Below are 121,896 nucleotides of genomic sequence, written 5' to 3'. Positions count from 1 at the left end.
TTACTGTAGCAACGCAGATAAATCATTGCTACACTTCAGCCAGGCAGTAACTTTGCAACCCCTACAGTTATATAAGAGATTGATTAAACAGCATGGACAGTGCTACATCTGGACTGTCAGACTGAGCTTTGACAATAACTGTTCACTATTCAATATAATGCAATTTTCCATTTAAATTAATGACAGCCATTAAACACTGAACATCCTGCAAGCTGGGGCAGGGGTACTTATGGGCAACCTTTAATTGCCATTTTTGTAATTACAGCATGTGATGTAGCTGGATCCCACACCTCCCACACTCTGCCAAAGGCTTTTGTAATAAACCCAGACATCACAAGCCGCTCCTGAGGGGAAGCATCGACAGCCTTTACACAACTATAAGCTGAACTACTTTTTGAGAAGTTAAACTGAGCACATCATCTGACCAGTGCTCATCTGATCCATAATTAATTACTGTGAATATTAATGCCTTCACTCACATTAATAAAACTACTTAGTCCCCTTTTGTTTCATAATTTCTCTCTCTTTACACTCGAACATCTCATGTGGTTTACATTAAAACATTTCATCGTGAGTGACGGCAGTAAAGACGATGTGTGAGACATTCTTTGATGCCAATTTTCTTAAAATGAATCCATGTGTCTGTCCAAGTGTCATGTCTTGTCATTCCACACCACTGTGTCATGTGTAGCACCTCCATTTATTAACAAGCTCTAACAAAAATGTGTCAAATTCTAACCGAGGGTTAGTAAGCTGTAACTAATGGCTTTCTTAATGGTTATTCTCATGGTTCTAAGCTAATCTTATAGATCAGTTAGAGGCCATTGATAAGAACACATTTTGGCTTGCCAGGTTGTTAAAAATACTATTAGCTGGTATTTAACCTTTCTATGCAGCTGGTAATACATTGATAAACCATCATGGGTTCTTCACTTTCTATTAATCATAATTTCTGAAGGTATAAATGTTATTAAATCATTTATAAGGGCTTTTCTTCTATGGGAGACTTTCAGTTATTAGATATTAAAATTTAATGTTCAATCATTTGCATTTTATTTCAGTTATTGATATACAATTTAAATATAGGAATAATCAGATCGTTCAAGCATACTACAAAATAGAAACAATATATGATCCATAGGTGTTTATTAAGCTAAAGCCAAGAAATGATGATAGACTGAATGAGAACCCAAGGCTGCAGGTATACTCTGACATTACAGTATTAACAAATAAGCATGTTTAGATATAATTAATGCAAAAGCTTAGTGAGCACATGGCCTGTGATCCCTACTGTATGCTTATCCTCATTGACCAGAAAGCCATTAGTGACTGATAATTTGGCTAAATAAAATAAACATATTACAAAGATCAAAGCATGCAGATGTTGACAATGAACTCTATATCTCTCTTTGTGTGCGTGTGAGCATGTGTGGGTGTTACACATACAGCAAGACAGATATCATGCACTTTAACATATGATGATAACAGGCTACAGGGTCTTGAGTTGACAGTGTTGTCATAACAGACCGGAGAGCTGTATGACAAACATGACAATGTCTAAATAGATCATACAGTGTGTGATGAATCACTTGCAACAGGCCTTTACATTTTAATGTTAATCCAAAAAATTAAAAAAAAAAAAATAATAATAATAAATACAATATAAATTACAGGTGGATATGGATTTAGCCAATTTATGCACCCCAAATTTAGCCAGTACAACACATCTGCTGACAGCAGCAGTGCTTAATATGCATTCAAATTCAAGATGCTTGCTTAGTGAAAAGGGGAAAGTCCTAGATTCAGCAAATGAGAGAATTAACTACAAGTAAGTGTTGACTGAGACTCAAGCTCAAAGTGAAACACTCTCAAATGGATATTGATGAAATAATGAGCTAACCATGTCCTCTGCTACAAAACCGACTTCATGAAATTACATAAAAATCCCTGCAATCAATTTATGCTTCAAGAATCTGGATTAGCTGACAGTATAATTACTCTTGGGATCAGTTCTGACAAAGCAGATGAAACCAGGATGACAACCGGGACCGAAGCGTCTGCTTAAACCGGATTCCAGTGCTGCAGAAGCAGAAAATGCTCACCTGAGTGGGAAATTCAGAGGTGATGCTGCAGGGAAGCTGGCTGTGGCTCAGCTCTGACTTTAAAAGAAAAACAGCCTTTGTGGCCAAGGTAAGGGGTCAACCTCAAATGCACTTCAGTGTAAACGAAGAAGGACTTCTAACATCAGAGGCACAAGCAGCTTGAAAAAAAAGAAAGTGCTGCCGGCAATAAAGAACTCTCATTATGATAACAGTGAGGAGCAGCCGACTGAATACTTTCCGTAATGAGAAAACACAGTAGTGCAGGTGTGTTGATAAATGCAAAATCATTTACCTACTAGTATAAGCTTTCCTTTGTCTGCATATCGATATATCTGGTGTCTTGTATTCTCAGTTATTATGGCTGGATCAAAGGTAACATTAGCAGATACCTGATATCCGTCCACATGTTTGCACCTGTTTCCCCTCTCCTAATGCTGCTTGTGTCATTTTACATGTTCCCTGATTTTAACATTTGAATAATGGGAAAGGAGTAGCAGATTGTGGGATTAACAGAATTAAATACTTTTCATAAGAACAGTAGAAAGAGTAGTTGTTGCCTAAGCAGGTGTCTTTCGTTTTCATTAAAGGCCTTTAAGAACTGCGTCCTTCAGAAAACTCTACGACTCTGGTGATGCTCAAAGCCTTACCCCTGACATCTGTGATAATTCCTGACATCCATGATCAAGTCTATAAGATAAGACTTTAAGCCCATTCTCTGTAATCCATTCACATGCAAAGTAAGTGTTGATATTGCTGTTGCATGCACCTGTTTATTCTGTGTCACATTTAACTACAGAAAAGGGAGAACCGACCTCTTTTGCAGGGGCACTTTGTGTATACTTGGAAGACTAAATGGAGTTTGACGGAAATTAAAACTTTCAGTATAAAGCTCCTTTGAAGTATCAGGATAACCGAACTGCATAATCCCCGTGAGTGAGTTAAAGACAGAGAGGGAGAGAGAGTGAAAGAGGAGGAAGAATTGAGGCAGGTAGGTAATTAAAGCTTGGGATGTTGGGATGGACTTACTGGCATAGTGGCTTGGATGTTATTTATCACGCATTATTTTCATGTCAGTGCTGCTACAATGCTCAAAGCTGTGCTTAGCATTTAAGCACGAATACTAGCATGCTTGCTGATGACGACCTTACATTCTGCAACTTAAAGGAGCTATTTGTAAGTTTGCTATTGCTACATAGCCACTGTTAGCATGAACAGCTGTTTACTTACCAGTCTTGCCAAGAGCTTCAGCCATTGTTGCATTTAAAAGACAAGAGGTTATAACACGCTCTCTGAGCAGCACTACTTCTTCAGAGCAGACTGGACGCTATAGCGACTTGGTATCGACTGACGGTCGGGCCGGAAGGGGGCTAGCTGGCCAGCGTGCTAATGTCAGAACGAGAGGTCACAGAAATTAAAGCAAAACAAGAGTTAACATTGACGGTGTTTGGTAAGTAAACAGCTGTTAATGCTAACATTGGCTTTGTAGCAAAAGCACAACTAAGAGATTGTTCCTTCAATGGTAGCAGTACTCACAGCACTGTGTCAAAGCAGTTAAAGAAAAAATATGGCTGTACGATAAAATGTGACATTGCTAATATGGACAGAATTCCGTGCGGGCACTGCCCTGCATTGTCCAACATGAAACTCTGACAACTATTTTATACGAAAAAAAATGAAGTAATATTTAATATGAGGACGCAAGATTATGGCTAAATTATCACTTGCTGGCTTGCTTGGTTTCTGAAAGCAACCTCTTTCACAAGTGACTTTAATCAGATGAAAATATTTTATATGCCAAAGCAAAACTTGGTAATGGATATATCTAATTAAATGAATTATTGTGTGGACTAAGGAGTCCAGTATTAGTATGCAGATTTATGGAATTAAATTACTGGCATCAAAAATTCTAACTTCAACTTCAATTTACTGAAAACCTCTGAAATATGTCTCCTTTTGACTTCACTTAATGTTTATTATTCTTCTTTTGTAAGAATTTAAAGAAATATTGTTCAGTCTTTCAACCTATTCACAACAGCGTGGTCCACTGGCTATCCATAGGTGTCGTTCTAGAGGGAGGCCGTGATCCGCAGTGCACCACCAAGTCAGCACAGTGTCCAGAGAGAAGAGAAACAGGGAGCGAGGTCTCCCTCGTCTGTTAGTGGATTATTGGATTTGGATTATCTGTGCAGACAAAATTACCCATTAGGCAAAATTGTAACATGCTCTTTCAGAGCAGCTGGTGTCCACAAATGGTCTGGATAACACTCACCTCACACAATGTAGGAGCAGCACACTGTTTATAAAAATGCCATAAGACCCAAAAGATGCACACACTGGGGAGCCCAGTGCCACATGTGGAGATGATGAACATGTCAGAAAAGCACGAGTAAGATGCGCTCAAGAGTTGCTAATCATCACTCACTGCGGGGGGTGGGGGACAGAGAATGGGGTTGGGGGAGGGGTGGTCTGGACTAAGCTATTTTTATCTGGATACCATGAAGACAGCTGCCATCCAAGTTTGAGACTTTCCTGCACTTTCCATCATCAAGAAGTGACATGAGAAAGATGTGCTGTCACTTCCAATAAGCTATAATATATATATATATATATATATATATATATATATATGTATTTTGATGCTTTGGCAACATTGTTTTTCAAACTGTCATGCCAATAAAGCACCGTTGAATTTGACCGTCACTATCAAGTATTTCTGTTATATTTGTGGTATAATAAAAGTAAAAAAAAAAAACCTGCCTTTAATGCTTTTATAGAGGCCAGTTGTGGAGTGGGTGCTGAAAATCTCATAAGCTCATCCGCTTTAACTGAAAGCATTACAGACTCTGGGATCTGTAACTGCCCGTGTGCCTCTGTAATCTCTGTCCAACTGTAATTCTTTACCTGAGACATCACATATATCCGATGCTGATCACACATCATTGTGATCATGTATATAATGCTGTTGCTCATCCATTAAAGATACAAAACTAGCAGAATATAGAATATTCTGGTTGCTCTCCTGGTTGACCAATCTAAATAAAAAAAATTAAAAAATACAACTGCATTATTGATTTATACTCAACTATTTTCCACGTTGACTAGAAAGCCAGTGGCTCAAGTCCACTGATTATATCAATTAAAAACTGTTGGGGAATGTGGACTCGATCATTTCAGCAGGTGTCTACGACAGGTCACGTTATGACCCTGACATTCCCGTGCCACTTCAGAGTGACCAGGACCTCTGCCATGCATTCGGCGAGAAACGCAAGATAAGGGTCGACAGAGTGACAGTGACATGCTCCACAGCCATAAGCCGGGAATGTAATTCTGTTGATGGTGGCCACATGCCACAGCATCAAGGCTCTGATCCAAACCATAGATCCCTGTCAGCATTCTCCCGCAGCCCAATTTAGCTCTGCATGTGAGTCAATGAATTCCTTACTGAAGATGGAGGAATGAGCTGCATATTAAGAGGGATTTTGCATTAATTAGTGAACCATCTAAACATAGCCCAGGGCTAGCAGCCATGCTATTCTTCATTCCTCCTCGCATTAAACTATTTAGTTTTATACGGCTAATACTTGATTTTATTTCCCTTTGTAATAAGCAAATACGAAGCACTGTGATAGTGTAAAGTGCTGTTCCATTGTATGTCGAGATGCTTAGCTCTACAGTTAATTTAATGAAATGGTATAAAATAAAAGTAACAAAAATAATTTCCTCCTACTTTGCAAGATAATTTGTCAGTTATATAAGGATGATAATGAACGGCTTTCAAAAAGATTTGTGACCAAATCCTTTAGATACTACTGCGTAAATTTACTCCCAATAATGTAAAGAAGCACTCCCATTGGTGAATAAGTCACATTGCGATCAGTCGATGTTTACCTTTGTTCTCAGTTTTCTGCAAGAAAACCAAATCATAACACGACATATTAACTGGAAAGACAATACATAATCAGTGAGCCATTAACATGACTGTATTGAATAAATTATGATATTAAGAGAATCCACATTTAGAGTAGACAAATAACTTGTTTGAGAAATTTTATTTCCACCTTTTTGTGTAAAAATATACATCAAGAGGGGATTTACTGCAAAAATTATTTGAAATGGAAAATATAATGTTTTTTTTTTTTGAAATTCAAAGCACAACTTCTTTAATCTTAGTTCAAGATGTTGGGTTTGTTAAATTTTGGTACATTCTACATGGGTGTACATTTTTAGCAAATTTGTGTATGAACAGTTAGATAGAACTGCATTGAACAGTGTTTTATATAGCAATGCTGAGAACACCATTCTACATAGCGCCACTATAGTGTAATGTTCATAACTTTTTGTACACTGATGTTTCAAAGTGCAGAAAGTAAATTTTTAAAATGCTGGACAGAAATCAACATCATTCTGGAGTATGAATGTTATGACGATAAAGAATATGATACTGAAGTCTGTAAACTACATCAACATGTAGCAATGTATGTGACTAGTTTCTGAAAAAGATCATAAAATGATGTTTTTGTATATTTTATGATTTTTAAAAGCATTACAGAAAATCTGTTTTTCCAGGTACCTCACATTGACCTGTCTTCTGTTTTCTGTCAATACTTGATTCTCCTGTGTCGTAAAAAAAAATATTAAGACCATGTAATACGGCATGAACTTCCTCAATGAATAATGTACGTAGAGCATGAACTGCACTCTGCAAGCTGCTTGAAAACTTGTATTTTTTTCTAAAACATACAAAAGTTTTCTAGTTTACTTTATTTACCCCTTCAACCCAAAAGCAACACAGTCTTCCCCTTTCCCTCCTCCCATTGTGTGGCACAAAGGACTTGATTGCAGAAAGTACTGTAGCTCATGGAGGATTAATAAAACTAGCTTCTCCAACTGGCAAATGTTTGTGAACTTGATCTGGAAGAAGAAATGACAGACAAAGCAGAAAGGGAGAGATTATTGAAAAAAAGTTTCAATGTTTGAAAAGGTACTAATAGTAGTAGTATTAGAATGACCTCTTTAATGTGTAAATCAAATACACAAACCTCTTTTTGAAAACCCATTTTAGGTATCAAGATACCAAACATTTAATACTGAATTACAAGAACATGTTTATAAAATGACGTAATAGACCTGTGCAATTTTCCATCTGATGCAATGGTGCCGTTATTAATGTATTGCATGCTGCATTTGAATATTTCTGTCAATATAAAGCTTCATAAACGTGTTGGAACAACCAAACAGATGTCAGTGCTACTAAGGAGTATTTGTGCTTCTTTTTTTTCTTTTTTTTTTTATAAATAGGACAATAAGAAGGAATAAGAAGAAATTGGAAATTTTAAGGTGTTCATGAGGATAAACATGCAGATAAAATTATATAGTATAGATAAATAGCTTCAGGATTCAGTTTGCCGACCACAGTGGGTTTACTCTGGGCAGCGACTTCCGTTAATCCGATTTTCATGTTTTCTGTTTTTGTTTGTCTGTTTTTTCTTTTTCTTTTTTCATGGGCAGTGAAGTCAAGCATGTTTATGTGATGCACTGTCCTGTGATCACACTGCAGATACAGAAGAAGAGAAACCATATGTACACCATGAGGCAAAGGCACAGCAGTGCATAGAAGAGGGTACTTTTCCTGGTTGGTTATGAGCAATATTGTGATTTTCTTTTGATTATTCTGTCTTTTATGAGTTCCATCATCTCATCAGGGTTTTGCTGAGTTTTGGTTTGTCAGCACAACTTTTTTTGTCACAACTTTTATTTATGCAGAAATTGGTAAAAACAATTCTTCTAATTGGAATATTTTTTGCAGATATATTGCAAAGTTTTGCATATAATTGCAAGTTCTTGCTACTGGGACGGTTTAAATCTGTTAATTCAGTTCAGCATTTCCACTAGAATTTCTTTCCAGTGTGGTTGCAGTGGGGAGTTAAATTGTGGTACAACAGTATATATGTATATATATTTTGGTCAGTTAAAATTATAAAGGCTTTTTTGTATATTTGAAATATAATGAGCGACAATGATTAACGATGCGACAGCAACCCAAAGAGTATGTACAGGTTAGCAGGTTTGGTACAGGAAGTGGAGAAAGAAAAAAAGAGCAAAAAACGAACGAAAGAAGGATTATTAACAGCATGTGAATGTGTCCAATACGCTAAGCCTTGTCTCCACACACTCCTGCACACTTCAGAGTGCATTCCACTGGAACACACCCCAGGGAACACTGGCTGCCATGTGACACACAGCAGCAAACGGAGAGAGAAGCAGCATAAGAGAGCGAGAGGTAGAATGTGGGATTGAGGGATGAAAAGGAGAGACAGTAGGATGGGAATGAAAAACTAATCACAGAGGGGCAATTATGAGGAATACGGAATAAGGAAGTGCTACTAGAGCATTAAACCGTGCACCATCCATTTCAGGAACAGGGGGTCAAGAACGATGAACCACACTGGTAAACACTTGACTGTGTATTTAGTATGTGTGGAATTTAATTTATTCTATTATTTACTGGATCATCTTTTCAAACATGATGTAATGTATTATTCATTTCTCCTTGTGTTTTTATCCGAGGCTAAAAGTGCCAAAAAGAATTTTTTCACTGCATTTTAATACAGTGAAATAGCAGTAAAGCTGAACTGGACTCTAAGCAGAGAAAAGATGAAGAGGAGGAAATAAGAAATAAATGAGGGCAGATGAGGTGGTATTAAATCTGAAAGATTCTATGGGGAGCAGTGTTGTGGAAGAAAAGATGTGAGCTTCAGCAGAGTTCAAACACCACAGGCATAACACACTACTGCCAGGGAGGAACAGAGAGATGTGGGTCTGTCTACTCATTCATCAGCTCATACACACCAAAAAGACAAAAGACATGAATTAAAACTAAATGTATTGACTACACTTACTGGTTTGCAGACCCAAAGGTGTTTCCAGAAAATCCTATAAAATGAAAAGTGAATGAAATTAATTGTAGCAATAAAACATTAATAAAACATTACGACTGTCAGGGTAGAAAAAGATGAAAACCCACAATCCTAATGCAATTCTCATTTCACAGCATGCACATCATCTCTGACAGACAGAGCTGTGTATCCGTCTGTGTGCTGTGCACCTAACATGACCCGACACACGCTTTGCCACCCAGGGATGTAGAAAGATGAACAGATGAACAGGTTAATGAGAAAAAAAGAGGGAAAAGGACACAACAATCAAACAGGAAGAAGTGGGGAGGAAGACAGAAAGACAAATATGATCTGCTAACAAATTGGGTTCATGCAAAGTCAAAGTGTTGATGGACGCCTAATGTTGGGACATTAATGAATCTGATAGAAGTCGCATACCATGACCATCATTTTTGTGATTTATTGTAATGATTGCTGTATTTATACTTCTTTTTTTCCTTTTTTTTTGTTTATCCTCTGCCAAGGAGGTTTTTTTTCCACCCCTTTGTTTATTTGTCAGCAGGATTACACAAAAAATCATCGATTAATCTGCTGAGGTTTTGATTTATCAATTAGTCCATAAAATATCACAAAATAGTTAAAAACTGTCATTAATAACTTCTCAGAGTCTAAGGGGATGTCTCTATAATTGGGTAATAACAGCAGGTAACGGGTTATGTCCATAGAAAAATGTTTCTGTGGCAGAATAAAGTTTACTCCTCGGATATGTTTGTTCTAACTCACAACTTGTTACCAAAAAAGTCTTTTGCAAACCTTCATCTGGTGCAAAATTTGCATTGACAGTGTAATCACTGCATCGGGACAAGTACATGTTTATTTTATTGCAACACTATAATGTTAGAGTGTTTTGTGTGGTTGTAGGAATTGTCGCTACTTCTGTTATATGACAATCAGTTGTTGTTCTGACTGTCTTAAATGTGTTGTGTTATTTTAATACAGTAAATAAACAATGTGCTAGATTATCTTCTGAAGGACACTAGTAAAAAACAACAAGTGCACAGAAATAAGATAAACCAACACATAGTGGGTGGAAGACAACTGTATCAATGTTGGAAGAACTCTTTACAGACTCCCCTTGAACCACTGACCGTGCTCTCTGCAGTATTTCACTAGGTGCAGGTAAACAACAGTGCATTTGCAGATGACGAGGGAAGAAAAGAAAAGAAAAAAAAAAAAGGCAACTGAAGTAGTAGTCTCACCTCCTGCCTGTGGCTGTTGTCCAAAGCCAGAGAAGCCACTGGGCTGATTTCCAAACCCAGAGCCCTGCTGGGCCAGGCTCCCGAATGACGGAGCGTTCTGACTAGCAAGAGCGCCAAAGGACGGGGCGTTGGGAGGTGAGGCAAACCTGAAAACAGAGGGAGACACAGAGGATGTGATACGGTAAAACCAAAGGGTAACAGCTGAAATTAAAATAAACAGATACACTGAGTGGAGCAGATGAGACAAAATGAGTGGAAACATTATGCCATAGGGCAGGATGCAATTTAACAGCAATGCTTTGCACCAACAATTTATTTGGACAAAGAGGAAGAAGAAAAAGAAACTATGTCTGGGATCTAGTCATTGCTCAGCTGCATCCAAGTAAACATGCAAGCAAGCCAGAAGGTGTCAGATGGTGTGTGTGTGTGCGCATGTTTGTATGTGTGTGTCACGGTGCTAGAGGATTGAAAGACAGGGGTTTAAGCAGTAATCCCCACTACAGGACCCACACCCACTGAAAAGAGAGAACAAGCAAAACAGAGGAAGCGAGAGAGAGAGAGAGAGCGAGAGAGAGAGAGAGAGAGAGAGAGCAGGCCAGTTTAATCTGCAGGCAGCATGACCCCAGAGTGAGATTATCTGAGGGGAATAATCTAGTCCTGCACAGAACTCCAGAGTTCTGGGCTCACTCGTATCAAAACACATGGTGGACACACAAAGGTTGTTAAAGCTGCTGAATTCATTTGAGTGGAAGCAAGGAAAGGATGTACAACAAGAATTAATCCTTTCTTCTGTAGCTGAACAGAAATTTCACTTAGTTTAAAGCTGACTTGCTGGGGGCTGTAAAGAGGTGGTCTATTATACTTTGTAGTAAAATGTCAGTGCATTACACTTCAGAATAAGGCTACACAATTAATTTTTAACAAAATTGCAATTTCAATCCCTCTACCTCACTGCAATCTAATTTGTGAAATGACAGTGATTCTTCAGCATTTGCATTAGCAGGGAGACTGGTTACGTCAAATCAAGTCTTTCTAATTTCTCCTCAAATTGCAATGAACTGCGCAGAAGGCAAAGACGAGGAAAAATCTAATGTATCGTGGTATTTGTTACAATGTTGCATATCTGTTTCGTCAGATGGACAAATACTGAGCAAACCTCTTGCACTGGTAAAGGCAGCAAGGACCTGAAAAACTAGGACGTGGACCCTGAATAATGATTTTTCTGTCAAATTTAAAACTTCAATTCAAAAGAAAACCCTGCCACCTGAAATCTTGTTGGAGTAAGAAGGAAAAAATGTGTGTGTATCTAATAGCGGATTCAACACTGTGAAAGCTGCCTCTATTCATAATTGGACAAGGCTTTAGTGAGGGCTTCCATACCCTGCTCCATTTGGCTAACTAGCAAGCCCTGAAACAAGTTTATTTTATTTCAACACTATAATGTTAATAGAGTGTTTAACAAGGCGGTGAATGCTGCTCTTCTGTTACTTCATGTGTTATGCTTGTGTGATGGTGTGTTGACTGAGGGAACACAGATGTTCTGATTTCCAAAAAAGCTTCTGCTTGCTGCAGGCAAAATCCTGCTCCCCCAACTCCCCCCTCTGCATTGCACACAACGCCTGGTGACACTGACATATTTAGATGATTTCTGACTCAAAAGTAACAGCCAAAAAATAAACTGTTGGTACAATATTTGTTACTCAGAGGTTGTGCTAAAATTTTTGCTGCTTTATGGCCCCATTGTTTGAGTAGGCTATGATTTTACCCATTACAATAAATCATTTAAAGATAGATATATTTGTATGCTGCCAAGTGAGACCAGATGTATTCAGGCAATTGCCAAACCTGTTTCTGTTGGCTTCCACTGTCTCTCTAATGAATCAACTAGCAACCACCTTTTACCACTTTCAGTTTTGTGTTAAACAAGGATCTAAACTAGTAGTTAGACCTATAAGCTGGTCAAAAATTTGCATAATTACTCAATGAATGTCCAATATTGTCCAGCGTCTATCTATGTGCACAATCCTAAAAAAATATTTTCAGATCAAATCTTTTTCTTTTTTCTTTTTTTTAAACCTTGCACAGAACATTAAGTTTCTTACCCAAATCCTCCCATGTTGGCAGCCGCTGTTCCCTCTCCAAACACCTTACCAGCTGAGGAACCTATGTTGTTGTTGAATGAGGGGCTGGAGCCAAACGATGCTGCACCACCAAATGCTGGGGAACCACCGAAAGAAGGGGGACTCCCAAACACAGGAGCACTGCCAAATCCTCCTGTAGAGAAGAAAATTGATATGTTCTTAAAATGTTTTATAACAGAGAGAATTGGAACATATACAGTGGGGTGCATGGTCCTCATCATTGTTTCTACAAAAGGACAGATATATATATAAAAAAAAAAAAAGGTGAGTCATGATGTTGTTTTTGTGGCTTTAGCTCATTTACATAGGGTATTTCATCTATGTCAAGGGTATTTGTCTTCTCAGGGAAGCCTCTGGGCAACAGACAGAAAAACACATCAGTGAGAAGAGTTGTGCTCAGACTCCCGTGTTAATATTACTACAAATACATTCCACATGTGGTCTGGACCAGGGCTGACACTGCTTACAGGGTAGTATCAACTTAACATGTGTAAAAAAAAAAAAGAGCATTTGTGTTATAATTTTCTAATGAACACAAACTTTTTCCCCACTGTATCTCATCTAAGGATGATGAATACATTAACTACATTGTGACTTGTTGTTTACAGTACATTACTGTTTTGGAACAGCAGAGTGTGACAGCTTAATGACGGGATGAATACTTCACACCACCTCAAACCTTCAAAAAAGGAGCAGCGGCAGGAGGGAAAGGGTGTACTGAAATTACAGCCGGGCTACCAGCATGCTTCAGTAAATAATTGATTGAGCTAATGTAACAAGATTACATTCCCGGTACATGGGCCTGAGATGGGGCATTAGTGTGCTGAGTGGTACCAATATCCCAGTGGAGTGGAGGGATAGCTTGGATGGCTGCTACTATTTATCATTAAAAAAAAAAAAAAAAAAAAAAAACACGTGATCCACTAGTCTTGGAGCTTGGGTGTGTATAAGCACAGTAGACTGCGTAGACCATGTGGAAGATATAACTGTCCTTTTAATAATAACAGAATCTTGTGTTCTACTACACAGTGTCAGTTTTCTTCCAAGTACACGGCAAAGCATTGAGACCATAACCAAAATGAACTACATGACCTGACACACAAACACGTGGATGTTGTTTATCTGATGAACAGTGACTCTTGTTCACAAAGCATAACGAAACAAGTCGACAAGGACAAAGCCCAGTATCCGCTTATGTCCAGCTGTCTTCACATGTTCTCAACTGCTGCAAAAACCAGCGGAAGGTAAAGTGTGGTAACAAAGTTTTACATTTTCTAACCACACAAGACACCATAATGATCTAAAGAGGCACACACAGGAATTGCAGTAGGACTCCTGATTCCTGTGGCATTACAGGCTTTAAACACATCTTTCATGTTCAAGTTGATACTGCTAACAGGGCCAGAAAGTGGAAAAGTCATCTCAAATAAACCGTTTTGCATAAGAGAGGTGGCACTACTCAGAGAAACCAGTGGTTGATATTAAAACCAGCATACACAGCGCTTCCTTTATCACACATAAAAACATAATTAATCAGCTGTAATGACATTACTGTTTAAACTGTTAATCAACAGTGGCAGTGCTGTTAGTGTACATGCATTTAAATTTACACCCTCTACCCACAACTAAGCAGCTCTAATGAATTGTGATATTCAACATAAATATCACTTCTGTAAAATGATATTTTAGATAATTTAAAGATTTTTATCCAGTGCTTAAACAAATATATCACAACTTTGATTCACTGCACTGTGACTTAGCAGTTCTGATAGGTAACATTGCATCAGCAGTATTCTGGCAGGAAATGACAGAGCATCTGACTACCTCACTTTCTGCTCTACTGGGGTGAGGAGATAAGGACACTTGCTGTAGCGCAGATGATAAAGGAGAAAGCAATGTCAAGAGTTGGGTGCTGAATAAAATATGACTATGTATGGGTGCCCAGGGTTTCTATCACCGCCACCCCTCCATCATTGAACCAGAGCCCCTAAGCCAGACCCTGGAAAAAATGTAAAAGAAGAGGGAAAATCAAACATCACTAATACATGCCATATCTGAATGAATGAATGAATCCCTCCCCTAATAATGTATGAACAGCACATGGAGACAAGTCTGGTCGGAAAATGTCCCCCAGTATAAACTGATAAAATGTTAACTCCAAAGAAGTAAGCGCCGTTTTCATCTCTCAAGAGACTGAGACAAGGACTGAAAAACAGCAGTAATATTAGAACAAAAAAACAAAAACAACAACAAAAAAAAAACTATGGGGAAAGTAGTACCTGGTTTTGTTGGAGTAGAGAAGGAGCCAAAGCCCTGGGATGCGACACTCCCTCCTCCAGTGCTAAAGGTCCCACTAGGTTTCTGCTCACCAAAGGATGCCTGTCCAAAACCAAAGGTCTTGGCACCACTATTCCCAAACAGACTGTTGCTACCTACAGGAGAAATAGGGAAATAAATGTAACATTCAAGGCCGGTAAAATGAAGGTTTGTTTCCAGTATTTTTGCTTAATGATTTCCATTTGGTTTCCAGTATGCTAACACTGAGGATAGAGAAAAGAAAAATAAAACATATACCAGCAAACTGCATTTTTTTATAGATTGTGTTGGCCTACCTGTCTGAGCAGACTGCCCAAACCCTCCAGTAGAGGCTGCGGTGCCAAATGGGTTCTTGTTGGCAGCCTCCTCTGTTGGTTTGCCTCCGAGGCCACTGAAGAATCCTCCAGCAGCTGATGAGCCTGCTGTATTGGCTGAACTTGAACCAAACAGACTCCCACCAGTCGATGGCTGCTGCTGGGAGACAATTATTAGTCATACGATGTGTCCAGAATGGGCAACATTTTGAATTTGAAGAGAAAACTATAAACTAATCATGGATTATACCTGTCCAAACACGCTCCCACCGCTGGATTGTTGGCCGAACACAGGGGTGGCAGAAGAGCAACCAAAACCTGGAAAAAAAAAGGAAAAGAAAAACAGTCAAGATTGAGGTATTCTCTATGAATGGCTGATGATGCCATACACATTTTCTAGTCATCACCATGCACCCTTCTTTCCCCAGTGTCATGAACATAAAGAGCTGACGCCAACACCCCCCCTGCAGAGCCTGTAGACATCAGCTGTGTGTAACTGCAGAGCTGATACATTAATATCAGCTGTCCACAGACACACAGACATTCCTATGCTGAGAATTTAGAGAATCTTTGGGAAAGGGACAACTCCCCTCATGCCACCCCTCCTGACTCAGACCCCACCACCCCAAATCTAACAGCCATTGCCACACCACCAACCCACTCAGGCTGGCAGTAAACTACAGACAAAATAGGGTGTCAAGTGTCACATTTGGCTTCAATCACTACAACATGTGCAGGTCAGCCAAATGAGTTGACATTTTCACATAGCCTCCCTCACTGCCCACTGCCTTTACGGATGTAACAATATAATTCAGTGGTTGTCAGACATTGTTAGCTTCACCATTGTCAGACGCGACTTAACTGTTTGTAGCTGTGTAGCTCAGATTAGCAAATATAACATCACTTTGTCTCTGGCTGACAGTTTATTTTTATGGCTGACTGGTTTGAAATTGAGAAGCCTGTGTACCCCTTTATTTTGGAAGCCTGAAGGTGTCAGTTTTCTCACTTATAAATAGTCACAGAATTTAATTGTGTGAACTGAATATGCCATGTTGATATACATGTGCTATATCACATGTAAAAGTTAGATGACCTCGTGAGAATGATTTGAGAAAAACAAATAGTTTAGATCTAGAACCAATTACCAAAAGGTGAGAGCAACAGCATGTTCATCAAGGTTAGAAAAAAAGTCAATCCAACAGAAATGTTAGGTTTCACTGTTCGGTAGAGATAAATACAACATGGAGAACAAAAACAGTGAGCCACAAGCTCTTCACCACTGAGATTCAGTACGGACTCCCACTCACCTGAGGGCTGTCCAAAGCTGAATCCTGTAGATGATGATGTGGTGGTGTTACTACCAAACACAGACCCTTGCCCAAATCCAGAGCTCTGGCCAAATGCTGGGGCTGTGCTTTGTCCAAACAGCCCTGAGCCAGTGCTGCTGGCTGTGTTGGCGCTGCTTGTGCCAAAGGAGAAGGAACTGGCATTGCTAGCAGTAGCAGCACCAAAAAGACCTCCCCCTCCAGTAGTCGCACTACTAGAACTTGCTCCAAATGCTGACTGGCCAAAAGAAAAGCCACTGGACGTTCCAGTGTTGGCGGTGGGCTGGCCAAAGCCACTCACCTGGCCAAATACAGATTTGCCAAAACCAGTTCCAGTGGATGTACCAAACCCAGATGAGCCAAATCCTGTGATTGCTGGGGCTGCGGGGGCCGAGGGGGCTGAGGACGCTGGAGGTGCAGCAGGTTGCCCGAATACAGTGCTAGCAGTAGTAGCTGAACTGTTAACAATGGTAGGGGTGGGAGTGGTGGCTGCTTGGGCAACTGTGTTGATAACTGGTGTGACTCCAAGGGCACTGCTGTCTGTTGTTGCAGGAGCAGGCTGAGTAAAAATGGAACCTGGTTTGTCAGAACTGGGAACCTGAAATGCTGCTGGTGTTTCCTGGGAGACAGTTTCTACGGCAGGGGTGGCAGCAGCTGAAGTGGGCACAGGAGCCGTGGTGGTGGTGGTGGTGTCTGTGGTGGCTTCCATCGTGGGAGCAGCACTGACTGCTGCTGGAGGGGAGGCTTCAGTTGGTGCGTTGATGGAGGAGAGAGGGTCTGGCGTGGCGGCCACAGGAGGTGCGGGTGTTGGTGCTGCAGGTGTTGGTTTGGATGCTGTGATTTCTGTGGTGGATGCATCCCCTGCAGACTCAGCTACTACAGGGGGACTTGTGCTCTCTACAGCAGGTACAGAAGCAGTTTCTTTTTCAGGGGGTGGTGTGGGTTCTGAAGGTTTTGGGGGAGCTTTAGGTTCCTCTGAGGAGTCTGGCGATGCTGCAAGAAGACTACTGAAAGATGTAGGTAAAGCTGAGGCAGCTGAGCCAGTCTGGGGAACAGTGAAGGCCGGCTTGGAATTCGATTCAGGAGGCTTGAACAAACTGCCTGACGTTGCCCCCTTGGACAAGTCTGCCCCTGTTGAATCTTCTGCAGACCTTTGGAGACCTGCACCAAAGCTAAATTGTGCTGCTCCCTTGCCCATCCCAAGTCCAGTTTCCCCAAAGGAAAATGAGGCAGGAGAAGGTTTGGTGGAGGAATCTTTAGCTTCTTCTCCTTGACCCACACGTAGTCCAGAGAAACTGCCCAGAGTCTCTCCGCCAATTGTCTTAGGGGGCTGTGGCTCTATCCTGAGGGCAGTTGCGGCAGCGGTGGGTTTGGCTGCGTCTCCTGGTGGGTTTGGAGGCAGGGTGGGGGAACCAGTGCCTAGAGCAGGGGAGGTGGACTTTGGTATGATGGAGAATGCCTCCTCTCCAGTTTGGCCAAACGCCATCTTTCCATTTCCACTAAAGGAAAATTTATTCACATCCTTCACTGAGGAGACATAAAGAAAAAACAAAACAGAAAACAATAAGGGCATGTATGTTTTACATGTACAATTATCTGATACTAAGCTGCTCTCTTATTTGTTACCTTGAGACATTCCAGCTCCCTGAGTAACTGAAGCAAAACTGAAGCCTGTGGACCTGCAAAAGAAACCATTTAAGTCACAATGAAACAACAGTGAGAGAATCTATGGCCTCTTTAATGGGGCATATTTCAGACTGAAACAGAATATCTGGTATCTGGGAAATCGCTGCAGTCTCTGGGGAAATACAGCAATACAGAGCTGCATATAACTATTCACCTCCACTGACACCTTGCTCACCCAAGTGCTTAGATCAGGAGGCAGGGGCAAAGTGAGGAATGAATTAATTAGACCTGAGCCACTCTCTTAATATTTGACCAATGATATTGCTCCACTGGGTACACTGACCAGTCAAGTGAACGATCAAGTGCAGTTTAATATAATGGAAGGGAGTTAGCTGGTTGCCCCAAATCACATTTGAGTGGAAAAGTCTATGGTTTATGGATAAGGACAGAACATATTTCAAGCTTGTACAGTAAAATAGAATAGAGGGAATTTGATATATGAATACTCAAAAATGTGAAAAATGGTATTAGAATTATTTTTGTAATTTTATTGTGTCATTATGATAAATAAAATCATGAACATTCAGTATAATTTACAAAGGAATGTCAAGTGATCTGAATATTTCAGAACGCTTCATAATCTGACTCACCCTGAAGCGAAAGAGAAACCTTTGCTTTGCTCCACTGAGCTAGCAGGAACCACGGAAACATCAGTTTTGGACGGTTGACCTGAAGGACACAAAGTTGATGAAGTCAGTGAAAATCTGTCATGGAAGATGCCGCATCACCTTAATTCATTCCAAAGCAAAATAAAATGTCACAGTTTTGTAGACCAATGGTCAAGGATCATAAGCAATTTTCTGGACTGTAATTGTGTTTATGCGTGACCCATTATTCAGTACACAAATATCAAAACAGTGCTTACCAAACACAAAGTTTGATTGTGGGGTTGTTGTACTTTCAGTGGGCATCTTCTGAATACCCTGGGTAGGATTCTGCAGAGACAGTTTTAAAGAGGCACTGACTATTGCATCTTAATTCTGCAAGGCTGTAATACTTGATAACAATATTATAACGGTTATGAAATTTCAAAAATGGTTATGCAACTTTCTCCACACTACTACAGATTGTAGTAAAGATGTAGTAGAGATGTAGACAGACTACAGCACAGGTCCAATAGCTGTAATCTTGAGACAGAAATAGCGAAAAAGCACACGTGGCTGGAGATCAGTATGTTTGGGTCATTCGCATTAATTTGAACTTGGGCCCATACAAGTACGAAGATTTGTGCGAGGAGTTCCCCTGTCACCCAACTGCAATTTCTAACATCAGCATGGGAGGGCACTGGGATTTTTCTCACCCGTGCAGTTAAAGGTCTGTCTACACATGCAAAACTCTCAGCAGTCTGTGAATTTTTGCAAGTTGAAAGTTGAGGGGAGAGAGATCTCATAACACTGGATTTTCTTGATTTTGAGTATTTAAATAATAGAATGTAAAATGGGTAAAACTACAGTGAATACATTTATCTGCGTCTGCATCATGCCACTGTAGGAAGTTTATTTTAACCAAGAAAAAAAATACTTTAAGTATATGTGGCTCATATGGACAAAAACAAAAACTTCATATTGTTTAATCAATTCTGTAAAAATATTTGGTGTGTGTGCCATTCACTGTGTGTTTAAGAACAGTTTGTGAATAATGTGTTACCTAGGTGAGAGGAATAGAACGAGACATTACTCGTCTGTGAAAAGATGTATGTCAGCTGTCAGCGGAGTGATGGACAGATAATACTCACTCGTTTAGCCTGGTTAGAAGAAACTGTTGCAAAGACTTGAGCTGCTGGATCAGATACCGATGAGCTGGGAAAGAGAGAAGACGAAGGAGAAAAGAAAGTGTTCAGAAGCACCGTACAATTAAACATAATGAGCTATTCATGTTTAATAAAATTAGGTGTCCAAATCCTGTATATAGTCAACCCAAAACCTGGTCCCTGCTACCAAGGTGTGTAGTATGTATAGGGATGGAAAACTGAAATTATACTGTATGTGTGAGCACACACATTTATAACACATTTCAGATTTTGTTGTAGAAAAATATACATATTGGCTCTCTATATTGGGCTGGGATTCATTTGAAGGTATGTCTGAACCGTTACTGTTTGACAGAGGGGAAGCATGCTAGTGCAGAATCAGGGAAAAGCCCAGTTTCATAATCATCTTACTCTCACAATGCCTCACTTTGCTTACTTATTATTGTGAGCAGGCTTATTTGGGAAAAGCCCCAAGGTGGGACGGCCTGCCAAAACATCAAGCACAAAAGTGTAGCACAAGCCTAGTGAGGCAAAAAGAGTGAGGTGCAGGAGGCAGCAAAGGGCCAAAACATGAGTGTGTGAATCATGTAGTGAATAAAGAGCCAAATGAAAGACATGAAGAAAGGGAAGTGAAGAGGATAATAATATGAAAATAGACCATAAGGGTCATGGGGCATAGAATGCACTCTCACTGTTTTGTTTTGGCTCCATTCTCAAGCACACTGTTTTTTAATATTTAACCAGTGTTTCATTTAAAATCTGTTGTGCTGGTGCTGGAGTAGAGCCAAACCAATAAAATACACATTACAGTTTTAATGTTGTATGTGACATACAACTATATTACATACATGAGCTTTAGGGAGGTTAAGAAAGTGAAGGAAATTAAGACAGAATTTTTAACTCTGAATATTGAACGCATAAGAGTAAAATTTAAATAGCTGAGTAATATTAGCATATGGAACACATGTAATGATTCAAGAAACAAGGTGGGTGCAGATACATGAAGTCGTCGAAGACTGCTGGCCTCTGCCAGTCGTGTGCAGTAGCTAAGAATAGGTGGAGTCATTGACCTGATAAATCTATGCCGAGGAGACACACTCAAAACAAACACTGGACCCCTTGAGGTCTCATAGTGACAGACTGTCTACTCTGTATCCGAAAAAGATCCAAGTGGACACAGGCATGATTTAATGCCATAAATATTATATAGCATTCTTAATATTGAACAGGATATAGATAGGACAGGGCTAGATGGGCAAGACAGATACATGACATAGTTCTTTATTAATCTTAATAGCAAATTGCATAAAATGGGATATGTAAAATCTTAAGTTATTTCATGTCAAGCAGTCTTTATTGGTACCTATACCAAAAATGACTCCAATCCAATTCGAAGTAGGATGGATGAAAACTAGCTGGGAGGTACAATCTCTCTTATCTTATTGATGTATACATCTTCACTATGAAGCTTTGAAGTATAAACACATTATCTCTCTGCCTTCCTAAAACTAAGAACTACAGCATTTGGTTGACAATGATTCAGGGGCAAACAGCTAAAATGTGTCATCACTGAGTGCCTAAAAAATACAAACATTGTAGGACTGTTTACAGTTATTATTTCAACAGTAGTGCCAGCCTATAGGTTTGTCAAATTCAGTCCTTCTAGAGCCTAATAATATTGTAGATTCTCTGAACTGCTCATAAATCAAAACAGGTTTAGTGAAATCACTGTCACTATTTGAAAGGAGGTGCATCCAGTCCACAAAATACACAGCACTCCTAACGTTAACTGGTGAAACTAAAAAAAACAGTTGTCATATTTTTTGGTAACCAATTTTTCCAATTCTGCACTATGGAAACGGGATGCCTCATTTTATCAGAAAGCAGACAAAGCAAACAACTTATTCAACAGAAAATTTCAACAGAAAAGGATGAAGCATGGTGTAGTGTTGGATGCATACTCTGTCTGCCAAATGACACATTTTCTGAACCAAATTAGTAACTGTAATCCTGTTTCAATGTTAAACTGGCAGATTTAAGTAAATCCATAGCAGAGACTGTCCGTTAATCAAGGAAATTCCACAGCATGATTCAAAAAATCAGTATCATCAAGTTTTACCTTAGGATATTGGAAACTGGCACAGGAGGCCCCTTGTCCTTGAGCTCCTGAACATTGACCACCTGAGGAACAGTCTTCAAAGTGGACTCTGTCAAGGAAGTACTGACGACAGCTGGGACAACCAAAAATGCATATGTGAGCAAATCAGACAGAGATGTGCATACAATGTTTATATTAAAAAAAGAACAGAACAGACAGATGTAACTGAATGACCTGAATGTTTCCATGGTGATGTAAGCCTAGTTTGAATAATACTAAAACTAACAGTTTAGTAAGGGAGTGTAAGATGTGATGGGGCTATGAGCTGAGACATAAAGCTGTCAGTTTCAAATGATTTGTTCTGCAAGTCTGTGTCTCCCCCTAGTGAATGACAATGGGCATAACAACACAGTATTAAACAAACAGCTTCTTTTACACAAAGTGTTGCCCGTAACCGTTCATCACCATTTAAAAGTAAACAACAAAACAATTATTTTCAATTGCAGTCAAAGGATGGGGACTGTTGCATGTTTAGATTAGATTAGATTAACTTTATTAATCCCACAACGGGGAAATTCATTTACCACAGCAGTTTCTCCTACCTGTCTTCTGATTGGCCATATGCCTGCGTAGAGCAGCAGTGGCTGCAGCCTGCTGGGCAGGGATGGTGACAGGTATGGTTCTCTCAGTTGGTGGGGCTCCATGTTTTACTGTCTTAGTGGCAAGAGCAGTGCTATCAGCCCCGCTGAGGTTGATCTTATTAGTTGGAACTGAAACATAAATAGAGTGGGCAAAATTTATGAAATGAATCATGTCTATTGGTGTTCAATAGTTGCTCTCTGTGTTACATGTGACATTTAAAAGCAGTCATCTCTTGGCTTTGAATGCTAAACCGTGATGAACGCTATGGCAATAGTTTGTATGAATTACTTACTAGGGCTGGCAATAGGGCTGAGTCCGAAGCCCATACCCTGGACTGAGTGAATTTTGGTTAAAGGGGTGGACTGGATGGCTCCGAAGCCAGGCTGGATAGAGGGGGTTCTCACGACTGTGGGGTGGCGGGGGTTGGACAATGCTGGGGGTATGACAGTCATTGGAAGTGGCTCTGGTTGTAGTTCTTCCTCCTCCAGCTCCAAGTGAGCCGGGTGGGGGTCCAGGGACTGGGACAGGGAGGAGGTGGAGCTCACATCATCCAAGTCCTCATAGTATTTAGGTGAAAGGAAGGCTGAGCGAGACAGGTTGGCTGGAAGAGAACAGATGAAGAACGTCTAAATAACCAACATCTGTGGTACAGCTGCAGTATAGTTATATTTTTGTTTAGTGTCATCAATATTAGAATTTCAACATGAATCACTGAGATCACGGAGTTCCACAAATTCTTATAAGCTGAATTTTGAGATGTTTATCTCTTTACTTTCTTAATCCTCTCCATCCCTGGTGGGACATAAGGTTGAGATGTTTATGCAGTCTGGTAAAATTACTTTTGAGCTTCAAGCAAGCTGTCAGATTTCTGAGTCTTGATGAAACAACTGACGAAATAAAAGGTTACATCTCGTTACTTCAATACAGTCTACTCTTGCTCAACAAACCCAATTTATGTGAATATGTTCCCAGCCTTTACTTGTTTAAGCAGATCTTTCTTAGCTTGTATTTAAGACAAAGCTAAAAATATATTTGTAAACTTTCATACAACTATGTTTAGTCTGTAAATCAAATTTGCACAAGGAAAATCAAATAAGATTCCCACCTTATATTAGTGTTACCCTTAGTTAAATTAGTTTGAGTAAGAAATGTGTACCTGGTGCTGTTGAGCGGACAGGAGGCATCTGCCCCTTTGAGAGGAAGTTACGTAGCTGGGATTGTTTCACCGGTGATATCTTGACTGATGGAGAAAAACATCTGTAGTTAGTGTTTGTTAAAACTACGAAATGTGCTATGCTTTTCATATATCATAAACATAGACAGATTAGTACCTGGAGATTTGGATTTGGTCTTGGGAGGGGTAGTGTCCAGCCTGGCTTTCAGGAGTGCATCCCTTAAACTCTCAAGCTCGCTTTCCAAACTGTCAAAAAACACAGAAACAAAATGTTTTAAATTGCAATCATCCTCTTTTATAAGACCTTTTTGCAATGTACTAATAGTTATAATTAGAAATGAATATTAACATCATGTAAAGGCTGCCTCACTGAAGGAAATGAGTGCAATCTTTGTTATTCATCAACTCTGATGATTACATTGTTAGCTATTACACTGTCCTATTATGAAAAACAACCTGCTATGTTGAATTTACTCTGTTTTAATTATTCAAAAACTGCTCTAGATTCAAATTGTAGCCCATTTAAGTCACAATTAACTTGAGGTATGAAGACTGTGATTCCCAAAGCCGCTCTGCAGGTTCTCCCTTCTCACAATGAACAAAGTTTAATACTTATTTATCCCTAAGGTTTTCACATTCCTCCTCTCCTACTCCTTGTTCTTTGCCCCTCCCTACCCAGAAGTTGTTGCTGTAGCAGTATTGCGGTTTATAGTTGGCGTGGTAGTCTTGTTGTAGAGCCGCAGTGAAGTGAGCTCCTTAACCAACTGGTCCAATCTGTTCTTTTGTTGGTTGATGATGTACAGGTTATTGGCCAGTGTAGTGTACAGACCCTCACGACCTGGCACGACCATGTGTCTGTGAAGAGGAGAATTTTTTCATTACAAAGGATATTCAACCCAAAATCTTTTCAGTAGCAAATACTCAACTAGCTGCTGCTTTGTGCTTACTTCAGTTTTTTCTTCTTCTCCAGGTGTTTCTCCCATTCCACATCCAGCACATCATTGACATCTTCCACAGCAAACATAACATACTGGTACAGTCTGCGAATCTCCTGGATAAGGAAAAACATAAAATAAAATAGACAAAATGCTGTGAGTATTTAGGGGATACATTTAAAGGCTTTCTGATATTTTTGAAGTGTCAACTCATCAACATTATTTGAATCATCTGTCTTTCTGTGGCTCACCTTGAGCTGTTCCTCACTGCGCGGGTCCAGAGGTTTTTTGTACAGCAGCTGTCTGTAATGCCTGTCTTTGCTCAGCTCGCTCTGGGCTATGGCTTCTTCTGCCCCAGCAAAGCCTTCCAATAAGGTGGTCTTGAGAGTCCCAATGTCGCCATGGAGAGACTGAGAATCAGAAAAAGAAGAGAAAAAAAGGATGGAAGAGGACAGCGATGTCATTGTAAGCTCAATTCAATAAAGAGACTGAAGTACTTAATCAACAAAACAACTAAACATGTATGACTGTGCAGTTTTGGGCAAAGCTCACATTATAATTCTGCCAATACAATCAAGTCTAGATACAAACAATAGATTAAAAAGTCTAAAAAGATTAGTCAGCCTTTTTTATATGAATAAATTTACCCAAAAGACTGAAAAGGCTTGACTGTGTATGGTATATACCTTTGACAAGTCATAACACCACTGCACTTTTCAACATCAAAAGTTAAAGGGGAGAAGAGCAGAAGGAGGCTATAAACATCGGCAGCAGTGGTGGGCACATGTCCACAAGTGTGTGACGCCAGACCCATGTTTAAGCATGTCAGAGGAGAGGTAGCTTAGCTCAACCCTAAAATCATTATAGATAGGGTTATTCATGTTCACCTTGTTTTGTGTCTGTCAGTTTACCAAGAGTTTTTGACACCTGAAGCACTCAGGAGGCCCAGATAGCTGTAGTAATGAATGTCGAAGAATGAAATGCTTCAACACAGAAAATGACTCACTATTTTATTTACTTACGATTTTTTATTAAACATAAATAGAAATAGATAACATAAAATTAATGAGCCACTCTTTCATACTCATCTGAAAATTGAATTCAAATATAATTTGACTAACAAGATAAGTGTACAGGACAATATTGAACCAGTTTATTTTAAGTTGGCCCCCCATATGATCAGGACATTAATAAAATTATTTTGATTAGTTTGTGCAGGCAAAATAAAAAATTTGTGCTTGCACCGTTTTTGAGAAATTAAATATTATACTTTAGAACGTAGGCCTGAGCAACCCATTAGACTCCAAAGTGGTGACTCATTCATTTGTGCAAGCAAAACAAACAGTTTTGCTCCATTAATTCTCAAGTTACAAGCATTACACATCAGATAAATAAAGTGTGATAACTTGAGAAATAATGAAGCACAGATGTTTGTTTTGCTTCTACAAACAAGCACAAATGATGTAAAGATGAATAAGACCACTCTGGAGGCATGTTGGCATTAATGTGGTGCTGACACAATTGGCCTAGAGTTAAAATTCTAATATTTAATTTCACAAACATGGTTTGAGCAATGGTTTTGCGCTCTGCCGCTGCTGAAAGCATACAGGGGAAACACTGTACAATATCTGAACAGGTTTTTGTTTTTCAACTATGGTCTTACCTCTGTAGTTTCTTTGATCTCCAAGGTGAATATATGGAGGTCTTCTGACTCTTTCCTCAACTCCTTCATCTCCTCATTGGTGCCAACCTTGAAGTCAGCTCGTGTGCTTCTTGCCTTAAGGTCATCCATCTCCTTCTGGAAGTGTGCAATCTGACCACGAGTCAAAGACATGCTAAGTTACGAAAAATTTGACTTATTTCGACACTCTTAATATTGACCAGCACTGAGGTGTACCAGTTATTCGTTAATCCCTCACTTTCATGCAAAGTCCTTTCTCAGTTCTTAGTAACTGCTGCAGTAGCTAGTTTTAAACTAGTGATTAACTAAATGCACCATTACAGCAAAGAAATGCCTTTGCTAATTACAGTTAACTCTGAAAAATTGTGTATCTTGATTAAAATACAGAAAAGAAAAGAAAAAGTATAGTTTGCCTACATGAAAAAGAATTTACAGATTTACCATTGTGAAAAATTAAACAAGGAGATTTGCAGTGTTCAGTCAAACATAAGCACCTACCAAATACATTTATTTCCCCAATATGGTTTGGGCCACGAGGCTCTCTTTTTTTTTTTTTTAACCAATTAAAAGTGGTACTCCTGTGTTGATTGGCTGACGTGTCTCACCTCTTCCAATATACCAGCCATAATGTGATCCGACTCTTTCTTTTGCTGTAGCTGCTTCTCCAGGGCCTTCACACTAACAGCTGCCTGCATCAAGAAGAATATCATCAAAATCTACTTTGCAAAGTCAGTGAGAAAAAAATAAAAATAAATTATACACACCTTAAAAGCTTTGTCATCTACTTAGTTAATATACCGTTTTCTCATGCTACCAGCAGTTGGTGTCAGCTGAATATTCTGTTGCTAAGTAGCAACCACTACCAGCACAATTCCATAGCAGTTACAGTTTAACTGACCTTACAACCACCATGCAAATGAAAATACTGTGCGTTTTATCTGCTAGACACTCTTTATCATAGCTGATTTGTGTTTGTTGATTGTTACTTTTGTCACTGCTTTACTTTTTCTCTGATCAGTTTACTGTGTATAATGTTAGCTATTAGCTGTCAGAGGCTAATGTGTTGCTAATACAGTGTATTAGAAATTGTTTGTTATTCTCATGTGGACCCTGCATATACATTTTACAAAAACAAGACTGTGTTGTACTTCCAATGTGCGCTGAAAATTATTCCTTTAATGCTGATATTCTGTTTCTCCCTGTAATATCACATGGTAGGAGGAACCAAATGTAGCTAATTTAATGCTAATTTAAATTCAGTTTTCTTGTAACTCAAATAATTCATGTTTAATACAACAATAGTTTTGGTCTCAGCTCTTGTTTATGGTGTCTCATCTTTCTCTAATTTGCAATCACTATCATTGCAGTCACAATTTCACAACTATTCTCTTCAAAAACATTTAAGGCCAAATGTTAAGCCTTTACTGGACCTTCGTTTAGTTTGGTTATGCATAACTGCACCTACACACAAAATGAGAGCACACAAAATATTTATCTAGTTATGTTCGGTATTTTCGGTCAAACCAAGGCTAAATGAAATGGGTTGCCATCATAAAAACAGAGAGTTGAGAAATACAACTTGCTGAACATTTTATAGTTCTTAAATATCAGATGGAGGTTCCCTGCCTTCAGTGTGTCTCTATAATGGACTTGTTTATCTTTTAGAATATTTTTCAGCTAAATATCAACAAAACAATTATAACAACAACAACAATAATAAACAAACAGTACCTGTGGAGTTTGGACACCGCCCTGGGCAGCAGGAGTAGGTTTCTGGACAACTGTGGGTGGCGTGCTGGTTTGAACTGGACGTACTGGAGCTGAGGCACAACCAACAATATTAGAGATCACAATCCTAGTAATGGAGATTTCAGAGTTAAAGAAGTCTTTGATAGGAAAAATAAAATTAGAGTGACAAACTTGTGTAAAGTTTGGACTTTCTTACCTAATACAGCTGGTGGCTTAGTGGTTGAGAGCGGAGGGGCGGTTAAAGTACTGGAATTGGAGACAACGGTTTTAGACAGTGGAGAATTGAAGGAGAAAGACTGTGGCACTGGGGCTGGTGCTGGGGTCTCCACTGCTGAAAACCTTTGGAAAGAGCAGACGTATTTGTATATATTTTAATGTATGTATAAAAACCTCAAGTGTGTCAGTCAGAGTAGCCTAATATATGATAGTTCAGTACCTCTCACTTAGATTCAGTTTCACCGTAGGTGGGGAAGCAGTGGCAAGGCTCTGTGGTGTTGGAGCTGGAGCTGGGGCTGCCACTGCTGACGGTTTGATGGAAGGGGTACTGAAAGAAAAGGCTGAAAGTGCTGAAGGAGTGTCAGAGGGAGGTTTGGAGGCAAAGGAGAAGACTGAAGATCCTGAACCAAAAGGTGTGGTTCCCCCAAGGGAGAAAGCTGGAGTGGCTGAGGTGGAGCAGGTGGATGGGACCGAGAAAGTGAAGCTTGATGATGACGACGAGACAGGAACTGTAGGGACAATGCTGAATGGAGCAGCGGAAGAAGAAGCAGCAGGAGCTGGAGGAATGGACGCAGCTACTGAAGTAAGACCGAGGTTAGGGAATGCTGCTGGGGCAGATTGGATGGAGGCAGCAACTCTGGGTGGTTGGGTGGCCAAAGAACCTGTGAACAGAAAATAAATTAGATGTCATATCTTAATGTAGGAGTGACTGAATTAGGCTTATAGAAAAGAATAAGTCCACATTTTTCTTGGTTGGTTAGATGCTAACAACCACATTTCTGTCAAGCTTCAAAGGAATTTGCACAAATGTTACTGAACCTCTTTCTGAATGAGTTTGACTGGGTAAAAACACTGGTTTTCTAGCTTCATAAAAAAAAGTTCACTGTCTAGTCCAATTTTTTTAAAAACTGTTTCTACCTCTTTTGTGCTACCTGCAAGTTGTCAAAAACAACTGAGTATGTAAGATGATATGTCTGTCAAGTCAACAGCCTATGATGGCACCACAGCAGGACATGGAAAATCTGGCAAACACTATTAGATAATATTCACTTGAGGAAATATATCAGTGTATTTTAGGCTAAAACTCAATTCACTGGTGTTCTTACCTGGCTTGGGCAGTCTCTCTCCCTCCAAGGGAAGGGGGTTGGGGGGAGAGACCAGTTGCTTAACCCCAGGATTGAGGTTGAGTAGAGCGAATGGGCAGAGTAATCCCTCCGTGGACAGCATTAGCATAGTGGGTGCTGGGGGTAAGGTCTTCTCATCAGCTTTAAAAAGGGTGGAAAGACAAAATATAAGGAAAAAGAAAGGGAAAGAGAAATTATCTATATGATGTACAGAAATACACTTAAAAATATGCTATGTTACCATAATTTCACAAAACAGACCAAACACATAACTGTCACCAACAAACATACACAGTCCATCATTCTCCGTTGCGTAACTCCCTCCTTTCCTCCCTCTCGGATACATTTTGTAACCTTCCACAGATCAGCAAATCAGAGAGAATATCTCTACAGCTCTAGGGCAGGAAACTTTGTAGACAGTTTATTAATTGAGAGCTATATCCATGTGCAATCTTCATTGGACAGTAATAGACCTCTGTGAGAAATTATGTAGCGTTCTGCACAGCTTTGTGCTTCCAACTCACACCACCGCACAAGAGAAGCGATTAACAGCAAGTGCTGCCTGCTCACTGTGCTTTCTCTGTTCATAATGACAAAATGTGGTTTGTCACTTTAATCATTAAAGTGTTGACGGCATTTGAGCTCTAAGCCGCTATGTTGGTGCTGTATTTATCATATTTACCTTGGCCCATTCCGCCTTCCAGTGGTTAAAATAAGCAACCAGTGTTCAGCTGAAAAAGGCACACTGTAGTCATGTACAAAGACAGCATTCCTAAGATGCCTCAATTGGTGAAAAAAAACAGTCCACCACATTACTCTTCTTGCCAAACCCAGAAACTCTTTCCTGCTCTTCACACCCACTTTCCTGCACTTTCCAAAATCACGCAGTATGCTGTGGGCTGCAGACGAAAATGGCAAATCTAGTTTAAACCAACATTTAAATGATGAAACTGAGTATTCACACCCAAAATTAAAGATGCTGCTTAGTCAGAGCTGGTACTAGTCACTTCAGATAAGTCAGAAATGTATTCTGAACACTTTGTCCTCTTTGTTCTCTTTACAGCTGCGTCTCATATCTAAAACTATTTTTCAAGTGCAACTTTCACTGCCATTAGGGGATAACAGCAGTGGCTGTTCTTTCTCACTGCATCTCAGTGTTTCATTAATTACCACCAACTTTTATGCTACATTTTGCATCTTCTGTACATTCATTTCATCATGATAGCATATTAGTATACTGTCTGCATAAATTCAAACCTCTATTTACTACAGATATATAGAGCCACACACAAAAATACGATTACATATTCAATATACATTTAGAAACATATATTCAAGCAAATATTATCTTTCCAGAAATACAGTAATCCTGAGTTCTAAACAAAACAAACACACAAAACAGAGAACGCAAAACACAAAAATACAGCATCTAATGTTTTGTTTCATCTCAGTTATGAAACCATAGTTTGGAAGATAGTGAGAAGCAAAGAGATAGAGGGTGAAATAGGGAGTGAACAGAAGGGAGAGGCACACGGTACACCTCATCAGCATTCTGCAACAGGATTGTCTGGGCTTTGTTGTTTGTTGTGGTCCTCCAGCTTGTCTGAGCCATTTTAATGAGTGCATTTTTTTCTCCACAGATAACGCTCTCGTTACTTTTCCTTTGCTTTCCCTATCTAATGTCTCGCTTCGGATAAAGGTTTTGATCAGTCTACAATCATGTCAGAAATGTTTCTCAAATTGCAGGGCTTTTTTTTTCTTGATGGGGAGGGAGTTCTTAGAATGAGCAGGAGATATGTGACTAGACAGCAATAGCAGCTCTACGTGAATGTCTGACAGACTGGGCCAGTTAGGATAAAACAGTGTACTGAGACGGTAGCTTATCACTATTCTTTACACATGCTGCAATAGAACACTGCAGTGGATGGTGTACGCACAAAGAAACCTGAAATTGAAAGTTAACTTAAATACAACATCCCCTGGTTCCCCTTCCTTTACAGACAATCTTTAATAAGCCATAAGAAAAACTGAGCACCACAGAAACCATTATTTTGTAGAGATCTGACAAGACAAACTAAGAAGGCTGCGGTGCTTTGAACTTTTTTTTTTTTTTTTTTTTAAAGAATCAGTAAAACATACAGTGGGGTCCAAAAGTCTGAGACCACTTTCCCATTTGGGACCCCACTGTACATCTTACCAGTTTCAGAATAAAATATTCTAGGCATGTATGCTCATTAAAACAAGCTCATTGGTGTGGATAGTATTCGCTGGTGGCAGACTGTGTACAAACTTGCCTAAACTGGCTTAATTTTCACCACACATCATTCATACTGTCACTGAAAAATTTTCTGAAAAACCCAGAGCATTTAGCAAACCTTAGCTCAGAAACGCAACACTACCTAGGATTAATGGCACATGGTTGGATTATGGCTGCCAACAGGGTAGGCAATATGTCAAAAATCTTAGGAATACCTACACTGTGACAGTATATGTGATTTTATATAAGACAGTAGTTATTTATATTGGGATGTGGTATGTTTTCCAGAAATTCAATTCATAAACTGCTCACAGATAAATAATCAGATGGTGGTGCCTGTCTTTTGACTTAAAATGTGTCAAATCAAAGCACTTCCCTGAACAAATCCTGTGAATCCAACACTGCAATAAAGCTAAATCAGTGCTGCTCACTGATTTAGCAGAAATATATAGCATTGGGGTTAGCATTAAGCCAACTTCTCCATATTTAAAAATGGGCTCTGGCAGAGCTTCCATCAGCGTAGGCATTCTCCCACAAGATTGACAAAAATGACACAGCTGTGACCTTTGCTAAAATGCTTTAAAAATTCTGAAAAGATCCCCCAAAAATCCTTAATAAATAAGTAATAAGTAAAGTGAACTTTTTTTGAAAAGTGATAAAAGACACAACTGAGCTCTAAAATTGGTGTTAATTTGCAAAATGACAATCATCTTCGTGTGAAGGGATATAAATGATTAACATTCAACAACAAACATTAGGTTACAACTAACAGGTAGAAAGAAGAAATGCACAGAAAGCCAAATCCACTTACAGATGTGGATCTCCTGCTGGCTGGTGAAGTCGATGGCTAAACCAAGGGGCAGAGTGTCTTCATTTGTCTCGGTCACTGGGAGCTCAGCCCTACTCGCATCTTCCAGGATCCAAAGTTCCCAGATCTAAAAGGACAATAATTTGTGGTCACATCATCAAGTGAGCATCACACAAACTGTAAATTAAATCAAATCAAAAACAATAAGGATAAAATCTGTTTAGTATGTAAAACACTGAGCATCAGAACTTCAGTTGTACTTTTGGCTAAATCAAGTCTACTTCAAGAAAAGAAGCTCTAAGTTGATTAAACACAATAGACAAGATAACATTCTGTGCTCTGCAGTTCAGAACTAATACAGCACTTAAAAAACTTGAGCATATCCAGAAGCTGCCCTAACTGTCATCACATGGGTTAGTTAAATATTTGGCATTAGGTTTGTTGACTGTAGAGGGGGGTGCTCTGCTGGCCTAAATGATTTAAAAGGAAAAGTATTAAGTGTTTCTTTGATACTTCGGAAATCTAAAACACTTCCTTCCACTTTCCTTTCAAAACTATAGTTTAGTTTTAAATTGAAGTTCATCATAGTGCAAAACACCTTTCATTTCTGTCTATATTTAAAACCGTGTGTCCTTTAAATTTAAAATAATTACGTACCTTGTCGTCTTGTCTAGCTATGACGCTGACCTCAATGGAAGCTGCTGAGGCTGCAAACACAAGGTCCCTGGATGTAACAACGAAGCAAAGCAAAATGTTACACCAATTTAACTTCACATTGAAATAAAAAAAAAAACACCAAAGCTGGCAGGAATAAACAGCATATTTAAAGTCAATGCAACCTAAATGCCTATAAACTGTGATCCTTCTTACCAGTCCTCTACGTGGCTAAGGAAGTAGTGGTGTAGTCGCTCAGTGCAGCTGCCGTACACTGTGTCACTGAAGTTCAGATGCTTTGTCTCCATCTTCTCATCCTTTTTCTGTAAAAATATCATAAAATGAACTGAAAATCAACTGAATGTATGTAAAATGTAAACTGAACTGTATGGTGGAAGCATATTCTAGCTGCTTGACAATTTTATCATCATTAGCAGAAAAAGAATGCCCTTACAAATACTGAGAAATATATACATTAACATGCTGCCCATTGACATCAAAGCAAAATGTTATAATCTGTGACAAAGTTAATATAAACAAACACTAATATGATAACCTGTTGCTTACAGTAAGTATCTCTCTGAAACTAAGAGCAACAGCCGTATATGGCATAGCAGGTGCTTACACAAATAACATTACATAAGATAAGCATGTAGATGACAACTGGTTTAGGAGTAGGGATGGATACCGAGCCCGGGTATTTAACGGGCCCTGGGGTTACATTATTCAAGACCGCAGTATCAATAAGCTCCAACCTTAACGGTAAGGCTGGATAAACGTTATGTTGCACATTTATTTCACCAACTCCATCAAATATCCGTCTATGTATGATATATTTTCGCTATTTTCACAAAAGACGACAGATCTGTGTCTCTCGCTCTCTCTGCCTGCCTGCTGTTTGTGTGAGCGGAGGGCAGGGGGGGCGGGGCTGTAGTTCCAGTGAGAGACACACACACACACACACACACACACACACGCACACACACACACACACACACAGACACAGACACACACACAAGACAGTGCAGCGCGCACACTAACTCAAGCTCATAGCCTTCCTTTAGATAGATAACGATGGTTAAGAGAACCAAACAGTCCAAAGTATGGCTCTACTCTACCAGAGTTGATGCAAACACAGCCCGTTGACACAAGTATGACAAATGTTGTGTTTGTTCAAGTTTTCCATATCCAGTATCCATAAGAGTGCCATTAAAGTACCGGATCGGTAAACAGTATCAGTAAGAGTAGTAGTACCGTTAAAATCTTAACGATAACCATCCCTATTTAGGAGGCTCTATGTAATCACAGAGCCACTTCACAAACATTTGATAGCACCACAATACAGAGGCAAAATTTGACCTTCAAATTCAAAAGAAATATTTGGAAACATCCATCTACTGAGGCGAAGAGTAAGACAGCACTGAAAACTGAAGAAGTGCAACCTGACAAAAACCCAAATGTGATTAGAGCATACTCACTGGGAGGGATATCAACACTAGCTCAGGAGGGGTCTCAAGGGACCCATCTGCAGCAGCATATACCACTGCAAACACATAGGTTTTCAGCCACAGCACATCCAGAGCTGTGAGAGACAATGGAGAAAAAAAAGCCAGATTTAAGCACAGCAATGGCAGTAAAATGCAAGTAAATTAGAATATGTAATATACCGGTGACAGATAAGCTCTGTCCTTATATGCCATTAATAATTCAGATCAGCATATAGGCATACATCACAGATGTCCTTTAATTTTACATATGTGGGAGTGTCCATCTTACCTTTGACAGGTTCATCAGGGGAGGAAGTGTAAAAGTGTGGACATGGAATAACTTTCTTCTCTTCGAGTGCCTTTTGAACAGAGGAGAAAAACTGTTATTCATCTTGTCAGTTACTGGGTGCTGCAGCTCTCAGTGAGCAATAAGCATTTCATTTTTGATTACAGTGAATCAGATTCACTCACTGGTGTGTACTGACTGACTGTAGCATTCATTTTTCCTGCAGCAACTTGTTTTCCTTTTGGACTCCAGCAAACTGTGTCAAACAAAGTACATGAGCCACATGTGAGCCACAGAGGAAATATGGAGTACAGGTAAACTCAACAATTACACTCAATCTCACTCACTGCATGTGATGCCACTTGAAGCAGGTAGCTCAGCCTGCACCTTGACACTGTCTGTAACATCCAAAACCAACATACTGCCATCAGTCAGACAGGCAGCCAGAGTGGAAGCCTGAGCAGGGTTCCACTTCAGGTCCTGCACTAAAGTGCCAGAGGGTACGGCTGGCTGCAGTGATGCAAAAGGTAACTTCTGTGGTCTCGCCTGGGAAAACAAAAAAAAGAATCAACAAGTCGAATAAGTAGAAAACATAATTCTGTCAGACATTTTTCTGTTTTAAATTAGTCTACTGTGTAGAGCCCTGTGTGAACATTTTTATGATAACAGATCAGCAATTTCCCTGTTCATTTCAGTCAGTCAGTGTTCTGCACTGGACTAGTGATCCATAAATCTAGAGACCAAAGCAACACCTTCATGCAGAGTGCAGCAAAACTGGCAAATCTATTTTTAAGTGTATTGTTCATTATACAATCCCCTGTCAGAACCTGAAATAAGCATAATGTGTGCTTAACACAATGGTATATTAGGTAAACTGATAAAGGTTGTTACCTTGTTCACGAAGGTGCGGACATCATAGAATGTGAGGGACAAACCTGCCCCCTCAGACATGCCACATACTGACAAAGTAAGTTCATCACAACTGAGAGCCAAGTTGTGCACAGTCAGCTCCACAGTAACCTCCGCCAATGGTGGTATCCCATTGACTAGAACGTAAAGAAAAATTGGAGTGAATTGTTGGTAAGAGAGATGAGAAGAAATTAAATGAATTTTCTAAGTAACAGTGAAAGAAATGACAATGCAATGCAAAATGAACAGACAAGTATTCAAATTTAAACCAATTTAAACTGTATTGTCACTTTCATACCTATTTCGTTGGAGTTGCCATCTGCTTTATCAGCAGCCAGTATATCTCGAGTTAGGTAAACTTTGAATCTTCTGTCAAGCCCGACAAAAGTTAAACCAAATTTGTTTGAGATGGTAAGCAGACTAGATCTTTCTTTTGGCAACTCCTCAGTGGGCTCAAAAACTCTTGCTTTCTTCATCTGACGAAATTGAAAATCCTACAACACAAAGACAAGCAATGTTACTTCATAGTGATCAGTTATGGGTGATAAACAAATGTGAGTCCAGCTCAATAAATGCAACATAAACTGAACAGGAGGCAAAACAATACAATACTGTACAATACATGCCTGACAAGCATGGCTCGTACGCTGCCAGACAATAAGAGCCAATTTTCTTTACCTTCGTGAAACATAAAGGCTTTTATACAAATATTTGATTACTGTCAACTTGACTTTGTTAGTTCGTTGACACCACAGGTACGTAGTTTCAAATCGAAAGTTTAAATCTTGGGTAACAACGAAGTGCGTTGTGTCGCATTAGCTAAAGTAATGATGCTAACTATACTGTATAACCGCATTGACAAGCATCTGATCACTTTATTTCACATACAGGTGGTTGTTAATTCCCCTGAAATCAAGTTCACATTCAACTGTCAAGGAGCACATTAACCTAAATGCTAATAAGTACCGTGCTAGCATGCAAACTGAGAGGGTATAAGTAGCCTAAATATAAACGCTTTTTCTTGTGAGACGTTTACAGTGTTACTGAACTCTTAACTTTTAATCATGTCTAATCTGCAAATGTGGCTCTGCAAATACTTCTGGGTTCAGGTTAACTAAACAGAAAACCTTAACCCCACTAGCTAGCTCACCAGCTAACGCTAAGCTAACCTGAACCACAGAACATGAACAGGGCTAGCAAACATTAGCTCAGACATGCTAACCTGTCAACATGAATCGTGGGTAACAGCGCCTACCTTCATTTCCCTCTCAGGAGGGGAGTCTGTGTCGTCACTCATTCTGAGAGACAGAATCTGTTGCTTTTCCAAGCGACCTGTTGTATTTGCTTGTTTCTTTCCTTCTGTGTATCTGAGACAAATTTCTAGTGAGCCACATTAGACTGTGAGCACAACTGAACACACGCTGCGGCGCGATTTTGGTGAAGAAATCGACGTCACAGCTACGTAGGATGACAAATAGATACCAGAGCACAGAGACCACAACACTGAGATCGTACACACCAGATCTCCCTCACAAAATGGGGACTAGATATGGCAATTTTTTTCAGTAACCTAGGACTACAATCAAAAACAAAAACAAAAATATACTTTGCTGCAAGGCAGAAAAAAATACACGAAGTTGTGAAAAAACGCCATTTACAAATTCTCAAAAGAACCCAATCTATTACTCCACTTCTCCATCCTGCTGGGATTAATGTCAGTCTATTTATATCCCTATTTCTCCCCAAGAAAAAAAAATGTTAGAAAAATTATTTATAAAATTTTGTCCTACTATATTTTGTGAATCAGAATGTAGGCCTACTAGTGTGTGATATTTGTAACCATAGTTTATGAAGTAATGTAATGTATTTCTACAATACAGTACTGCAAAAAACCTCTCTGCCTAGGTTCCTTTGGGTTAAATAGTTGCAAGTGGGATCTTTTACAGACATTTGGGGGGGTCAACACTGAACAAATCCCTGAAGTAGCCAATTTGCTTTTAATGAGATTCAACAGAGACAAAAGAAAGAGGAGGACAGTATATGGTGAAGTAAGGACTTTTATTAGAAAGCAGATTTTTCTGTATTGCATTTAAAGAAATCAGGTACTCTTGGACTACACAACTGAAACTGGTGGTGGCAAATACCATAATGGGAATGAAAGGTAGATTCTTATGCAACATCAAAAGTGGCAACTTGCATTTTTGTTGTATATATTATTGATGCTTGAGTCAGAAGGCGCATAAACATATTAACATTTGTCATTTTTAAACATAAAGCAGTATTAACACTGAAATTGTCCCATCCCAGTTTGCCTGGTCCAAGCCCTGTTGATAGTGAAGAACATCACTATGATCAAAGTGTAGGGTTGAATGATAAGATCCTCTTTCGTTGTATGAACTGTTGCCCATCAAGAGGTTACCAATAAGCCCAGACTTAGGACCAAGTTCGGCCCATGCTTACCAGAGCATTACAGATATGGTCCATGTCAACATGGAACAGCTCTGTTCACGAAGCACCAAGGTATCAGTCAAATATCAGTCAGTCCTTGTCGCGGACACACACACACTTATAACTAAGAAGGCTGGGGTTAACATCATAATGTCCCTCGACTCTGGAGAGCAAGCTAGCAGAGACCAAAGCAAGCTGGAGAAAGACAAAGCAAAGAGCAAGAGCACAGCAAGTCATGTCAGATCTCCCATAGTGTACTTTGAGTCTCATTCCTGTTCTGATTGTCAGCGCTCTGAACACATGGCTTTAAAAGTTTCCCCTTCATTCACCTTACCCTCGGCCACTCTTCCCGTTTTTCTCTTTTCTCTCATTTTTCTAAGTAGTTCTAAAGTGCTGGCATTATGTTCAAGGACATAAACATACACACACTGTATAAACTTTTAGTGCATTTTCTCTGAGTCTGCTGTAGGTTCAAATGCATACTCAACTGGGTAGTTAAGTCTATGTATCCCACTCTTTAACACTACTTTGCTGTCATTATTAAAAGAGATTAAACTTTATGCAAACATTCAATAAAAGGCCAGGGTGTTTGATAAAAATACAACCCTATTCATTGCAAGACTCCATAGTCTTTGTTTGCAAACAGTGACAACAGTTATTCAGCATAAAATACATGGTGCATAAAGATCAGAGGTTTCATCGTGTTAGAGTGAGTGTCATGCATTTTATGATACAAGTCTCTTTGCATATAAACGTATTATTTCCAGGACAATTCAATGGAACAAAAACGGCTGTGCCCATTAGTTTTACAGTGAATGGGGATGAACAGAGCACTATGTAAGGTTTTTTAGAAAGTAAGTAACAATTTATTTGCAAAGAAAGTTTGTGAAAATAGGGTCTTTTCAACCAACAACGCCATCCTCCATGTCCCCATGTGAAGGAGAGACACCGCTTTCAATCAAAGAAACAGGTCAAATATAGAACATTACATACATTTTACGGGACTTTTTCTGCCAGCCACCTCAAATAGAGCTCATCCTCCCAAGGGTTAGCCACGACATTCTCTGAGAATCTCTCAGTTTTTAGTGCAACATCATTCATGTTCAAATTCACCCTGCACAAGAAAAAAACATCCTAAGCAGGAGAGAAAGAAGAAAGAAAGAAAGAAAAGATTTTCCTAAAAAAAAAAGAAAAAAAAAAAGAGGTTGGTATTTTTGATTTTATTGGACATATGTTTGTAGTTAAGATGAAAAACTGTGCACAAGCTGGATGAAACAAGCTGAAATGTGAATGCATCAAATGCTTATGTACGTTTGATTGAATGATTGATTTCAAAAGGGGGTCCAGGTTGTTGTGGATTAGCTGTTGAATGTATTTAAGTGTAGTAAAAATCTTGCACTTTCTCTCTAAAGAAAGTGACAAAATAAGTGAATAAATTATTACATACATTATATATATTGAGCAAAAGGTTCTGGGAGGCTAATTTCTGTAACATTATAATTCTAGTAAAGGAAAAGAAAATCTGTCAGTGTCTGCATTCTACCAGTCCTTTGTTCTGTTACTCTCTGAACATAAAGGTTCACATCATGACAGCCACACCCACACAGTCAGTCTATGGCACTTCTCCACACCCCTCTATCACTACTGTGGAGTGTATCGGGTTGTTCCCCAACCCATGTCATTTAACACGCTTTAATTTGAGCTCATTTCAAATTCCTCTAAATTAAAGTAGGGCCTGTTTAAAACTAAAGGAAGAAAAGATTTATAGTGCATTAAAAGAGAGAAAAATAGGTTATACTTACTGCACAGTTAAACAGTGAAGTACAGGTGTTTAACGTTTTTTGTGGGGCGGCAGCCTGATTAAGTTGAAAGCTATTTTGTAATCTAAAGTAATTACTGCAATCATATATGTGTGCATTTTTGGGAAGACTGTTTACCTTGGCTGACAAAATCCCAAGTGCAGTTGATCCTCTCAAAAGTCAAGTAATTAAGGTGGTGGCTCCAATAAAACAACTGAATACCTTTATTTTCTTTACAAGAGCAACTTTAAGAACCGAGGCTTAATAAATTAAAAATGAGATAAAGAAATTATTTAACTTTAAGGTATATGTTTACAGAAATTTTCAGGGTCTCTCAGTTTTGTGAACACATGTCATTTCAACATTTTAGACATACATAACTGTTGGGGTAAAGATAGTATAAAACAATAGTAAAAGCCTGTACTTGAACCTTGCTCAGTTTTCTACATGTTAGAGAAATGCTCCTTGGTTTTTGCCATATTGGAAGACCTGTTCACATCAGTTTAAAAAACAAAAACAAATCACAAAAATCACTTAAAATTTAGGTCAGAACATCATCCACAGTCAGATTCATTTTATATCATGGCCCATTTCTCAGAGTATACAACCGAGGAAAGACGTGCGTCATATAAAAAAAGAGTTTCAGTATTTTACCATATTCAATCAAGGCTTGGAGCCCTCACCACAGCAGTGCTACAGTTTACATTCATCCATCATCTCAGCCACTCTATCACAGCCCTGTTTTATTCATGGCAGATCACATTTCTTCCAAAAAAAAAAAAAAAAAGAAGAATAGATAGAGATACTGTAAACGTCATTATTATTACCTAGTGCAATTTTAACCCTGTGTTTCTTGTGCAGGGCCATCTTAAAGCTTCCCCCAAAAGAACCCGAAACAAATATATGTTGAACACAGACAGAGACTAATCTGGCCCGACCTTTGAAGTGGCACAGCACTGAAGCATAAACAAACAGATCAAATATATCAAGGGCTTATACTGTATTTTCAACTTTGTTGTTCATTCATGCTGTCACTTTCTGTTGTGGAAAAACCTGATTAATTTTATTTTTCAACCACTTCATAACTAAGCCATACTTTCCATAACAGTGATGGCTTGAAATAACTTTGGGGTTCACTCATTTACTAGATTTGATGATCTGATCTCGTGCTTAAAGGTGCTTTGACTGCTGAGCAGGAAAACCCAAGAAAACTGAAGAAAACATATAGAAACAACAGAGTATCTTTTAAAATCAATGCACGAAACAAAAAAGAAAGGCAGTTTGGACTGCGTCCTTATGCATGGCAGAAAGCATGAAAACATATATCAAAAAAAGAAGAAAATGACTGACAAATACAGGTTAAAGTCGCTGTTTGACATTGCCTCATGCCATCCCCTTCCCCTTTCCCCTAATACCCTAATCAAATAAATAACCAGGGTGATCTGGAAGAAGATTCTCCCTCCAGGTCACCATGTCTTTAGCCTTTAGTCTTTAGTACAGTCATATTTTGCCAAACTCCTTAGTTTCCAACCTTAAACCTTTTTTTGAGTGCAAATGCAATAAGCCAGCAGAAATTGCTCTTATACAATTTATTCAATAATTTACCCCCCCCACAACCCCCCCCACCCCCACCCCCACCCCCACCCACCCCTCCAGGAAAAATAAAACAGGATGGAAGCAGGACTATGTAGTATTGGTGCCAAGCACACCACCACATCAAGGTGAAACAGTGCTTCTCTCTCTGGCATTTGTTTTCTTCTACCACTTGGTGTAGTGCACTTCTTCTTACTACTCCATATAGTCAGTCTCCTCTACCCGTGCTGACAGTACGCTCCGTAGTTAGAAAAGAAAATCCAATCAGCACTGTGTCAAACACAGTCAGTCCTGGGTCACACCCAGGTCAGTTCTAACTTGTCAGACTGAGGTTTCTGAGAAATGTCCCAGTAAAAAAGAAAAAAAAAAAAACAACAAAAAAACAAAAAACAAACGTTCTTTTGCGTATTAATGGCATATCTCAAGGCAACAATAGCTGTTTTCTTATTTAGATGCAGGTTTGTGGGTTTGTTGTTGTTTTCAGTATTTCTCTGTATCCACTGTTTTCATGCATGCAAGCTTGGATTTTAGTGCATGTTCTTGTTCATGTCTCTCTCTGTATCTCCAGGACAGAATGGTGTAATTTAAAAGGATTTTTCAAAGTTAAAAAGCATTGTTACATTTTTTTTTTTTTTTTTTTACTGAACGGTGTATTTTCAACGCATTGGTGCAGATATTAAAGGCTAGTATCATAAGGTGGGAAATGTGCGCACATGTGCGTGTGTGTTTCTGTATGTGCGCGTGTGTGTGGTTTGGAGGGACTGTCTGGAGCAGACACAGGCATCACATTGACAATCTAATCCAATGTGTCACGGGCAAATGTGCATGAAAAAACAGCTCCATGTGATAGATTGTTTGTTAGATTGTGGAGAGGTTTCCTAGGAAAAAAAACCCTTTCCTCATCTTTATCATAAAAATTATGTTGCTGTTTTATCAGGAAATAAAAATTGTTCAGTTTAATGGTGCTAATACAGCACTTGACCTTTAATTATAACACAATCTTTTTTTTTTATATATCCACATCATACAACAATATGATGTAAAATGGTCAAACACTGCAAAAATAAGCTGATTTTTAAAAGGAGCAAAGTTTCTCTGATCTGTTTTTCCCAAGGTTACACAAGTTATTTTTAGAAGCAGCTTTCCAGGAAAACGGAATCATTTTACAAACCATTATAGTACACGCCGTAAACTGCCAGCAAAGCAGCTACTGCTTTTGTATTGCACTGAAATCATGTATCATTACAGTCATTTGTTCTGCTATCGGGCCTTTGTACTATGTTTGCATGTGCTGAAATACTGAGTAAATACTGAATACATGAGAAAAGGGTGGAGGAGAAATCATTGATTTTCTTCATGTGCTAATGCCATGCCTGTGTCTGCTTCCACGATCAGTAAGAATGTGTGTCCACAAGCACACGTGTGTGCATGCATGTGTGACAAATTTCCGTTAGTAAGATCTACGAGCGCGGCTTTTTGTGCTGATAATTCCTGTTGAGGAAGCACAGAGGAGGAGAAGTGGTGGACGAGATGCAAGCAAAAGAAAATGTGGTGTTAAACAGATTTCACAAAATGAGAGGCAGCCCAAAAGGACATTCACTGTCCATTCACCCTCAGACCTTGTCCAAAACTTTCCACTTCCTGCTCAGGCGGCGTGTCACCACAATTGCCTGCCTCAGCCCCTGGGATCAAGGTTGGCGCCCCCAGTGATCCATCTACACCTTCCAACCCAGCTTCATCCTCGTCTTCCTCCTGTTCCTCCTGGGCGACTCCTTCACCTTCAGCCTCTGCTCCCGCTGCCCCAGACCCAGGGCTGCCCTCTGTCAGCGGTGGGTGAGTCCTGAGAGGGTCCTTGCGATCTGGATACAACCTTTGCTCAAGGGTCTTGAAGTCAGGCTCAAAGGGAAGGGATACCCCTGGTTGAGGGGCACCTAGTGCCAGGCCCAGACCCACAGCAGCACCCATTCCCATTCCCGCACGGTACACCTCCATGCCATCAGGCAGCATGGACTTGATCTTGGGCAACCATCGCTTACGGACACGCCTCGCATTTGTGCACATGTCGGCAGCGATCACATTCATTTCACTCTCCTTGAAGTTAGGGTTGAAATTTTGACAGTAGACTGTAAAAGAGAGAAAACAGCAAACTCAATGTAGACAAATTGTGCTCTTTTGAAATTCTGTCTCATATATGAAATGATTTGGATGATAAACCTACGTTTTACAGCGTTGAGGACCCTGCTGTCCAGGGGTTTCCGACTGGGGTCACTAGTAGAAGAACGTATACCAGTCCCACAGCTATTGGCTAAAGTGTTTCTGCAAGCATACAGAGTCAACACCAGGGGGCAGAGTCAGCTACAGGCACATGGAAGTAGGCGAACATGGGAACACACACACATAACTAACCGCATTGCACAACATGGCCACAGATGGAGTGTGAAAGTTGGTTTGTGACAACTGCGGTTGTGTTGGAGTCATACACAGAAGTGGAATCTTACAGTGGCTCCTTAAAGACTAATACAAACTGCTGTTTTCAGTTGTGCATGTCTTTATACTCACCTATCAAAGAATGTGGCTAGCAGACGGCGGAGCAAGACTTTGTGTTTGATACCGGCACATAGATGACAGTTCATCAGCTGGCCTCGGGTCATGAACACCTGCGTACCTGTGTAGTAAGAAAAAAGAAGATCTGCTGAGAAAACTCCTTGTATTACAACCCATTTCCTTGTCGTTCAAAACTATAGAGCTTTATCTTTTCTCTCTTTGGACCCAAATAACCAGTTCTGCTTTTAGTCTTTTGCCACATTTGAAATTCATGTTCAAGGAGATCTTTAATGGAAATTAAACAAAGCTTCATCTCTCCGGAGCTGAATCAGAAACTGGAGAAGGAATCAAAGTTGAAGGGCGTAAAAGCACCACACTATTAAATTTCTTGGTTTCGATTCCTTCACAATACCATCTCTTTCACATGGATGTATTGTATTCTGCGTCTTATATGCACACTACACCACTGAATTACACGTTTCCATTGTGTTTCATTCTGTTTCTAATTCAATTCAATTACGATTTGATTGAATCTCACCATGTGGTAACTTTGCGCCTGAGCATTTTGCACAACTTGCGTGTTCACATATCATTGTGTTCGGCTGTGTCTGCCTATAAAGTAGACTAGGAAGTATTCAAACTCCATTCTTTTGTCTGAAAAGATTCAATATTAAATTGATACAACTTTTTGGCCATGCTCCACTGAAGGAATAATATTAGCTACACGCTGAGCGGTACCTGCTCCCTTTGAAAGTCTCTGGTCTGACAGCCACGAGCAATTTCTGGCTGTTAGACCAAAGAGTTTGGTTTTGTCTCATCATACCAAAAAATCTTTTTCCTCATGCTCTCAGAGCCCTCTAAGGGCCATCTGGCAAACTCCTGGCTGTCATATGCTTTTTACTCCAAAGGGATTTCTGTCTAGTCACTCTACCATAAAGGCCTGATTGATGGCTACTGCAGAGATGGTTGTCCTTCTGTCACAGTCGTCTCTCTCTGCAGAAATTCTCTATGTGCATCTTTGTTTTATCCCTTTCAGACTGACACAGTGACGTGGGTCGGACCTGCTACGGCGGTTGATCTAAATGACTCGGTGCGCATCATCTGACCCTCCTCCTGACCCGGCTTTAGTATGACTAAAGCACTGCCTTGCTGAACAGCAAACATAATTTCACCAAAATCTTTTAATTACATGCTTTAGCAGTCATGCTAGAGTCAAGTTACTGTGAATGGTGATGACCAGAGATTAACCTCTGGCAGAAATCTCCTTGGGTTCAAGCCCAGGTTGAACCTTGTGAATTTATTTGTTGAAATCAGTTTAATTTCATTTGGCCAGCTACGGAGTTTTAAATTATCCAAATGTGGAAAAAGTGTAGAAGTACATTGCATGCCTACCAGCTACCAATTCCAGCTTCTCCCCAGGGTCCCCCTCTGTGTAGAGCTTAGGGTGGCAGCGATAGCCTATCTGGCTGATGAGGCTTGCAGGCAGCGCCACCAGGTCCCGGCGGATCAGCACACAGTTGCGGTTCTCCAAGGCCAAGGGCACCGCTGCCATCTCTGGCTTGTCCTGGACTGATGAAAGCGAGCAAGAAGAGAAAAGGTTCAGAGAGGATTCGATAACCAAAAGGGTTTTTTTGTTTAGTTTTTTTTGTTACAGCAATGTGTACATGCATGCATTCATTTATCAGACTGTACTCTACAAAAACAAAGTTATAATATCATTTCATCACCCCCTGTGTCCCCTGTTTAGAGAGAGGCCTCAAGATTTAATTAGTAAAGCAGGTTGGTGTAATCTCATACAAGCTTGTTGTGTTTCATAAATGTTTTAGAGCATTGCAGATGTATCCCAGATAAGTCATGATGCTGCATCAGCAACTTGAGTTTTGGAGGGGGACAGATCCAAAGCTGGGTGTTAGGTTCTTACTCACCAAATTGTTTCCCCTAACCTCTAAGATGACTCGTGAGTGTATGCACATGCACACAACCTCCTATGCACACGCACGCACACACACACGCACACATAGAGACAGACGCGCGCGCACGCGCACACACACACACACACACACACACACACACACACACACACACACACACAAGGATGTGAATGGATCTCAAATATCCCACAATGTCACCCTGGGGTGCTCTGACTGATTGCAGATAGAGTGGATTTCATAAATATCTGAAACTCTAGAATTTGACAAAGCTGTCTGATGCCTTTGAGCTGCAGGACGCTATGGATAATGGGAGGTGTGTGTGAGTGTGTGAGTGTGTATGTGTGTGTGTGTGTGTGTGCGTGTGTGTGTGTGTTTGTACATGTATATTTGAGTCTACTTGTGTCTGGTCTGTGTATTTATGAGTGTATGCAAACACATGTGAATATAGAATCTGTGCATGCAATGTACATGCAAATGTACATCATATGAGGAAGAAGAAGAAGAAAAAAAAAAACGTAACAAAAAGCAGTACAGACCAGCTGTTGTAGCTGTGATAAGGCGTGTGTTGTTGGTCACGATGCACTCCAATCATAACTCTATAAAGCTATCTTTATGCTGAGAGAACCCACACACACACTGGAGGCACAACATCCTGCTTTTTCAAGATGCGCAGGATACATGATTTATGAAAGATTAAATAATGTAACTGGGATGAAATGAATGTGTATCCTTTTTTTTTTTTTTTTTTTTGCCCAATACATAACAAGTCTGGACAAGTAGCACCAAAACTCCTACATTTACGGTTATACATTTCTGCAAGTCATGCCCAGTTTCACTTTCAGAATGGACTAATATCAAATGAATTTTTGCCATCTGAGCCAAGGGCAATTGAGAAAGTGATGCACTTAGTCAGACCTTACATGACTAGAAAGATAAAATGCACGAATGTTATTGAGATTGTTTTGTTAGCATTTCCTCATTTGTCCAGTTTTCCTTGAAACAACTTTAATTTACTAGAGTTAAGAAGTAAATGCTATAAAAGTTTGTTGTAAGGTCAAAATATTCATTTTCATGATGACAAAAAAACATCCCTGAGTAAAGGTTCAGTCAACATGCTTCTGGTATTTGAAATACACCTAAGCACTGCAACACTTGCAACACACAAAGATTTTATAAAAGCATCAGTATAACATAATACTCACTCCCATAGGGGTTAGCTGAACGTCCATAGAGATGACTGTAGGCATCCTCTGTGATCCCATCATAGGGCTCTTCCTCAAACTCCTCATCCTCATTCTGGTAGGATGTGGGACTGTCAGTGGTGGGCAAGCTTGATGCTCCAGGACTGGACCTTTCAACTCCTGCTCCTCCTCCTGCTCCACCTCCGCCGGCCCCTTGAAGGTGGTAAGAAGGCAAACCAGGGATGGAGGTCCCCCCAGCCGTTGTGTAGAACAATGAACTGGCCCTCGCCAGTCGACTCCCCAACTCTGAAGACGAAATCTTGCTTTGTGTCGAGGGTATTGTCAGGGGTGTCGGGTCACCCCCTTCTAGTTTAATCTTACGCTGCGGCAAGAGTAGGGATGGAGACCAGCCCGGGGTTCCCAAAAGGGCGGCCACCGCCAGGCCGTTGCCATTATTAGAAGGACTCTGCGGTTCGGATCCTGTTTCCTCTAAGGACCCTGCTGTTTGCGAGTCACAGTGAGGTGAGTTGGCTTTGAACATTAGGTCCATGCCTCTTTCAACTATATGCTGAATTTGGAGGTAGCCAGCTGTGTACATGACCACCAGCTGTTCGCTAGCTGCCATTGTTAGCTTCCCTGTATAGCAGAAAGTGAGGATCTGCTCAAAGCAAGCAGGTGTGACTGAGGAGGGCAACTCAAACTGGGTCTTGGTGGAGCTGCTGAAGAGGTCACGGAAGTAGAGGCTGCTGGCAGCCAAAACGGCCCGGTGGGCTTTGAACGCCTGACCTGGTTGATAGAAATAACAGAGAAGAGAAAGAGAAGTTGAGGATTTTGATGACAAATTTTAGTATCGTTTCAAAGTTCTACAAACAATAGAAAATCTGCAGATTTCCTGCTAACCAACCTTTGACCAGGATGGATACATCGCAGTAGTGTCCCAGCAGGCGCTGCTCATTAAGGGAGCCCAGAACTGTGGCTCCAAAGTTCGGGATCTCCACATGGAGCAGCTGGGACATGTTGGCCGCAGAGGAAGAGGAAGATGGGGTTTCAGATATTCACTGCAGACTCCGCTACTGAGAAGGGCATCTGTAAAAAAAGAAAAGACATGGAGAAGACGTTGGAGAAGAGAAATACAGTGATAAAGAAGGAGTGAATAGAAAATGCGTGAAAGATGAAAAGACATGCCAGAGGGAGGTAGAGAGGCGAGAAGGGAAAATTGAGAGAATCTTAAAAGAAGCAGAGAGCAAGAATGAAAATAGAGTTGAGATGAAGTGAGAAAATGAATACAGTTGAGGGAGAAGTGAGAGGTGTGTGAAAGAGAGATGGATATGTGGAGATGGTGGGTGAGAGAGTAGAGGCAGGAGAGAGAAAGGAGGAGTCAAGTCAGTCCACAAGAAGAAGAAAGAAAAACAAAACAAACTGAATACAATGCCGTGTCTACTGTACATGAGAACATTATGAAACACCTTTAGGCTATGCTGTTTTACATGATTTAATTCCAGGAATCCATCCGGGACTCATTCCATTTATTGTATCTAGTGCTTTAACAACAATATTCTCCTCCAGACTTGGACAACCTGAAAGTCAGCCATGACAACAACTTTTCTCAGCGAGTAACACAATCAGTTTTTCATGTCAAAGATTAGGGTCTCTGCTTGATTTAGCTAACTCTATAGCTTTGTCAGCATGTGTCCTCTTCCTAAACTCTGGCTAGAGAACAAAACAACGCAACACACAATTTGATATTAACTTTGATAGCTCCCTTTACTCCTGCTCAGTAACATTCTCCAGGCATATTTGCACCTTTTCTTCCCTGAACCTTGTGTCATTGTTTTTTTTTTCTCACCACCAACCCCCACCAACCCCCCCCCCACCCCCACACACACACACACACAAAAACACACACACACACATGCACACACGTACGTATACGCACTAGTTTCATTATTGAGCAATGCTGCAGAACAGTTTCCAGGAATACAAACTGAAAAAAAAAAAAAAATGTCACCGCCTCTTACACACACACATACACACACATACACACACACACACATACACACACACACACGCTCTCTCTCTCTCCCTCTCTCAGTCCCACTTCATGCACTCCATACAGACAGACATGCACTCTGGCTTACTTACATAAAAGTGTGCATGCATAAACACACACAGCACAGGCTGCATGGGGAAATTACTGTGTACTCTGGCATGCAAGCACTCACCTGGAGGAACCAGCACACGACTTTCCCCTGCTAACAGTCTCTCGCACATGCACAAACGCAAAGTAAAAAGCGCTCACTGTGATCCCAGACAGTTCTGACCTGTGTAAGCCAGTCTTCTGGTTAAGACACACCATGGAGCCTTGACACACACAAACACACCAGCAGCAGCCAGGACCAGGACAGACGAGGGGTAGTCAGAGATGGAAGGAGAGCACTCTGATGTACTCCGTCTGGCTGACTCTCTCTTTCACTTAAAGTGTCATTCCCACTGTTTCAAAGATGATTCTCTCTGCTGTCTGACTGACTTTTCCCTGTCTGTCTTCACCAGCCTATCTTATATCTCTATATCCTCCAAAGCCCCATTCTCTCTGCTCACTGTCTGTTCCAGCACTGTCTCAAAGCCTCCCTCTGCCTCCCTGTCATTATCTCTCTCTCTGTTTCTCTCCCCTCTCTCTATTCTCCAAGGGTTGAATTCAACAAGTGCCGCTGTAGAGAGAGAGAGAGAGAGAGAGAGAGCAGGGGAGAGAGAGAGGGAGAGAGAGAATGGGGAGAGAGAAAGAGAGAGCAGAGCAGAGCGAATCAATGATGAAAGGAGTGGGAGGCTCAGTGTGTGCGTGTGTGTGTGTGTGTGTGTGTGCATGTGTCTGCGCGTGTGTGTCTGATCAATGCAGTATCTATACGTTGCAGGGAGTGGGAGGGAGAGAAAAACACAGGCTACAGTTACAGACGGAGACAGAGACTGGGCAGAGCTAGAGAGAAGCAAAGGAGGGAGGGATGGAGGAAGGGAGGGAGGGAGGGAGGGGAGAGTTGAGACAGAGAGAAAGTCATTTGAGGACAGTACGAGTAGAGAAAGACAATTAGGTTGAAGCAACTTCTGCCACTTGCCCCTGGACACAGATGCCTATATGGTCTAACGGAAAGAGCAGAGTGACTAAGACAAAAGAGAAACAATAAGAGCTCACGGAGGTCAGAGCCACCCTTAATTAATTAGACGTCGAATAGTGAAACTTCTGAAATTCCAGTTTGACGCAAGTCTGGAGATCATGCATCACTGGTCATCCTGGTAGAGCAAAGCTTTACTAACTTGGAAGCTTAAAAATACACAACGCAGCGACCCTCTAATCCTTCCAATTGTAGAATTAAAAAAGGTTAATCAAAAACACAATCTGTCATTTCAAGGTATTTCCCTTTTTTTTTTTTTTTTTTCCTACAGTACAGACAATAGTTAAAAACAAGAGGTTTGACTTTTGAGCAAGTGTTGTGTATTTTCTCTGAATCATGCAAGGACTTCTTTGCCAAACACCTACACACAAGTAGAGCGAAGTACTGTCTTCACGCAAGACTATTTTGTATTTCGACATGAATTGATAAATTGAATGATTAATTTACACCTCCGCTCTGGTGGCTCAGCTTACTCAGGTGACATTTCTGTTTTTTCGTGCTGCTACTTTTTTGACCATGCAGCGCACTGGACGGCCTCCCTAAACGTCGCTTGATGTGGACAAGGGAGGACAGGAGCCAGATGTCGCAGCCTGTGACAGGGAAGGAAAGACAAAAGACAACAGCGAGCAGAGAGGATAATTTCCAGAAAGATGTGTGTGGGAGGATAAGAATACAAAACTGCTGTGACGGATGAGTAAGTGCATTTTACAGTATGTGCGTGCATATATACCCACACACACACAAACACACACACACACACACACACACGTAAATGTTGTGTAATTCATGCATGTCAGAGTAAAAACCTAAAAACACAATGTGGGAAGCTTCCTGACCTCCACACTGCATTTTGGATGATGACACATGAAGACAGTAAACATTTTGGTGAATGCTTTCCAAATCTCATTCCATCCTTGCACCTCAGAATACACAATCTGTTATAAACAGAAAAAAAAAAAGCTGATGCAGAGCATTATTATATCTGAGCATGTCCTCAGAAAGCATCCAGACACATTGCACTTTTTTTTTTTTTTTGCCAGAGAAACCTCAAGTAGAGAAAGTTGTGCTAAACTGAGCAAACTTTTACTCTTCAGTCACAGCGGAAATATGAAAGGGAGGATATCACAAAGCGTTGAATACAGTGAGTCAGACTTTGGTTTAGAGAGCTTTGCCCCAGCAGTGTGATATCTGCACGGCACATATAGGTACACATGAGTGAGCACCCACAAAAAGCACAGTCAAAACGCCGGAGACACAAATCTGCAAACACACTAATGCAAACAGACATACACACATTCCCCTGCTCTTTTCCACACACGCCAACACACAGTCAGGTAATCTCCCTGTGCACACTCAGCAACACGCGTTCTGTTGGTCTGCGTGTCTGTCTGTCCCTCTTATGAGCCTGTCACACTGCTTGTCCATCAGTCCGTCCAACAGTTATTGTCACTATTGTGTCCTTACATCGCCTCTTGCTTCTGCCCTCTCTCCCTGTTCTCTATCCTTCCCGCCCTGCATACCACGTACCCACTGTCTCTCTGCCAATTAATGCACACAGGGCTGCATTGCAGTGAGGCTGGCGCGTGCCACGGCAGCAAGCACAGTACAGAGTCTACAGACATGCATGTACGTGCCAGCCGGGCAGAGCGAGAGGGAGGGGTGGGGGTGGGTGGGGGTGGGGGGGGTGGGGGGGGTGGGTGGTGGTGGTGGGTGCGGGGTTGAAAAGAGGAAAAAGGAGGGGGAGAGAAAGAGCAAAGGAGAGTGAACGAGCAAACGGAGAATATGTTGAGTCAGGCAGACAGGACGGCAGTGTGCCACGCTGCACATATACACAGACACACAAGCTGCATGTGCATGTAAATGTATGCATGGGTGAAGATGAAACAAAGACGCGTGTACATGTACATTATGGGAATACGTGCAAAGACACACATTCCCACACGCATAACAGCACACGCATGCACACACAATCATTCACACGCAAATTGCATTCTCCTCCTGCCTGCATTAAATATAGACTTTGCACACCCCTGATAAAAAAAAAAAAAAAAATATATAAGGCATGAACTCCCTCAACCTTTTTGCCTAACGAGTGATTATATGTGCCTATGTGCGTGCCTCTCTGTTGCCCGTGTCCTCATTTCCCTCTGTGTGTGTTTGCATTTCCATGTCAAAGTTTCTCGCATACCAAGGCGTGTTTTTATAATCATCGTTATATACTGGGCTGTGACTCTTGGCACTGCATGCCAGGCGTGCGTGTGTGTGTGTGTGTGTGTGTGTGTGTGTGTGTGTCGGCGTAGTTTGTGAGTTGAGATATGAGTTTTGAATGCTGCTCTGATTGCTGTTGTCTGCTTTGTTGGAATGTGTTACATCCATTTTAATCAAGGATTCATACCTACGCACAGTGTTATTAACTGTAGCAGCAGGTCCAGGCATATTTGAATAATATGAAGAAATGAGACGATTCGCCAGATGGTGCACACGCACACACACACACACACACACACACACACACGCACACACACACATACACACACACACACACACACAGGTTTTAATTACTAGTTATACTGTAGCTACCTACCGAATGACAACAGGATAACATTCAAACATAAGACCATAAAAGTCATACACAATTAGGATTCATGTATTCGCCATTTAGTACTTTGTGGAATAGTTCACGTAAGTTCAATCTTGAAGTTGGTGCCACACAGTGCAGGTAACAAAAACTTAACTACCCTAAATATACAGTACAGTAAGAAAGCAAATGCATAGAAAAGTAATAACATTAATTAACAGCTCATTTAAAGTACAGCCATCCATGAAAAAAGCAAACTGAAAGAAATTTTTGAAGTGAGCCGAACAGGAACAGATCCTTCCCCTCCAGCTTATGTTGCCTCTATACAATCACAATATGAACAGTCCCCTCGTTATAAATATTCAGATCCTGCAGTTGTTCTCATGTCTAAAGTGTACCAGACAACAGATTCTATCCACGTTGAGACGGCAACGCTCCCTGGCAACAGTTCTACCAATCGGGACAGAGCGGGTGTCTGCCTGAGTCTGTCTGAGTATCATTATGGGATGTCGAGAGAGAGAGCGAAAGAGTGAGAGAGGCTGCTTATCACTGCTTATAATGCAACATCATTCTCTGTGTATAGACCCCGCTGGGTGAAGTTGTCTGCACATAGTCAGGATCAAAATCATCTTTTCTATGGAGAAAAAAAAAAAAAAAAACTCGCCCAATGATTCACACAGTTATGTAACAAACAGACAACTATGAAATGATTTGTTGTGGGCTGAATATTGTCTGGTATCTTTCTACTTGTATTCACTCAATATGCACCAATAACGTAAGTCTGTGACCAGAGAAAAAAAAAGGCTGAATTTCAGCTTTAACTAATGGTACAATGTTGTCTGCAATGCAATAATGACAATTTGAATATAAACGAATGTAGAGAATCACATACAGGTGCTGTATGATGTGACCTAAAACCTGTGTCATCATAAATTGGGACAATTAGTTTGATTACATTAAATGTAAAAACACATATTATTTGATACATCGGTGCCTGAATAATGTCTGGTGCTGGTACTCTACCACTTAGAGCTTCTGGACTTTTGCGTGAGAGTGTAAACTCAAATTTTGAACTTCATCTGATAACTAATCTGAAGTCACCTTTTAGCTTGTCACTTAAAGCAGCTATGATCAATATTTTTATATATTATCAACAATGGATCAAATGACTATGTGTAATGTGCAAGGGGACAAACCCACAGAGAGTTGTCACCAAGCTGCAGTTCCTGTCAGCTCTACAAAGCTTTAAACCATCTTTTAGCTCGTTGTTTTTTCACAGTGCACGACTCACATGGTATAATTTTCAGCCTAAGCAGGGAGCTGCAAATAATATCTGATAAACCCATTGTAACAGCATCAAACAGCAGACAGATGAAATGAACGGCTATGTGGTGAACATAGGACAGTATTTAGCAGCTAAAACATCCAGAAGTTTTTCTCGGGAGATGGTGGAGACCAAAAACAGAATTCTAATATCACTACAAATCTACTGGATTTGTAAATAAGCAGCTGCATGATGGCAAGTTTACAATATCAACTTTAAAAAAAAAAATGTTGTGTTAACAGTCTGTTTCCACTGACCCAAATGGCCTAAAAGATCTGTTCTTGACGATTTAATTGAGGCTTTTAATGAATGGAGTGAACAACATCAATTCTACAAGGTAGTTTAGAATAGGCTATGTGGTTTGTGTGCAAATTTATTTGGACAAATATTATGCTAGTTCTCCATTGTTCACTCTTGATTTTTTTTTTTTTTTTTTTTTTAAAGTGATGGTTCTATCGGCTGTTGTAGCTATTGTCAATTTAATAATATGTAATTCAAGCAATTACATTTTTGAAAATGGCAGTTTTAGACTTGGATTTGTAAGAGATTCATAATTTTGGTAATTTGATCAATTTGGTTTATTGCCACGCTACAATGCCTGCTGCTGCTGTAATTGGTGGTCACTGTTTATTTCGCCCTAAAATCAAACAGTCAAAGGCTCAATTGTCATTTGTGCAAAATGAACAATAACATTAATCCTTCCATTCTAAATACCTGTGGCGTGTCAAGGGGATAAGCAGTGACAGGCACACACGTATACACAAATATGCACGTCATATTGATCTGCAGCAATTGAATTGATGAAGACAGCACTGAAACAATTTAATGACTACCACCTCTTATTGCACCAGAAACTCTGACATTTCACAGTGGGTGGGGGACTTTATCAAACACAGAAAACTTCTGTAACAGTGGGCTACCAGTCAGTTTAGCTTGCAGTCATACTGATGTGCGTGAGAGAAAACCAGACAGAGGGAAAGACAGAGGAAGAGCATGTACAGTGTGTGCGCGCAAGTGTGTGTGTGTGTGTGACTGTGTGTGTGAGTGATCCTCCTGAGGCAAAGGCATTGCTAATGGACTCCAAGTGGCTGTGGGAGGTAAACAAACAAACAGTAGCAGCGGCTACTACATCACACCAAACTACAGTGACTACGACATCGGGATGGCTGCACACACACACACACACACACACACAAACACACACACACACACACACACACACACACACACACACACACACACACACACACACACACACACACACACACACACACACACACACACACACACACACATATATGGTGACTTTTTGGGCATATGGTTGAGAGCTAAAGAGATAGAAACAGAAGTAGGGGAGGTTAAATTGAGAGAACAAAAAGGATGAGAGACGGAAGACAAAAAAAAGGAGAGAGGAAAGAGAGAGGGAGTGTGTGTGAAAGATGCAAATAGAAAAGAACAAGAGAGAACTTGACAAAGTGCAGTCACAGGGAGAACAGAGTTAGAGATGAATAGGGAAATGAGGCAGAGTGACAGAGAAAGGTAAAGCTCAAAAGGAGTTCTAGGTGAGGAGAGACACTGTAGGCGCTGAAACAACAGAAATACTTACAGGCTAAATAAACTAGATTGGTTGTACTGATCAAACTCCCATTCAAAATGTAACCATTATGGTTATGACTTGGTTTATAGTGTAATTTCATTTCAAACTGTTGCTTTTGGTGTCTGCTTTTCAGAGCAGGGCAACCGACGAAGCCAAGCGATATCAACAAACTGACACTTTGTTCTAATCAAAAGAGATTCCACCTCCACATTACTGACTCCAAAATGTCAGCATCACCAAACAGGCCTCCGAGGCTGCCATTTCTGGGAAAGAAAATCCCGCTATGTGACAGGGGAAAAAGGGAAGAGAATATAGTGTGACACAAGAACATCAGGGGAAAGTGTTAAAGGACAAAGACAGTTGGATTTTTTTTTTTTTGGTAATACTAGGCTCATATTGCAGAACCATGGGAGCCTGCAGGTCGTTCCAGTTTATAGCAACACATAAGTGTGACGTTAGAGCGGCAAGGAAGCTCAGTGGCCAGCACTCACGCAAGACTGAGATATTTTGAACAAACACTGACACAAGACCGAAAAGTCCCCCGATTTCCCACTCATAAGGAAGCGACGTAAGCAGCACAGGAAGAAAAGGAGGGAAGAGAGAGACCATTAACACACGAAATGATTCAGGAGACATTAGCGGAACGAATGTGTCTATAAATGCATATGACAGCAGCAGCACTTGTGTGTGTACACAGTACAATATACAGCACCATGACTGCCATGTGATATTTCTTCTTTTGGGACAATTTCTAACTAATAAATCCTTAACACTGGCATCAGCATGCAGCTGCCATGTGACTGGTGTGTCTCGAAAATATAACACATAACTGTACATTTTTCCATGCGCCTAAGGGCCCTAATTTCATGCTGACACGCACTGATCTGCCAGCAAAGCAACAGTTTTGATGGGCTCAAGCTGATTTTTTTTTTTTCCACCTTTGGCTTTTTGGTATTTTCACAGACTGGAAAAGACATGGTCGACGGAGAGCAAACTGACATTGTTGTCAACAATGGTATGCACGTCACCTTTAATTGCAGTTTAATTGCTCCATTCGGGAGTGTAAGAAGATTACCGTCTAGAAAAAAAAGGGGAAGGGTTATCCAGTTTTTCTTATAGCAAGGCTAATGTTCTAGACTCGGTTAGTTTTAGCTAGGTGTACCAAAAACACTGGCAGCAGCTTTATCAATCGAGCAATAGAGACAATTATTAAACTTCGCAATGGTCTAAAGCTAGGTGTATGTGAACGTATAACTATATCCAACAAAGTGAAACTCACTTAAAAAAAAACCAAAAAAAAAACCAAAAACATTATTTGCCCTTGGCATCACAGTAGGGGTGTTGTTCTCTTGTCTTGTGACTCTGCTTTGACAAGGACACCGGTTTACTCTCGGGAGAAGCTTCTGTAGCATCTCGAACGCCCTCCCTCATTTCCAAACTGTGATTGTGCCATGGCAGGGAGTGTACCGGTTTAAGAAGGAGCTAATTGGCTGTAGTTGAAGCCTGCCTTTAAGAGCACCTTGATAATTTATTCTTGCAAGTACAATTACAAAGCAGGTGTCCCACTGCTGCGCTAGCACTCCTGGCCACAAGACATCTGACACTCATGTAAACTAAGGCACACAGCCCGAAAAACTTCATTGATATCCTCTTTAAACGTGACCTTCATCTGAGGACAAGAGTGGCCATGAGATGGTCTGCTGAGTGTCACTGTCTGTCACACGAGGACTACAATTAGGTTAGATTTCACAGGAGGTCTGTATGTTTGCGAGTGTTTCAGTGTGTATCAGTGGTGACGTGCGTTTGTGCATTTGTTCCAAACGTGATTTGATTTTCACAGTGCATGACACAGTAGAAGATGGAAGGAATAGGATGAAACAGCATGAAATGAGAGCTTATCAGTGGTGATCCGGCACACACACATATACTATCAGTAAAGACATATGAAGGGTATGGAGTGGTGAGAGAACATGCAGGTTTTTTATTTGTTGGATTTATTATATACATACCGTGTCCACTTAATGTTAAGCTGCTGAAAAGACTGACTTCAAATTAAAACAATGATCATCAATAATCATTTTTATTTTGTCGTGATTTTTCAACAACTCAAACTGTCCTATATTCCCTGACCTACTTAAAAGGTGCCCTGTGGAATTTTCTTGTGAATAAAAAAAAAAGGTTATGTTTACGTTCAGTGCTACTTCAACCACAACCACAACCACTCACCAGAAAACTGTGTATACTTGAGGACTATTAAACCCCGCGACTGCATTCCTTTGAAACGATTCTTAAAGTATGTCAAATTTTCAAATTGTTAACACTGTCTTCTAACTTCTTCTTCACTTCCTTTTTTTCATAGCCTGGAATAGCATGAAGTTAAAGGTAAATTCCACAGTTTATTTTTAAAGGTGATACTAAATGAGAAACATTTTTTCGTTTTTAGATGTGTACCATGTCTAACACCTTTTGTCTCCGCATGTGGTTGGTGTACATGTTGGTCTTTATATATCATCAGTGATCTTGGTGTATGAAGATTCTTAGTCAGCCGAGTACAAAATGCTATCTAGAAGTCAAAGCCAGGAGGATTTTCTGTTTTCGACTCATCCAAGGAGCTTCTACCGGTTCTACTGACTGGTGGGGAGTTCCCGGACATTTAAACCTCAAACAGCTTGATTTTTTTGCTGGGGGAGTTTTAAGCCGTTAACAGAAGAAAATGCGTTTGTTTGAAATGTGGTTTCAGTCTAAGCCTGTTCAAAGTTATATATTAAAAAAAAAAAAAAAAAAAAAAAACAGAGCAAAAAATAATGTTATTGTAGTAATCAATTTCACAGCCTCATCCATCAAAGCCCTCTTAACCAACAAGACTTAGGTTATCTGAAAATAAATTAACTGTAACATGGAGATTTTGGGGATGTTCCTTTGAAAGGAAGCCAGTAAAATATCGGACAGTTATAGCTAACACTGTTATAAAGTACTTAGTTTTTTATCGTTGTAGCTGCGGGGGCATAGCTCCATCCAACAGACGAGAGGGTTTTGCAAGCCTTTTCTGATATATGCTTAAAAAACTCTCCATGGAAAAACAAGTGCAGACTCATTACCTTCTCTCATTGCCCTCATTTAACTTTATGGACCATTCCAGGGCTTCAAATATGAAAGAGTCTAAATGGGTCAAAAGTTTATTTCCTTTTCAAGTGTTAAGGCAGGCCTATAGATTTTTACCTGCTGAAAAGACATGGTATGTTGCAAAGCAATTTCACTAAAAAGGTGCTGTGCTGTAGGTATTCAGGTGTTGGAAGCATGTGACGTGTGGATTTACATCACAAGAACAATTAAAAATGGTGAATAACAGCTGCAGTAACCGTGTCAATCAAACAGGGGCATGCAAGGCGAGAGGAATTAAAAAAAAAAAAAAAAACACATAAAATGAGGTTGTGCTCCGATAGCATTGTCACACCTTGAAGTGTGAAAGCAGCTTTCAATTCCTCCACAGTTAAAATGCTGTTTTTTTTCCCTTCATGTGGCATTTCTCTGCATAAAAAAACAAAAACAATTTTGGATCCTAGCAGGGGTTGCATAATGACAAGAAAAGAAAAGAAAAGAAAAAAAAAACTTTAATGAAAATGTGTATGTTAAAGTTTCCAGTGCATATAATGCCAACAGTGGGTGAAAGAGTGAGTGGCAGGAAGAGAGTGACACAGAAGTAAAGAGAGAGGGGGGGGGTGGGGGGGTGGGGAGGTGGGGGTTATGGAGAGAATAAACATGCCATTTTGATCACCCCGCACTGTCGTTTCTGAGCTGAATGTTCTACAGTGACACACGCGTGACATCAGAGCAGCCCAACATGGCTGCCAGAGGAGCCCAGTGCAATGCAAAAATGAGGACACATCTTTCAGCATCAGTGCCCCACTGTCTACAGACAGGCATACACAAACACACACATGCACACGCACACACACACACACACACAAACAAAGACATACAGAGAGAGCGCTGCCCACATCGACGGAGTGCCCCATGTACATTTTTCAATTAGAGCACACAGAATGCTTTAATGCTTTAATTCACTCTCTTAAAGGAAAAAAAAAAAAAAAAAAAAAGCAGGGGAACGAAATGCTATTTGAAATCATGATCAGGGTAGGTGAATCAAAAGAACATCTCATGACATGCGGCAGAGATTACCCTTGATAAAAATCACAATGTTGTCTTGTGTTAAAATGTATCATAAAAGATGGTTTGTTCAAGTGCAGAGCATTACATACACATTTATTTTGAGTGCATATACCCCCCGCCCTCAACACCCCCCACCCACCCACCCACAAACACACACACACACACACACACACACACACACTTCACTGTGACCTATGAATCTTCTAGTCAGCAACAGACTAAGCCAGCACACATGTGCTCAAATAACATGTCACCTTGGATAACCTCATCACACTGGTAAAATACTGAAAAGGGCTCTTGCTGACCTACGTGAACAGAGCTTGTTTATCTCTGACTCAAGTCAGAATTGAGTAAACAACATGGAAATTGACAGCACCCTCGCATAGCAGAAAAAAATTCCACTGAGTTTTCATAGATATTCATATGTATAGCTGTGGGTTGGTCAGTTGAGGATGAGTAAATTATAATTTCAAAAAGATGTGGGAGTTCCACAAAATGAACACACTCAAAAGTACAAGAAAGGAGTTATTGCATGAGGATATCATAGTTCTAAAACTGTTTTTTGATTTAATCATATTGATCTGATTTGATAGATTTATTTTACTACTTTGAAGTGTCTTTAAAGGTAATTTAGAATCAATAACAGGGCTATATGCAAAGGGGCTGATAATATGGAGCTATGTGGCCATTGCTGGTTTATAGTATTATTTATTTTATTTGTTTATTATTCTATACAGAGTAATAGAAAGTAATTACTCTATGTGGAATATAGTTTTTATGATTTGCTTGTTTAGAAATTATTGTAACAGTAATTAAGCAAAAACAGTTTGACATTTTGGGAAACCGTTTGCATTTTTGCTGAAGATTAGCTGAGAAGATTGATACCACTCTAGCACATTTATACAGTAAACATAAAGCTACTGCCAGAAGCTGGTTAGCTTAGCATAAAGACTAGATACAGGGAGAAATAGCAGAGCTAGCTTGGCTTTGTCGGAGGGTTGAAAAAAAACCCACCTACAAGAAAGCTCACGCATTAAAACATAAAACTTATTTGTTTAAACCATACCAAAAAAAGGTCTCATATTGACGAATAGTAGTTTTATGGGGGTTTTGCAGGTGCTGTGATTTCTTGTCGTCAAAATGAGGTTGCCAGGCAACTAGCAGTTTTTTTTGAATGAATGAAGCAACTAAGATATAACATGTTAATTCTTGAGCTTTAGCGCTGTGGGTAGGTGCATTTTTTTAACCTTTGAACAGAGCCATGCTAGCTGTTTTCCTCTGTTTCTTGCCTTTAAGCTAAGCTAAGCTAACTGGTTGCTGGCTGTATCTTTATTTTGAACACATAGATATCGACATTCTCATCTATCTAAGTAAAAAAGTGAATTATATAATTCAGTGTCAAACTATTTCTTTATTATTTAGAAAAAAATGCACAAAAGCAGAGCACATCAAGACATTATAGAATTAATTGTTGCCATCAGAATAACCACAAAACTAATTAAATGAAATTTCTAGTAATGAAACATATTACAAAACACTAAATTTAAAGTCAAAGTGGCTTTAACCTGCTGCAGTGAACACAGTTGTAATGAAAGCATCAGGTAGCTAATGCTATGATTTAGCAGTAATTGCTAACGTATGTTAGCTGTGGAAATGGGGGGGGGGGGGCTTGAGTAGTGAAAACGACCCGCCTCAGATTCCTGTCTTTTTCCACTGGCCCCTACCAGCATTCTGCCAGGCTGTTGGGACATGAGGAGCACATACAGGACAAGTCATTGCCACAGAGAAGGGGTCAGCCTATTTGCTTTCCCAACTTATTACCCTCTGTAGTAATTAGAAAGCTTTGTTTACTGGCAGGAGTCTTGAGAGAGGCTTGAAGTTTGCAGCAATTTAATTATGTACAGCACACGGCAAAAGAGCATGGAAAATTGAGGTGGGCTGCAAGGATAAATGCCATCCACAGTGCTCTCTCTCACTCTCTCTCTCTCTCTCCCTCTGTGTGTCTACTTCTGTGTGAGTGTGTGTGTGTGTGTTTATCTGCATGATTCTGTGGGGTTTATTTATGTGTTTGTGTGTGTAAGTGTGTGTATGTTTGTGCATGTCTGTGTGCGTCATCCCCCGAATTATAGGTTTGACTTTCACAGTAAGTCTAATGTCCCCTCACTGAAAATCTAAATCTGGGAAAATTGTTCTAAACCTATTCAAGCTACTGTCTTCACTTACAATGAAGCCTTTGCAAAGATATGTGGAGTTACAAAGTTGATTTAAGCAAGAGATATTTAGGTGAATGCCTGTGACCTTATGATTATAAGCCCTGACATACTGTGGATTAAATATACAGAGGGAGTTCAAGCAAGGTTCCCAGAACTGGAAATCAAGTGCCAGATAATACTAACAATGATTATACAAGTATGAACAACTTTGAGATATTTTCAGCTTTTCAGACTTGCTCGTCATGCATGTTACATTAACAAGTGAAAAGAGCACTCCATAAGGCTACATAACCTTCATGAATTTTTTAATATGCTGATGGCACAAATACCGCCAAATGAAGCAAAATAGCTTTGACTATGTAGTATCATTAAGTGCAAAATCTAATTTTCCATCCTGTTTGAGAATGCGATCTCATGACTATATCAGAAACACATCCCCGTCATACTTCTCAGCAGTCTGCTACGTGCTCCTATTCATGCTGAAAATACTTGGAACAATCAAATGTGCACATGCTCCCTTTCTTTTCTTTTTTCTACTCAAGCACAAATGCACAGACATGTGCAATCACACACTCACACGCACGCACGCACACACACACAATCACACAGGCACGACATTCATGCCATGTGATCTTGCTAGGCATTATGCCAACGGCCAAACATGTCACTTACCAGAAATCTCTGAGACAGAGCAAGAGAGTGAGACAGAGACAGAGAGAGAGAGAGAAAGAGAGGGAGAGACAGAGAGGGAGGGAGGGAGGGAGGGAGAGAGAGAGAGAGAGAGAGAGAGAGAGAGAGGGAGGGAGGGGGAGAGAGAGAGTGAGATTCTGCACATTTGTCAGTTTGTGAGAGCTCCTTGTCAAGTGTAAGTACAGTACATAGACTGGGAACATGAAATGTAGCTGCTACAGTTATCTGCAATGTACTGTGCTGTGGGGGCAGTCAATTCTGAGAAAAAAAGGGACACGTGATCTTTGAGATCTAATGTGGAATTGTTCTGAGGAACATGCCATGTTTACTGTTCATTGTCTAAATTCTTGGAAGGCTTCCTGAAAAGCATGTAGCGAGCCAAAGCAGTCCAAATCAGTTACATTTCAGGATTCCTAATGGCTTTTGCTGATCCTCTCTCTCTCTCTCTCTCTCTCTCTCTCTCTCTCTCATTTGCTCCCTCATTATTTTTCCACGTTTCTATATTTTAGCATATTCATAGATGGACTGTACATGTGTGTTTGTGCATAAACTGTACTTTCTGGGATCAGAAAATAAGGTCCACAGCTACATTATCATCTTCGTGTGTATTTCAAACCACTGAGGGAATAAGAAATAATTTTGCAAAAGTAAACACATACTTCCACACACAGGCTACAATATGTTCTATCTTATCCTCAAATCCATTTTCCTCGAGTGAGGCTGAAAGTAGGAGGGACTAACTAAAGCTGGTAGTGAATTCCAAGAAAGAAATTGTGCCACATTGTATATTCAATGAGTAGCAAATTTGAGGAACTGCCCAACCCTGTTTTGTGGCTTTGGCAATCTTTTTTTTTTTACACCTCAAAACACACATACGCATGTAGCTTGGCTGCAAAACAATAGTTTCATGACAGATAAAGCAACATGACAAATCTTCATGCCAACTTTATGAATGATATCTAACACAGATACTGTATATCTCCTTTAGGATCGGACATCTCTTTTTTGATTTCCGCTCTGCCGTTACCAAACATTTTTACTGGTATGAAATGTTAGGCTACCAGGTAACTACTGTACATTAGTTAGCAGACAACCCAGTGGAACATTGGCCAGTTGGACGTAATTTAGTTTATCTAAGTAAATTTATCATTCAGCAGTGCTTCCAAATTCACTCATTTGGCGGTCTATCTGATTTGATGTGACTCCCAACTTAATTTTGGCTTTGATGAGGAAATATGTGGACATGGCAAGGTCAACAGGGCCTCCAACATTGTTGACTATTCATCAGCATTTCATGAGTTGAGAATTTATAACCCTATAAAACCCGTACATGGAGCTGAGAGGATATTCTTCCTCGGCTTGTAACTGAGTAATGTTTGTATCTTTTTAAACCGTTTGCCTGGTGTACTACTCTCCTATTGACAGACTTATAAAGTTTGGGCTGTTCCGCCACAAAAGAGAAACAAGTTATCTTACTTTCCTATCAGTCCCCCGGGTAAATTAAACAGGGCATGTTGGCCAAAGACAAGCAATCCAATATAGACCTGGAGATAGTTAAGTTGTAATTTGCAAACAGATTTTTCAATTGTTGCCACTTTAAAGGAAAAAAAACTGTTTTAACACCTACACAGTGAATTACTATATGCTGGAGTACGGACCAATATTTGAATTAGCTTCAAACAAAAATATATTGCTTAGATTTTTTAACACCTGTGACATTGTGTGATTTCTCCCTGGATATCTGTGCTGGATATCTCCGGCTTAACATTCGGCAGAAAGACATTTCTTCACAGTTATCCTTAACTGTTCGAATGTCAGTTCCATGAAAAGCAACCAACAAGCCTGAACACACCAGTGGCGGCATTTTTTTTTTTTTAATCCAGCAGGGTTTAACTAGAACAGGCTCAGCGTTACGTAGAAAATACAAGAGCAATGCATGAGAGCATGATGTATGACTGGTGCCCTGTATCGCATACCATCAGCAGTGACTCATCCACTGTCTCAGGAAAGGAAAATCATACACACATAAACACACTCTTCACACAAGTATACACACATACAGAGAAAAGTGCACCAAGCATGAGGACATGCGCGCGCACACACACACACATGCATGCACGCACGCACACACAAGCACACACACACATACACAGCAAATGAAGCAGCACTAGGGACAAATGCATCCTCCAGGTTTTAAATGTCGTACTTTGGATCAATAAATGTGTTTTAACGAAGCAGGGGAGTCAAGAAAATCTCTAGTTGCGATGATTTTCAGTATCAGTAGCATGCTGTTTTAATCTTCCCCTGAGTGTGTCATAGTAAAATACAGTAAGGATTAAGACTGATGCTTTGTCCTCAAATATTTGCTGTCAAAGAAAAAACTGTGGAAATCACCTTTAGGCAGTTTTCTCCAACTGCTGATGCTGATGTGCCTGTGATGGTAAATGCTGCCTTATCAAAGCTCTAGAGAAGTTTTACACAGGTTGTAATCAGATAACGGGTGTGGCGATATATCTATATCGACAATTACCGAGATATTTACGAAAATGCAACATTGATATTGCGTTAATAATACACATAAAAAACATCATGATGGCAGATGTTAAGCCTTGTGGATCTTTTGTTTATCGGTTTATTCAGTTGTCCTTTCACTTTCCATTAAGTTGAATTGTTCTTTTTGTGCGCTTTTGTACAGCTATAGTTACAGACTCCCTCTACACCTCCCTACTTGAGTAGAATTCATTTACCGAAAAAAGAAAACAAAGTTAAAGATGAAGTTGACTGATAGATTATCATTATTGTTTTGTTTTTTTCAAATTTTCTATAGATATCGTGATAATATCGTTTTTGTGAATTTGTGACAGCCCTAAGGCGGACTATGTATGTAAGTACAAATGTTTTTTTCTTTTACAGTGTAACTGTGTGTTGACACAACATCAATCCTAGTTCATTTTTGGGTCTAGCAAGAGATGAGACACGACCTTCATTGAAGCACGAGTCTCGCAGTTTTACTCCTCACCCTTTTCTGTCAGGATCCGCATCAGTTATATTTCAAACAGCGTTGCCTTCCTTCTCCTTGACACTCCCCACTTGCAGACAGCCCCGGGCCCCCTTGTGGAATGCTGTATAGTGTGAGGCCTATGGAGGAAGGGCATCCCGGGACACACAGCGAGAGTACACACACACACACGCACACACACACACATTCACACACACACACCCCCACCCATACACAAATACGCACACATATGCTAACACACTCACAGACACACGCAAACACGCACACACAGACAAATACAGCTGTTGAGAGCCATCACAACCCTTTGGCAGACGTCCAAGTCAAAGACGAGTGGTGTTGGAAGGCCTCCGTTTAGAAAGAAAAAAAAAAAAAAGTCCCACATTTTCCATGTATGTTGTGTTAAACACTGAAGATAGAAACTTGGCAGAACAAACTCACATTACCCCGAAATGATTTCCCCGTATTGGGAGTAGGCCTATCATAAACTACCTTGCTGTCTTCGCGTTGTCGTAGGTAAGTACACCTATAGATACATACTGATTCAGCTATATAAAAAAAAGACAAGCACAACACACCTCATTATCGCCCATGATATTTTTACGTAAGAGAAGTAGAAACAGATGGGCACTAAAACACTCCAAAACTCTGAAGTGGAATTCATTACTGTAAAATTGTGAGGAGCATGTTTTTAAACAAGCTGTGAACTTCACACTACACTACTTTAATGATTCATATGAATCTATAAAGCAGGCTTTAAGGTGCAATCCAACCTGTGTGACACCTGTCAGGGACCAGGATGCCAGCGATACTGTAGAGTTAAACACCACGTAAAAGAGATAAGATACAGCCCATAACGAACCTGCAAGTATGTGGGGTTTTTCTCTTTCACAGTCATCTTGAGATCAAACACATGACATTCGACCGTGGACTAGAGACAACAAGAATGAGAGCAGGGTGACAAGAGAGACAGAATGTGTGCGAGAGGGAAGGAGAGTGACAGGAAATGAAGCAAATTGCCACATGCTACATGTGGGCCAGCCACATAATACACCTATGTACACACAAGAGAAGGAGGGGGGGGGGGGGGGGGGGGGGAGGGAGGGGGGTTACTGTATGTATAGTCAGATGACTCCTACAGGGTTCAACTAAGGTAAACAGAGCCTCAACTGACACAATAGCAGTCAACTGTAAAATGTGTAAAGGAAACTTGTTTTTCAACTTAAATTAAAATTATTTTTAATCCTGTGATTTCCCTTTGGTAAAATATTAACATTGGATTTAAGTGTCTTGATTCATTTTGCTTCACAGTCCTCACAGCCCAAAGATTTTATAGCCTATATCATGTACAGACAGCTTAGTCTCTTGTATTAAGTAGAGATTTTAAACACAAAAAAAAAACATTTAAAGATGCAACAGTGCTGACAGTGAGGATTTGAGAAGCCAGCTGTATTAGATCATATAAGAATACTACAATTTTGAAATAATGCCCCAGAAACATCAACCTCCCGACTATTCCTTGTAGCAATCGTGCAACCTATAGCAATACAATGGATGCATTATGGGTGGAGATTTTTTGTTTTGACTTCATCGTGACGCAAGACCGACAATATCATGCCACTTTCTCCACTCATGGCTACAGTTGAAACTCATGACAATACTATTTCCTGTGGTTTTTTAAAGTGTTGCCCAACATTACTGTAGAACTACATTTTGTTGGGGAGGGTAAAAGAAAAACTACAAATATCATATGTCTGATTGAATTCTTTCAGTGGCGTGCGGTAGGCTGCACTTCTACGGGAATTGCCATGCTCCACGTAAAATCCTCACATTTCGCGATATTACTTCATGAAAGTTTTAAGAGTCTAACTTAGTTGAGCTGTTAGTGTATCAGAATTAACTCTCGTGGTGTGTTGTCAGCATAGTGCCGCTGTGTGCAGCTGCCTATTGTGCCTTTAAAGAGGGAGAAGCGAGGGAATAATGCATGGTAAAAAACCTATGCGTCATACAAATCAGACACTGCAAACATCAAGCCAAGACAGAGGGGGGAATATATTTACCCGATATGTCGCTAATCCATAAACTGCGGCTGTCAGCTGGCGCAGATGTGGCAGGCTTTCTCTTCGGATAACCTATAAAGTTTGCGAGGTGTTTAAAAAAAAAAAAGGGAAAAAAAAGAAAGAAAAGCAGGCCCCGGTTTCCCCCTCGTCCGTTGGCTCTCTCTATCACTCCAGTCCTATCTTGGCCGCTCGTCCCCCATCTCTCTATCCCACTCTCTCTTTCTCTCTCTGCCCGCTTCTGTCCCTTTACAGGAAGTGAACGCCGCTCACATGAACAGTATACGGACTGCAAGGCAGCCTGACATCATGCACCGTTCGGTATAGAGTTCTTTTTAAAGACACAGACATTTTGCTGGGACCTGGCAGGTTACTGTAGGTGCACTGTCCTACTGTAGTCTACGCGGCAAATGGACTGTCAACAGTGTGTGGTAATATCGTGCGCCTTTACGGACACATGAACTCGGTGCACTCTGCGGGCTTAAAGGTATAGACTACTCCAGTGTGGGTAGCCTACATAACTAAACCCAGTGGGCGAATTACCCTGCGACAAACACTGTGTGTGATGTCTTACTTGAAAAGGCAACATATCGGGGCGTATTTTGGGCTACAAGGAGGACAGAGGTGCCTGGTTGTGTTCCTAAAGAAAATGTACATGCGTGGTTACCTCACGTGTCCGTATGTGATGACAGCTCAGGCTACATGATGCGCATGTGTGCTGTTCTGCTAAATTATAAGCGCCAACTGCTGGCGGCGTGACCTCAAGTCAACTTTTCTTTACTGCAGACATGCAATATTACTGCAGGGCTTGCAAACTTCATGGTGGCAGAATATCTTTCTGCTAACTCACTCCACAGGACGCGATATATAAAACCATTTTTCATATTATCCTATATACATTTGTACACTTACTGTATAGTTTATGATTGGCCTTATCAAGGTAACCTGTGATAGTTTGGGGGTTTGCTTGACTTGATTTTTTTGTGGACTTTGATTTTGCCTTTTTATTGCCTTTTTCACTTGCATTTTAATGTTTTAAAGGTTTCTGTCTTTTTTCCTTTTCTCATGACCCTTTAAAACCAAAGTTAAGCTCTTGTTGAAGTCTGAGCTGTTCAAGCAGGTAAAATATTTTTTACTCACTTGTTAATTTTATTATCTTTTAGAGGCCCACATAGTTAAAACAAAAACAAAAAAAAACAAAAAACAACACACCTAGCACTTAACAAGTAAAAAGAAAATGCAAGAGAAATTCCAACTCCTTAATCATCCTTGACCCCTCATATTTAACCTCTTAACATTAATGAGGTTGGGAATCACTGTTTTAAGCGGTCCTTCACACATGATTATCTAATTATCTGTTTTACAAGTAAGATCTTATTCCGAACAAGCAACTAGTGAGGAACCCCATCAGAAAAAGTGTATTTGCTTACAATTATACTGGAAATACTGTATTATTTACCATTACAAAGAACTTTAATGTATTTAGTCACTTGCAGCCTCCACCTTTTATAAGTTTAACTGCATAGGCCACATCCTATTTTGCTGTACTGTTCTTATTATAACATCTGACATTGCTGTTTATCTCTTCTCTCATTACTTTTCATTTGTAACTTCTTGTGTTTCTTCTGACCTCTCAGTGTGTGAAAGTCCTTTTGTGAGATACCCAGTTTCATTAAAGGATCAATACTTACTTGTTCCATGATGAGACTTAACTCGGTACACTAAGTCCTGTGATATTTCTATATAGGCTTTCATTGGGTTGATGATTTAATAGTATACAGTATGCTTATTGTGCCTCTTGCTATTTTAAAAAGTGTATGGTAGCACTGTAATATTCCTGTAGGGACTATCATGTGTCTGTGGTATTCAAGAGTGAGTTTATAATGATCTTATTGTACTTAGGCATATGCCACTAGTACAGTTATATCCTCAATAATGTTTGCAATGAAATTAAAGAGTTTTTCATTATAGTTCATTCTTCAACTAAAAGCTGTAACTGTAGCCTAATAAAATGGCAGTTGATTTTGTTAGCTTCAATACTCTGTGGTCTAGTAAGAATATAGCTGGTCAAAACTTCACTTTCATCGATCTGTAACAATGGGATGAATGAGGTTCACAAAAATAACAAAAAAAAAAAAAGGAAAAAAAAATCTTGCAAGTCATTCAGACTTAACAAACAACTTCAGTTTTTGAACCAAAAAGAAGAAATGAAAAATGAGTAGGCAATGACTTACTCATCAAGCTCACCTACAGTACAGCTCTATGCCAAACACCACAAGACAACTCATGTTCTCTACTTCTCCTCTGGCGTAACTGGGCTGTCAGATCGGCCCGGGCTCGGAGTACGAGGCATATGATGTGTTGATCCTCAGAACAAAAGCTTATTGTTGCCCCCTGATTATCCATTTACAGCCTGAGGCCATACCAGTCTCAAGCATGTCTTAGTCAGGCCACCAGCCACTGTGTCGAAAGTTCATATCTAAAGATGGCCTTCTGGTAATTTCCAGCCTCTTTTGCTTTGCTCTCCTGTGCTTGTGACAGATAAACATTGAAATCTAAGCTGATGCTTGCACATTACATAAAATATCATGTTAAATATGAACATTTATACAAGTTTAAGTATTAAAATGCTTCAACATGTTGTGCCCTCATTAGTTCCTGTAAGCATACTTCACGCTATGTGAAAATGAGGCTATATAAGGTGATTGGGACACAGCCATTTCCATTGTTATGCTTGGCAGAAACAGCGGGATCTAGATGTGGTTGGTGTTTGTGTGCTGGGGGAAGCTAAACAGAGAAGTCTGTCAGATCAGCTCTGAAACCATGTGAAGAGCGACTGATGGAACACTTGACCCAAAGCCGTTCTCAATTTGAACTGTCACACACTCTTATGACACAGCTCGAGGCATGCCATCATGGGTGTTAGACAACACAGTAAACACATTCACTTGACCATGCAGTTTAAAGCACAAAAAACATTTCATCAACAGAAAATTTATTAAATAACTTTACAAAAAAGTTTATGTTTGTCACTTGTCTTTCCTCTGTTCTGCCCCAGCCATTCAACAAAACGACATTATACACACTGCTGTTGACAACTTCACTTGTTATGGTCACTTCATCCACCATACGTTAATGTATATTAGCTTCATCTCTGTGGTATATGTATATTTACATGATATTGTGTTTACACACAACATCATCTGTAATTTCAACCCGGGAATCATTGTACACTTTTGCTTTTAGGGCCCAACTAGTGTTATGGCACTCGACTGCCTTGCATCACACAGCCTGGATGCACATCAGTCATATATTAAGTCACTTTTCCGTGCAACATTGACTCTGACATTCACATTTTTCTTAATAGTAAATAAAAGTTTTTCTAGTCAAGATGCCCTGAAAACAGTTTACAAATGGCATGAAAATACAGTAGAAATGTAGTACGATAGAAATGTCATAGATCTGATTCTTATTGGATTCTATCATTTCTGAAACTAAACCAATAAGGTTTTATGAGTTGATGTCAAAAGGGTCATTTTGACTAGAGCTGAGTGATACACAGCAGTCCTGCAGGACATGTTAAAGGTGTGTGTTGTCCCATAAAACCACACAATGCTGAAGTTACAGTGTGAAGCATCCACATCGTACACTACATTTCCCACGTTGCACACATCGCAGCTACATGTCCACAAACACCATAAAGCACCAGCCAAGCCCCCCCACCAGAAACATGGTGATTTGCATGCTGTAGATGATCAGGTCATTGACCACCCCAAAGTCCAGGCGCCGGTGCCCTAACAAAAGCAGAATGACAGACAGCTTGTACTGCAGCCTCAGGAGCACGCGCACGCTGACGTACTGCAGGAAGAAGAGAGCAGAGAGCGCCACCCAGAGCAGAGAGGTCAGCAGACTGCAGCCAAAGTACAGGAGGAAACGGAGGAAGCTGTACATGCAGCGTGAGCGCAAGTAGAGGTCAAAGTTATTGTACTTGGTGCGCACTAGCTTGGAAGCGTGTGTCGACCCACAGGCCGAGTGCATGCAGGTGGTGTGGGGGCCATGGAAGCTGCGCACCCGCCGTGGGATGGGGATCACAGGCATGGGTGGGCTACAGGAGCCCAGCACAGTGAACAGGAGTCCCAGTAACCGGTGGAGTCCTCTGTGAGAGCAGCTTCCAGGGAGGCAGTTAGCTTCATTTGGTTGTGGAGCTAAGATTGGCTCTCATAGGAGCACAGGGATGAGATGTGGCAGCTGGTAGTGCCGTCAGCAAGGTTTTCCCCTTCAAATGCAACAAGGTTCTGTGAAGAAATCACATTTGTTACTTTATGTTTTTGCCCACACATTGTCAAAATGTACATGCACACAGTGATGCAAACCTATCACAAGAAATACAGGCCTGTGCATACTTCATCTTCTCCAGCTGCAAACAATAGATACATTTCAAGTGATGGGTTTAAACCCATGTCTGAGCATAAAGCCACTGATTATGTTTGCATGACTTCATCATAGCTAGCACACAGTCTCCGATCCAAAAAAGGATCTTTATCATCCAAATTCTGGTCTGGAAATAAGTGATCGTGCAGAACCAATGGTAATCTTACATGCAACACTACGACGCCTTCCTCCTCTATAAAAAAAGACGACTGGTGTTTGATGCTCAGACGGCTGGTGCATTGTATCACATTATAAACAGTTGGCTGTAACATAAACACACAGGATTTGTTTTCCTTTTTTTTTCTCCCCGCGATGAGCTGTTTTATGCCAGCGGAGATGAGCCAGCGACGGCGAGCCGGTGCTTCTACGTCCTGTCGCAAAATATACGAGTCACCCTGCAGTGACGACAGCTGCCGAGTTAAAGGGGAAGTGCTACTCCAGACAGGATGCTCGCGTTGCATTCCAGCTTTAAATAAACTACATTAAGTGCATAAATTCTGTTAGAGTTGCGCGGATTGCACATAAGTTCCTTCAATGACCACACAGTCAGCAAACATTACGAGGTAGGGATTGCTTGCACTGTAGCCCGCACTGCGTGTGTACGTGTGTGTTACGTTTGTGTAACCACAATACAATACATTGGAACAACAACTTGAGTGATTCCCTCTACAGCTGGACTAATTGTAGGGGGAATGTAAGATAATGACGCAACCTTACAAAATGACATGATGCTGTCCTCCCTATGTGCAATATGTTCAGAGGATATTCCTTGTGGTTTGTGGGGCATTTGACCACTTTTATACAAGTTAGGAAGATTAGAACTTAAGATATTATGGGAAAACATTTCCAGCTTAGCAGCTTTTATAAATTACAAATGTGAGGAAATGTGTATCACATTATTATGGTTTTAAGCCCTTGACCAGGCTACTTGGTTTCAAGATTTCAAAAATTTTGCTTAAATTACTACTAAATGTAGAAGAAGTAAAGTAAAAGTTTGAAAAAAATATATTATTCATCAAGATTTTAACACAAAAACTCAGCTCGTCAGCTGGATAAGGATGACAAAACAGCCCTAAAACTGTCAACACAGTTTGAGTGAAATATTACTAAATCCTGATTGGTGCATAGAAATAAGGGACATCACCCACCATTTTCCCACCTGGGTCCCACCCACTAAAACTGCCTGAGAAAGGCTCAGTTGGCACAAAACATACAGAAAGTTCTTCATGTGAAATAACCGAATCAAACTTTGGCAAAGTGTGCATGTAAAATCTCACTGTTCACAGTCAGATGCTGATTGGAAAATGGGTTTTCAGGGTCTATAATAGGTGCTTCTAACATAACATGATCTACAACATGTAGGGTACTGAGAGGGTTGGGTAACTTTCTCCCTTTATTGCCACAAACTTATGTCATACCTGTATCTGCCAAGGTAATTCAGAGTCCTCAAACTTGTGACCTGTCTGCACTGTACCTGCTGTAGTTTTGTAAAAAAAAAAAAACACATTGCAAAGAGCATCTGTGCATTTGTATTCATGTGTCTGTAAAGCTCACAAGGGTTGCACAGTGTGTCCACATGCACGTCCTCAGTGTAGGGGACCACATAAATGTGCTCTACCCTCTTGCTCAGTATATCAAGTAACCTTCATTGGGCAGATTAATGGTTTGGCTGAATGATTACATCTCAGCTATCTGTCAGCAAGCCAGATGGCAGCAGGTGGCCATAAATTATAATAAATACAGGCCTTTTTTTAAAAAAAAAAAAAAAAAAGAGAAAGAGAGAGAGTTTATTACAGTTGTTAATAGTGTGCTGGATCACTTTCCTACAAATTTAAAGGTGTAATATGTAAAATTAGAAAAACAAACCTTATAATATTTAATCAAACATACATAAAGCTGTCACTAAGGCTGAATATATTCATCCACGTACTTTGCTTTCACATCATGACAGAGTTTAGTAATGAAATCCATAGCATAATAATTTGAGTGGCAGCCAAAATCTGAAGTCAGCAAACTAAAATGGCTGTATTTATGTATTGTCCACAAGAGAGCGCTCACTGTTGCTGAATGTCTTCAAAGTGCTTTACATCATAAGTGTGTAGTGAGTTGTAATGGTTCAGCCCACGATTTAAGTAAACTTCTTTTAATACTTAAAAAAATGACATAAGTTCACCCTTAAAACAACCTTATCAACATAGCCTAATGTTCTTGAAATTGCCCAACAGGGTTCCATAAAGACCTAGGATGAACTCTATTTGTGTAGGAGATGCCTTTATGTTGAATTCTGGTTAACAAATAACCATAAATCATCTATTTTCATTCAAAGCAAAATTGTAAGTGAACTCAGTGAACATCAAAGCAATGATAAAAATCAAATTATTGGTCAGAGTCAACTGACTTCAGCCTTTAAATCCACTCAACAGCAGCCAGATATTCAGTGTGTTATTATAGGCTACATTATTATTGTGTTTTCTGTTTACCCAAATTGCCTCTTTTTCAGAGGTATTTTCTCTAATGCTGAGGGTCAAGCCAGTGCATGTGTTGAATTCGCTGGAAGAGCTGCTTTCAGCATTCTCTTTCATCATCACTTTCTCATGCAGTCTTATTTCTTCTGTATAAACTTGATCTTTGGCTTGTCAGTGCCAAACTGTTACACACAACAACAAAACAACCTTTAACCTAGTCTTGCCTCAGAAAAGGGGACGTCTTCACTTTAAATATTAATAGGTGAATGTTAGATCAGGGTATTTGTTGTTATAGGAAACAATTAACATTAATTTCTCTCCTGAATGAAGCCTCACCAACTGTATGTTATTCACTTTAAGGTACAAGCTGAAAATCCATCCCTTTGTTATTCCACCCAATTATTATTATTATTTTTAAACAATAATTTAGCAGCACACAACTATTTTCTATGTAAAGATAAAGTGCAGTAATGATGTCCTGTGCAGAGAATGCGGTCACACCCCCTCTGTGTGTATTGTAATCTGAGTTTCTCTTCTTTGTTTTGGTATCTGCTCTGGCAGCATGTGCATGTTAGTGCATGTGAGTCTCACCTGATAAGCAGTTAGCCCTCAGTTTATAAAGACACAGGGACTGCCGACAGGTGAGATGACACCATGCAGTAGCCTACCTAAGAAACATTCAGGTGAAAGGAATATGACAGAATTTCCTCCACTGATGGAACCACTTTTCGGCTAAAAAGGCCTAAAACAAAGAAAGAGATAAGACCAGAGTGAAGGAGGACTGGCCATGGGGTCTACCAGTGTTGTGTGGCAGTCTCCCCTGTCAATATGTATTCCCCTAACCACCTAATGGGGGCGCTACACAAAGCACAGTTGAAATGGGAGAGAAACACAATCTGATGTGGGAACCAACTTCAACACAACACCTGCCCAAATCCCAGGCGGCTCATGGATCATGGAAACATCAAAAAGTTTTTAAAAGTTTTTACCGGCTTCATTAGTATTTTACTGGCTCCATCCAGTTTTTGGGCCGGTCCCATCCAAGTCCAAGGCTAAATTTCTTGCCCAGTCCGACCGTGGAGCCAATACTGGTCTGGCTTTACCGAGATGGAGAACTCTATCAGCTGTGAGAGGGCTGCAGCTCGGGCCTGGCTTTTCTTCTCCTCGATGTGTAAGTAACTTTATGGCTACATAATGTTACAAGTCTGTTTTCATTAGTGTCCGGTTACAGAAGGCATGATAAGCTAACTCGTGAAACCAATATTATGAACGTGTTCGGCTAATGTTGCTATTGCTAGCTGACCGACTGCCAGCGTTGCTGTGGAGAATGTCAAGGCAAAGCTAGCGTGGGCTAATGGTTGTAGCTAGGGTTTTTTTGTTGGCTCTCGTATACACAGGGTAACTTAATTCAGTTGTGCCTCTTGTTGTGTGTTTAGTAGCCACTTTTAGTGAGCTTCATGACACCTTGCTGACTGAGAACGTGAGGGGAGGTGGTGGCGGAACGCAGGCCGGAAGTGTGGCTGACGAACCATTTGTTTTGGTCGCAGCTGCTGGTGGTGTAGTGCGATATCTAGTGGCAGTGACGATCATTTACATAACCATTAACATTGTCTCTATTCTATTGTGCACCACACAATATTCACCTTTTGTCATACAAATCAGTTCTTCTTGTGCCTGTAAACCTCTGTATGGGTTTAAAAGAATGATTTTTGAGACTGAGTGGGTGCTGAAAACTGTAAGGCTTACTCAAATACCATGAAGTCAAAAAACTTTTGGAACTGGATTCTAAGGTTACAAAATACTTCCCTGTGCTGTAAATCAATGAGTCATCACACCCATTTTGTCAGCAACTTGGTTCAGACTCTTGCATTCAGCTGGAGGAGCTTCTTTATCATTGCTGTTAATAGGATTTTTAGTTTTTTGGAACCAGAAACTGCTGCACAGGTTCTTGTACTTCTTGTCCCAGCTGAGTTGATTCCGTTTAGCGAGAAACTTTCCTGCCTATCTAACTCCCTTGAGATGTGTACTTATAATGGGTTGCACTATTTTCTGGTTTGAAGATTAATGGTGGTCATTTAGGAAACAGAATGCCTCAAGGGTTATCCTTGCTTGTCATGAAGTGAAGAACCAAATTCCTTTCTCAGGTATAAATAATGTTGGCACAGCAGGAAAGGACACATGGAGATCAAGGATAAAGGACAAGGTATCAAAAGATCTCCATGCAAGTTTACATTTATGTCAGCCAAGTGAGAGACCTGATTACTGGATTTCTTTCATGAGTAATTCAAATGAAACTTAAAAAATTAAATAGATACTTGCAAGAAAAGGGGTTAGACCAAAATAATTAATTTGGTTACACATTTCTGTGAAATTTTTGTCAAAATTGACTAGGACACTTCTTCAACCCGCTGTTATTCAACGCAGATCAGCTGTTTCTTTTTAATTAGTCTTAATCACATGTGTTGACCTATTTCCAAGGCTCACTGATCAAACAGAACAAAGTTTGAATTTAGTGGTGATGCCAATTGTGTTTCATAATGACAGAGCTGATCTAATCTGCTCACATGGAACTCAGGCCTACAATAGAAGTTTATTAAGATTTATCTTTATACATGTTAATCATACAGTGCCAAAGTGGAATGGAATGCATTTGCACATAGCCAGTTTTTTCTTGTTTGTATTTTATAAAACATTTGATTGCATTTTCATTTATTCTTGAAAAACAGTTGGATGAAATGTTTCTTGTTGGATTTTGGTCTAGGAAAGCCACACAAGAGAAAGAACGTTTTGATTTTCCACCACTGGAGGGCGCTGTTTATTCATGTTTCACTGTGTCTACCAATGCTTTAAAATCCAGTGAGGAACAGTAGACTCAAGGGCATGGCACCAGGCTATCTCTCTTCTTTCCTACATAGGCCTCTTTGAACAAAATCCAGCTCCTGCATTATTGCATTCTTTGATAAATGGACATATACAGCTCCATTACAGCTGCAAATGGCACTAAATGGTGCCAAGTTTAGATGTCGCCTTTCCCCTACATCTGGTTAATAACTGCATCCAAGCTGAGGAAGCTCCTCTGTCTCGTACCATTACTAAGAAAAACGATGTCAGTAAAGTGGAAGCTAGTGATTTAGGCGTCCAAGTGCCCTTGTAAAGGATATATACTGGTTCTAATCATGCATTATGGCTATATTATTGACTCATATTTTTCTCTTCCAAAACATGAAGACCTTTAGAGTATTGCCTCATCTCCCCGAAGGTGGAGGTTGGCCAGGGAAAGTATTAGTAGTAAGTATATTCTGTGTTGGTTTCAAGTTTCTTTCCAAGTTTCAAAGTAACTGAAGAATGGCACTTTTAAAATGTCATTGCCAAGGCTATTTCTTCAGTCACTGACAAACTGCAGAAGGACAAATAGACTCTGTATTTGTAGAGTTGTGGAGTGGCAATTGCAATCCACAGCTAAAGCTTCACTTCCCGCCCCCCAAAACCTTTGCCAATACATTGCCATCATGACCCAAAGAGTGTCTAGAGTAAGCAAGATTAAAGGGGCAACATGTCAAAATCCTCTTTGACTCCTTCAAATACACTGGGCTAAATCAATTAATTCATTAACTAAGTAGAGGTCACAGCCAATAGTTGAGCTAAGACAAATTAAATCAATTATTCGGGCTAATAAGATGAGGGAGACTTTAATTAGTGAAAGTTTAATCAAAGCCATGTTTGTGCTGTGCTGCGTTATAAAGCTGCTCAATGGTTCTCCTACAGAAAGATTCATTAGGCCTGTCAGACAAAACTTTAGCCACATATATGAAAATATATGTGTACCTGCTTTCATGTATTAGTATCATTTCAATAATAGGATCTTCTGCACACTTTTTGTTCCTCAGGAATGTAGTGCATGCTGTTTCCAGTTTGTCAGTCTGAGCGTGTTTTTCTATTGAGGAAATAATTCATATACAACTTTTTTTTTTTTCTTTTAATAAGTTAAATAAATAAAATTAAAAGATGACAAAAGGGCCTAACACTGATCCACTTCCAAGACAGTTAGGTGTGTAGAGGATGCCAAGCCTCAGTGAGCAAATTAAGTACCCAATTACACTAATTAAAATAAAACATGATGCAAGCAGTCGGGTCAGACAGTGGCTTCCAAGTTTCTTTGCTATATAAAGTTGAATTATGAAGGAAATAGCCCCAAGCCCGTTCATACACTTTCAGTCCTCTTCAGTGGTTTTTCTTACGGATTCATCATCTCTTGCGCATGTGTTCCTGTTAAATGCGTGAGACTGTGCGTGTGTTTCATAATCCTGTCAAGCCATCTGTTGTCATTAAAACCTGCTTCTGTTGCGGCAAAGGTCCCAAGTATTCATCTGGTCATGTGCTACTTTAAACTATCGTATCGCAAAGTTTTGGAGATTGTTTTACACGACTGTCACGGTTTTGAACAGCTTTGTGAAACATCCTGAAAAGGCACGTTCACATGTGTCAGTAGTGGTTTCTGTATTACTTTGAGAGGAATTAACCTTTGGTAAAAATGCTACAGTTGTAGAATATGGTCATGTTTTCCATGATTTATATTTCAATAATGCAAAATTAATTTTTGTCTGAAAAATTTTCCTAAAGAATACAAATGGTTGAATAAAACACAGAACAGTTCTGATGCAGGCCTGTCTTGTCTGTCTTTCCTGTCCCCAGGCCCATGTGGCTGGATTGGGCCTGGCTAGTGTTAATCCTTGGCATAAGGGGGCTAGGCTGGATTATTGACTGATGTGGAAACATCTGTAAGGGCAGATGAGATGGTTGTGAAGCTTGGACCTAGGAATGGAAGACGGGGTGTTTGGGGTGGACTGTGACCTGGGGAGTGCATTGAGACACCAGCAGAAGTGAGGCCGCTGTCAGAGGTACGGTATAACTGGAAACCAAGAGGGATAGTGAAAGTCAAAATATGACATCTGGTTTCTTAAATTGAAACAATTGCACTGGCACAAAAAGCATGATTAAATGCAGACTTTGTGCGCTCACATACCCAAACACACTCACTAAGGTTTTAGAGTGTCTGAATTAGGGAATTAAAGTAAAAAGGTATTCCATGACAAAATATTTTTACTCAGGATAGTTAGTCTTTTTTTTTTTTTTTACTTCACTTTACTGCCAGTTTGCCAGTGCACACAGCTGTTTAAAAATCTGTGTACGTTTCTTGTCTTCCTCTTCATCATGAGCCTGCAACCAGATCAAGGCCTCGGTTTTGCATATTTTGCATATAGACTTATTTCTATCTGGTAGTGATGCACAGCGCCATTAATATGCAGGGATGATTTAGAGGGCAGGGGAGACTGGGGGATTAGGCCTGTTCAGTCCTCACTGGGGGGAGTTTGAGGAAAGGAGGAGGTTTACATCAACAAGCCCTGATTTACTTTGGTGAACAGATGGTGGAGAAATTGCTCTGTTTGGAAAAGATGTGCAATTTATTTCAGTTGATATTGTGGAGAGAGAGAGAGAGGCATAGAGAGAGAATAGATTGCTGCAAAAAAAAGGGTGCTGGTAGAATGAAATGAACTCACTGTACAATGAAAAACAGGTTAAACTCGAGGCTTTTCTGAATGACTATAAAAGACGAGTTCAGTACAAGCACATGCCATTTTGTTTTTGAGTAAACTCTCTCAACTCTTTCATTACTTTTATGGTTTGTCTTTTACTGTCCTTGGCTAAAGCTTATGCAGTTCTTTAAAACTGAACTGTGGTAATATAGTAAGTAAGTAATTTCAGGTCAGGCAAACCTAATGCTTTCTGCAGCGTGTGTCAATACCTTTCACCACCAAAGAGCTGCAGGTCTTTTAGCTGTGAAGCCTGTGGACCTGGATTACTCACCAGCTGCTACATCCTTCACATTTATTTCCTAATGTTTTTGTGTTTTGTTTGTTGGCAGAACAGTTTCAAATTGAAAAAAAAAACAAGACAAGTAAACTGGTTAGATGAAGTGGTGCAGGTAAATTTTAACCTCAAACATCCACATGATGAAGATATGCTGCACTTTTCCTGATTTTCCTGTGACATTACGATCATACTAATACATGCTTGGTGCTGGGCCCATGTAACATGATGTGATCAAGTTTGATCTCAGCTTTACACAGAGCAGATAACTACTATGAGAGGTCCACCCAGGGCTGCAAACTTGTCACCTTCTGGGGATATTCTACATTTTGGATGAAAAACATGACACCTGTGTAGCTCATTTAGAACTGCAGAGTTGCAAAGAGAGGGTAGGCCCTTTTGTTTTCTGTGGTTACAACTTAAAATGATGCAACCACCAAAAACCAAAAATTTTTTTTATTACCAAACTGCCTTTTCCAGTAAGTGAGCTAATACTAACTTAAGCACATTGGTTACTGTATTTTGACTACTACTTCTGCCTATGGCATGTTCAGTGTGTGCTATGGGTGTCATTCTTTTAGGTGTCAACATGCCATCCTCAAGTATAGCAGGAGAGAAGGAGCTGAGCAAGAAAATGTGGCATGGCATGGTTAAGAAGTGACAATGAGCACTTATAATCTTGGTACAGGCCACCTATGGGAATTTGGTGTCAGAGCTGTCACTTTTTTTTAAGTCTCACACTCCTGATGTATACCCCCTTGTCAATTAAGGATCCATACACTACCATTACATCAAATAAGTGGAAACATGATATAGTTACCACATACTGGATCAGATCAATACAGCCCCTGCTGCCATATCCCATCTACATACTCACACACACACTCCAAGAATTTTACTATATAATTGATTTGTGGCGATCCAGACTGCAGAAACATATCGATCCATGTGACATAGTCTAGATGGAATATGGTGATTCTGCGTTTCTATGATTAATATGAAAAAATGACCCGAGATGTATTTTTTGCACATTTTACACTAGAATGGCAATTGTCAAAAAGTTAGTCATGATTCCAAAACAGGTTTAGGCTAACAGTCCTTTTGTGTTATTGCATCATAAAGTGCACTGATCTAAGGTCTGTTGATTTTAACAAGCATGCAGGGAGAGAAAGGTCAATGCTAACAAGAGCCCCCCCCAGTGAAGGGTGTGCCGATACAGGCAGTTAAAATTGAGATGGGTTAGAAACCCAGGGTGTGAGATAGGACTGGATGTCAGTTTGTGTTTATATGTGTGTGTGTGTGTGTGTGTTTGTTTGTGTGTGTGTGTGTGTGTGTGTGTGTGTGTGTGTGTGTGTGTGCGTGTGTGGACACACAAATAAGCGGTGCAAGTGAAGGGATACTAGTGAGCTAAAGCTTGAGCCACTAGCCACCATTAGCCTGATTGGCCTGAGAGGTCAGCAGGGGTCAATTGATGGGTCAATCACATTGTCGATTTGATGACCCAACCACATTGGTTTGGCAAATAGAGGGCCGGACGCTGGACACACTCGCTCCCTCCCTTCGTTTGAGTTATTGTGCACGCCAAGGCTACGTTACATTAACACAGAAAAATCTATCCGATCACTTATGCTGATTTACGTTTGGATTGCACTGCCCCGTCAACCCTCTTGACCAGCTCAAGAGAACATTTTTAATGCGAGAAGATTTATGCTGCAAATTACTTCACAGTAAAATATGAGTGCATGAGATCTGACATCAGAATGGTATGTTTGTGTTGAATCTTTCAAACCAGCCAGACTCAGTAAATGCATATAAAAATAACAAATAAAGAAATCTGATATTTTAGTGGACTCATGGGAGGATTGGATCTCACTGTACGTCGCTATTGTCAATAAAGTCTTTTCTCTCTTGTATCAATTACAGCCTTCAATTTAAAAAAAACAGCAAGACCTACATGTGAGTTGAACCAAATCGTGGCCTAGATAGAAAACACAAGATAAACGCATCAGTTTTCGAAGCCTGTCTCCTAATCTGTAGCAAAGTGCCAGGAGATCTGCGTATCTTTATCGGTGCCCCATTAATGATACAGCAAGTACAAAAGTACCCCAGCTCAGATACCACTCTTCCTTTAACCTGCCAAATCCAGATCCGTCTGAGTCACTAGAAAGAAATACCTCCACATGCTGCTCCGAGTGACATGATGTCAGGGGTTAAAAGGTTAAGGGTCAGAAAAGCAGGTGACCTCACCTCATTGCATCATTGCCACCAACACAGTAAAAGAAAAAAGGATTTAAAAAAAAAGGGGGGGGGACTATAAACTAGTTTACCCACATTCCTTTCCTTTTTGTCTATCATTTTTCTTATTTTTTTTGCATGCATAGAGAACCAAAAGATAAACTGAGACTTCTAGGTTCTGTTCCAGAAGTGAGAAAACCTGATTCAAAATCACATTGATATGTTTGATATAGCCTAACAAATGGCTAAAATTGCATTATTGGAGCCTTATTCATCAGTATGAACAGGTCAAGATAAGGATGTTAGATTTTTAAAAACAATCTAATGGAGTCAGCAATTTCTAGGCTATAGGCCTTTTTCACAGAATATGTTTTGACATGTCACAGTAGGAAAACCACAGGTGTAAATAATCAAATTAATTACTGGGGCCACAGCCATCGTTAATGTTATCAGGAACACCTGGGCCTTTCCTTCTGTGATGAGAAAAATTTGTCTGCTGTGAAAAAGGCCTATTGTGGGTAAAACTTTGACAGAGAGGTGGGCTTGTCAAATAATTGCAGCGAATGCAGAAATGTGACAGACAGCAGAATAGAGAGGGCCGAATGCTATACACATATTTACACAGCAGAAGTGACGGTGGATATCATGGATATGGAAGTGCTGCAGTGCTGTTAAAATGTATGTGGTAATGTATGTTTTTGCAAGATAAAAAAATAATTATTGTTTAATTTTGTTAAATATGCATCAAAACTGTTTTTTTTGTTTGTTTTTTTTAGCCACTTGGGTCAGAAAGTTGTAAAAACAAGACTGAAATTTATTATCACTTTTTAAAGTTAATATGACTAGCATGTTAGCAAACAGATGCCTATTTATGCTTCTAGCAGATAACATGCAACATTGACATTTGTTTGGAGTCGTGTTTGTGTCAACCTGATTAATGTAAGTCCAATATTCACTGTCCTGGTCTCTCAGCTCCTGAGGGAAATGTGGCTGTTTAGCTGTTAAAGATGGGCACTCTACTATGCTATGTTGCTAACTTTGTCTGTGTAGTGTTTGGTGCTGAGCAGTGACTGTACAGTGGGTTTATCAGAGCTTTTTGCTGGAAACAACACTGATGAAAACAGTGAAAATGAAAACCAAAACAGCATGTCGTGGGTTATAAAACTAAACCAATGAGTTAAAAGATGCTAAAACTAAGGAGTGGAGTCTATGTGAAATGGCTATAGTGTTAATATAACATGGGTTTAATATCAAAATATTGATTGTACCAGCTTTGATATCACAAAGACTACCCCAGAAGTGTTCAATGAGAGATTATTGCAAAAATGAAACAGCTGTTTCAGCTGTTGCTTTTCTGCTCCACCTGGAAGCGAAGGCTTACTTTCTGCATAGCCATCTACACCTTTCTCCTACATTTTCCTTGTCCATATTTTGCTGCAGATGTCAGTAGAGCATTTAAGTGTGTGAGTGATTGTTCTAGTACTTCATATTTCTTCGCTAATTTACAGGAGATTACCAGTGTCAGTTAGTGTTTATGGGATTCCCAAAACCCACTTAACAATCTGCCCCTTATTGGGAAACAGATACTGTATTTGTAAGTATTTTTCTAATTTGCATTTTTGTCATTGTTGCTATTTCACATTAAAATATTTTACTTAAAGGGGAAGCGAAAAACAAAGGCACTTTTACATCTAAACCCTCAGACGTAAAATGGATCAATGAGTGCTGCAAATGGAACAAAAATCAGGGTAGGGATATCAGTCTTCCAGGCTGCCTCTTTTTTTTTTTTTTTTTTTTTTTTTTTTTTTTATATACAATAGCTGTGTTCAGCAGCGCTGCAGATCAGGTGTCCACCTTCACACACGGTGACCCCAGGTTTGCAGGTTTGCGGTTACCTCAAACTCCTCCAATATTAAACACAGACGTAAACTGCAACTGGTCTCCCTTTACACAGGGGACACACGCAGAGACACAGATGCAGGTACGCACACAAGCATTTGCCTTTAGATGTGCACAATTGCTTTGTTTGGTTGTGTTGTGTGCATGAATGTATATGCGTGTGACCTAAGGATAATGGAAAGTCTCACAATGAAATATTTTTAAAAAAAGAACATAGCCTGTAGGGTATAAAAAGTCACATCACCAGAAGAAACAGGAGGAAATGGGTAACATCAAACTTTGCAGTCCTCTTACCTTAGAAGTGAAATGGTCCTGGCCACCTGTCATTCCCTGCAGACGGTCAGCTGTCTCCTGCTCCTGTGGGCCACCCTGGCCGTAGCTATGGCTTTAATCACATGTACAGTAGCTTGATACTTATGTTCATTCTCTCTTAATTTCTCTTATACAGTAAATGCGTAGTATGTGTTGTTCATTTCCTAATAACTTGTTAATGCTTAGTGGTGTTGAAAATACGACTTTGTAAATTTTGTCACGTATCCTCCGACTGAAATATTCTACACTCGCCCCTTAAATTCATAAAATAAATAAATGCATAAATAGCTATTTTGTTATTTTATATTCCTTGTAAAATCAAACTCCAAAAGATGATTCCTAACATGATTATTAGTTCCCTTCACAATTCCTAGCATGTAACAACATTTTCATGATACAAAAGCAGACTTTCTGCAGAGCTTGTGGTGGCTTATCCTGCCCAGGTGGGGTTTTGTCCCAGTCAGCTCACTACAAAGAGCGTTTAGCCTCTCCTGAATAATCCAATGAGAGCATCCGGCAGATGGAGACCTGGGGTTCGAAACCTGAGAGCGACATCTGACACATACACACAGAGGGGACCTGGGGACTGGATGACTTCAGGTGGTTAGTGGTGGTTGGTGGTGGTGTGGCTTCTGGACATGTCACCTAACCCACAGCTCTTTGTGCTCCCCTCCCTCTGCTCCCTTGTTGATGCCTAAATGGGGAAGTGTGTGTAGTGGTTGGAATAAACACACTCTCTTACCTGGCCTCGAAGGGTCCAGTTTCCATCAGAGAGTCTCTGGTATGATTTGGATGTCGTCCTGATGTCTGGCCTCTACTGTGCGTGTGCATCAGCATTTCATTTTGCAGAAGAGACTGTGACTTCCTAAATACTACCTTAATAACAAAAAGCTATAGCTAAGAAAACAAATAAAATATATGATATGATTATATGCAGTTATTTAAGAAATGTTGCACCTTTTTCTATACATTTTCCATCAAAGTGCGTCATGTTGTGGTTCATGTCCCAGCTGTCAAGCAATCACAATTACAGTGTATTTGTTGGCAACCTCTACAACTCGCCCTGAACGCAGTGCTCAGTAACTTATCGCCCCGTCCCTAACCTTTCTGGGCAGAGGGAGCATCCATCATCTTAAAGTGCGATCTATTCCGGTCCACCTTCAGTCAGGGGAGGAAAGGCCTGAGCCAGCGTGTGTGAGTGTGTGAGTGTGTGTGTGTGTGTCGGTACAACTTATGGGCTGTCAGCACAAAGTGCAGAGCCTTGCCGGAAACTGACAACCACTGAATGACTGACAGTGACATTGCACCATTATGTTCTCTGTATATGTGTGTGTGCTTGTTGTGTATAATCATGCACATTAAACAGTTATATTTCCCTCTCTGCCCTTAAGGATCTTTCAATTTTTTTCATGCCACCGTTCACATAGTGAAGAGATGCACAGAATCACCACTTATCATGATGATGGCTTCATCACTGTCACCTGAGAATGTGACTGTGGCAAATTAGACAAGCCTTCTTTGCTCATTGCTGCAGTAATGGCATGCATTCATTCCCAAGACTCCTATATATTCTTTTTTTTTTTTTTTTTACATTTTCATGTACCTCCATACATTTTCATATCCTCAAAAACATATAAATTTCAATCTTGGTGACACCAGGACCCATAAACAAGTTGAAATTCTGCTGTCATCTTGCTGCTTTAGCAGTGCACTTCTGTCTCTTCGCTCCTAAGTGCAGCTCTTATTCTCAAATTTCCTCCTACATGACTCCTCCTCCTTCATTTCTCCCTTTTTACTCAGTTTTTCTCACTTTCAAATATTCTCGCCTCTTTTTCGACTCCCTCTCTGTACCATGTGATCTCTCGCTCCATCTCCCCCTCCTCCCGCCGACCCTCCTCTTTCCCATCAGCACCCAGGGGCTGATGAATGCGTGGCCTCCTATTGATCGCGATGGGTGATGGATGATGGCTGGGAGATGAGTGATGGGGTGCAGGCAAAGGTGCCAATAAGGGGGCAGCCAGAGGGTGGGGTCTCCCCTACTGGCGCTAATGGGAGAAGACTAGGGGAGACGGCCACTGTGGCAAAGCCGCTCAGCCCCGCCTTCTCAACTCCAACCACGCGAGGTGCTGCGCTTCAGCTCTGCTTTGCATTTTCCTCCCACATGCAGCACCCATGGGTCACACTTTTATGTCCTGTTTGAGACGGGCATTGCATTGCATCAAATGTGTGTCTGCGCATGCATATTTGTAATTGCATGAGGCTGCAGAAAGTTTTCATGGGTACTTGTATGTATGAATATGGTAGTGGGAGGAAATCAGAGGCTAACGGTGTGTAATTGTGCATGTGTGTGGGTGGCTGTAGGGTGGGGGGGTGGGGTGGGGTGGGGGTTGTGGGGGGTGGAGTGCCCAAGTGGTGGTTAGTACAAAAAGATGATGGATGATGGGGCAGGAGGGGAAGACTGCTTCGCAGCTCCAAATTGATATCCCAGCAAATGTTTTTGTCTGCTGTGAAAAATGGTGCCGCAACTCTCATCTCCACTGCCCCCCCCACCCCCCCTCCCCCTCTCCCTCCCCCTCTTTGGTCTCTCTTCGGGCTTCTCTCTCTGCAGTGAATCATGCCCTGCAATCCATTTCCAACACCCAGAGCTTTACTTCCCGCTCCCCCAGTATTCTGACAGCACCCGATCACGGCACTAGCCTCCTGGCTTCCTACTCACATTGTATACATGGCTCTCATTTCCTTGTTGCCATAGAAACCTGCCCTGGATTATTGTTCATCAGCCCTCATCCTTTATCTCTTTCTTTGCCTTGCCCCTCCTGGAACAGCATTTAGAGAAAACTACCTATCAGAGTGGACTATCAATTGTAAGCTATTACTTTAGCTATTGGGAGGTGGAGTGAAAAAAAGTAAAAGTCCTCCAGGGAGAGGTCGGCTCATTCTCTAATTGAGTGGGATGATGTGAAAGTTTAGTAATAGAACCACACAGTTTAGAAAGACTACGCTGTACAGATTTAAAAAAAAAAAAGTGAATAAAGTAGATTGTTATGGGTAAAAAAAATCTTAACCAGTGGCCTCATTAACATTTATTCCAAAACATCAAGTGTATTTAATCAGGAAATGACCTATGATGATCTAGTCACTCGGAAGAAAAATAAATTAAATTGATTTAAAAGATCAATATTAGTGTGTTTGCAATTCCACACTTCAGTTTTTGTGATCATTTTGGACTGCTTTGCAGTTTTAGATTTTTAGATGTATTTTACCACCGTTCCAGGCAGCCATTGTCTTCCGGTCTTTTTGCTGCAGTATGAAAATCAATTAGCAGACTCATAAAACATGTTCAGTTTGTGTAATCCATAACAGTTAACATCAAATCTGCAATTGATCTGCAATGTGAGATCATAACATTACATTTCAGGTGTGCTTATACCGTATTATTATTATTCTTCATTATTATCTCCAGATAAAGTGGTCAAGATATTCTGATCAACTGTGGGCTTGCATACAGCTTCACAGTCTGACCAACATGTTCCAGATCTCAGTGATTGCTCGGCTGAGTACAGTGTAATAATAACTAAAAGATATGCCATCTACAAAAATAAGACCTAAACTGTTATAAAGCATAATTTTTCATATCTATTTTTAGTGTATTTAGGTTTGAGTATGAGTGCCAGATCCCTCGTTATTCCCAGTCTTTGTCAATTTAAAGGAAAGCAGAAAGAAGGGTTGAAACATTCACACACTCCGATGGCATATTTGAAAAGAGTTCTGTGCTTTATATGGTGGGGAAAATCAAGTGTTCTGGATGAGAAATGAGAGAGTAATGTTGGGAGAAAGGGATGAGAGAGTTGAGAGATAACAGGGGGATAACAGGAGAGATAGGGATGAGCTCACTTCTTTTGCGGTGCTTAAGGAGAGAACCATCTGCAGGAGAGATTGTGCCTCAGATTAGGAGTGAGGCGAGGCTCCAGTGGAGAGGATTACGGCTGCGAAACAGAAGCAACACTAATAGAGGACAATCCAGCTGCCTGGAACGAGCTCTGCCACCCACCCAGGAAGACACATCAGCACAAGGGAAAAAAAAAGAAAAGAAATACAGAGAGAGATATACACATAAATTCCACACTAAAAAAACACATACTTATATTAAAGATGGATTTTAGTATTCTTGAGTTCAGTGGCAATGAGGCATTGGGCCAAAAGCAATACTTGTAAGACAAGTGATAAATATTTATTTGTGCAGATCTCGTAAATCATGCTCATTATTTCTCACCCTGACTGTTCTGCCTGGAACACCTTGTTAATTTGCCTTTTATTTCGCGGATAGTGTTCTAGTGCTGTCATCACAGAACATAACATTGACTATAGATCATCAATAAATGGGTGAAAAAGGGTTGTCAAAATGTCAGCAAATGCCTTGAAACTATGACAGACTTCAGTGATTATATGAAAATATTTTAGATTTGTCCCCCCAAAAAAAAAGAATTGATCTATTCCTCGTGCTTTCTTATACTTGCATACTTCAAATCTGAGTTTAGACTGTGGCTATATTTGGCTCCAGGATGTGTCGTAACTCTAATCCTAGTTCACTAATTGGGCTGCCCAGTAAAGGGGCCAAGAAGCCTACTCCCATAAGACCAATCTGCCTGACATCTGGGCCTCTGCCTTTCTCCGTGCTTCAGACAGATGTTGGATGATTGTTAAGCTCCCAGGGTTCTTAGGGGAGAAGTGAGAGTCGCCCGTGGTTTAACCGTGGTTAGAAAATAGCTCATGTTAAGTTTGACTAAAGGTGTGTAGATGCTGAGGATGTCTTATCATCTGCACATTGAAGGCCTACTGAAAGATTATGTGAGGAACTTGATTTTCGGGGATATTTAAAGAAATATGTTTCGGTGTTCTCATTCGCTCATGAGTTAAAGACTGTAGCTGTCGATGGGGGCACTGAGGTCATGTTTTCAGCATTTCTTTTTTCTTTACAGCAAACTTAAGTCCATTAAATTAACTCAAGAAGGTTGTGTTTTTTAAAGGCACATATAACGCATGCTGTTTTGACTTAATCTGCCGTGTTTGCTGTCCACTGATCCTCTGACCTTTCCTCTGGCACCACTTTGAGGTTGACATTTGCGGTTTTGAGTGAAATGTACGAGTGAAAACGGGATGGATTGCTATGAAGTTTGGTGCAGACATTCACTTCCCATTCAGGGTGAACTGAAATCATTTATGTGAACCATGACTTTTCATCTTGCACTGCCATCAGGGCCAAATTTCACTTTTTCCACTATGTCTTATTAAGAAATGGTCAAAATGGTAAATGCACCTGCTTAACATCACCATGTTCACTTCTTGTGAACATGTTAGCGAGCTCATGTTAGCATTTAGTGCAAAGCACCACTGTGCCTCAGTACAGCCTCACTGGTTTCAGTTTTTTTCTCTTATCAATTCCTTCTTATATTCTTATATATAAATCTTATGTATATATATTTGCTCTTTTTTTTGCTATAACTGCATTGCACTGTACACCTGGTAGTATATTACCCTATTATTCTGGATTTAATTAGTTCAGTTGAATCAGTCAAAGTCACATTGTGTATCTTTGTGTTAGAAGAGGCAAAAGGTCATGCAGGAGAAAAAATGTCTCTTCGGCATCACCACATCCAACTTGACATCAGTTGGTTGTTTTCTAACAACAAAATGACCTACTGTGTAAGACATTCAGTCAATGTAAATGTGCTAAAACTCCTATCAGGATCGTTTTCCTGCCTCTGCTAACTTCAACACGCTGCTCAGATTTACAGCTGGAGGTCAGATCTCTTGTTATTCTCAGACTCTGCAGATTTATGGACTTTGGGTGAGTCTCTCTGGTCAGCCAGTACTGAAATAATTAACACCTCACTGAAAATAAGGCACACACACACACACACGCACACACAATTATCACAATAAATTTTGCTTGTGTTTATAATGAAAATAAATTCACACACAGTACATGAATGTTTATACAAATTACACACAACCACAGATGAAAGTGTGCACTTGGTTTAACAAACTGCACATTAGTTTATCAATATAAATGAAATGTTAGTTGAATGTTGTCGTCTTTTCGCTGTGGAATTATTTCTAACTGCATTACAGCCAGCTGTGCAACGGGGTGTTTTATTTTAAAACTGAAATAATGTATATTTAACAGCATCAAATAAATTTTAATGACAAGAAGACTCAACACATTACATACTCTATAAATCACACAAACTTCTGCAGGGCTGGTAATGTCTGAAATATGTAGCCAGAAAAATATGGAGAAGAGACAGAGGCCGAAGCTTTGGCTTCCCACATCCTCCAACTCTGAACAGAACATAAGGCAGGCTCACCGGTGGCTAATGTTAGCAAACCAGCTAAGAACTCATGGCCAAGACATCACGCAGCTTTGGTGTAACTGGGAGTTGTATTTCTCCTCTATTGGTATGGGCATGGTAGAGATAACTAGTTTGGATTACAGATGAATTTGGGTTCAGGTTATGATAGAGGGAAACACAAAGCAATGGGGAAACAGACTTTGACACAGTGCTCACTGCTCACCACCCTGACACTGATCTCAATTGTCCATCTAACAGAACAGAATCCAAAATAACACAGTGTGACTGGGATCAGCAACTGTAATATAATTACACAAGTGGTTTCATGTACAGTGCTTGTTACTGATAAAAGTAATCATATTACTATAATATGTTGCTGCTCAACCCTGATCATAATTCAGAAGTATCATTTGTATTTGATTTGAACATGCTACAATCCGTTGGGCCTGGGCAACTCTTTCTGAATGCTACATACTGTTTTAGTCCAAAAGATGCTAAAATGCAAACCCACCCTGTTCACCCCATAATGTCCAGTTGTCACTCTATAATGGCCATGATATAGTTTGATTGGTGGATTAAATACTTATCCCTCCCCTCAGTCCGCCTTATTGATTTTCTCTGTCCCTCTCCCCCTCACCACCTTTCTAACCCCCCCTCCCGTCTCTTAAAGGTGAGGTGGACGCATGGCCTGATAAATGGCAGAGGATTGATTCGTATTTAATTAACAATTTGCTGGAGACTCTCTCTCCCTCCCTGCTCTACTCCCCATCCCACCCTTCTTTTCTTCTCTCTATAAGGTCTCAGACTGCTTGTGAGACACGCAATGAGGAGAGGAGAGGTGATGCATGGGTAATTTATAGTCTGATCGATAAGTCCTGGCCTAACATCCACACTGCTTGGGTATGAGGGCTGGAAGGACTGTCAGGGTCCACAAACGGGTAAGAAGGTGAACGCCAAAAAAGAAAATAGTGACAGAAAGAGAAGGACTGAGAGAAGCAGACAGAGACACAGAGGGAGCAGTATTGAAGTCATATTTTCAAAGATTGAAAATGTAATAAAAATGCCAGGGAGAGAAAAGTACAGAGAAGCTCATGCAGTTTTCAGTGGAGACAAGAACATGTAGCTGAAAATGTGTACGAGAAGGAGGAACGATGTGAACACCAAAAGAAAGGTGTTAATTAGGATAAACAAAATCATGAATATATGTTGGTGAAAAAGTGACACAGTTGAAGATTATTTTAGCCCTAATTCCATATGAAACCCTTTCAATATTTCTAACACGTATGCATGTAACAAAACATTTAAATGGAAAAAATGGCATAATCCAAATAGAGGAAGTTAAAGTAACCAATCATTGTTGAGAAGCGGTTTTTGGGATAAATAAAACACTCTACATGTAAAATTTTTGAGGCGTTATATCATTCCATTTTAACAAAGAGCTTCTAATTCTTGTACACAAAAGTTAACAACAGTATTTTAATTTAGAGCTGAAACAATCAATCAGTTTATTGATTTATCGATTGACATAAAATTAATCTTCAGTTAATTTGTGATTGTTTAAGTCATTTTTCAAGCAGTAAAGCTAAACATTGCTCTGTTCTTTCTCTTATGTAATAGTAAATTGAATATCTGTAGGTTTTGACTGTTGCTTGGACAAAACGGGTGATTTAAAGACATCACCTTTTTCTGGCAAGTTTTAGACCAAATTATTAATATTTTAAACAAGAAAATAACTTGCAGGTGAATCAATAATGAGATAATTGTTGGTTGCTGCCCTATTTTAGTTATATAACAGCTTATACATCAGGGCGCTGTTATTCTGTGACTCATCCATGAGGGGGCAATGTCGAGTCCATATTCTCTCTGCTCCTCAGCTCATATACACATGGCACAGAAAGGAAAAACACCTCTTCAAACCAACTTGAAAAACATCTGAGTGTCATGTGTCTGTCCTGCAAAACGAAAGCCCTCATTATGATAAAATGGATGAAATATACTGAATAAAAAGAGAAGACAGATACTCATAAAAGTGATGACGCTCTGCTGTCTTCCTTATAGATACAGGTGTTTGCATGAGGGAACAGGTTCATTCATGCAGAAGAAACCTGTACCAAGGTGAGAACAAAGACAATTAGTCAGTGCTGCTGCACCCGTCCCTCCACTTAGGATCACTGGGTCTGGACACTGGACACCATCCACTCCCCAAACAAACACACACACACACACACGCACACACACACACATGCACACACACATGCACAGAGACAAAATGGGCCGCTGAGTGGGCACAGTGTAGGATGAGACCGCAGCATTTACAGCCCTCCCCATAAAAGTGTTTTATCACATATCTTGTAATGCAACACATTAAGGGTTGCTGTTGTTATTTCCAGCAAGGTCATTTATACTCCCTTCCTCTGCATCTTACAGTCGACACCACTGTCTCTCTCCCTCTCCTTCTCTCTCTCTCTCTCTCCCTCAGCTTCTCCTCTCTGCTCTTCTCAGCACGCGGCGACACCGAGGCATGATAGTATTATTATACTCATAAAGGTGTGAACATGGGGAAAATATATACACATATAGGAATAGCTGAGGTCTTCATCGTGACAAGGTTACCTGTAGTCCTGTAGCATCTGCCCCCACATTCACAAGAAGTGGTTTATCTGCATGTTTGTGTTTGTGTACTTGTCTGCGTATACATGTTTTTTTGTTTTTTTTCCTTCAGTTCAGCTGATGTGCACATTTCTTTGTTGGGGAGGTTATGTGAGATGTGTGTGCAAGTTTCTGCTCACCACATGTAATCATGTGTGTCTGCGCAAATGTCTTCTGTGTCTTTGTTGAACTGCTTTTGAGCTTATCTTGGGATTATTATTCTGTCAGACCTACTTTTACCTTTTTTCATAAGTATTTTTAGCCCTTCTTTTATTCAGGTTTTTCATTCAGTCATCATCTTAATGAACACATATATGTATTTTTTATTATTCCTCCCTTCATATTTAAGTCCACAGGCTTTTCTGGTAATCCTATCAGTTCGGCCTTACCCCCTAACCCCACAACTCTCCTCCAGCTCCAGCAGTAATAAAAGAAAAGCATAATCCAGTGTTTAGAAATATGAGATTTGCTTGTTGGAATCCGGCGAGCTATGTCAGATTAAGGATGGCCTAGCCTGGCCCAGAGGCAGTGGCTCTGTGCCCCCTGGTGATCATGGCTCTGGATGAATGGGAGGGAAGTGTGAAAAGCACATGTCTGGATAGTGTGCGAGTTCCGCTTGGTGAAGCCGTTCACTCATTAAATTAAAATATTTATATCTTAATCAGCGATTAAATCCTGGATGAAGAAAGTGCATTAATAAACAAAATAACACTTTTTGCAAGTTTGGTTCAGAAATACAAATATGTTTTTGTGCATCATTTCGAAAACAAAAAGGGAAAATTACGCTGTGCACGGGTGTTTCTTTGATTTTTTTTTTTTTTTTTTTCTTTTTTCCCTGTGCAAGTGTGTGTAGGCCTATAAGGTTGATCGAGAGAGAAAGTGGGTGTGTGTTCGGGTTATTTATGGCTGCCAGGATTTGAGATGATAGAACAGGAAATTGGGCCGCTTTTTCATTTTTTTCTCCTTCCTATTTTACTGCACCTCGCTCATTTCTTTAATACCCTCTAAAATGTAAATCCGTATGCACACATGCATCCTGGACAATGTCCCCGATGTGAATTTTATGTAAAACGTACCCATAACTCTAGTCCACGATGTAACATATGACTCTATGTAATTTCATTACGTAAAAGGGTTTTGTGTTTGTTGCAGAGCTGGAGGTGTGTGTGTGTGTGTGTGTGTGTGTGTGTGTGTGTGCATGGGCATATGTGTGTGTGGTTGGGTGGGTTAAGAAGATAGAAGAAGTGATTATTAGTAAAGCCCTATGTTTGTGTCATGCCTGTGCGTACTGTGTAGGGTCGAGGGTGAATGTGTGTCAGCATCAAGATCTCAGAGATGCAAAGTGGGCAGAGGCATTAAATAAAGAGGAGAGCCTTTCATTGACATTAGAATAATCCTAGCAGTTTTTTGTTTGGAGATTTTACCGTGCATTGATGTAGGTAGGCAATCTACATATGGGACTTGAATTGAAAAGGTCTGATCACAATCATTTCTAATATTCTAAGTAATGTAAAACAGAGGCTGATCTCAGCTGCGATAAACCTCATGAGAATCATATATGAAGATTAAAAATACTCTTCCGTTTTTATTTATTTATTTTTTTACAGTGAGCATATTTTATTATGGGATTTAAAATCAGTATTTCCATTTACCGGGAATCCCATACAGTCACTCATATTGTAAATGTACTATTTTATAACATATGAACTCATTCTTAGTTAGCTTAGTTTAACATGACTGTGTTCATTTGAAGTTTTCATAAACATCATACTAAGTCTTTTGTTTGTGATGATGTAATCCTCTGCCTTTTTAAAAAAATATGTGACATGTAGTGTATGTCATAGAAAAATAAAGATGCAGCTTAAATTACATGGTGCTAAAATAGGAACTAAAAAAGAAAGCATGTTGTAAGAAATCAGTGAGAAAGTGACCATAATTATGTAGACAACATTAAGTCATATTTATAATATTGATCCATTTAATCATCCCATTTCACTATTTCCATCAGTTCAGCTCAAAAGCAAAAAAAATCACCCATAATTAGTGTGAAAAACTATCATTATTATTATTATTATTTATTTTTTTTTTAATTCTTTTTTTTTTCCTGTTGTGCGTTATTCATCTTCTGACTACAATTAACAATAAATAAATGTAATTCTCACGATCACGTATGTGTGCACATATGCAAACGGTTCATATTTGTTTGCACATGTGTGTGTTGGACTATTTCAGTGTGTGTTTATCACTGTCTGTCCTTGTGGGTGCATGTTATTATCTCTTTATGCAACTGTGCTTATGACATAATTCTCATATATATGTGTCCTTGTGTGGATTTCATCCAATTAGTGTAATTAGAGATTGAGTGGGATGGGGCTCTTTATCTTTTCCTACATTCTTTTTTTTTTTTTTTTCTTTTTTTTACCCATTAACGTTTTTCTTGTCTCCACAACCTAAACCTTCACTATGAATGTGTGGGAAGCAGGCCACTCTTCAAGGGGTGATACGCTGAGCTTGTAAGAAAAGAGCCTTTGTCTTTGCTTACGTATTTTGAAAAATATAGATCCAATCATGTGTTTGCATGTTTTCGGGGGTGGGGGCGGTTGGATATATATTTTAATTTAACTGCAGCTGACGTAACCAGTTGTGTCACTCTCACTTTAACCTCCTTATTGTCTCTATTAACCAACAGGTATACATTTTACACACACTGACTGCACACACATGTAAACATCGGGGCTCATGCACAGACACACACCTTTTCTTTTATTAAGGAACTCCCAATCTATAATGTGGAAATCATGCTCTGTTGATATTGATTTAGGAAGGAAGGGGCGGCGTGCTGTTTAGTGGCAATGGCAGCGAGACCATGAGTGTATTTGTACATATGTATTTGTGTGGTGTGTGTATGTTTATATGTTTGTGTGTGTGTGTGTGTAGGCTGTACCAGACACTCCAGTCTATTGGATTGAGATTCATTCGCTGTTTAAGGGTCAGGGTTCGGGCCACGTGTGTGCTGCATGCCTCACTGATCAATACCGCTGCCACACACCCTGCCTGACCTCGGCATTTAGTCACCGTAAATCCCCGAGCTCCCTTTTCTCCTGTTCGCCACCCCCTCCTCCTCCTCCTCCTCATCCTCTTTCTTTTTTTTTGCTTCTTAAGTCATTTAAAGAAGTGATGGAGTCAAGGGGGAGCACTTTGTAAGATCTAAATACATTTAATGTAGCTGGGGATGGCCGTTTGATGGCTAATGGGCATGGATTCGAGTGATGGTCTTGTCTCAGGAGGGGATGTGCTGAGGGAGGAATTTTGAGTGTGACGATGACTCAGTTTGTGTGAGGAGAAAGTTCAAAAAAGGGTTTTGATGTCGTGATCAGTGAGATGATGTAGCTTTTACACTCAGCCGTGACCGAAACCATTCTCTACAAGGTTTTACATGTCCCACTGGTTATCTCAGTCTAAACCAATACGCTGCACACGTTACCCTGAATCTAACTAACTTTAAAATGAGGCTTTAACTTTCACATTAGCAATTGCCTTTACACATATAAGAAATAAAGTTAAAAGCAACCTGGTCTTTTAAAACCTCTAAACACACACACACATTCATACACATCCACATGGAGGTGCACAAATACACACACACATACACACGCAAAAATAAAAACACTGCACTTAAGTGTCCTTCACACATCCTTCAGCTTTGCTCCTCATTCCATACTAAATGCAAACGCGGCGCCCCTTCACCTCCCATCACTTCTACTCTACATACCTCCCTCCCGCCAACTCTGCTGCCTGCCTGCCTGCCTCCCCTCCATCCTTCCTTCCATCTCTGGGCCGACTGTGGCAGCCGTCACACCGCGCAGACATGTCTGCCTGTCTGCTTTGATATAGTGGCAAAAGGTTTGCCTGATCACCAAGGTCAGGGACAAACAATCTATTCAATCCACTCATTATTATTAGGGGTATAAATAAATTTGGATGGGAGACTGCACCTTGAACTTTGATCCTTTACCCTCAGCTCAAATTTATCTTTTTACTGTTTTTCTTTTTTTTTCCCCCTGTTGCTTGGTGACAAAAGGTGTCTCTTCTTCAACCTCTCTATGTCTCCCTTTCTCGTGGTCTTTGATCCTAATATGCAACAAATCCATTAACAGAATGAGATGGATGCTGCCACTCTACATATGCAATATTCACACATATACCTTCCTTCGACAAAACTGAAAATACTTTGCTCCGCCATAGAGTTAGAGGTGTACCAGTTTACTAATGAAGTCAGTTAAAGTCAAATTGAACAATGGCAAGAAACACGTTGTGCCCTTAACTATCAATATCAATCACCAAAAGCCCATAACCTCTTTACCCACCCCTCAACACAAGGTGCTTCCCAATGAAGACGTTTATGGTTATTTGTGGTCAGCTGACAGCAGCACAGATTTTGTGATGTTTATGAAATAAAAACAGGTTGCTGGGTGATACAAGTACTGTGATTAATCCTCAATCTCTGAAGCCACTGTAAAACCTCAAACACTGAGAGCTAATAATGAGTCCTATCCGATTCCATCAAGGTTTTGGTAACAACATGTCAAATGAGAAGCTGTTGATATGGAAGAGATTCCTCAGTACCGTCGAAACATGCATGTCAAGATGGATGAATGTGTTTACGGAGACCACGTGTGTTGTGCTTCAATTTGCACCCTGTAAAGCGTAAACCATTTTCAGATACAGTATTGAAGCTCAAATACACAACATGGAAGTAACTGCAGTGTGGTCATGCTCCTGTGTTAACAATAGTTCAGCAGCTCCCTCTTGTTTTTGTCCCTGATCCTTCCCCACCCTCCCTACCCCCAGAAACCAAATTATAAAATCATCGAGAGCATGATGAGATTGCTGCTCGGTTATTAATCTTCAATAAATACATCTTGACCCAGGGATTAAGTGTATGCCCTCTCCACCCCCTTGTCCTCTCCACCAACCTACCCACCACCCCCCCACCCCAACACACACCACCCTCACTCATCTCTCCAGAGATCCTTTGACATGAATTATGAAAAAAAAGGGGAAAGAAAACAACGACCAAGGGTTGAGGGAGAGAGGGGCTGGAACAAATGTTCCAACCTGGATTGAGTGTTGGCGACTGATGGTGGCGACCTTGGGGCGCCCTCGGACTGAGGCGGGATTACTTCTTCTCTCTGGGAAAGACGAATAGCATGCTTTTGGCTGGGAATACAGTGAAATAGAAAACTGGGTACTCGTGCTAGGGATAGATACAATGAATGGATTTACAGACAAGCTATTTTTCAGATTTCTACAACATAAATGTATCACAATGATAACAACCCTAAAATTACAGAATCAGAACTTATTTTACTTGTTTAAATAAAACTATTGGCTAAAAAAACTTTAATTGTAACTAATAACCAAAAAATCTACCCAAAAATTACACAGCAATGGTTTATGATCAATAAAACCAGACCTTTCCATAGCACTGGTAAACTGTGGTCCTCTGGTTGTTTTATCGTCTAATAGATATCACCCTGTTTAATTAGGCCTAATGAGGCAAGAACTGTGTCCTGTCACAGGCTTCTGGCCTCATTGATTACCTGTTGCCCCCCAGACACCAACACTCAGCAGAGGCGAGAAGTGAAGGATCTAAAGTGTTAACAGAGTTTTAAAGTGTCAAAAAATAAACACAAATTTGATCTGTTTTTTCGAACAGTGGTAACATTAAAGGAGTAGTTTGTCATTTTGAGAAATATGCTTGTTTGCTTTCTCAAAGGTAGCATAAGCTGTAAGGTAAACTTCAGAATTTAGGGATAAAATATTGCTACATCTTTACATAGTTACTGTTCCAAGACATTTCTGATCAGTTTCCAATTATAGTCATGATCTTGCTTGTCTCCAGACAAAGGCGCAGTGTATGAATAGCAGTTGCCCATAACTTCTTGCCAGACAATGTGTTCGACTCTACATCATGCCTGTTGAGTTAAGTCCTCGACCAAACACCATCTAGGCTCATCAGACGCTAACTCAGGGTTTCATATTATATTCTATTCAAATCCAGTAGATTTGACAAAATCAGTTTTCCTTCAGAAGAAAACCAAGATATCTGGTTGGTTTGTTGTAATATGTTGCTGTAGATTACACCATAATGTGTAGCATAAAGTGAAGCCGCAGTTTTTAGTGCATTACTGGCACCCATTGAAAAACCTTTCAGCCAATCACAAAGCAAAGTCAGACTATTGTGCTATACTGTAAAAAAAAAAAAAAAAAAAAAAAAAGTGCAACAATTATAGTATGTCTGACAATGTAGTATAAAAACTTTGAATCTTGAATCAGCCAACTGGAAACAACACCATCATTACTTGACACAACACTGTCCAATATCCCCCCCCTCCCCAATGAAGCAATATTCAAATTAAAGCACTAACAAGAAAACATGCAGGGCTTGCCCTCCGTGTCTCTCTCCCCCATCCCTCCATCTCATAGCTGGCAACAAATATGAGCCATGAGTGCTTCAGCTACCCTCTCCTTCCTTTGCCACTTCAACTACTGGCTTCAAAAACAACAATTATACTAAGTGATTTATCGGCTCCTTCAGCCAAAGATCAGAGCAGACTCAGTGTGAGGAAGACCCTCTTTGATGGTCACAGCAGACTTATTACAGCTGCTTTGCTGTCATGCAGTGTATTGCAGGTTGGATTTTTGTTGGGCAGCAACGAGGTTGTGTGTGCTTGCTCCAATATATTGAAGTATGTTCTTTGCGGTTTTTCCAAGTTTTGGAGGCAGGAATTCTCTGTATTCCCATCCCTCTGTGGCTCCTCTCCGATCCCCCATGTCGCCAAGAGGTGACAGCTGAGCAATGGCCTTCCCCTGGTGTAGCGATAATTGAAAAGCATGATGGCTGGCTGCTGGTATAGCGACCATCTGTGAGTCTGAGTGGTTTGGTGAGTGTTGCGTTCGTGGGCGGGGAGGTCGAGGGTTATGTGAGAGCCAGACAGCCTCCCGTGGGGAGCTGTTAACACCTCATAGATGCCAAAAAGGCCCCGAGATGGTCTTTTGCAGAGCCAAGGCTCCTAATGAGAAAAAGGGTGATTATCCCACTGTGTGGCAACTATAAGCACGTGCCGTTATGAATCCTGACAAAAGTGATAAAGAGGCAAAATACAGCAGAAATACGGTAAATCATCACAGTTTAAAAAGGATCAGAAATGTCTCGCAGTGCCCGTACAAACACAGGTTTTCTAAAGCAACTAGCTACTTCATTGTTGTTATACTCTACCAAGGAATTTGACTGTGATAAACCATCAGAATTGTAGCTGGAAGATTTATAACCTATAAAAAAACAATTAATGCTGAAATGATTACTCTATTACCAAGATGATCCACGGAAAATTAATTAAATCCGGATTCAATAATTAGGCGTTTTACTCATTTATCAAAACGGCTTCAAAATGCAAAAGAGCTGTTTGCTGTGCTTTATTTTTTATTATTAAAAGTTGATGCTTCTTTTGAATGTTGGTCAGAATAAGTAAACGGGGATTTCTTATTGTTTCTGGCATTTTAGAGTGATGATAATAATAATAATAAAAAATAATGTCAACTTTTCATGCAATTGTCTAAACATCACTGAGTTCTGCGCACAGCCGGAAAAACTGTAAAAGAGAGTAACTGTAAAGTAGTGGTTAATGATGACACTTGGAACATAATCAGTATGTGTCTCATGTACACACTCAGTGGTTAATGCCTTGTTTGAAGTGCTTTGCGGGTTGTATAAAAAAAATGACAAACATCTGAACGCAGCAGCGAGAAGAAGAGCTGAGTGGTAGCATTAGCCCATACGTTCCCAATATGAATGTTCCCGATTGCATTTCAGTCAACCATTGCAGACAGATTACCAGATATTGCATTCCCGTCTAAGAATAAAATGAAGAGATAATTATGCAGCCGGCGGGTAATGGAGAGGTGTAGCCGTGATAGATTTGATTAAAGTTGTCAGTGAAAACACACGCTAATGACCGTGTTGATTAGTTAGATTGCTTTAATGCTGCTGCTGCCATGAATCTAGAGCATAAACAAAAGTATCCTGGTCAGTGCTGTGTTTGCAGTTCGTTTCCCTCCCCATGACGATTCTGTGCTTTGTATTTATGTTTTCTTTGTTTTTTTTTCTTTGTTTTTCGTCGCAATTTGGATATATGATTATTTACACATTCTTTTGTCTATTTCAAACTATTTGAGGCATAGAAATTAAACATTTTTCTAGTTTATTACTCTTGAATTCTTGTTTTTCATTTCTTGAAAAACATAAAAACCCAAATCATATCTTCTAACTAATTTCCTTCGTAGTTTCCTGTATCTACCTTTACCTTTCCCGTCTCTGCCCCTGCACAACCACAACGCCCCAACCACTGGAGGATCTTACTCATTAACACGTTGCCTTAATTGATGGAAATCTGTACCACAGATAATCCACTGTGCTCCTACCACCCCCCTCCTCTGCCCATCCCTTCTTCCTTCCCCTCCTCCAGAGGTCCCAAAATGAAAAAGAGCACACCGCTGCTACCATGCATCCATGCATACATTTACACACACACACACACACACACACACACACACACACACACACACACACACACACACACACACACACACACACACACATACATATGCACGCACCCACCAAGCGGCCTCTCCCCTCCGTTGCTGCTCCATTAGGTCTGAATTGTAGCTGTGATGTGTGGGACCCAAGGGAGGTGTTATTGTCAGACCTGATTTACTCAGCACCATCTGACACAGGGTTGGGGGGGGGGGGGGCCTTGTGTGTGTGTGTGCGTGTGCGCGTGTATGAGAGACAACAGGCGCACTGCCAGGCTTAGAGTCCTTTACAGAAAGGACAGTTAAAAGCAACAGTTTAACAGTCGCTGCAAAGCAATAGGAAACCGTAACAGTCACTGGGATATGAATTCATATTTCAAAATTTACACCTTTTAGTTCATATTTCAAAATTATTACACTGCCAGAACTGCTGACTTTGTGAGGTACATAATTATTTTTTTGTTTTATTACTTAAAAACATAAGTACCTTATTCAATTAATAATATATATTTTAAAAAACAATCTCAACTCAAAATAAACTACTACTACATTCTAAATGAATAAACAATATTATGAATCTGTATAACTACTTTTATTTACATTGAACTATCTGTGTGTTCTAAAAGCATTAAGAGGTTAGATATTTGAAATTAAAAGGTCTGTTTCTTAAATAGTATGGTAGATTGTATTACTCATACAATCACTAACTTTTTGGATCAATCAAAATCTTAAATTTTCTAATGTCGTTTCTAATATCTGATGCTACCTGTAAGAGGTGTATTAATGCTGTGAAAACGTGAAAGTAGTGTCAGTGGGGTTATTTCTCTTCATGTACTGATCCACCACAGTATGAGAGGATATGAACCTTGAAATTACAAGATATCCAAGAACATTTTTGTGACACATTCATATAGTAAAAGTAAAAATGGTGCACAAGTACAAATTATTCCTTGAGCCAGCCACTTTGTTTTTATTTTGTGACAACTAACACAAATGTTCACACAGTGAGGGGCACATCCAGTCGTCTGAGTAGTGAATAAAAAGATACCTCAAAAAACTGGTTAACCAAATATTCTATGTAGTATATTTGATGAGTACATGTGCAACTACAGTGCTTTTAGACAAAGACAAAACAAGAGTTTGGAAAAGGGGAAAAAAATAAACTGCCAACAGCAGTGGACCAAATGTCAAACAAAAATATGAGCGGAACATTAAGGCCAACTTAATTTGGGGGGAAAGTAAAAGCAAACACACTCTGCTCAGCATAAAGGGGAAAATGGATGAATGTTTTATTTCAAGTGTTTTAACAGTTTAAATTTTCAGTCTAATTTTTTTTTTTTTTTTTTGCCAATTTGAAATGGTTAACTGTAGGTGATGTAATTGCTATCTTTTTAATTGCCTTGATAATTACATTTATCATTAAATGAATGTACTTCGCTTTCATGCAGAGAATTAGATGAGAAGATCGATACCACTCTCATTAACATCTGCTAAATAATGTATGAAGCTACAGCTAGAAGACAGTTAGCTTAGCTTAGCATCAAGACCGTGAAAGGGAGGAAACAGCTAGCCGGGCCAAGACAAATTCCAACACACAACATAAATATAACATTTTTAGTAAGTGAGCTTTAGAGGAACAAGTAAGCAGATTTTGTTACTTTTGGAAAGAGCCACACAAGTTGTTTCCCCGTTTTGATGCTAAGCTAACTGGCTGCTGGCTGTAGTCTCATATTTAAGAGTCACACATGAAAGTAGCATTAGGTTTCTCATCTAAATCTTGGCATGAATTTGAATTAATGTTTTTTCCCAAAATCCTGAACTAATCCTGAATCACATCCACATCCAGGCACTTTATTTAACTTTCATTTCATATTTATTTCTCATAGTTTTGACTTTAGCACATGCCATTGTATTACCAGATAGCTGATACTGTTGTATCTTGTATCTCTAAGCATCATCATCTTTAGCAAGCTTTAAACATCATCAGGATGGAGTGTTAACACAGCCAGCCTTTGTCTGAAAAGAATGAGTTTCAATTAACTGCCCTGCTTCACTTTAGTGCACACAAACCCTCAACACCTTTTTCCCACCATTTTTTTTGCACATTATTTTCCCACCATATACTTACTTATCGTGAAGGTACCTGCATTTGTATTGCTATTGCTAACGCCTCACTGAAAACGCCTTTTCTCACCTTCTGACTCTCTTATACAACCCATCCCACAAATTGCAACTTAATCCAATTCTTTACTCAGAAAATGGTGGATTTCCAACTCAATCTGGAAGAGTGGGGTGGGATAATCCCAGTTATTTGCTTTGAAAAGTTCATCCTGTGGTTACCAAAGTCTCACACCTGCTGTGTGTCACACGATATGATAAAGCTGAGAAGTGAAGGTGAAGGAAAGTGCGATCATTCGTCGAGAAATAGTTTGACCACAAATGCCGCAGGGTCAACAAATTCAAGACTTTTTAGACATCTACAAGTGCGTGTAGTTTTAGCATAAGTGGCCTGTTGGTAAACAGAACCACAATTAACAGTTTAGACTTAGGCCAAGTACTTCCTGTTTGCTCAGAGTCTGAGAAATATCAGCCCGTCTAACCCCAAATACAAACAGGCAAGTAAACTGACCAAGCTGGGTATTGTAGGAGATTAACACAGCCTTTGACACTTCACTCTCACCCCCTTCCTGTCTTTGCCAAACACTCTTTGGGTCAGGTTACACACCTGTCGCTTTACCGGGGCAACAGTGATACCTGCCACTCAGCTGGAAGGATTCAGGTGAATATCCTGTCTGCTGTTCCTTTTCTTGTTCAGGGAAACTGAGGAGCAGAGCAGGCAGCCATTAATGGTGGAGGAAGTTGGAGGTTAGTTTAAGGACAGCTGGCTATCACCTTCATGCACGTCATACTGTACAGGTCAGACGCACACACATTCACATTCACATACATGAAGCTGCACAATCGTACAGGAGGACACTCCTGCATATTCAATCCAAAAGTCTGAGACCACTTAAGTGGTCCCACTTTATATTGAAACACAATAAGCATGCCACAATATTTGCTATGGATGTTTTGTCTAGAACTGAATGTGGCTCTAAGAACATCAAATATTATGTTCACAGATGTATTGATTTTGCAGGAAAGAAGTTCATAAGCATAAATCATTTGACAGTATGACTGCTGTTATTTTAAGTGGAGGAAAAAGTACTGGGATCATTTTACTTTAGGTAAAAATCCAAATACAACAATGTAAAAATGTGTTTTTCACTTTCATAAAAGTACAAAAGTGCTATGAGCAAAAGATATTAGTATCTTAGTTTATACTAGTATCAAAATTAGAAATGTTCGTAATGCAAAATTCCCTCCACAGTGTCATATCGTAATAGATGATGCATTGATGTGTAAACAGTCATTTAAAGTGACAGCTGGACTCTGCAGGTCTATTTTGAACTTTATTGTGCTTGTTAGTTTACCAAGCTTCTATTGATCTGTATCGTATGTAAAGAAGAACTTGAAACTGCAGCTGTCATATAAATTGAGGGGAGTATTTCCCCCAGAAATGTAATGAATGTAATGAATGTAATGTATAAAGTATGATCAAATTGAAATACTTAATTAAAATACAAATACTTCAACGCTTTACTTAATTACAGTACTTGAGTAAATATTCATAGCTACTTTCCATCACTGGTTCTCCAAAATAAACAAATTTGATTGACATATTTAGGATTATTCAGTTGAACTTGAAATATGGAGTCAGTTAAGGTTGGCTTTAGAAACACTTCACAAATTGCTTACAGGTGTTGAGAGGGCACCTCCATAAACAAACAGATAAATGAATATTGGTAAAGAAAGCAGAAGTTTTAAAATGTGACAAATGATTTAAGGTACAACTGAAAAGTTTAAAGTCTCTGTATCATATTGCAAGTCATCTGAGAACCAAATACGTAAACATGCAATTTCACACACACACACACACACACACACACACACACATACACTCACACGCACGCCCTCACACACACATTTTACAATTTAATCTATTTAATTGAACCTGACTTTGAATAACTAAACAAATGAGGAAATTCACAAGGGGCACTTGATCCCTTCTCAGCTAATGGATTGGAGATTCCTTTCCCATGGCGGCGTTTGGACAAACAAGACCCAGTAATCTCTGAATTGATGAGTTGACTCTCTGTCTGCATCAAATTTCTCCACTAAAGAGCTGTTGAACCCCTGATACAGTGTTGGTAGTTAGCCAGAGACTCAATTTGCAGACACAGGCAGAACTCTGGTTTCACCATCAGCGCTGTGTTATGCTATAGATGTGCAAGATAAATGTATAGGATAGATGCTGCATTTAAGATATGAGATAAATGTGAAGGATGACTCTGCCCGGTTTGTTTGGCTCATGTTTCTTGGCTTTGACAAGGACTTTCCAAATTGTACTAATTACTTAAAATATATCCAAAACATTATTATCATATAGGATCTAATCTATTATCCTATATTCCTTAAACACTGTACACAGCTATTTTTAAAGACACTCATTAGTTATTTTGTCATATATGATGCATGATTTTGTAGTCCAGCCAAAAAAGATAGAACTCCATCTTTCATTTAGGTGACAAATTTATTAAAGTCCTGCCATTTAATCAGGAATCATCATCATTATCATTACCAGAAGGAATAAATAAGACATAAAACATTTTCCACATAAACAAACATATACATCAGACCCCGAGTGCGATAGCAGTTCTTCCTCGGGGGGTTGTTTTCAGTAGAACAAAACGAACGAGATACATCTGAGAACACACAAATGCATAGAAGTAATTGGACCCCTAGGTACCATTTAAGACAACATCTACATTTTTGCCTATATCCCTGTTTAAGAATGTACAAAGTCCTCATATCTGGGTTCTTATTCATGTCCAAGAAGGGGTTTATATAAAAATAAAGTCTCCACAATGATAAACCATTATATATATATCTATATATGTAGACATTTGGCAACAACCAGACATTTAAAGACTCTGAACGTTGAACTGAATTCTGCACCTGAACACACTGTAGAAAACGGATAGCAGTGGGAGGAGATGAGAATAAGGAGGGGGAGTGTGTGAAAATCCAAATGATTGATGTCTAAACTTTCTGAGTCTGTCTGTACATTGTTCTGAAAAAAGCTTATAGTGGTTTCTGAAAACTGAAACATTTTTGACAGATTCTTTGCTTTACATACAGTTTTAGTGAAGGATAACTGTTAGGCCAAGTGCTTTTGAGGAAGGGCATTCTTCTCTCCCCTCCGTCCATCCAGATCACAGATATTGATCAACCTGTTAATCAGATATTGGTGAGATCCAAACCAAGGATAGTCTTGTCCTTTACACAATCACTGTCCAGTCCCTAAAATCCAACAGAAGACACAGAAAACCCAAAAAGAAAAAGGAAAAGAAAAAAACGTCCAATATTTTGTCGACGACCAATCAAAACTGCCCATGGTCCACTTCATCTAACCAGGAGGCAGGACTGGCAGGAAAGTCTGGGTATCCTCCGCTGCTGCCCGTGGAGAGGTCCGAGTTGGGGCCGTTGGCTGCCCCCATGGTGACCCTCACGGCCGGGTTGATCCCGGGCCCGCTGCCCTGGGTCATGATAGAAAGGCCTGAGTCGGGGTAGACCAGGCTGGAGATGAGAGGCTGGTGTCTGGGTAGCGCCTGAAGTGACCCTGGTGACTGAGGAAGGCCGTAGGGGCTGTTGGAGCGGATGTCGTGGAACTGGTCTTGGGAGGGCAGGACGCTGTGTTCCAGGGGGAAGGAGCCGTGATTGTTGCCCCCTTGGCGGCCCCCCATGGCTGGAGAGGACTCACTCAGGCTGCTGTAGATGCCGTTTGTGTGGCCAAGGTCTGACATGGGGGGTTCATCTGTGCAACAAGGACAGCAAGGCAAAAGTGACACTTGTAAGTTTCCACAATAGACAAGATAAGTTTTTGGATTGCCACCACACCCCTAATTAAAACAACAGATTCGCTAATGGGGGCGAAGTAAATCTGCACAAATATTTCTCATCAAGCTCAACTTTAATGAACTTTGACGAACAAGTTTGCACCAATAACCAATAACAAACTGTCCAGAGCCCAGAATGGAGGAAGGATCATTCATTAGCTTTCTTTTTTTCTTTTCCTTCATATAGGAGACATGGTTTTTACACTTATGAGAGTGTCAGTGGTACTATGTCTTTTGATTACACTTTGTGAACCTATTGTCTTGTTAGCAACCAGACTAAAATGCTTGCTAGCTTAGAGAACTTTTACCCTCATCAGCTGCTCTTAATGAAATGAAATGACCTGAGAATAAAATGCCGGGGTTGAGTAAACGAGAACATTTTTAAAAAGCTTGGGGAGCTATTGTGACAGTAGAGTGCTAGCATGTTCCAGGCTGGCTAACGAGTTAGCGGTTAGCTTGCCAGTTACGGTAGTTGGCCAGCTAAACATCCGTGACCATGATTAGTTGCTGTGCCTCCAAGCTGCTATAACTGCATATTCTGTGACGATGCACTACAGATGAAATTTTGCTGTGTGACCGAGCCTTTAGAAATTAATTTCTTAATTGAATATCATCACAATAAGAAGCCCAAAAAATAATAAACATAGTCATATAACAATGGCTTGATGTAAAGTAAGAGGTGCCAGAACAATTTAAACTTACTGTTAAACTGTTAGAGCTCATTAAACATTTCAGGATATAATCAATATTATTTGGAACTATGCAAAAAATTTTTAATCCCCCTTTTTAAAAAGTCACAGTCTCTCTAATGACTGCTGCCAGCAAATGTATTCTCTTGTCTGATTAAGAAATTAAGTACATCATTAAGTAACTTCTCATTGCTACTCTATATTTATTGCACCAAACGAAAATAGTCAAAGCAGCAAAAGCGCAGGTGTAATGAAGAACAATGTGGCTGTGTTCCATTAAGCTCCCCCAGTATGCACCTTACAAGGCAGTGACACATCTAAATGGAGTAGTATATGGTGCATGTTATTTATTACACCTGTGCTTTTAGGCCTTTTTTCATGGAAGACATTTTGATGTGTCACAGAAGGAAAAGCACAGGTGTAAATAATAAAATTAATGGTGGCTGCCTCAGTTTCAGGGTCCTGGTATCATGCTCTCTGGCTCACTGTCACAGCTTAATGGGACACTTGAATTAGTGGGTTCCTCCTATGACAAGTCAAAATGTCTTGCTGTGAAAAAAAAAAATCCCTATTTTGGTGATTTTGTGTGGTGGGCTCTACCTGTGAAGGACACCTCTGCGTCACTGTCCATGCCCTCCTCCTGGATGCTGTCCTTGTCGGATTTGGAGCTTCCCCGCGACCGCTTCATGTTGCGGAAGTACTGGCCCCACCTCTGCCGGCCAGCGTCTTTCTTCAGCCTTTTCTCTTTAGCTCGCCTGTTCTGAAACCAAACCTGGAGGGGAAAAACATAAGATTCCTTATTTGGTCATGGCTTTTGTGACACATTAGAAATACATTTGACTATTTAGAACAATGTCTAAAATTTCCATGAGAGAAATTAGGTCTGAGCATCAAATAAAAACTGTTATTTTGGTCGTGTTCAAAAACTATAGCCTCAACTTATTCATTTTGTATAATAAAACAAACAGATACTTTCTAACACAATTTAATTTAGATTAATCTGCTTAGTATGCATAACCCTCTCAGGTCTTGAGGACCATACATGACTATACAAATACCCTCCAGTATTTTTTATTTTTAGTCATCATACCTCTCATACACAAGACAAAGTCCGCTAAATCAGTCCTCTTTCCTTGATGCACACATTATGCCTTTAAGCATTAAAACAAAATTAATTTTCAAGGACTATCTGGACACCATTTCGCGCCTTGATGAGTCCAAGCAGGGGACTAAAACTGTGACACTGAACAGTAATCCTGGGACCAGCGTCCCCTGCACCAGATTTATCACGCATTTAATTAACTTCACGACAGCTACAAGTTGTCCTCACCCCCGGGGAGCAGACAGGTTAGCGTGCCACTGACTTAAATTATTCAAATTTCTCCATCACCGCATTTGATCGGACCTATAAATTTTTGCTTGCAGTTTAGAAAACATTCAACACATGCGCTGTGTTTGGTCTAAACTGAATCTAAAATCTCACTTCCTGTAAATGTTTATGACATCTGATGCAAAGTGAATGAAGGGCCCCGTGTCTTATTAATTTTATCTTACGCACAGAAATTAATCCATTTCAGTCACGAGCACAAAAAGCAGTTTTACATTCTCCTTAATGATATTCCGCCCTGAGTGAAGCCCCCCGTCACCCCTTCCCTTTCACTGAATAATGAGGAGCATTTTAGTGGCTTCCGTCTCTACTTTTGTCCTTGCAAATAAAACAATATATATGACCACCACCTAGCACCCAGTGTGAGGCTCCTCAGCAGCAGACAATATGCGAGGGGCCCTCTTAGCATTGTTAACGAGCTCGCACTTAAGCCATGCTGACTTTCACGTGGACTTCATTTTACTCAATCTAGCCGTAAATTCCCACCCAACACACACACACACACACACACACAATTGATCGTACAGTAGGCTTGTGCCAGTTCGGCCACAATTGTCCCTTCATAATGAAGTCAGGACACTAATGGAATAGCCCTTAATGGATAATAATACACTTTACCTGCACAACCCGCATATCCAGGCCCGTCTCTGATGATAGCTGCTCTCGAACATGGCGGGCAGGTTTGGGAGAGTTATTGTAAGCGTTCTTCAGCGTTTCCAGCTGTTTAGCAGTGATGGTTGTTCGTGGTCTTTTTGCAGTCGAGTCTGCTTCTGAAAATTGAATGGACACCACACAATGTAAGCCAGTGCTGTTATTATGTGGACTCAAACTTTTTTTTTCTTTTTGTCAGGAATAAATATTGAAAGCATACGGTAATAGTCTAATAGTGATTTTTTACTCTGCTATTTTGCTTTGTATGGTGTTTAAATTTATTATTGTCTCTAATACACAATAAGAAAATGATTTATGATGATATGAGTATGGGGAATGAAATCTTCCCATATGTGTGTGCGTATTCTGGGTCAGTAACAAGAATCTTTGATAGAAACACACATCCACAGCAGCTGATAGCATAAAACAGCCTCTATAATATACAACTTTCTAATTTAACATCCTGTGCATAATTGCATCATGTCTGCAGGTCTGTTGGCCAGCACAGCAAAATACAAAAACCATCATCCAAATGGATGCTGCCCAAGTAATTGCACCCTCTCATTAGTAAAATAAACGTGTGTGTTTTTTGCGAAAACTTGCGTTAACTCGTTGCATAAATCAGCACCTGGTGTCGGGCAGTAAATTCAAACAAACAGATGGGGAGATAAAACTTGACCATGGCCGGTCTGTCCTGTGAGGAACACAAGCTGCTGCTGGGATTTTCAGTGAAGTTAATGTGATGTTGGTCGTCTATTGATATTAGACAAGCGATCTAATGAAAATGTGTTTGGGCATATCAACAGTGTTTGGCAAAAATCTGAAAAGCTATCAAATATTTCATGACAGCACGACTACAAATACATCTATCTAAAAGCAATACACAGGCATCAGGCCAGAAATTGTGTATCTATAGCAATAATCATAGTCCAGTTGTTAAAGCTCAGATGAATCTTCATTATTTCCCGTCAAGGAACAAAGAAATTACAACATTTTTATTGTGCTATATATATTTTTATAATAATAGTTTTTGGTAATCTGTCTTTATTGAACTTTTTTACAAACTGTGTTACAATTGAAATATTGTCCCTATGAGAAGTCATCTCCAATTTATATTTTCTGTAGTCTTTGATAAGCAAATATGCTTATGGTTTGAAAAATGATTGTGGATAGGATAACACAAGGATACAATAATAACCCAGAAGCATGAGCATTATTGTTCCAGTTGATTTTCAGTCCTGTGTCTTTTCGTTTGTGTAGCAAAACTGATTTTGGAGTCACAGGCCTATACTGCACATGTAAACAGTCTTCTCATGTTCAGACTTAATTACTGTTAACTACTACTAATAATTAAAGTAGGTGACTGTACCTAAAACACACTATCAAATGCAAATATAGCATGTCAAGAAAATGTGACTGTTATTTTACATTTGAATTTGAAACCATGCAAGAACTGTTATAGCTTAACATAAATAGACATAATAATATATTACTCTCATAGACTATTGTAACACAGAGGCTGTTTGCATCCACTTGTCTGTCTGTACACACACACACACACACACACACACACACACACACACACACACACACACACACACACACACACACACACACACACACACACACAATGATAAGGCTTATTGAAAACTGATTCCTTCAAGTGCAAAGTGCAAGTGTAAGCCTCCGGGCCTCCACTGTTTGCTATCGATTGGGTTGCGGGCAACGATGCAATTAGCACAGGTGGGTCAAAGTTTATGGGTGACCTCATTGTCACGTCAGACTCGCAGTGATTAAAAACAGCTCGACACACAACGCATCATGTAAACTGACGCAATCACAGGCGGTGCGGACCTTTTTTTTTTTTTTTTTTCCTGCGTAAAATAGTGCGCATGTCTTTCTTTTCATGTCGGCAAGAGAAATGTCCACATAGCCGCAGCTCACCTCTCTGTTTGGCGGTCTCGTAGTCGGCCTTACAGACCAGCCTGCTGTCCTCCATCAGGTAGTACTCGTCACCTGTGGCCAGTTGCCTCTTGCACACGATGCAGGCAAAACAGTGCAGGTGGTAGACGAAGTCCTGCGCCCTCCTCACCACCTGTGTGGGCGGTATCCCCTGCTGACACGCTGCGCATTTGGTCCCGAATCTCCTTTTGGACAATGACAAGGTCGCCATCAATAACTTTTTTTAAAAGTAAGCAACCTATATATATATATATTTTTTTTTTATTATTTTCTTTTTTATAAAATATTTAAAAGCAGCCGTGAGACATTTACTCACTTGAAGAAATCCTCTTTGCAGTAGACGCTGTCGCCTCTGCTGAAGCACTTCTCCGCCAGCTGAGCCTGGCAGTCGCTGCATTTCAGGCACTTGCTGTGCCAGTGGCGATCCAGCACTTTGAGGATGAAGCGGTCCACGATGTGTTGACTGCAGCCCGCGCACACTGGGATTTCTGCAGGAGACATGATGGAGTCAGAACATCCAGTGGAGTCAGTACAGTGTGCATGAGACAGATGTTAGATGGCACGAGGAGAATTTGTCACCGACACGCAGAATGACAACTGAACCTGCTTCTTGTGAGCAATATGCAGCACACTACAAATAATAATCTGTGACTGGTTACACCTGTTTCAGTATGCGAGCCTCTCAATAGGGAAACAGTTGGCTTTATGGCTAAAAGTAAAGATCAACAGCGTGAATATACCGAGCCACAGAAAGGAGATATGTGACTTGAACTGAACAGAGAGTTTCTCTAATTGTATCCACATTTGCTTTTCTTTTTTCTTTTTTTAAAAAGATTATTGTATTTTTTTTTATTGTTTTTTATTTCGATTTTATAAAACAGTCTATAGCCTAAAATAGTCCTCCAACATTTTCAGTATGAGAGCGAATTATAATGACTTGTATTTGATAAAATACCACTGTAAGTTATTTTCTCCCTTCGTCATCACTACATAATCATCATCATCATCATCACTCATTTTGTTTCACGCCCGGAATCAACTTACTTGTGAATGTTATTAACACAGTTATTTCTGTCTAAATGTAGATATAAACAAAGTGTCATATAATAGTGCAAAGACAGCACCTTCCACTGCAGTTAATCTCCCAAGCAACAAATATTTTGATGGAAAAGGACAGTTTGCAAAGAAAATTAAACAAATTATAGTATTATTAGCCTTGTATAGGGCCATGGGCATGCCACTCTGCCAGATAACATATTTGCTTTGCATAAAACCCCCCCCCAAAAAAAACATTTCAAACTATACTATATATTATATACTATACTATACTACTATTATATTCGGCACTAACTTCCAAAACATGTCCGGGTTACCTAATCAGCACAAGCTTGGAATATATAGCTGTGAAAATAAATATATTGTTTAATTTTTCATTTAACGTTTTCGGGGGCAGTTGTCCTTGGTGTGGAAAGGAGTGTTTCATGAGCTCAACATTAGACTCTTACCCCTTTAACCACTGCATTTAACTTGAAACCACTATTGTATTTAGGCCCATATGTCTAACTGAGATAATAAGATAATGAAATCATTTACATTTCATAGTTTCAGTGATTAATTAATAATAGCTGTTATAGAAATATTCGAAGTAAACAGGGTGTTGATTTACACATTTGTTCTGCAGAAAAATCCATTTGAAAAAAATCAAATGATGAGGGGCGTTTCAAATCTCCAGATGAGGTGTACAGCACCATTATAGGATCGACTGCTCATGATACAATATGTCTAGTTGTCCTACATAACTTTACAAAATCCGCTCAAAGCAACAACAACGGAGACATTTCTATATCAAAAACATAAAAACAAAACAAGCAAAGTAAGAATAAGGACAACTGAAATGCCACGTAAGACGTGACCAAGCCTCTTTATTACTAATTAAAAGAAGCTCAACCACTTCATATTCCATCCGTGCAAGGAATCGCATTCCTATTGTTCTGTGGCGGACAATCCATGAAACATTAACGAACCATTTCTTCTGGCATCACCATGCGAGCCTTGCACAAGTGCGGTGGGAGCCACGTCTAGAACAGGTGTATCCAGGTCATCATTAATTCAACGCGGCGCTGTAAAACTAGAGAGCTGCGGCCTGTAGTCTCACGGTACAAACCAACAAGGTGTCCAAGCAATTTGCTCACCTCTCTGGGGCCCAGCTGGAATATTAAAATTATAGATGCTTGCAAAATCCCTATCGAAATCTCTTGGATTTTTTTTCTTTTTTTTCTTTTTGGAGCAGGTCACTCCAACATCCTTCTCGTAATTGTTCATAAAAGGACAATGTATGGGTAAATAAAAGGTGGAGGCATGATTATAGTGATCATAAACACACAACCGTAACGAAATTATAGAAAAAAAACCTTTTGCCTTACATGTGGTTGCATTTGAATCTTAATAACAAAGGTTTATGTCAGAGTAAATGCGTAAAACCAGTTTTTGTTATTAAGATGGTGGCAGAAGAGAGTTAAGCCTGAGTTATCCTTAACAATGCGCTAAATATCGAATTAGATCGAAATTCGATCGGTTATTAGATTGAATCTTATGTTAACGCCTGATGCCTGAAAAGTTCCATTGCCGAGATCTGGAGCAAAGGAACATGGCACATGTCCCCTGTCTCAGCTGCTGTAAGACTGATCCGCGTGACAGGACAATATCCCCAAAATCAACACGACTGCACAGCTGTAACATCCGTAATCCAGTATATATAACCTATAAGTTATGATCACACTCTTATTGAACAAAGTGGAGAGATAATCAACACACTGCAATTAGTCCAACAGCCAACACTTAAAGGCCCATTTAAAAACACCGAAGTCCAATATGTATGCTAAGATCAAATGTTAAAGGCTACACACTAATATGTGTAATATAAACATAAAATGCATAAATAGATCATATTTAGTCTCGCCGTTACCTTTCCGTAGCTCTTCACTGTGCGACAGCAAAGCCAGGAGCATCTCCGCGTTATTTTCTGCCTCTTTTGGAGAGTTGCGCTCAACATGTCCATCCATTGCTCATGATTTTTAGGCTCACATTAATGCAAAACTGTCTTGTCTGTTATCTATCCGCACTCAAACACCGGACAGGTGTAATTCTACTGTGTCAAATTTGTCATAGCACGAGCCACCGAAATTTAAAGAAAAAAAAAAAAAAAGCGAGCACAAACGCGCGACTGTTCGGTGGAGTTTGCTTTTTATGCTTCAGTGTGTTGGAGCCTGAGCAGGATTACGCTGCGCCGTTTCCCGGGCGACAGAGGAGATAGATTAACATCACCTACCGAGGCACCTTACCCGGAAGAGGAATAAACAAGGAGGTGAGCGAGAGGGGGAAAAGCCAATAGAGTTTCAGAGCTGGGTAGTAACGTTACTCAGAGACGCGTTACATTATTGTAGCGTATTACTTTTCAAACAAGAAGACATCAAGGAAAGATCAAAAACTGTTGAGTTCCTGCAGCTCCGCCTTTCATTTTGGAGTTTGAATTGGAAATATCTACTTTTCTCCAACTCTGATAATAGATCATAATCCGATAATAGTTTATTCTTGAAAGTATTCCCACCATTCAATTGACCAATATGATGGCAATTACTTTTTTTTTTTTTTTTTTTACGAAAAATACACACAGTGTTTTTCTTTTTAAAAATTAGTATTAGAAAATATAGCAACAGTTTCTGTATTGCTCTACCTTGAAGGATGTAAAACTGTCTCGAGCTAGAAGCCCAACAAACCATGCGTCCATGGGCAGAACATTGTGAGGGAAATGTTAAAGATTTCAGTACTTCCACGCGTAAAGGAAAGACTAGGCCCTAAGGAAACACTACAGTCTTGATTAGATCTTTGCCTTGGACTGTTGCTTTGATCAGTTTCTTTATTTATTGTGTATAGCAGTGGCCCTTTAATTCTTTAACTCATATATATCTGCTCTAGTTTGGGAAAAAATGTAAGTGCTTGTACACTTGTTAAAGCTAAAAATATAACTGTTTATTATTATGATGATGACGATGATTATTGTTATTGTTATTAGCCCATTATTATTCTTGGTAATTTTAGTCGTACAAGAAGGAACAACAGAAATACATTTAATATATTTAATCTAGTGGTCCTATAGGCCTTCTATCTGATCAGATTTTAAATAAGTGATTTTGAATATCTTAAACACACACACACACACACACACGCACGCACGCATGCATCTCGTGTGTGTTGAGTGCTCAAAGACAAGTGTTTATTTAGGGGAGAGATTGGCTGTTCAATAACATGTTGATCGGGCCAACACCCCAATGAATTTTATTGACACTGATCTTTGGCACAAAAGAGCGCCTGGGGAAATCACGGGTAGTGCCACAGCCACCGGGGCCGCTGATGAATCTAAAATCAATGTCCTATTTGCCTGTATTTCAGCAGTATATGAAAGGCGTTTTGGAGAGAGGTGTGGGGTTCATGGGTGCCCCTCTTACTTTTCAGCTTTGTAATAATTTTTATGTCATATTGATCGCTTACTTTTGAGGGGGTGAGGCCCACAGTAATGCGACAACAAAGCGATAAAAAGGCCATCAGGGTAATGGTCAGTCAGTTAGAGAAAGCACAGGGTTGATCAGAAACAATTTTTCTTTTAAAGTTCTTTTTTCCAATTTGAATGTTTAAATTTGGTTAAAATCAATTGGGTATCTAATCTAATCTTCCCCTCTTCCCTTTAGCTCCCACGTCATTTATTTAAAATAGAAATAATTGAAAATGTAGTTTCGTGTTAAGCCTTAGACACAATGATCGTCGACTTACCAGAATAACGCAAAAGCTTATTCCAGTAAAAAGTCCAAACAAAAAAAAAATTAAACTTGCAATTTCCCCTTCTTTGGATGCCACTAAATATTTACACAAATCAGTAATCAATAAGCTTAGAATCGGACCACTATTTCCGACTCCATTACCACCTTTACTGGTAACCTCCGGTGTCCCACCTGTCAGGGCAGGAATGTGACACCTGTTGGAGCATTCAGTGGAGTGCGGGGTGGGAGCCTGCTGGCAGTCTGTCGTGCAGCCGCAGAGAGGCTGCTGTCGCCGCAGTGGGTCCGGTGCTCTCCCTCTCTCCCTCTCTCTCTCTCTTTCTCTCTCCATATCCCTGCACTTTGCTCCCTGCACTCCCGTGACAACCCCAGGCGGCGGTGTGAAATGACAGCACGCGCATAACATCTGTTGGTGTGACTCGCCAACAATGAAGGCTCATTACAGATTCATAACGTCTCCCACAAGCAGCGCAAAAGATGCGCCTCTAAACTCTATATACATCAGCATGTGTTAAATAATATAAAGGGGGGGGGGGGGGGGGGGGGGGGTTTCTGCAACTTTTCAAAAATCTGCACCTTTAATGTGTTATTATCGAAACTTCTCAAACATCAGATCATATGTGAAAGCCCGTGTGGCTGCTTTTCACAATAAAATACAAACAGTTCACTACGTCCATTTCATGCTTGTCAGAGTTCACTCAGCAAAACAAGAACCACCTGCCGTCCTGCTGCGCTGCATTATCCTCTATTTCACGCCTAATTGTGACCAATTCACGGACCCTAGGACATCAATTAAAACTCAGTGCTCCCTGTATTTGATGGACGCTCTTCCCCTGGCAAAAAGCAAAAATATAAACAAGTGATGAAGCACAGTTAAAATAATCAAACCGGTTTCTTACCTTGGCCTGAACTGTACCGAGAGAAATTTCCGGTGTTTTGACAACTTGACCCCGGGTGTTCAAGCAACATTTTTGGAGATGTTCCGATGTTCCAACTGAGGGAAACGGCGCCGAAAGACGCACACCTTTGATTTAACAGTTGAAAAAAAAACAAAAAAAAAAAACAACTTATAAGCTACTGAGTGCAGACGGTGGATTCAAACCCGCACTTTCCTGACGATTTATCCTCTCAGGAGTGAGTTGAGCTCTGGTCGATGGTAGCTTGATTTGTGGAAAAGGTTAAAAGGCACCTTCGTCGACCTCTTTCTTGTCGTCAAGCGCCGAGAACGGAAACTTTGAATATTCATCAAGTTGCTCTTTGAGTCCGCGTTGATAAGCTCGAGATGAGGTGGAGACGAGGGGCGGGCGGCAGTGGAAAAGTGTCTTGACCATTAGCTGCGTCAGCTGACTTGCACTGTGTGACTGTGAGCCTGGCGACTTTACCTCAACTAAAAGAAGTAACCGGCGGCGGTCAGCGCTGCCTCTGTCCAGGGTGCTGAAAGGGGGAGTTTCTCTAAAGAGGCTGGAGGCGTGTGTGTGCTGCTCCTATATCCCCCGTGGCTATCTTTAAACACACAAACACACACACACCCACACGCACACACTTGCCCTCCCCTCTCTCTCTCTGTCTCTCTCCTCCTTATCTATGTTGTGGTGCACGTGTCTGTCTTTCAAGGCGCACAATGGGTCAATTGGGCATTGCTCGGGACATTGTTGTCATGCGTTTCCATCGCTGCGTCTCTCTTTTGTTTGGGTAAAAATAGACCCCATCGCATTAATGATACAAGTGGAGGGAGCGTGCGTGCCGTTACGTTAGCTTTTGTGGTGTTACGGTTAGGCTTTACTGAAAAAAAGGCGTAGGCAACGTACATATGTGGACATCCTTAACTGAAAAGCTGTTTCAATTAAAATGTTCAGAGGATAATGTTGATAAAGTTTTTTATCAGCTGATTTTCCAGTACCTAAATTGAGATAGGCCTGTATGATCACTGTTACGCAACAGAGTATATAGGTAGGCAATAATTATGGATAATAATTGTGAAAATGCAAGCTAGTTCGTTGGCAACATCCTTTTTTTTTTTTTTTTTCGTTAAAAAAAATTTTTCGCCCATGTGTTTTCCTGTAAAATCTCAGGCCCGCGCTTGCGCAGAGCTGGGCTAGGCTGTATTTGGCTGAGTGCCATGCCTCATGCTTTTGACACAGTGCCAATTTCCACCACAACGCACAGAACTACTCTGACGTAGTCCTACAGCTTTGATTCAATTTTACTCGCCCAGCACGCCAGCCCACAAGTGGTGTAAGCCAATTAGACCTATGCTGTTCATTAGTCCACTCAGGGCAATTAGCTTCCCAAACTTGGAAAGAAATCAACCATTTTTTTCTTTTCTCCTTATTATACCTCTCCTACTTGACACCCTCTCTCCCTCCATCCAAGCAATTCCACCACACATTCACATGATGTCAAGAATAATAAAAAAAAACAATATCCAGTGGTTGGTTGTTTTCATGGATGAGAAGCAAATTTTTTGTGTTTTTGTGGGCAGTAATCTTCTAGTCAACAAGCCAGTGTGGATCTTTATGCAGATTAAGGGAGAAATGTTTGTAAATCTGTAAATCTGGAAGGAGCTGTACACAGTAACTGGGATCCTAAAGCCAATGCAGCATCAAAAGAGCTTAGACAACAAGCACAACAACAGGACTGCTCTCCTTTTCCTTTCATCCACTGTGAGAAGAGTTTCTTCTCCGATTTGCCTTTGCGTTGCTGCTGTGACACTGTGAATTGAAGCATAATTTTCCTGTTTTTATGATATTGATACAATAATCACAAAATGATTGCTCATATCAGCACATTACTATAAATTTAATGAGCAAATTCTGACATTGTACGAAAGATGTTTTTGCCACCCAAAAACATCTTGTTTACTTTGGCTCTCTTGCATGAATATTATAATGAACCAAACCCTTAAAGCATGCCAAGGCTTTTATCCTGGTTTGTTTGTCCTCTGTGAAATGTAGAGCATCATCACAGAAAATTGGTAAAGTGTTAATACACCTGGGTCCTACTTGAGAAAGCAGCTGCAATCAGCCGTTAATGGTCCTCCATCAAGTCTTGAGCCTGTTGCACCTATTACAACTTGATTTTTGACATTGAATATGAACTGGTTCAACAGGCAGGTAAGGGTTACTTCAAAAAGAACAAAAAAACCCCCTCTGTTTTCCTTCAAGTGGGGGCTCTTACCTGAAAACAGGATGGAATAGCTTCATGAATACAAATCTTTACTCAGATCTGTTGTGTTTCATGTGTAACAGAGAATGGTCTATGATTTCAGCCTGCACAAAGAAATACACCTTTTTAAAAAAACAAAACAAAAACAAACTAAACTGTCTGATGAAACAGGAGAAGAATTTTTTTATATAACTGAATGGCCTATTTTTGCCAATAACATTCTATGAAATATGTTTATATAAATATAAAACTTATAAAATTATTTCATTTCTGATTTTGATTTGACAGCC

General features: G+C 40.1%; 4 protein-coding genes across 11 annotated transcripts; all 4 read right to left on the bottom strand.

Annotated features, from left to right (window-relative positions):
• Window positions 1-6,135: 6,135 nt before the first annotated feature.
• Window positions 6,136-37,236, bottom strand: nup214 (nucleoporin 214). Of its 2 annotated transcripts, none has more exons than XM_056403800.1 (36): window positions 37,065-37,236; window positions 36,108-36,303; window positions 35,792-35,946; window positions 35,248-35,446; window positions 35,086-35,156; window positions 34,904-34,973; window positions 34,606-34,709; window positions 33,344-33,450; window positions 33,131-33,197; window positions 32,477-32,600; window positions 29,391-29,549; window positions 28,505-28,946; window positions 28,265-28,407; window positions 28,051-28,139; window positions 26,925-27,008; window positions 26,302-26,451; window positions 24,890-25,048; window positions 24,651-24,754; window positions 24,379-24,558; window positions 23,861-23,949; window positions 23,686-23,769; window positions 22,822-23,130; window positions 22,490-22,657; window positions 21,909-22,020; window positions 19,775-19,838; window positions 18,905-18,974; window positions 18,630-18,708; window positions 17,980-18,032; window positions 16,336-17,880; window positions 15,279-15,346; window positions 15,011-15,188; window positions 14,678-14,830; window positions 12,360-12,531; window positions 10,258-10,403; window positions 9,002-9,035; window positions 6,136-7,013 (listed from the first exon to the last, which is right to left on the bottom strand). In XM_056403800.1, exons 1-36 carry the CDS (start codon window positions 37,104-37,106, stop codon window positions 6,977-6,979), a joined length of 6,006 nt encoding a protein of 2,001 aa, XP_056259775.1. In that variant the 5' UTR covers window positions 37,107-37,236; the 3' UTR covers window positions 6,136-6,976. The 2 variants fall into 2 exon arrangements, with proteins under 2 accessions (XP_056259775.1, XP_056259776.1); XM_056403801.1 differs by having other exon boundaries at window positions 15,011-15,185.
• A 612-nt stretch (window positions 37,237-37,848) lies between these two features.
• Window positions 37,849-69,865, bottom strand: LOC130186198 (nucleus accumbens-associated protein 2). 3 transcript variants are annotated; one of them, XM_056403030.1, is made up of 7 exons: window positions 68,118-69,865; window positions 48,210-48,391; window positions 47,327-48,091; window positions 45,586-45,762; window positions 44,209-44,314; window positions 43,868-43,965; window positions 37,849-43,772 (listed from the first exon to the last, which is right to left on the bottom strand). In XM_056403030.1, the coding sequence occupies exons 2-7, from the start codon at window positions 48,319-48,321 to the stop codon at window positions 43,246-43,248; spliced, it is 1,785 nt and encodes a 594-aa protein (XP_056259005.1). In that variant the 5' UTR covers window positions 48,322-48,391; window positions 68,118-69,865; the 3' UTR covers window positions 37,849-43,245. The 3 variants fall into 3 exon arrangements, with proteins under 3 accessions (XP_056259005.1, XP_056259007.1, XP_056259006.1); XM_056403032.1 differs by lacking the exon at window positions 68,118-69,865 and adding an exon at window positions 49,528-49,963; XM_056403031.1 differs by lacking the exon at window positions 68,118-69,865 and adding an exon at window positions 49,627-49,963.
• Window positions 69,866-71,092: 1,227 nt separating this feature from the next.
• On the bottom strand, window positions 71,093-85,438 carry LOC130186199 (transmembrane protein 250). 2 transcript variants are annotated; one of them, XM_056403034.1, is made up of 2 exons: window positions 85,307-85,438; window positions 71,093-72,409 (listed from the first exon to the last, which is right to left on the bottom strand). In XM_056403034.1, the coding sequence occupies exon 2, from the start codon at window positions 72,210-72,212 to the stop codon at window positions 71,793-71,795; it is 420 nt and encodes a 139-aa protein (XP_056259009.1). In that variant the 5' UTR covers window positions 72,213-72,409; window positions 85,307-85,438; the 3' UTR covers window positions 71,093-71,792. The 2 variants fall into 2 exon arrangements, with proteins under 2 accessions (XP_056259009.1, XP_056259008.1); XM_056403033.1 differs by lacking the exon at window positions 85,307-85,438 and adding an exon at window positions 72,713-72,951.
• Window positions 85,439-107,535: 22,097 nt separating this feature from the next.
• On the bottom strand, window positions 107,536-119,900 carry lhx3 (LIM homeobox 3). 4 transcript variants are annotated; one of them, XM_056404406.1, is made up of 6 exons: window positions 119,341-119,900; window positions 113,926-114,097; window positions 113,592-113,794; window positions 111,615-111,766; window positions 110,210-110,381; window positions 107,536-108,838 (listed from the first exon to the last, which is right to left on the bottom strand). In XM_056404406.1, exons 1-6 carry the CDS (start codon window positions 119,408-119,410, stop codon window positions 108,405-108,407), a joined length of 1,203 nt encoding a protein of 400 aa, XP_056260381.1. In that variant the 5' UTR covers window positions 119,411-119,900; the 3' UTR covers window positions 107,536-108,404. The 4 variants fall into 4 exon arrangements, with proteins under 4 accessions (XP_056260381.1, XP_056260379.1, XP_056260377.1 ...); XM_056404404.1 differs by lacking the exon at window positions 119,341-119,900 and adding an exon at window positions 118,616-118,797 and having other exon boundaries at window positions 113,592-113,791; XM_056404402.1 differs by lacking the exon at window positions 119,341-119,900 and adding an exon at window positions 118,616-118,790.
• Window positions 119,901-121,896: the final 1,996 nt, after the last annotated feature.

The sequence above is a fragment of the Seriola aureovittata genome, chromosome 18 (assembly GCF_021018895.1).
Source record: "Seriola aureovittata isolate HTS-2021-v1 ecotype China chromosome 18, ASM2101889v1, whole genome shotgun sequence".
NCBI lineage: Eukaryota > Metazoa > Chordata > Actinopteri > Carangiformes > Carangidae > Seriola > Seriola aureovittata.
Note: the sequence above shows the minus strand (reverse complement) of the source record. Positions and strands in the feature narration are given on the sequence as shown.

Excerpts from the sequence above, each read along its gene's own strand:
- LOC130186198 (XM_056403030.1), bottom strand. The coding sequence starts at position 48,321 with ATGTCCCAGCTGCTCCATGTGGAGATCCCGAACTTTGGAGCCACAGTT. Across the intron at positions 48,092-48,209 it reads TGTATCCATCCTGGTCAAAG|GTCAGGCGTTCAAAGCCCAC; the intron begins GTTGGTTAGCAG and ends TCTATCAACCAG. Across the intron at positions 45,763-47,326 it reads TTCAGCTAACCCCTATGGGA|TCCAGGACAAGCCAGAGATG; the intron begins GTGAGTATTATG and ends CGCTTTCATCAG.
- nup214 (XM_056403800.1), bottom strand. The coding sequence starts at position 37,106 with ATGAGTGACGACACAGACTCCCCTCCTGAGAGGGAAATGAAG. Across the intron at positions 35,447-35,791 it reads TCCGCACCTTCGTGAACAAG|GCGAGACCACAGAAGTTACC; the intron begins GTAACAACCTTT and ends TTGTTTTCCCAG. Across the intron at positions 29,550-32,476 it reads CCAGCAGGAGATCCACATCT|CTGATGAGAAGACCTTACCC; the intron begins GTAAGTGGATTT and ends CCCTTTTTAAAG.
- lhx3 (XM_056404402.1), bottom strand. The coding sequence starts at position 118,772 with ATGGAGAGAGAAAGAGAGAGAGAGAGGGAGAGAGGGAGAGCACCGGAC. Across the intron at positions 113,795-113,925 it reads TGCAAAGAGGATTTCTTCAA|GAGATTCGGGACCAAATGCG; the intron begins GTGAGTAAATGT and ends ATTGTCCAAAAG. Across the intron at positions 110,382-111,614 it reads TGGATATGCGGGTTGTGCAG|GTTTGGTTTCAGAACAGGCG; the intron begins GTAAAGTGTATT and ends TTTCCCCTCCAG.
- LOC130186199 (XM_056403034.1), bottom strand. The coding sequence starts at position 72,212 with ATGCCTGTGATCCCCATCCCACGGCGGGTGCGCAGCTTCCATGGCCCC.